Source organism: Amblyomma maculatum, chromosome 10, assembly GCF_055883805.1.
Source record: "Amblyomma maculatum isolate TAMU_Amacu chromosome 10, ASM5588380v1, whole genome shotgun sequence".
In the NCBI taxonomy this organism is placed as follows: Eukaryota; Metazoa; Arthropoda; class Arachnida; order Ixodida; family Ixodidae; genus Amblyomma; species Amblyomma maculatum.
The window spans coordinates 181110050-181254228 of NC_139353.1; the positions used below are offsets into that span (position 1 = coordinate 181110050).

The following is a 144179-nucleotide window of genomic DNA, read 5'->3' on the forward strand; positions in this document are numbered from 1 at the left end:
ATGCGCGCCTAGTTTTTATCATCCAACGAGCGAGAGTGAGGGTGCGAAGTTACATCAGCTGTTGTACCCTCGGAGCTGACGAGCACCGATAAGCCACAGGGAGCGCAACGCCGCCATACGGCCGCGCACTTGCTCCGCCAGCCTTTGCAGCAGCCTGGTTACTTTTGGCAAAGACGGTACAGTACTGTAAACGCAGCCGGGGCAGCGCGCTACCCCGGCTGCAGAGCTAGCACAACGGCGACTCGAAACGCAGGAACGGGCACCAAAGAGCTGCGCTCTAAAAAATTTCAAGTATTTTTCAATTACTTAATCCACCCAAAGGTGCACACTAAACAAAACCCCATGTGTTTCAACTCGAGGCCTCACGATGCATTCATCGCTGGTTTGCCAGTAAACAAGCTCCGACCACTTTTTTTTTTTTTTTTTTTTTTTTTTTTTATAGCAGAACCTTAGTGGCATGCAGAGTGTCATATAAGACTGCATTTTGCCCCGACGCGGTGGTGAAGTGGTAGGGCGCTTGACTTCTGTGCACAAGGATGCGGGATCGGATCCCAGCCTCTGCGGCCGCTTTTCAATTGAGACGAAAAGCTAGGTGCCTTTGTTTTGTGCGATGTCAGTTGTGGGGGTTCACAATCCCCTTCCTCCATTGTAACGCGCGCGCGTAATTAACACGCGTGATTACGCGCGCTGGCAGAGAGGTTGGCGGAGGAGAGGGCATGCTGGCCACCCCCCGCCGACTCCCGGGCCCTGCGGCGACGCTGCCGCGGGCTTCCCTCTTTCCTGCCGGCGTAACCGGGAGACCTCCTCTCCCGTTCCGTGTCGAGGAGCGCGACTGTAGCAACTCGCTCGGGGTCCTTCGGCGAATGGGCGCGCACTCGCGCGGTTCATGATTTCCGCCGAGGAGACCACCGCCGTCACCGAGAATCGCCCATTGACCGTAGGCACTTACCGCAACGGGATGTGAGCGAGAAGCCGTGTCAGGTGAGAAGACTCTTCCTCTCACCTCCTTGGCGCGCTTCCCTATTAGGTGGCTTTTATTTCACCCCCGTACGCGGCGTTCGCTCGCGCTACACGGTGGTTGTTCTTGATTGCTATCCCCTTGCCGTGTACTCGAGCACAATAAACCATGTTCGAGTACGTAACTCGGTGTTTGTCCCCTCTGGCTCGAACCCGCCGCAGTGGCGATTTCTCGCACCGCGGGTTGGGGGTCACAGCTCTGTCTGCTAGGGCTGGCACGTCGGGGCTAGAAGGCGACTGTAGCGTCTAGCCCCCCCCCGTGGCGCATCCTGCCAGAATTACCCCCATACAGTACAGTAAAGAACCCTATCAGGTCGAAATTTCCGGAGGCGTCCACTACGGCATCTCCGATAGCCTGAGTTGCTTTGGGATGTTAAACCCTACAAGCCAAGCTTTTTGTTAAAGTAGGCTTTCTCTGTGAAAAGCCATGTCAAGTAGCAGAGTGCATCTTGCATTACCTCACATGCTGTAAGCTCTCGTTGTGCTGCTTGCATGTGTTTATATGCCACTCCACTCTTGAAAGTTTGGTTCGGTTTTTATGGGGTTTATCGTCCAAAAGCAACTCCTGGCATGCTTGCAGTGTTAAAACCACATCAAGACAATCACTTAAAATTGCCTTTACATCGAACTAAGCTTCTCTTTGACCACAACTAAGGTGAGACTGCTCACAACTACCAAGAAAATTTAAGGAATTTGAAACTGTTAACACTTAACTGGTAAATTCTCCGGAATATGGAAACAGTTAACACTTAACTGGCAAATTCTCCAGAATATGGAAACACTTGTGAAGTAAAGCATAATTTTTGAAACTTTATCACAGGACTGCAGTACTGCCACAACAAAAGAGGTGCAGTTTTCGGTAAACGAGAAGTAAAAATCAGTTGTAGCAAATATGCTTAGCTTGTAAGCTCGAATGTCTCTACAGCAATTTTGCCTGCCTACTCCTCGCATTCTTTACTTGTTTACCCTGGCCGTCTGTTGCCTTGTGATTCTTGACCTTCCCCTTCCCGAGCGCCAGGCGCAAATGCTTCTGACCTTCTGACGCGTTTCTTTGCGCACATCGTTCTTTCGCGCGCGGCACCGTGCACATACCGCTTGCGTTGAAGGCGTTTCGCACTTTTCCGAAACAGTAGCCTGTGCAATGCGGCCTTGACAGACTTGTAGTTTATCCACCGAGTCCACCAGAGAGGATACGTCACCGACGCTGTGAATGCGCCTGTTTGTAAACGCCTTCGCTGAGCGGCCGTAGGCACTAGCTGTAGCTATACATTGTCAGCACCTACAGCAACACACTTTTCAATCTGTAACAATCTGTTCATCTTGAGAGTGTAGAACGCCACTAACTTGTCACTACCGTCCTCGACGATCATTTTCTTCCAGACTGAGGGGAACTGGACACCACATTACAAGTCGCTCAGGCTCTGGCTGCACTCTCGCGCATCGTCGAAGCTCGGAACTCTTGGCGTCCTGATCGTCACCGCACGGCGAATGAGGACGTCGTCGGCCAATGATCTTGTTCTCACCTTACGCTTTTCGACAGGGGAATCGGACGCCTTGGTTTCCATTCCTTGGGGCGCCGCCGTGTATCCCGGATGATTCACAAAAATTAGGGGAACAGCTCCATCAGTGAGGGCCCACTTGCCGCGAGGCAGTTCCACGGTTTCTCCGTTGATCACGTGCACGTAAGTCTTTAGGATGTCGTTGTCGCGGAAGTGGAGGTCACATACTTTAGATTTGGATGACAGCTCCCTATCACGACGTCGGATGGCTCTTGTACATAAAGCGCGTAGGTTATCGTCGTTGGGCGGAGCAAAGTAATGCCGGAGCGGGGTCCCTTTGTCACGCGCGGAACCGCTCCTGCAGCCTGGAACAAAACACGTGGGCATGGTTAACTGTGCTTGCTAATAGTTGCCTTGTCAGATGGAAGGAAGGATGCACTAGGTGCGATCCTCCTGTGAGGGTACAGACCTCAACCTGCGACCATCATCATCCTACAGCTACCCCAGGCAAGGCCTCCCGCACCATAAGGTTTGGGTTTTTTTTTTTTTTTTGTTTCGGGGAGCGGGCTTTTCCCAGCCAAGGGGCTCATGCAATCCGGCCTGTTCCCACCGGGGCACCACGCACCACGTCCGCACCACGTCCGCACCACCCCGGTGGGTCGAAGCCTGACGCGAGCAAGTCTTCTAATATCTCACTTCGAGTTTTCCGTTTTCTTCTTTGAAGATCACCATGGGGTGTCCCCATTCTTCAAAAAACTTCTTTCTCCCTAAGTGGCGTATCTCTCTCTAGGTGGAACCATAGTTCTTCTCTGATTTTGGCCTTCACTTCATGGAGGCTCGGAGTCTTGTTCGAGTAAGCCGCTTTGCAGCGGGCCAACCACACCTGATAGTTGACCTCTGCCAGTGTCAAGACAAACTGTTTGCGCCCTTCCTTTGGAAGCGGGTTGAAGTAGCGCACGGTGGGGTATGGGATCCCGGGGAGGCCGAACATATCTCTCAGACGTTCTAGGAGTGCTGCGGGAATTAAGCAGTCAAGAAAGATGTGCTCCGCTGTCTCTCGGGCCACGCAGAAGGGACACAGGTCAATCATTCGTGACGTCGCAGGGACGAAGGCACGCCTTCTGATAGGTAAGATGCCTCTTGCGAACCTCCACATCAGGGAGGCTCGGCGTGCATCGAGGAAGTGGGCGGTTATGTACTGCCAACTGGGTCTTTCTGCACATAGCATGTAGCTTGATAGGCGGGCAGGGAGCGGAGGGGTGATCATATTGACAATATCTTTCAGGTGCATGGTTCGTGGGTCAACATCAGACGAGTTTTCTTTCAGGTACTCTAAGTCTGTGGCTGCGGTTCGGTAAAATGATAGGGGCGACCCTGCATGCGGGGTGTTGTGGTGTAGGGCCTTCTCAGTGAATGTTCGCAGCCGTGTCGACAGGTAGTACGAAGCCATCGTTTTTGTTAGCGGCATGTCGCATTCGACGGCTCTGAATGTCCATTTGATGTGCAGAGCCCTTGCGAGAATATCCAGATCGGGCAGCCCCAGGCCACCTTTGAATCTGGGCAGGCAGACAATGGCTCGTTTTACCTTATCGGGGGCTCCCTGCCACAAAAAGCGGTATATGTGTTTCTAGAGCTGTTTTTTCTTTTCTGGGGGGATGTCAAGGATGCTGGCCACAAAGCTGAGGGTAGAAATCAGCATTGTCTTGATGATGGTGGCCTGCGCAGTCAGGGGACATTTTAGAGCACCAAGGTTGTGGGTTTTGATGCTTAGTTGCTCTTCAGCCCTATTCCAATTTCTAGGCGCTGGCCCAGCCGAATCGAAGAAATATCCGAGGATTCGTGTCTCGCGAGTAACAGAGATCGATTGGATAGTGGTAGAGGAGGGGGTCGCGTTCAAGGCCATAACAGTGGATTTCTTGTGATTGAGGCGAGCCCCACTCGCTTGGAAGTACTCCGTAGTTAATTCAAGTAGTCTCTCCAGTGATGTTGTGTCTGGCACCACCACAGAAACGTCATCCGCGTAGGCGAGCACTGGAGTGCAGGGAGGGTCAGCTGGCAAAGGTGTTTTGTGGATGCCGCCATCTCTAACAATCTTTTGCAGGAGGGGTTCAATCGCTATGACATAGAGCAACGGGGAGAGGGGGCAACCTTGACGGACACCCCTTTCCACGGGGAATGGCATTGAGATGCGCCCCTGTACAATGACTGCTGCTTGTGGTGCGGCATAAAGCGCCTTGCACATATTTATGTATTGTACGGGAATGCGCGCGAGCTCAAGTGTCCTAAACAGGTACTCGTGACTCAGGCGGTCGAATGCATTCTCTTGGTCCAGGGAGCAAAGAAAGCCATTGAGGCTGCGCGATTCCATCCATGTCAAAAGGTCTCCCAGAGCCATGCCATGGAGTTCTACCGAACGGCCTGGGACACAACAAGCCTGTTGCGGGCCTACTATTGACGATAGAGCAGGCGTCAGGCGTAAGGAGAGACATTTGGCAATTGTCTTGTAGTCCGTATTTAGAAGGGTTATTGGCCTCCAAGCTTTAAGGTCGCTGCTCCTGGAAGTGTCCTTTGACGTTACGAACACGCGTGCTTACGACAAAACGCCGTAGACTCGACGAACGCGGCCGCCAGGCCCAATGTTACTAGACTAGGTTGACTAGGCCGGTGGCTGATGGATTGGATTACAGTAACCGCAAACATACATTTTAAATGATATCTCATTGCGGAAGTTTTGATTTTGCGTGTAATTTTTAATGGCAAGATTAACGACACAAATAGACATTTATAACCTAATTCTGATAAGTTGCTGGCATTTATACGCACAACATTCTCAACTGAGCTGGACCAATAACGTCTATCCTGAAATTCATTCAGCTCATGACTGCCACTCAGAAACAGCGGCACAACCTTAGCAGTGCATCATGCACCAACTACACCAACTATCCCCCCACATTCCTTTCTGGAATTACTCGCACCTGCACTGCAGGTCGGAGGTGGAAGTGGTCACGTCTGTTTAGGGATGTCTTGGCGTCGAGCCCTACAAATAATGAAGTTCTTGAAAGCAGATAATTGAGCAGCTATCCTGAATGAATGCTATTGTCGAATAAATTTAGGTCAACGGCGTGACGAACAGAGTATTATTTATCTGCAACAATGTACGATATCCCCATGAGTACATATACGAGAATGTTCAGCTAGATCGACGTCCTCCTGGCGTACCTCTCTCATGCGGGTCAACATACAATTGCAGGCACTATCTGTATGTCCAACGGATGTACAGCCCTCATCGAAAGCATATGGCACAAAGAATTTGCTTCAGAGTCCTGCAACGTGCATTGTTTTACGTCCTAGTGGCGAAAATCGTAACTGATCTTACTGGTTTACAGAACAATTCCCAATTGGTTCCTATTGAGTTCCTACAGAGTTTCCATTGGAACCAATTTTATTTATTTATTTATTTATTGATACTGCAATCCCAGTGTTGGGATTTTAGCAGGGTGGAAATACAAACTATGTAGATTAACAAAACAGGCAAAAATAAACAATAATTACAGTGCAAGTTGAAGCTCTTCTGAACAATTAATAATAAAACCAAACATATACAACACAGCAGTGAAATAACAAAAGCAATAAAAAGAAACTAGGTTATATGTTGCGAGAACAACGTCAGTGATGGCTGCAGCACTTCATTGTTAGTGATTGTTAGTGAATGGGAACTCAGTTGGAACTCAATGGGAACTAACTGGTACTAGCTGGGAATTGTTCCATAAACCACTAAGATCAGTTACGAGGCGTCATATGTCTTCAATCCTCTCAACCTTTTGACTGCCAGATTTGCTAGAGAGCACCGCTATAACAGCTCAAGAAAATAAAGCCATTTCATTGCTTCTGACAGGGGATGTACATATGCTGATATCTTGCTATTCCAGAATTTTATGCACATACCTACATGTCAGCCAAACGTCAATTCGACAGGAGGTTCGGATCTAGTTCACACCTCCAATGGATACACATTTGGTTGCTTATGGTTCTCACGTCAGCATGATATGTGGATTACCCACATCATGAGAATCGGTCGCCACAATTCTTTTAGGGGAAAAACCAATTTTTTCTTGACTTGTATATCTGACTGGAGCATCAGCCCTATTGGTCATCAAATATATATCCGCCGGACAATACGCTAAGATCCGAACATCTGCGGACTACTTTGGATGCTCATGGGATGTCCGCTGGGTGGTGAATCAGCAGTTGTCTAACAGATATCCACTTTTGGACATCCATCATCAGAAAAAGCAGATCTCGAGGCCTGCTTCTATCAATCCGCATGGGCCATACTTCTTTTTCGCTGGCATTTATAGTGTGCACAATACCCAAGCTTTTGTCTTTTTGGAAGTTACTATATATTTACTTTATGAAGGCTACCATCTCAGTCTACAATTAGTTCAACAGTGAGAATATCGCCTGCACACATCACCTCCACTGTGTAGAGCTTTTATTGGTATGACCATCTTCAAGATGGGAAGCAGGCCTTAATATGTCACAGATAAAATGATTTAATTTGCTTTGCGTTCACCAGTTACATCGAGGTATGCATCTGACATGGTTGGTGGGTGGGTGTGTCCCATTTAGAACATCCACTGGGCTTTTATAAAAGCCTACGATTTCTGCCCAATTTATTATTAGGCTGCGGTTATCATGACTTGATTCTTTTACATACACATAGGGACATGTATATCAGATTAGAGCAGATTAGGCTTATGATAAGCTCGTACCAACTGAACATTATCGGCTGTGATCGCCGGGACCTGTTTCATGACTGGACAGAAAGCTTTGATGTCCTTTGTAGGCCCGATGGGGACATTGGGGATATTCGACATGGACACAGCGACAGTGGCAGTCAGACCTAGGTGACGGGAGCACAGTCGAAATATGGAACACTATCTAGGATGAAGAGACAAATTAAGTTGGATGTCTAAATTTTATTGTCGAAGTTTGCAAGAGTCTACGGGTCTGCAAAACTGTTTGGTAGGGAGTTCAGTTTAACCGACTCGCTGTATGTAGATAAGCGGCATACAAAAAAAAAAAGGAGACTTTGACATGGCACGTATCATGGATGGCCTAGGGGTACATCTTGCAGCTGCGGTTCGGACATATTGAGCTGCATGGTGTGTCATGTTTCCTGTAGAAGTCATGAAAAACAGTCCGTGTGAAGGTGTATGCTCAATAATGCACAACCAGCCCCAACAAAGCATATGGAGGTGATGTTGGCAGGACAGAGAACATTAGTAACGAGTTGGTTCTATGACCTTGTCAGCAACATTGAACGTTTTCCTTCATGGCCATTGCTTCACTGCTCGAGTTGCATATGCTTACAGCAATCAGAAGCAATGAAATTCAGCTCATTTTGGCAATAATATTCAGTTTGCTTCACTCTGCTTTGCTCTTTCATACAGCTGAGCTGCTGTAGTAAAATCAAGTGTACAAACTATTTTTCCAAAGAAAATAAGACTCAGCACAAGCTTTGTCAGTAGAATATTCAATGTCAATGCTGTAGCAAATATGCTGTGTCCGTTGGCCTTCAGTTCTTGCAGTCCGTCCTTTCCTGCAAAGGCCCTTATGTCAGTCTTACTATACAAGACCTGTATCAGTTCACAGCATTCATTCACCCATACAACTGAAAGCATGTCAGTATTTGTCACCCTTCTGCACATGGAACAAAAGTTGCAACAAAAACTGTTTTCCTCTGCACTTGGACACAACTCAAGAATGAAGCGGCAAATACCTCTCAACAGAGGCCCTCCATCCATATCCAATGACACTGATCGATTCCCATCACGTTGTGGTCAACTCAGACACATCTTGTAGCGTGACGTCACAGTAGGCTGGCAGGTGGTATGATATTAACATCGATGTTACTATAAAATGGCCTGTCACCTTTGATTGTCATCTGGCCTCTTAATTCTTCAGCTACACAAACTACAGAGCATAAATAAATGCAAGTGCATGCGGCTCTAAGTTACTGTTTTGTTGCTTGCCAATACAGCTTTCCCAATATCAGGGCTGGACAAATTACTTTAAAAAATATCTTCGACACTGATACTCGATACTGTGATACTGATAGAAGATACAGAATCAAAATCAATATTCGATACACACTCAATATTGCATCGTCGATACTTTGATACATCACTGAAATACCAAATATTGTGAAAGTAGCATGATTAATGAAGTTGACATCCCTGAAATCCCAATATACTATAATAAAGGTGGTAATATGAATAGCAAAGTTATGAAATTTTACCATGCTTTCTGGAACCTTTAGAGCATTCCTATAGCGCAGCTTCTTCTGAAGGGTCCTAAATGAATCCGACAGCAGAGATTTAATGGAGCTCCGCTGTCTAGGCAGCCAGCCTTGTAAGAACTTCACACTGAATTGAAGCCATGGTTACCATGAAGCAATCTCTTCCACAAGCAACCTTCAGAAATATTTCCTTAAACCAATGTTCTTTGTACAAACCAACCTGTGAGCACTTTGCTACATACAAATAGATCGTTTCTGCTACTTTTTTGTTTGACAATATATATTACTCACACAGTGGCTCTGCGTTTGCACTGTGCTAAAAGGTGAAACATGCTTGCAGTTAGGGAATTGAATTAGGGAATTTGTCATTATTGCAATAACAGACTTTTGAAACAGTGCATTGTTTGTTAAAAGCTAGCAGGAGAAGAACAAAAATAAAATGGCTAAACATTTTTATTAGGAAAAAAAAACATAGCAGTTACCTTTACTTGAAGGTCTGAAGTAGCATTCGTTGAAACCACCGTTCTGAGAGAGCCCCATAATGCGGGTGTGCTATAAGCGAGGCAAATGAAAGAAGCTTCTCTACAGCAGTAAACGAGCACGCCATAGTGCTGTATTCGATGAAGGTGTTCTATCAATGGATAGGAGTGAGTAATTAAAAAACTCAAGTTTCACTAGCGTCGCTCGAGGACTATGGCTGGCTGTAGATAAAAGAGAGCTGTTCTTTTTTTTTCAGAGTGTGGCTAATATCATTCCAATCTATTCGTACATTAAAAAAAAATGTAAATTGTTTGCGTTAAAATTTTTGAGAATGCTTTTGGCAAAACAAAAAAATCTGACAACACATCACCTTATTCAAACTTGTGTGTGGAAAACTACATTTAATAGCTTTCCCTGTGCATTTCACAAAATTTTAGACCTAACAGTTTTTACAAAGAAAAATCTAGTGGAACCCCCTTACCAGTGCAGTTACAAAGAATAGGTTTATTTCAAATCAAACGCTGTAAACTACAAGAGCGCCGGATAGCCTAATGTGTCTTGGCCGACTGAGCCCTTAGAAGCTCGCGTTCTTGCCCCCAAGCAGAGCTGACACGTGAAGCCTAGGGCTTTGGAGAAGGGTCGTGCGTAAGTTGCCACATTCGAAAGCACACTGAGTACGTGCTTCTTGACGAAAATCAATGTCTCAGAGACGGACAGGGGGGCAGATGGCAAAGGGTGGGAGAGCGGCTAAAAGTACAGCAGCGCGTGTGGTGCCCGCTATGTGTTCACTTGCCTTGCAGTTTTGTTGTCATTTCTGTTTCTTTGTTTCAGTGTGTCTGTTAAGGACTTTGTGGGAGACACACTTGGTGCTCACAAGTAAACAACCTCATGAGCACCTACTTGCTATTGGCTCCTTCAGTTTTTAAGAAAGGTAATCTGGATAAATCGGTGAGGCTTAGAAGATGAGACATCTGGAGGGAACTCAGGCGGCAGTACAAGCTGGGTGGCAGCTCATCGCTTCAATACTTGCAGAGGTCTTTATTTAGTACTGAGTGTCGTTAAAATACACGATACACTAAAAATGGATTTTCAATGCCAATGCACCGATACTCATCTTCAGCACGCGATAATTAATACCGACACACAAAATGAATCGAAAGATAGTATCGAAGATACATATGTCTTCGATACTGCCCATGGTTGCCCAACAGAAACACGAGTTGGCATCAGACAAACCATTTTACACAGTTCCTCTTGGCCGCATGCAGCTTGTAAGTGGGTTAATGCAGGACGCTGAGCCCAGAGGGCCTGTCTGCATGAAACAAGAAACTGGCGCAGGTTGACCGCAGGGTTGTTAAGGCACAGGCTTGGCCATGACCACACATCATGTATCCTCTCAGCTCCAGCTTCACAGAGGGAAAGCCGTTGCAACAAGCACATTCCTGCTTCGCCTTCTTGCACACAGTTTGCAAACGTGTTGCTGCATCACGGTGATTACCAGGCTGGCCCGGCCTTGCACCACTGGAATCTACCTCTGAGCACATATTGCATGCACAGTCAAGCTAAGCTGATGCCTAGAGGGTTTGAATCAGTCTATTAGGTAGAGGCGGCGTGAGATGTCGTCGAGCATCCAGTCGATGCCCTCCAGCAGGCCGTCTATGCCAGTGATGGCACTGCAGCCTAGCATCTTCCAGTGCAAGTTGTTAATGGCAGACAGCTCCAGTGCCTGCAATGAAAGGAGCACTCCAGCTCAGATGCCACTTCCCTGACACGATCTGGTGTGTTGCCGTGACGAAGCATCCAGAGACAACTGTGCCCACTGGGTCACAGGTGTCAGCTCTACATTAACAATGACCGAAGGAGCGCGGCACAGAAAACTGCAAATTGCTTTAAGAAAGGGAAGAGGCCTTGAGCAGATGTGGGCTACCCGGACTGGCCAGGCTGGGTGTTAGTATTTCGGTACGAGACGAAACAGTGTTGTTACCACTGATGTGGGTTCCTTGAATTCATTTTGCCACTTTCGTGAGCAGCCACGGAGGCAGCGGCTAAGCAAGTGCCGCCTGCTGGCAGGTGGTTTGGGTCATGGGGTTTGTTGTCTCAAGACTCAGGCTAGGTGGGACGCTGCAGCGGAGGGCTCTAGTAATTTCGACCACCTGGGACCCTTACTATGCAGAGTGGTCAAATGTACATCACAATAAGCCCATTAAGCACACACTGGCTCTAATAAACATGTCTGAAACAAGCATTTGTTAAGGCGAAAGCCTTTAATCACTCATTGTTGTCGTCACTGTTGTGTTGTGGCGCTCTGATTGGCTGAGGTGGGGAAGACATCATAGAAGTCTCGACCAATCACAGAGCACTATCGTTTGGCAGGTGCTGCCAACTCGGGTCTCTCCTTTCACATGGGAGGATGATATCAGAATCAACCTGCCAAGACCCTTGTATTCACGTGATCCCTAGGCCACACATACAAGCTCATAAGGCTTGGTTAAAGCAGAGCTTTATATGTTGGCTGGTAGCTTGTGCTATCTAGTCATACCGATTCAGGCGTCCGTGTGGCGCTTCCTCGAAGGCCGCACCACACAGCCTATAGAAGCAGACGCAGTAAAGCCAGGAATCGGCGAAGTTTCAAACAAAGGCTTTCACCTTATCCCACTTCAGTGGTTCAAAGTGCCACACAAATTTTTTTTTCATCACATCAACAGCACACATTTCATAGCACCAGATTTGGCATACTTCAAATAAGTGCCAGCTCGGTGAAGTGCTCTAATGTGGCTCAGCCACTCTCTGCCTATACTCCGTTTCATACATCAAGTGCAACACTACCAAAGTTGGAGCTCTTGTTTGCGCTCCCCGCATCCGCAATGAAAAATAGTACCTGCTCTCGACGAGAGGGAATAATAGTTGCTTTGTCTGCAAGCTTAATACATCTTACATTTGCCATCAACTTCATAAAAAGCACCTTTTTTATAGAGAAAAGATCGAATTCAGTTAATTTGCATGTTTTCATCCGTGTTGCATTTTCGCTGCCCCGCAACCCTGCCAGCGGTGCCCTCCGCGCTGCGCAACGCAGCGACCTCGACTGCTTCTTCAGAGCGGATGTTTTCTACAAGATCCGCACTGCGAAGATGTCTAGGCACGCGAAGCAAGTTATTCGAAATGTGTATGCTCGGAATAAAGCCCGTTTCTGCAGAAAACGCTCAGCCACGAAACGAGCGCGTAGTGATACGCCTCCTTTTTTTTTTTCTTGTGGACTATTTGCGTAGCCTTCACTGCGTAGCATCTGACGTATGAAACGGAGTATAGTCATTTCTTAGGCAGTCAGATTTTCACCAAAAAGAAACTCTTTATATGCTCAGGAACCTGCTGGCGGGAAATGTTATTTTAGCACTGCAAAGTGTAACTGAAAAAGAAGAAAGCAGAACTAAGAACAAAGAACAACTATTTGCTAGCAACACGGTAGTAAGACTGATACACATAGCCTTTTTTACTTTTTCTTAAAGGAACGTGAAATAGCAGTACAAAATATATAGCCCACACTTGCAGTCATATACAACAATAGCGATAAAACAGCACTGAGTTTACATATTAATGCAGTGGGGTTATGCTTAATGCTGTGTTATCATAGTACATCCTTAGCATGGTATACATATGTAGCCATGATATGTTGCATAGTGTGAATGAATGAATAACTTTTGCAACGAACGGCACTTGTCTCATTAGTGATCCCATTCTCCTTTGTTCTTTGCAAAACATTCCCAACTACCTGGTAGTACAACGAACCTCTAAACAGGCAAGCATTCTTTTTAGCAAAGTCTGCTTGCCACAGATTCTGCAATGCCAAGTGAGGTGCCATTATGCACCCACTGCACCCTTTTTTCTCCTGCTATTGAAAAGAACTTCGATAACTATGTTCAGTTGCCGCTTCCCAAGTGATGACAGCATTGTAGTGCTTGAAACAGGGTGTCGAACCGGAACCGAACCCACATTTTTCCACCATCTTGGAACTGAACCCAAACCGGAACAAATAGGAGGAACCGTTTCAAACCGGTTCACGATAGAGTTCCGACCAACGCCTCCTAGAAAACAAGGCCTGCGCCCAAAATTTTGACGTCACTTCTGAAAGGCTGACGTTTCGCTCTTCCCTGCGCTGGCGCACGCTTCTTTGCCTTCGCGCACAGTGTGTGCAGGCTATTCGCAGCCGGCTGCAACATGACCAGCGCTGTGCGTTTGTCGTAATCGCTTGCCATTGCCAATTGTGGGAGTTTATTCATGGGAGTTTATTCCCGAGGCCGAGCAAGTGCGATGCCAAACAAGTGCTGTGTGCCGGGTTGCTACGGCAACTTTAGTGGTCAGGAAAAAGTTCAAGAGTTTTCTTTTCCGAAAGACCAAGAAACTTTTCGAGAAGTGGCTGCGTGCCATTCTGAGGAATAATTTGGAACCAACTTCATATACCAAGGTACCTTAATTGATTCTGCATTCCATTTTTCTCACACTATTTCTGTTTCCACAAGAAGTTCGGATGTCGTGTGTGTTGTTGGAGCTGCATCTTTTATTGCCCAAAATAATGCCTTTACCCAATTATGTGTGCACAGATGTCTCTTCCATTTGAATACGTTTTACAAAAATTTATTATTGATGAATAAAAAAAATGAAAAAAAAAAGGCAGTGAAAATTGTTCTTATGCTCCGAATGAAAAGCCAATGCTTGCTGATGCTCAGTATCGATGTATAAAAAGTTAAAAATGTTTAAAAATATATAAAATGAAATTTTAAAACGATTTAAAAAGGTCCGTGTTTGTGAAACGCTTTTTCGTCGTACCCTTAACGGTGGAGTCTCCTGGCGTTTCATCGAACGCAGACAACCAACGCCTCCTAAGGAGGCGTTGAAACAATGCGTTTCGCCGAACGCTATTGGAACGCCTCAGTTTCAAGAAGCGGCGCCCGAGCTTGCCGCTGATGTTATTGCCTGGCAGGCTATAAAAATAAAATATATAATAAAATATGAAGATAACAAAAAGTAAAGAAAGTAAAAATAATCGTCCGTGTGTGTCACACGCTACAGCATCATACCCTTAACTGTGGGGCTTTAGTGTTCCCCTAATTGATTCTATAACAATAACAAAAAAGGACAGTTAGGAATGTTATGCACGAAATTCATATATATTTGGTGTATTTGACTGCTTGAGAATTGCACGCTCTACGACAGCAGTTTCCTTTCACTGATACTCCGTCACTCATAGGCATATTTTACATTCATGTAGGTTTGTGCCATCCACTTCAACCTTTCATGCTTGGGGAGAACGTCATACGCCGACTGGGAGACTGGAAATGTACTTGAGGTGTTATTGCCTGTGCCACGCCCAAGTCCTGGGTCTGTGCCTAGTGTGTTCCCTGGGTGCAATTCATTACTTTCGAAGAAAAGAAAAAACTCAAGAGTAGCGCCAGATATCAGGAGGTCCCTACAGGAGACTTCAGAACTTGCTCGGGCTCTCCAAGAATCTATAGTGTCGCACGCATCTTTGTGGAGAAGCAATCTTAATGCGCTTTTAAATTCAGCTCACTTCTATACCCTGCCTTCTGTTGAATGGATATTGCATCAATTGCTTTCTATCGACACTAAGCAAAATGAACTGCAAATAAACATTGTTAGGGTCAGCTTTTAAGCATTTTTGCTTTTTCCATAAATAAGTTTGGCGCAGCCTTCAGCATCAATTAGAGCCCTTCGAGAGCTGTGGCGAACAAATTTTGTATCTCATGACTGTCTGCCCTGGACCTGCAAAAATATCATTCCGCCTTGCACAGTGTTGCCAGCAGATGTCAATTTTTGTTTTGCGACAGTTCGGTTTTGCTGTCGGCAGAGTTATTTAACGACTTTTGGCGCTGGTGTGGCGCAGAAGTAGGCAAAAAATCGATTTTGTAGCAGCATGTAGCAGAATTTCTGATTTGGCGCAGTTTGGCGCAGCAGTTCCACCACTGCCTGTGACAATGTGTCACGTACCCGCCTGTGCAAAGCTGTGGCAGCATACACTCTTACAAGCCATTTCTTTTTGAACTCCTCCCAGAAAAGAGAGATGTGTACCTTGCCGATCTCCTCAGGAGGCAGGGCCCCCGGAAGATCCTGCTTGTTGGCCAACACCAGCAGGCTGCTGCCCAGGAGTTTCTGCACAAATGAATATAGACATATGGACACTGCACTCAGGTCTCTCCCCATTTGCCAGCCATGTTTCACGAAAACCTGCGCAGCATTGCAGAGGCTAGGAGCTGGGTAAAACAGGTTCCAACCCCAGTGCTGTATTCGAATCATCACACTGCCCCTCGCAGGAACAAATACAAGCAGTCTGCACAGGTTCACTTGGAACATACTATGCAATGAACACAACCAACAAAACAGAGCAGTAGGAACTAATTCCTGCATGATGCATCACGAATGTACTGACTTGTCCCAACAAAACGGGAGGCACCTTGAGGAAAGATAGACCTGCCTGATCACCACTTGCTAGATTAGTTGCACACATTCAGATATGCTCATGACAGTGGAGATCCAGATTGCGCACTGAGTAAGAGAGAGGCCTTAACCAATATTTTTACTTTACCCACCAACATAGCTGGCTTTGCTTTCACTCCCTAGCAATCCACTCGATTACCCCCCTATAATAATTGATGGTTACCTGTGTTACACATCGCCGGTATCGCTCAAGAGGAAGGTATACAACAGTTGCATCTTACCTGTACTCACCTATGGGGCTGAAACGTGGAGGCTAACCAAGAGAGTTCTACTTAAAGGGCCACTGTCCAGGGAAGGCCCTTTTAAGCAAAGGAGCCCAGTGTTTCAATCAGGTATCGGAGATAGTCTGTGCAAAATGCTACAGTGACACGCGCGCCGCAAAGCATCGAAAATACAATTCAAAGCTCTCTCATGCTCTCCTTTGGAAAGCCAGTTTCCCCGTTTCCTGCGCTGGCCCGGCGGGCCACAACAATGATGTACGTACCGCGAACGACGTCCATTGGTCCGTCTCGCTGACTGACGGGAGAAGGATGGACGTCTACCGCTCGCTGCGCGCTTTTCCCTCGCCACGGCCAGACTGAATCCAGCGGCGCGCGCTCCCTCGGCCGTCTATTTTTTTTTTTTCGCGCTCGCGGAGTGCCACGCCCCACCTCCCGCCCAACGTGGAGGAGGAAGGGGAATTTGTCTTGCGGATGCTAGACGACCTCGGGCAGGAGAGTGAAAAACCTTTGCGAGGGAACGGAAGGAGAGAAGCATGACAGAATCGGGTGATTGCGGTGGCTGTAACTGCGTTATTAGTTACTCTTTTCAAAAACATTTTGCGGTCTTGCGTTCTAGGGGCGAAGTCTCACAGTCACCGGGGAAGAAAATATTTTCGACCGGAGGGTGGACAGTGGGCCTTTAAGTTGAGGACAACCCAGAGGGCTATGGAACGAAAAATGTTAGGGGTAACATTAAGAGATAGGAAGCGTGCAGAGTGGGTCAGAGAAATAACTCAAGTTACCGACATTCTAGTGGAAATTAAGAAGAAGAAATGGGCTTGGGCAGGACATGTAGTGCGAAGAGAGGATAACCGATGGTCGCTTCGGGTAACAAATTGGATTCCAAGAGAAGGAAAGCGTAGCAGGGGACGGCAGAAATTTAGGTGGGCGGATGAGGTTAAGAAGTTCGCGGAGGTCAAGTGGATGCAGCTAGCACAGAACCGGGCTAAGTGGAGAAATATGGGAGAGGCCTTCGCCCTGCAGTGGGTATAGTCAGGATGATGATGATGATGATGTGTTACACATGGCACACTTGATGGCCAAAGTCTAGTCTCAGTTTACCTCATCTCTGTTTCTTACGGAATTTCGTTAACTGGATTCTCTACCTCATGCAGTCCTGGGTGTTGGACTCAATGCCCCCAGACAACAGGTACCCACTGGCCTTCTAAAGGGCACAAGATTTAGCATGCTTTCCTCTATGACTCATTATTGACATGTTGAAGCTTGACATCTGCTATGAGTGGTAAAATATCCATTTAAGACCATTTGTTAAGATGATCCCAGCTATTTCCTTTTCAATATCCTGATGTGCTGTCCTTTATTTGAAGGTGTAGGACAACGAATTCTTCGTAGCATTTTTTTCTTCGTTTTTCTTTGGAGTGCCACTTAAAACTACACTACATGCCCCACCACCTGGAATTTGCCCCAGCCCGCTAAACGGTTCATAACCCAACACTTTCTCTCGTGATGTTTCACTTTCAGCACCTGACTAGTGCCTGTAACACAAAAGGAGCTGGATTGAGATCATGTGAAGAATAAAAACTATGCCACAGTAGCCACTTTTTCATCTATTCTCTATCTCGCTCTTGGGACAGGCTGGCATAAGGGTCGGAATTGATTAAAATGATAGAGCAGTGATCACACGCCCCAGTTTCTGTGTGCTTCACGCCACCTCAACTTCCCTCGCACATCATAGGCACACAAAAGATAAATTATTTACGATGTGTGGGTGAATTTCATGCGACAATCAGTGTTTAGTAACACATTTCACATCACTTCTAAGAGATTACATACAACCAAATTTGGAGACTTATGCGCTACTTGGTGAACAAGGGAACGGATGAAATACACGCATAACACAAGCGCTAACTTAAACTGTTTAATTCTTATCGGAAAAACTGCCAACTGGCCTCTATGTTAGCATTGTTAGATACACAGCCAAAATTTGGCAGATGGTTTCATCACCATTGAAATTTCTGTCCCACATAAGAGTTTTAGCAAGATGAGACTGTAATGATGAGAGATACTTTTAAGCGGCTGCTTATAACTTTAAACATAATGCAGCCTATTCTTCTCTCAGTTATTTTGATCTCAAAGCACGCATCTCTTTCAGTGATCAATACAAAGCAAAGATAGATATACCATTTAACTTCTAATATATTGCCACCTGGTCCTCCCTATCAAGTCTGTTGAACACATCCCCATTACATTTCATATTGCAAAGCGCATCTAATACACACTACAGTCCATGGCATAGACTGTGCTCCAAGAGCCTCAGGAATGATACACAGCAAAGGAAGTATCAAAACTCTACCAACACGACAATGCATTCATTGCACTGCCGCATTACATGCACAATACCAAGAGCAGGAGAAAAAGATGTGGTAATCAGTCACCAAATAACAATGAAATTAGTCTGAACACATTCCCTGAGCAGTGGCACTCCATGTTTAGGCCAGGTGGTGCACCTGCAAATTTTCTTCTTACTGTGCCAGCTGGCACAGTGACTACCAAGTAGGTAAATATGAGTTTTTGACCACAACACACTACTTCCTTGATGCCAGCTCCTGTGTGCAACTATCGCCGCAAAGGGTCACTGGGGGTGCCACTTGCCTCCTCGCAAATGAGCGACCGCAGTTCCCGGTGGCAGTCGTCAATGCGGCGGCGGTCAGCGCTGTCCACCACCCAGATGAGGCCGTCCGTACTCTCAAAGTAGTTGCGCCAGTAGCCCCTCAGTGATTTCTGGCCTCCGACATCCCACATGTTCAGGTGGAACCTGCAGCCGTCAATAGCCTGTCATGCGACACCATGAACTGCTCAGTGTAGAAAGCTGCAGAGAGACAACAGCTTCTGTGGCGCAACTGTGCGTAACATGGATGGATGGAATGGATGGATGGATGGAATATAGGTGCGTCCCCTTTGAAACGGGGTGGTAGCAGTAGCTATCATGCTCATTTTTCTCCCTATATCCTAATTATTGATTTAGAATGGTTAACTAAACCATCATTCTATTTATTAAATTTTGTTCCTACATTACTAACATTATGTCACTTCTCTGCTTTTAAGCCACCAATCTTCCAGTCGTTTTTTGCTAGTTTCCACCGCTGGTTTATTCACCGGGCCACTGTTATCTCTAAACCCCAGAGCTTCAGGAACAGTGATTGCGCCTGCACCAACTTCCGGATGGATACCATTACATTCGAGTATAATAAGGTCAATTGTTTCACTGGAGTTGCCACATACAGCACATGCGTCATCTCCATTGTTAAATTTCTTTTTGTAGCTGCGTTTTGTAGCTAGACATGACACAAATCACGTGGCGCCATCTATGTGGTCGGTGCGTTACCAGCAGGGTCAAATAAACCGGAGATACTAAATGTTCAATCCCGCAGTCTTAGTGTGAACGGCACACAACATTTCCACCCATCCCAATAAGTGACATGGATGGCCACAACATTGTTAAGCCTGCTAATATAAGAGCATTAATGTTTTTTCAGGCAACACAGTGGAAGCCACAGAACCGAAACAAGCCCGTTTCTTAAGAAGCGGAATACAGACTGCAGCTACAGTTATTAGATTTCCTTTCGTCTACACTGTATAATCGATATTATTCTCAATTTTAATGAATATTGATTCTAGTATTAACCATTAAACTTAATGTATATTTCCAACATGACTTTCAACATTAGGCAGCAAGAAAATATGATGAATACACTAAGCATGTCTTGTCTTGCATAAGAATGCCCTTGTCTTTTTTGCGCTATGTTCATATATATATATATATATATATATATATATGTATGTGTGTGTGTGTGTGTGTGTGTGTGTGTGTGTGTGTGTGTGTGTGTGTGTGTGTGTGTGCACAAGAGTAAGTACCAGCCAAACTTATGTAAAGCACATCACTAGGGTCTGTATAAGAAAGTGATGATTTAGTATGGTGGGGTAATTAGCAACCCGTGGTGCTCACCCTCGATGTTCCAGGGTCTTGATACTGAAGCCCAATGTTGGGGCCACCTCAGATACGTCTTCCCCATTCAGCCTCTTCAGAAGCGTGGTCTTGCCTGCATTGTCCAGCCCTCTGAAGTGATCAGGCTAAGGTGAACGTATTCAGCTGTCATACATACCATATAAAGCTTACGGTCAGCTTTATATACTTACCTACCACTTGGCGGGTGAGTCCGCATCCGAAAGCTGTTCGTTATTGTATGGCTAATTTTAGTCGGCTTTTTTTTTTTTTTTTTTTTTTTTTGTATGGCTTTCTAACCTCTCAGTTTTCGAATTGTCTGTCGAGCTAAAACACCGTGCACTGGATTTACCCAAGTTCCCTGCATGCATTAAAGATGAAAGTGTCTAAACTATTGTCCGCATTCAATCCTTGCATCGCGGCACGAAGTGCTCTCTCGTTTCTCATTCATTGACTCATTCATTTCGCACGCCACGCCCACTCACGGCCTACTTGGCCGCGGATGTGGACAGAGCACGAACCCACGCGCTGCGGAAAGTAAGCGACTCGTGGCCAAAGTTTAGGATACAGGATGAGGACTCGAACTTGCTTCTCCTTGCGCTTCATCTTCTTGAGAATGGTCAGCAGCCCCATGACTGTGAGAGGTCGATCGGCAGTGGATGTCGGTGCGCGAGTGCGGTGGTCCGACGCTGAGCAGGTCAGTCGCTGTGTGCGGGAAACGTTGAGTCTCCCGCTAAACTGCCTTGCAGAGCGAGTGGATTACTCCGTTGGTTCACTGACGGCACTCACAGTCGCAGCACAAGCTAAGAAAAAAAAAAACAAAAGCGCAACTCTGCGCAAGTGGCTTGTAGTAGTTGCCGGGCGGCCACTTTTCGGCGTTCCTGCTACTAATTAGGGCGCCCACAAAAATGAAGGCGGCACGTGTTTGACACGTTCAACAGCTGACCACGCCGATGACCGCTTGGTAATAAGTATAGTAATAAGTGAACTATCGAATACAGCAGCACGAAAACCATAAACCACATGCTACCACCATCACCACAAGCGAAACACGCTTTACAAATTTTACAACTTTAATGTTGATGATGATAATCGGCAAATAAAGTAAAGAAGATTAGTTTCGCATTTTTAGTAATAAAAATGAGCTACGTTACACCCAATTTGAGATAAGTAGTTTGGAATGTGCGTAATAAGTTTTTGCAAATTTATTACTTGGCTTGAATCGGCTTTTATTACGATATGCGCCGATGAAGATCCGCGACTACAAACATGTATGAGCGCGCTCCGTATGCGTACAGTGCCTTGAATCGCGCAACGCACGCACGCACTGCATGTTGTATGGCTGCATTCTAGTTCACTGTAGCTGCATGCTGCGACTCACACCGGTATGAGGCCAGCGTCAGCCGTGAAAGTTGGACGCGTACAATGATTTTGGTGTGTCTGACTGGTTGACACTGAGTGCAACGGCGTGTGGAAAAGCAAGACATCTCTGACGGCTTCTACACACGCATCAGAATGAAGTAGGCGAAGAGGCTTTGCGTCATCTCTCCGCTTGTCTGCCGAGCCGCGCGACGTTTGACAGAGTCTCGGTTTGAGTTTCTCTGCCTGCCTGTGCGTGTTGTGAAACGCATCGTATCGTCCCATGCTAAGCAGTCTGCGTAAAATGCTGCCGCTTTCCATGAGGCGGTGCTGGCATTGTGCTCGTCGATCTGTGGCTTGCGATTCTATCGAGCTGTCGGACGAGCTCCCTGATCGTGGTGGGGGACGCGTGCCGAGCGGTGACTGCTTCCGAATCACGGTCATGCGGTGGCGCGCTCTTTGTACTTTTTCACACTGCAAGCATTTTAGGCAGTGGCTTTTCGTCCAACCAGGTGTTTATGCCGGGAACATTTAGAAGGATTGACGGGTGATAGCAATGTCACGCTTGTCACTTTATTGCGAATGGCGAAAATATGCTATGAGTTGAACATAAATGTAATACATTTTACTAGCGCTACTATACCTAATTAAGTTTCTTTCTTCTAACGTTTAATGGTTATTGATAAAGCCGAGACAGCGTTAAGCTATTGGACAAAGTAGTTTGGGATTTTTTATGAGGCACTGGAATTAGCATGGAAGAGCATATGTATACCAGGTGTTTGGGGCACGGTTGGGAAAACACTTGGTGAAAAGGTCGAAAAGAGACTTAGCAATTTACTGCGTCTTCTCAGTGTGAGAATGCACTACAAATGTATTATCCTGCCAATAATAGTTGTGTACAGAACGGAAACTTGCTTCCTAACAGTAAATGTGTAAATCAAGTACAGTGTGCCAAGCTGAGTGGAAATAATATCGAGAAGGTGGAAGAGGGCAGCATAGATTAAGGAAATTTAGATTAATAATATCATAGTGGAAACCGAAGGGCAAAGTGGATGTGTTAGAAAGCTGCTCGTGTTAGGGGTAACAAATTGAGTTTTGGAGTAAGGAAAACAGGTGCTGGGAGAGAGTCAACCAAGGTGCAGAAGGAAATGGATGCTGGAACTGGGGCAGCACAGTGGTAGCATAAGTGCAAGAACCATTTCTTCCCCGGCGGGCTCCACCCAGTCATTGACAAAGGCTGAAGTTGTTGATCGTTTAAAATATAGGTCAGGCATGCTGTCAGTAGAGTGACAGCGCAAGGGGTGATGTAAATGCAAGCGGTTTGGCGCCCTGTTCATACCTAAAGGTCAACATGAGATGCATTCTATCACTATCACTTGTGCTACATGCAACCAGGGGCGGTACAAAGCTCTTGGTATTGAAAGTAAAGCGTAATTTGTGAGATATCATGCTGAAATGAAGTTTTTTTTTCTCGCAAAACAACCAGGTGGTGCAGTTATATTTAGCATTCCATTAACAAGTGCTGTGGTTCACGAAGAAGCATTTCTTTATTTTTAAGAGCCATGCATTTGGTGCCATTTCTAAACCTTGTGTGTTGGGACCAGGATCGATGTGGATGGCCTGTCGGTGTTCTTCCCCTACGACTACATCTACCCAGAGCAGTATGCCTACATGCTGCAGCTCAAGCAGTGCCTTGACGCTAAGGTAAGTCTTGTTGTGGGGACAACTGAACATTTCTAGGCATGAATGGTTTTCTAGATACCATTGGGTATCAGATTGAATGTACAGTCTTTGTCAAAAGTATACGGCCCAAGAGGTTAGCTTCTAAGCACTGCAACGCAGCTGCTGGCAGCAGTACTGTAGTCTGAATGTAAGCTAGAGAAGAATGAGGGCGAGATTTGTCATCTACGGGATTTCGAACGTTATATTTGCTTTACGAGCCAAGTTACTGAGCTTAAGAGTGAAAAATCTGTGGGCCGTATACTTTTGACAAAGGCTGTATGTACAGTCTTGAGCAAAAGGGGTATACAACGCACAGTCGTTGGCGGAGCTCGAGAAAACGACATCGAAACACCATCTACCGGAAGAGACAGCAACAGTGACACCTGCGTGTCAATAAAACTAGCCACTGTCACATTCGTCTTGATCCCAGATAGCTGTAGCTAGATGGCGTTGCTATGCTGTTTTCCCTAAAGCCCCTCTATCTTCGGAAAGTAGCGAAAATGTGAGATCTTTCCCGCCTTCTCCCTTTCCTGACATCTTCCTCCTCGCTCTTCTACGCTTCCCCCCTCAAACAGAAAGGGGAGCCGGTTTTCGTGCTCTCTTGTTGGCTGCTGGGCACCAGAATGCCCCCTTTACGTGGCTGCCACGTCACAGTACGTCACCACCAGGGGCAAAAACTTGTTTTGCTTGTTTAGTTTTGCACGGTCGCCATTAGACTGCCTCATGTGGTTTCCTGTGGCTCGTGCCCATGCAGTTTGGTGTATGCGATGCCACGCAGCAGCGCTTTTCAATGCTCATGGAAGCCAGAAAAATGAATCATTTTATTTTGAATTCCTCGAGAGAAATGCGACCAGCTGCGTACTAAACAATGGCTGCACAACGTAGGCAGGAAAGGCTGTCGCGACGAAAAAGACTTTTGGGAAGCAAGTTATTTCTGTTTTGTTGCACTTCTTTTCGTTTCTTATAGGACGAAAATATCTTCGTGACCATTTTCAGAAAATTTGATCTCCACTGTAGATCAGGAGGTGGAAACTAAGGTGAACTAGCTTGCAATCAGCGCTAACAAAACTAGGCATTTTTGTCGTTCGTAACCCTAATGCCTATCTTAATTGCAAACATAGGACGCATCTTTTTGTTTTTTCTGGCCTCTGTACTATTTCTTATGGAAGTGACCTTTCAGCAGAAAATCTTAGTACATGGCATGCAGTAGTGCTGTTAATGTCTGCTGATGCTAATGTTAACTTAGGTACCAAAATTTCTGATAGTTAAATTTGAAAGCTATCTTGAGCGACGCGCATATATTTCAGTATTTGGCCAGTGGCTTTATGTTTAGACAATCGCCATGCAGATATACAGACAGGTGCATCAGATATTTTTTTTTTTTGCTCTTTACTTCGACGCCGCCGAAATTTGACAACTTCCTAGTGTGGTGTACTTGCAGCCCCAAACGCAAGCAGAATTATAAAATTCGTTACTTTCATTAGTTGGAAATTCAGAACGAAGTAAAATCATGTCACCCGTGATTATTTCTTTGAGTGGCACACTTGAAGCTCTATTTTATTGCCGACCAATTTGAACCTATAATGGTCCAAAAACGTGAAAGAAAGAAGCTGAAACCGAACGCGATCCCAATCTTGTTCCCATATGGGCCGCTGCCAAAGCAACGACAGCCTTCTGTGAAAGGATGCGAAGCTCGCACACATTTGTCGCAAACCGAGAGATGATCCGTGCAAATAATAATAACTGGACTGCAGGTATGCAAGTGGCTGCAGCCTAAATTTGATAGAATGCATCATTTCATGCAGAATTCGCAAACATATTTGTGAAAGGTATAGCTTGTAAATCTGTATGGAGTTATTATTTTGCCTCTCATGTGCCACTTGTAAATACCTGCAAGTTTCTGGTAACTATCTATACGTTTGTACGTATCTGTACAGGTGTCAATATGCCTGAATAAAAACCATTACACATGTCTATATGCACATACATAGTTAAATGTTCCAGCGCATCCCTGTGTTTTTTTTTGATCGAAGGCAAAATTTGTGTTTTCTACATGAATGCTGCGGAAAGCCTGAATTCCTTTTATTCCTTTATTGTTCTCTGCATTGTCCTCCAAATGGGCAAATGTTTATCGGTAATTCTTTTCTATTGGAATTGGGAGCTTGTGTTTATTTTCGCATGCGCCACATCTACGGCCTTCAAGGAAAACCACTATTGTGCAAGTGAAATAAGGCGCTGTTTCACCCGAGTCACTTTGCTGACCAATTATTTTAAAAAGAGACAGAAGTTCTTTTTGGGAGGGGGGCATACAGTAATTCTAATTAGTCGTCGATGGAGACTTGGCCCATCTTTTTTATTACAGATTATGAGTTGGAAATGAAACTATGTTACAGTCAATGCTTTTGCTTCGCAGATTAGCCAAATAGGATGTCAGATTCAGTCTGTTTACCATCCACAGATAAATTCAGGACATTTTCGAAATGGCCGTCAGCCCTCATTCATTGCCATCTGTTTGATGCTCAGGGCTGATATCAGCATAATTTCCTGCTCAGTTTTATTTTCCGTTCCGGATGCTTCAGAGTACCCGAGCACAATACTGTGTCTCTTCTTTTTCACTTCTTTGTTGTTGCGAGTGATGCGTGTCGTTACAACCAGACGTGACATTTAGAAGTTCATTATAATACATGTACATAGCAGTTTTTAAAGCGCTTTAAAAAGCCAACCCAACAAGCCCCCGCCATTGACCCTCCCGCAGCGCCACTCGCGTGCAGGCAGGTTGAGCGTGCCGTGTGCAGCGCACCCGCCGAGGAGAGAGTGAAATCCGAGGAGAACTGAGGAGGAAAGCGTCCGAAAGGAGGAGAGTGTCACTACTTTCAGGATCAAGGGGCTTTAGTTTTCCCGAATGCCACTTTTTCTCACGACTGCACATAGGGAATAACATTTTTATCTTGAGAACTAAGCCTAGTACACTAAGTAGTTAGTGGGACTTGGGTAGCTTCATAATAAAGTACCTTCGCATGTAAATGTCACTGGACACCTTGCGAGCTCAATTTTTTTTTGTGAGCGAGGACAGACAAGATAAACCGGTAGTGCCATCTGTCAGGTTTTATTACCACCAAGTGCACAAACTACACAATCTGTTGGGCTGACTGACCTGAAAGTACCTATTTGAACCTTAAACCACTTTTGTGCATGGTTAGAGCTTGATTTATTAAAAAAAAAGCTTTTGAAAAGGGATGTTTTTTTTTTTTACTATGCAAGCAACATATCTTCTGGTGAGGTGTGTCTACTGCTCTATTCCTATGTTTTTGTCTTGTTGGCAATGTGAGCTCTGCTGTGGTCTTATAAAGCTTCATTGGGAGGTTAGAGTGAGTTTGGTTTTGGTGTGTAAACGGCTTGTTCCCATTAACATTTCTCATGTGCCAAGCAGGCATATGTGTATGTGGGTGATGCCTGCGTGCACTGATAGGGAGATGCCTCTCTCTGGTTCAGGGCCATGGGGTGCTGGAGATGCCGTCGGGCACGGGCAAAACGGTCACCCTCCTCTCCCTGATTCTTGCCTACCAGAAGGTTAGTGACCAATTCCTGTGTAAATGCAGAACAGTCTTGTCAGCTGCCTCTTCTTTGCCCATTTAGTTCTTTTTAGCTCATTACTCAACTTTGCATCGTCAGTGTTGTCACAACCTCTAGCGCAGGCCTAGTTGTCTCACATATATGGTACAGACCAGTAATGGAACAATGTAGGTATTAAGAGAACCTTTACACAGAGGACAAGGACACTGAAAACACACTGCATGACGACATGTGTTGTGAATTGAATTGGGACTTTTTTTATTTTTTCCTTTTCGCACCTATTAGTTGTTGTTTCTACACAGTGTTCATGTGTGGTGAAGGCAGTTTTTTTTTTTTTTTCACAATCCAATTTAAAACTATGACAGGCAGTTGCTTCCTGGAAAAGAGTGCCTCGTATTGCGTTTCCTAGTATGTGTTGCAAGCACAGTATGTAAAGAGGCTCAAGCTATGATTCGGGCTTTTTTAAGGTGCAGCGATGTTCTCTTGACCATAGCGTATGTTGGCTTGACATTCATACATCGTCATCATGAGGAAAGAGAACAGGGTTGTCATAAAGACAGAGGCACTGGACAGGAGATGGGACCAGGCATTGCATGTGTCTATCTCGGCCTGCTGGTGTATGTTTCTTGGAGCTTGTTGTTTGTATCGTCCTGTTACACTGACCTGTGCTCACTGCTGTCTGCAGGCTTATCCGGCCATGGTATCCAAGCTGCTGTACTGCTCGCGGACCCTACCTGAAATTGAAAAGGTGAAGGCGCAGTTGCTTGGCTGAAATAAACACTGGGTCGTGGCACTTGCATGATGCCATCGCATCACAGCAGATAGTAGCTACATGCTGCGTCATTAGTAGTGCAGGCAGGTTTAACCATTTTTTATGCCAATGTAGGTCCTTTTTTGCAGTTATATTTTATGTTAAAGAGATGGTAATTAGCTGAGTCAGCTTATGCTTCATTTGCTTCATTTTGTTTTCTCATCTTGCTGCTTTTATGATATATGTACGTAAAATGATTTATATGTTGCATAGCTATCGGCACCGCTGGTTATGAAAAATGTTTGCAATGTTGTAATAATTATTTGTGCAACCGTTCCACTATGTTTAGAGGCGGCGCTGTGGTTAGATCTTGCATTAGTTACTGTGTCATTGCATATAGAGCAACTTGTTTTTGTTTATAGTTTCTTTGCATACTACTTAAGGACTGTCGACACTAAATTCTTGCTTTTATGTCTTCTTTCATATGATGCTTTGGACATTAGCACACAGTTGAGCCCGCTTATAATGAGCTTAACAGTTAGAGGAATCACATTACCTGCGTCCAATGTTCGTAATAAGTGGGCTTCCTCTGTTGTGTCCGAAAAAGAAAAGTTGGGCAAAAGCAAGCATTTTTATTTTCAAGGGTCTGTTACGCACTGCTGCTTTTTCATTCTGAAGTATGGTCAAGTGACTCGCCGAGGTCCTTTCTGTAAATGACCTTGTTTAGAGACATAATATTATTAATTACAAAGCGAGCATTCGCGTCAACTGGTGTGGACCAGCCTTCATGGCTACGACCTTCGGCCAAGTGGTACGGATGCAGTGACATAGCTAATGCAAAGACTCATTCATGATAAGCAATCATGGTTGTTTTGAGTGTTCAGTGTCACATGCCACATGCTGGCAGTTGCGCAGACTGGAAGCCTTTGTCCAGATTTGCCGGGCTAAAGTTGTTCTTTCATTCCAGAGTACTACATTCTCCATTTGCTTTAACTTGTCAGCACCGCCCCAAATCTTCACTTCAGATCTTTTATGGGGAAAAATAAAAGAGTAAGCATACCTTATGGCACACTAAAATTTTTAGAAACTTACATACTGCCCAACATTTCTTGTTAATGAAAGGTTTGAAAACTACTAGCTTGGAGACTGTAGTAGATGTTTTGGTACATAGCAGATCTGATGACTACAGTTGCCATTTGTGCTTTGATGATAACCGCTAATTGTAGATTGGTCTGTTACTGTGGATTTTTATGCTAGCATGCAGGACAGTACTGCCGATGTTGGCAGTTGTGACCAGCATTCTGTTCGAGCAGTTACCCTGAAAGTGAAAAGCATTCTGCTTTTTGTCTCGATATGACTGGCATTCATAGTTCGCACGTTGCAGTTCAGGTTCCTGATTTTATTCGCATGGAAAATCTGAAACACACAACTTATTCCCGGGATTGAAACTTTACGTAATATTTTAGATGTGGTATCAGTTTTGTTAGCCTTGTAAAAGGGAGGTGTGTTGTATTGATCCCATATTTTTCCATTTTGTCTGCCTCCGCTGTTTTGTGTCCTTATTTCAGGCTGTGGTTGATTTAATATTGGGGTAAGTTGACTGGTAGCTTTGGCTGGTGGTTGCGTTTTTATGGGTTGTGACGCTGAGTAGCATCCCTGCCATACTTTTATTTTTTTGTTTACCATTATTGAGAAAAAGAATGTAGAAAGGAGGGGTAAGTTTTGAAGCTGAGCACGCTTCAGCTCTTTGCACTAAAAAGGTTCGTGATTCAAAAAAAAAAAGAGAGAAAAGTGCTTGACGATAGTCCTGGATTAGGGACCGGCATGTGAGTAAGGATATCTTGTATGTATTCAGCTGACTACCACTCCTACTTTTAAACTCGGGCTTTCACCATGAGGGAGCGTTGCTGGTGTTACTGTGTCTATCTCTGGTGTCATGCAGGTGGTGGAGGAGCTCCGCCGACTTCTGGAGCACTATCAGCGAGAGACCGGGGAAGAGATGGAGCTGCTGGGCCTCTGCCTCACCTCCCGAAAGAACCTCTGCATCCATCCACAGGTTAGGGAGGTCGAGAAAGACTGTGAATCACTTGTAATTTCGTGGTGCTAAAGTCCCGTTTGGCAATTTGTAGCATCTACGAATGACACTAAGAGATAAACCACTATGCCTACAGGTCAGCCTGGAGCGAGATGGTCGTGTGGTGGATGGACGGTGCTTCAGCCTGACTGCTTCATATCGTCGTGCCCACGCTACCGATCCAGAAACCCAGTGCTGCCTATTTTTCGAGGTGAGTTACCCAAGTCTTGTGTTTCATTCATTACAGTGGCTGGTGTGTGTAGACCTTGTGTGCGACAGGAGAGCTGTCTGGGCCCCAGGTTTCAGGATTGGGTGATTTTCAGGGTTTCAGGATTGGGTTTCAGGATTGGGGAGATGCTTGATGGATGGTGAAGGGTCTTGTGAACGAACGTTGCTTTGTACCTAGCGTACAGAAGGAAAGGAAGCGGCCTTCAGACTATGCGTTGAAACTTCAGCTAAATTCTAGGTATTGTTAGAAGGAATTTTTCTTAAGTGAATGATTGGAAGAAGCAGTGGACAACATATGCCAATGGCTTGGCATAGCAAATTGAAGCTTGTTGCTGCATCCATTTCACTAAAACTTTTCTAAGACCTCTCGTAGCACTTGGATCAGGAACACCTGGGCATGTGCTTGTACTGAAGCTGCCATGTTTTGTTTTTATGTCAGTGAAACATGACGGTGTCAAGGCATTTTGTAAAACACCAGCCACCTTTTAGTAGTTCAAGCTATGAGGAGAACAATGTTCAATTTTAGAACATTGCACCTGCCAACTCCCTCCAAAATTGTCTGGAAGACTGCCAGATTTCAGCTCACCTTCCTGATTGTGCAGACAAGATCCTCAAAGTTGTCTCTGACTGTGTTCAGAATAATTTTCTGAACATAAAGAAAAAAAAAAATCCATTATGTGTGCATGCTTTCTGGTTGCAGGCAACGTTGCCTGAGCTATCGCAGCTCTCAGAAAGCTAGAACATTTGTACTGATTTATGCTTTTATCAGGAGCTTCTAGTTTTTTTTTCATGTGACTAATGCATGTTCGTGACAAAGTTTTTTAAAGGAACGGTGCATGAAAACAGTTTAATTTTTCAAAATATGCATTATTTCTGGTGTGCATTTCACAATGCAGTGTCCGCCACATTAGATATTCACTTCTTTTAGAGCGTTTTTATGGGCTGTTATGGCACATTACCAAGCCATTCATCGTATTTGTTGCAATCTTTGGGTCATGCTGTGAGAAAGTAAATGGCAAGTGTAGAGGGTTTGACCCTCTAAGCATGGTGTCTGCCCGAAACCGTTGGGAACAATGCACTGTGTCAGCAGTAATAGCATCTGCACTGCTAAAGACAAGCATCATTGAAAAATGATCAGGGCAAACACTGCGAGCCAGGCACCCATTTTCGTGTCCTCTTCATTTTGGGAATGACGAGTGATTTGGTTTTATTGCGCATATTAGAGTGACGGTGGCAGTGCTCTTGGAAGATCTGCATTGCATACATTATTAATGGTGGTGCGAAAGAACCTCAAGAAATAAACTTCAGTAAAACTGTGAGATGAGCGAGTTGGTACATAATTAAGCAAAAAACAGCACAACAACCATCCCGTCCCGCCTTCTTTCTACTGCCTTGTCTCCGTTGTTGTGCTGTTTTTTGCATAACCTCAAGAAACACTCCGTCTTCCAGAAGTGGTCCATTGTGAGTTATCGTGGCAACTTGCGAGCGTTGCAAAGAAATTATTTATCTTGAGATGTACCTTGTGCACCACGTGGCTCGTACAGAAAGGGGTGGAGTTCAGAGGCCGCTGGCACGTAACTTCTCCCTTCAAAACTAATCTTCAGAAAACCTACTGTGGAATATTCTTAGTGAGAAAAGCCTCGTTAGTAAAGTCGGTTTTAATTAAACTAGACAAGTACCAACACCAGGCCACATACACTTTGTGGTACATGCCTCCGCCCCGTTATCTTCTGAATGTTTAGATTGCCTGGTTGATAGTATCTCATGCAGTATCCTGGCTATCTCATGATCATGTCATATGATCTCGTGCGATCGTCACCATCATGCAATCACCATATCGTGTGATCTGACCATGATGTATCCACCGTGGTGACTCAGTGGCTTTGGTTGCTCATCAAGGGTTTGATTCTGCAGTAGCGGCCGTAATTTGGTGAAATTGTGTGAAATGTGATATCAGCACATCTTAAGGAACTCGAGTGGTCTAAATTAATCCTTGAGCCTGCCACCATGGCACCTCTCATCACTCGTGTGCCACTTCGGAATATTAAACCACACAATTTTTTTGTTGATCATGATCAGTGGCCTCACGTGATCACTGATGAGTGTGCACACCGGAGCAACGGGAAGGGTTGAAGCTAAAAGAGCACAGTGTCCGTCGAGTGGTTTTATGCATGAACGTTCCTGTTGCAGAACTTCGACAGCCAAGGCCGAGACATCCCACTCCCCACAGGCATCTACAGCGTGGTAAGTCTTTGGAGGGATGCACCATGCTTTTTTTATTGCTATTAGACCGATGCTTCAAACAGTGAACCTTGTCCAGTGTTGTAACTGCATATTCTAGTACTGTACCACAAAACATCACATCACTGAGGTAAAGTGTTTGAATAAGGCCTAGACTATGCATATTGTTACCGGAAAACGCGGGATCAAAGTGATGTGCTCACTGACAAAGACAACGATCGAGGAACGCGGGCACGACGAAGCGTTGAGAAAGAGGACGACGCTGAGAGAGTGGATTCTGCACGGCTACCGAAGTCTTTAAGCGCACCTGAAGCATTGCCGATTCATTGCTGATGATTCTCATTTGCAATGAACTTCCAGGTTTTGGTGACATTCAGTTGAGTCAATCGTTGGTCGAAAGTATTTGTGCAGGTAGGGTAAACAATTTTAGCTAGCAGCGGCTCTTGAATTACATGGCAGCACACTGTAATAAATCAAGGTTAGTATTCTGATAATGGCAGGTCCTCCAACCGCCTGATAGCACGCACACATACCAAGTGTGCTGAATGTGACGTGCTTGGCTTTTCTTTGTAAACTTGCAGGATGACCTGAAGGAGTATGGCCGGGAGCGTCAGCTTTGTCCCTACTTCGTGGCACGCCAAGCAGTGAGTGAGCCTTTCCTCATTTGCATATGCTAGCTGCCTTGTAGGGGCACCTGAGGAAAAAAATTGGTGCTGGCAGGCACCCTTGCTGACTGGTGGACTTCCCTTTGCTGGCACTGAACTGCAAGTCTGCGGCTCCATTTTGGTGGTGTTACGCCATTTTTCTGGCAAACGTTTTGATTGTGAAAGGCTTTCTAGGCTGAAATGTTTGCAGAAATTGTTCGCACAAACTGACACTAAATAAAAAGTCAGCCTCTCCCTGCAATCAAACTGCGATCTCCAGACGAACGTGCAAACCGCTACTCCGCCAAGCTTGTTAGAAACTGATTGCTATTCTCATTGTATAGCGTGATGATGACAGTGAAGATGACAATGACGATGCTCTTAGTGATGATAGTAGTGATGACAGTGATGGTGTACTTGGTTGATAATGATGATATTAGCGATAGTGATGATGGATAGTAGGGATGACAGTGACGATGCAGTTAGTGAAAACAATGCTGTAGATTAGCTTTCACCATTTCTGTTCTTAAGTAGACTTGAGCGTAGTAGTGTAATTTTTTTTCTGGCAGATGGGGAGATGGTGAGAACGAAGCTGTTTTCCTATTGACCAGAGAGCCCTTTGTTACAACATTTATCAATAGGTGATGCGACAGTGCTGTTCGCTATAATCCCTAGTTTTCCATCTTCGCTTCATTGTAATGACAGCTTCACTGTTTTGAAGTTTGAAGTTCTGGACTTAGCGAAAGAAACATTTATAGCTGATGCCTTGCTAGCACTTGTACAGTCGAACCCCGCTACAACGAACGTCGCTTCAACGAAATTTTCGCTTCAACGAAATATTTCCAATTCCCCGTCAGCTTGCTATACAAAGTAATGGAACAAATTTCTCATCACAACGAATCATTTTTGGGGCGCGTTTCCGCTTCAACGAAATTTTTGCTATGCGAAGCTCGATTTAAAAATATATCTTACAATAAAACAAGCATATCGCCGCCCATCTATGTACTTCCATAGGCCCACGCTGCTTTGTTTCGCTAAACATTCGCTGGACCCAACTAATCCACTCACTGAAACGCACATGATCACCGCCATAGCTTGGTGTTGATGACAATCGGGCTGGCTGCCTTGCGACAAGGCGCGGGGGCAAGCTCCCGTTTTCTTCCAATCCAGAGCCGCAACCAATCCGTTGCCAAAGGACGCAGCAGCCTGGCAACAGCAGCGCGTTTGCCCTAGTTTTTTTCACTCGTGCTTGTGCTGCTAATGCGCTGTAATGAATGCGAGCATGGCGACTTCATCTAGAAAGCGGAAGTTCCTCTCGCTTGAAGAGAAGGCACGGATTATCAGCGCGGCATCCAGCGGCAGGAAAAAGGGAGATGTTGCAGCGGACTTCGGCATCTCACAGAGCACGCTATCAACGATCAATGATTTCAAAGCCAGCTCAGGGTGGCTGACCCGTTTTAAGGCCAGGCATGAAATCGTCGCTAAAGTGCTGTGTGGCGAGTCCGCCTCATCAGACGCCGACACTGCATCTGCTTGGGCATCAGCTACTGTGCCGGAATTAATGGAGAAATATGCCACATCAGACATATACAATGCCGATGAAACGGGACTTTTCTTCGAGCTCCTCCCCTCCAAGACGCTTCACATGAAGGGCCAGCCATGCAGCGGAGGGAAGCATAGCAAAAAGCGTGTGACTGTGCTCCTGTGCTGCAACATGGACGGGTCTGACAAGCGCTGCCCACTGGTGATAGGCAAAAGTGCGAAGCCGCGGTGCTTCAAAGGTGGCAAGAGCCTGCCCGTCAAATATGTTGCCAATAAGAAGTCTTGGATGACACGGGCCGTTTTCAAAGAGTGGCTAACCGCTTTCGACCGTGACATGACGGCAAAGAAACGTAAGGTTTGTTTGCTCATCGACAATTGCTCGGCGCATAACGTTGAAGACGTTCAGCTTCAAAGCGTGGAAGTAAGATTCTTCCCGCCGAATTGCACGGCTTTAATCCAGCCACTGGATCAAGGTATTATCAATAGCGTTAAAAGTTGCTCACGATGACGACGTCGCGATGCAACTGTTCACCGAGTGCGAAAGTCGCGCCACTGCACTCGTGGCAAAAAAAAAGAAGCAGAAGAAGCTGACCGACTTCTTTGGAAATAAATGATGTTTTGGCACTATGTGGTCCAACCTCACAGTGTTTTTGGGCTGTTTTCGCCTCAACGAAATTTCGCTTTAACGAAATTTTTCGCGCGCCCCGTCAGTTTCGTTGTAGCGAGGTTCAACTGTATACAGTAAAATCTTGTTACAAGAGACATGGTTACAAGGGACACTCGGTTATAAGAGACACTTGAAAATGGTTTGGTTGGTTTTCCTATGTTTGCCATGTTAACAACATTGCATACAAGAGACATGGTTACAAGAGACACTCTGTTACTAAGGACAACTTTTGCAGGTCCCTAAAGTAATTTCTTCACTATTTATAAGAGACGCAATTAACCCAGGCACACTCATGCAATGCAGCAGACTCGTACCAACTCGTATGTGCCACAGTTTAGATTCCCTTAAATAAACTCTGTTCCATATCAGTGTCCTGTTTTGTTGCAATACGTCAGGAACAAAGAAGGAGTGCCTCCTTTTTACTGAGAAGTCAAAATGTCCCTGTTGTTTCAGTCACACAGCAATGTGATGACAGTGGCTGAAACAATAAGGGCATTTTGACTTCCCAGTCAAAAGGAGGCACTCTTTCTTGGTTTCTGACATATTGCAACAAAACAAGATACTGATATAAAACAGTATTTAGATAAGGGAATCTAAACTGCCACACATACGAGTTAGGAATTTTTGGTTACAAGAGACCTTGGTCACAAGAGACACCTTTTTGGCTTCCCTTGAGTGTCTCTTGTAACCAGGTTTTACTGTAGTTAGTTTGCATGATGGCTTCATATAGGCTAGATGCATGTGTAGGAAACACCACACTTTGTACTTCTGTATGTTAATACAGTAGAACTCCACTATAGTAAACTCAGATATAGTAAAAATTCGGATGTAGTACAGTGAAACTGAAGTCCCAGTTTATCTTCCATAGACGACTTACATTTTTCTCCCTTTATAGTAAAGACATTTTTGGTAAAAATCGGTTATAGTGAAGTGCACCTGGCTGCAGCGACGACTCCCACGATATGACATCGCCGCCTGCGCACTACCTAGAATTTAAAAACAGAAAAATAACACCGAGTGTTAATTATTAAGTGGCTTTACCACCAGGCTTAGCAGCATTCAGGAGAAGCCTACTTTACGGAAGCCTTGGAGCCGTGAGGGAAAGCATGCAGCACATAGGAGAAAAATTAAAGCTGTTTACAAACATGGAAAGAAGGCGGTGCAGTCTGTTCAGAAAGTAAAGGATAGTAAAAGTGCAGCAAGAAAAAGGGAAGGGGAAGAATTGGGCGGGCGAATGTTCACAGCACTGTGCAGCACGAAGCATGTGGCAAGAAGTGGAGGTGCAGCATGTGCGTCCTTGCAGCACTTGAGTGCCACATACATTTATCATTTATTGCCTTTTAGAGGACAGGAACAGCAATATGTGGCACCGTGTTCATGCAAGGCTGGTTTTCACAGGAAATCATACTTGGTTGTATTTGAGCTATGTTGTCCTCATGCTTAAGAGGTACTTCCACAAGATGTAAAAAAAATTTTATAACTGAAAAAAATTGTGTGAAGAGATGATAAGAGAGAGATGGAAGCTATTTCAGAGTGTTTTATTTTTTCATTAAGCAACAAGGCGTGTTCAGTAAGTGCCCATTTAACTACCAGACAGCATCTTCAGGACCATGTCATCACCAACAACTGATATAGTAAAGATCCTGATATAGTCAAGATTTTTGCTGGTCCCAGTGACTCTACTATAAAGGGGTTCTACTGTAGCACTCTCTTTTGGTGCTTTCCTATTTGTTACTCTTTCATCAATTTTTTCCGTGAAAATGAAAGAGCACTGAACAAGGGTTGAGGGGGATCCTTAGTTTGCAAGCCCAAGCCGGGCCAGCATTTCGACAAACGGACTTGTCTTCGTTTGAAAATAATGTTGCATGTGAAAACGGTGAGCCACTTGTGGTCAGTGTGCAAAATTCGCTTGCGATCTCTTATGGGGCATCACTGCTGTCTTTCTCTTTTATGTAAATATATAGCATATCCTAAATGGGAGGGGAAAATTATTTGTCATTTTCTAGTCATGGGACTTTATTGGCTGAACTGTACATGTTTCGCATCCCTCGCCTTTGTTATGCCTCTCCTCGCTATAGAGCATAGCTATACCTAGCGTGTAAATGAATAAATGAACGAGTGAGGAAGCAAATGGATAAAGCTAGCTGGCCTTAGTACAATGAAAGCTCATTAATTTAGCCCTTGTTGATTTGGAAATGTGAATACTTTGAACTGCCCGTGTGGTCCTGGCACATATATGCAGTAAAGGTCGCTAATTCGAACTTCACGGGACCGAGAAAAAAAGTTTGAATTATCCCATGTTTGAATTATCGGATGGCCTCAAAAAAACTGACAAGAACCATTTGTATTACAGTAAATGTATCGTATTTAGTCGCATAACGAACCCACCCACATAATGAACCCACCCAGCCCCGATTTGTGGCCAAAAATTTGAAAAAAGAAAAAGACATCTGTCGTTACCGCGTCTCTCCGTTTCGCGCCGTCACGGTCTACAACACATTTCTTTGCAGTGTACCAAGATGCTGTGCAGTGATAACGGCATGTTTACCGTTTGACATTATCTCCAGCAGGGGGGGAGCGAACTTGGCAAAGTGCCAGCGCTTGTCCGGTTATGCAAGTATCCTTTTCAGTATGTTCACTTTATCATGCTATGAGCGATTGGGCCAGGCGCTGTCTACTGCCACTCAAATAATTGGTTTGTTGTCATCATTAGTCATGGTGCCATTTAGGTTTTATCAACTCTTCCATGGTTTTACCTGGTTCTATCTTCTGTCCCCGTTTCGGACATGCGCAGCCTCTAGTTATGCCTCCCTATCGCGGAAGTAATTCTTTTTTTTTTTTTTGCTACGTGATGTGCGCCAAGCCAACCAGACGCGGCGGTGCGTAGTTCGAATTATCCGTAGCGGAACCCACTCGTGTTCGAATTAATGGCCTTTTTTGTATACAGATTTCTATGGAGCTTGGCCGGACCAAGTAGTGTAATTCGAATTATCCGAAATTTGAATTATCGAGGTTCAAATTAACAAGCTTTCACTGTATGTCTACGGCTTTGGACATTCGCTAATTCAGACATTGGACGTTAATTTTGGCCAATTCCCATGGCTAACACTCATTAATTTGCGCTGGTTAATTCAAACTGCCTCACCACAGTAGGCTGTGTCTAGGTATGGTCGGCATGGCAGGTGGTCTCCATAATAGCCGTGCTCAAACCTGAGCTACATGGTGCAGATCTAACGGTAGTGGTTGGCATGACAAAAATTGGACAGCCCTGTTTCTTAGACTGGTTGGACTGCTTGGTTTCAATATGGTGCCATAATCTTGGTTTTGCTTTTCTAAGCTTTGCACCAGCTCGTGGCAATGGCGGCTATTGACTACGCATCAGCCAGTCAATTGATTCCAGCTGTGCACCGTTTCGGATGCTGATTGGTGCCGCTGTGCGTTTTGCTCGCTTCCAATCATGTTGTTCTTTCATTCTGGAATGGTGTCACATGCTGTCCTCACAAACGATGCTGTGCTTGTGAGGGGGCTGCACTTCTACTGCATAGCACCATGAATGATGCCGGAGAGCCCTTTACTGTTTTCAAGAGGTTCTGCTTCAGCACTCCCTATATTCTGCACACAATAAAGAAATAAATGCGAAAAATAGTCGCTGTCATGCTGTGCTTGTCGCAGGTGACCATTATGCGGTGATTCGCAGAATAAACTTACTGCAATACATGTGGTTGTTTTTATATTAAAACCCATTCGCAGCACGAATAAAACAACGACAAGAAGAAAACACACAAGACAGGACGAATGCTGCGCTTCCAACGAAATTTTATTCTGAGAAACCAAGCTTGAGTGTACAGAGCTACCATCACCTTCTGGCAGTCAAACATGCTTGTCTAAAAAGGCCACTTCATTATCATGAAGATACAGGGATGGTGTGCTTGCTGACACATGGTGTGCTGGCGCTGGCCCCCTTGAAGTTTGAAACAACAAGCATTTACTGCAATTTTTTTTAGGATCTTCTAAAGGGCACAATTTTCGCATGGCTTGTAATGTTTGTGCTCAAAGTGTGTACGACACCCTGCGCTTGTTCCTGACCCCTCTTGCCCCTCTCCTCTCAGGTGATGCAGGCCAAGGTGGTGGTGTACAGCTACCACTACCTGCTGGACCCCAAGATCGCCGAGGTGGTTTCCAAGGAGATGAGCCGCAATGCGGTCGTCATTTTTGACGAGGCCCACAACATCGGTGGGTAGCGCTTGACTTTAATCTCTTATTCATTGCTTGCCGTCATGCTTTGTTCGGCTAAGATTTGGAGTTCAAATCTCCGGGCCTCCTGACATTGTCCGGCTGTGATCCTTTTCTAGCCTCACTACATCAGTTTTCATCTAGGAAAAGGCATGTTGGGAAAGAAGTGCTGGTGACATAAGCATCTGCATTTAGTGTGCTTTTCAAAGAAGCCTTTATTGTGTCCAGCTGTTCAAATGAGTTAGGAAGACGCCTTTTCTTTTTTACTCTGCGAGCAGTTTAAGGGCACTTCTCCTGTGACATTATTGACAGCGTAACACAGAGGAAGAGGAGGAGTGTCGGGATGAAGAAAAAGAAAGTAATGCTGCACCTGGTGCACTAAAGCCCCTCGATAATCTGTCATCATGTCCTCCCTCTTCCTCCTGCTCTTGCTTGTCCTCTCGCTTTCCGATCGTGGCTCCCTCTATGTGGTGCTAAACTAACTTATGCTTCAGGAGTGATTGCGACACATATCACATTGAATGGCATCAGTGCTTGCTGGGGATGCTTTTTTTTTCCTTTCTTTCTTTCTTTCTTTTTTTTTTTAGCTACGGGGGAAACGAACAGCATTTGTCCAATGTGAGGGTCAAATATTGAGATGGTGTGAAGGAAAGGGGAGGGTGGTGGCATTCTTTGAAATTTGGTGTTACATTTAGTTCATTGAGAGGCTTTACATTTGGATCTGTGACGCCCTGTGTGGATAGTAGCACAAACTAGTGCTTGCTCTATTCGGGCCTTCGAGCAGAGAGGGCAACACTGTGTGATGTGAATGGCACAGTCGCCTCCACAGACAGCTGCAGCCACAAGGTGTCATTGTCAATTTTGCCTCAAGGCTGGTGACATCGAGATGGCCTACACATTGTGCATACAATATGTCAAGCGTAATGTGTCACGTGTGCGTTGCACAAAAAAAAAAAAGGGTTGCAGTTGCTCTCATGGTCGTTGCCTGTATATATATATATATATATATATATATACACATTATCTGCTTTTCAGGAGCTAATGAGGCAGTAGTCAAAATGTGTATGTTCTGCTGCTGGTACTTGACTGACCTTTCCTTTTCTCCTATATGTTAGTCCTTATACATAGTATACAATATGTTTGGAATGTTGCCTCATGTTGACAGTAGTGGGTAATAGATAGGGTGGTGGACTTTTCACTACCTTTTTGCTAACCGTTGCCAACACTTTTAGCCTTAGCAACAAAAGCTACCTACAGTCGAACCCTGATATATCGAACTCAAAGGGGATCGCGAAATAGTTCGATATACAAAAATCGGCTTGTGACGGCACTTACGATGCCAAAAAACGATATCGCATGTGTCGCGTAATCAACCCACTCGCGTAATGAACCCACCCTCCCCTTTTGCACCCGAGAATTTGAAAAAAAAAAATGCGTTAAGACCAGCTCGCTCACATGCAAGCGATTGAGCGATCTCAGCGACGAGCGGCAGCGACAGAGCGAAAAATTTCAAACTTGTTGGAACTGCGTCCCTCTTGCCGCTCGAGCCACCACGACAGCTCAATACAAGGCTTCTGTGCCGCTGCGGCAGAAATCGCGAGCGTTTTCGCTTGCATGTGGATGGCTCGCGTCACTCCGTTTCGGTCGTCGCATCCACAGCTCATTTCTTGGCAGCGTGCCAAGATGCTGCGCAGCGATAGCTCCTCCGGTGGCGGGGAGCGAACTTGGCAGAGTGCCCGTAATGGCTTGATTGCACAAGCCTGGTTCGATTTATCACGCCGCGCTTGGAGCGGGCGTCATGATCGCAGCAGCAGACCGCGTGCTTCCGTTGATTCATACATGCAGAGATAAACGTCTCCAGCCAAACAAAAAAAAAAAGAAAAGAAAGCCTGCCGCTTCTTAGTCCGTAGCCGCCATATCTTACGCTACGTCGCGCGTACACCACAACGATAAGAAAGGATGACTCTCGCAAAAAAAAAAAAAAAATAAAACGAAAGAGCTGCCGCTTCTTAACGTTCGCAGGCACCATAGCCATGTCAGCCGCCGCGGGCAGAGAGTTCGCAACACACGCTGGAGAAAGCGTCCGACGCATGGTAGAACAAATGGTAGCGTAACTCCCATAGAAGCCTGCGTGTCGACTCTGAGCGAGGCTTTAGTTTCCCGGCGCCCCCTGCGAACTGTGAGGCACAACAAACACGTGACGTTGCTTGTGACGTCACAGTGACGTCCTTTTGGCGGGGAACTTGATTGTCTTTTTACTTCTGAACGAAAAACAAGGCCAACAACGACGGAGGCAGAACGATGCTCGGATAAGGCAGAAAAATGGACACCGTAACTGTTCAGCCAACTTTACTTGACATGGATTTCTACTGTCAAGTTTTACGTTAACTGAAATGTTACGGCATCTTTAACCACCTTATCATAGCATCGTTCTGCCTCCGTCGTCGTTAGCCTGGTCTTTCGTCGCGCGTCATGTGGGGCTTATTTCTTCGGGCACGTTTGTGAACAAGGGCCTTCAAGTGAATTCGTCAAGCACATGGATAGAATCACCATGGCTTGAGGCATTTCACTAAGGGCATAAATGAGTGAAGCTGTGCTGCATAGAAAGCCAGGCTTTATTAATTCACGATTACTTACATAGACGCTTCACGACAATGAAATCTTTAAGTGTAGGAAAGCGACCACCGCTCATTCGTCACGGTCTTCATGAAATCCTCGTGATAACAAAATGACCTGAGCGTAGGTCTCCCAACGAGACGCGGTGAGATTATAAAAGGGTAAAAGATCTTGCTAACAAACAAAGTACATATGAGTGTCAAAGAACAAAAAACAAACGAACGGAATAACTAACGCTAGCGCTAGAACATCAACCTGTAAGAGCTTAGGTAAGCAATTCAAATTGGGATTGCTAGTATTTAGAAGTTAATGCGTCTGAGAAGTGAAAATATCTACGATATAGCTTCGCTCCAATAAATCTCGCCCTGTTCACGATTCCATTATTTTACTCGCGCTTCATTTGTCACTGAGAGGAGTCAATGTGAGGCTACAAATTTACAACTTAAGCATTTAACATGTTCATGAGAAAGATCCCATTGACAATAGGAATATCACTGTAATAACAGCTAAAGCACGTTCAGCGAACGTTGGTGCGGTAATACGACGCAGTAAGCAAAACACGCAGCAAAGGGAGCGGAACGGAAGGCTTTGCGCAATGCGACACGCGTCTTGGGGGCAATAAAATCTCACCTTCACTGTTCAATTAAAACATGCAGCGATACGCCGCTCATGCAGACGTGTATCCGTAAAACAAGCCACCACTTTTGCGACGTGCCTAGGAGGCCGAGCCGAGCCGCCGAGCTGTGACGCAGCATTGTCCCATCGTCCGGAAATGCGCACATGCAGTGGCAATCAGCTTCTCATTGAGCACAGACAGTCTTCGCCTTGTTGTAAAGCTCTACCACAACCAGCAGATTGAAATACTGACTGTTTGTTACAGATAACCCACTCTGTACGCAGCACGCAACGATGAACGTTGAACCGGGGCCGATCATGCACCCATTCCGCGGATGAAAAAGCTTTGGGCTGAGCCCTATCGCCATATTTGAGCTTTGGGCAACTACGAGCGGATAATAAGTGGCCGAGAGAGGCCGTTAGAAACAAGTTAAATTATTATTAAAAATGTGACACGTTTTTTCTTACGCAAGAAAAAAAACTGCATTCATTCTTGAGCGCGAATATTATGTTTACTTTCTAGTTCTTTGGAGTTCTGGCAGATCTTATTTTCTGTGCGCTAGTAATTTGCCTCACAGTTCGCAGGAGCCCTCATCATCGAGTTGATGCCGCTGGCAGTAGGCAGCTGCACGCGTTTTCTTCCAAGTTGCGCGACCAGTTGTACATAGACCTTGTCCGACGTCTGTCTGAAAACGGGCTGAGCTGGCTTGGCGCATGCGTAGCGCGTGCTGAAGGAGAGAGATAGCTCGGCAAAAGAATGGACAGACCCACGCACGTGGCTTGTAAACGTCATGTGTTGGCGCGCGGGAGACGATAACTGCAGATGCGAGCGCCTTTGGGGAATGGGCGCGGCGCTGTCCAGAACTGTCCCCTCTCATTCCTTCCGCGCGTGGCTTGAAAACGTCACGCGGCAAACGGCCAAGGGTGATGCGATCGTCTTTGGGGAAGGCACACTTTTCAGTGCGTGGTGCGGAGTTCGATATATCGAACGAACGGTGAAATTGAGTTCGATATATGACGCGGCTTTCCTATTACTTTTACATGAGATTTTCAAGGGGATATTCCATGAGTTCGATATAACCAAAATTCGATATATCCGGGTTCGATATAACCGGGTTCGACTGTAGCTGCCATTTCAGTTCAAGATCGGAATGCACAAGGTGTGCTCAGTTAAATAAACAAAGCACTTGCTGTCTATCTGTTTTTTGTTCTTTAAAGTACAGATAGCAGCACTCATACTGGCTACCAGTAACGGTAGAAGTAGATGTTTCAGCGAGTGGGGATGGTCTCGAACAAAAGTTGAATTGTGCATTTGTTATTGTGTATGTACTTCAAAAGTAGTTGCTTAGTACAGTCGAACCCGGTTATATCGAACCCGGATATATCGAATTTTGGTTATATCGAACTCACGGAATATCCCCTTGAAAATCCCATGTAAAAGTATAGGAAAGCCGCGTCATATATCGAACTCAATTTCGCCGGTCGTTCGATATATCGAACTCCGCACTACGCACTGGAAAGTGTGCCTTCCCCAAAGACGATCGCATCACTCTTGGCCGTTTGCTGCGTGACGTTTTCAAGCCACGCGCGGAAGGAACGAGAGGGGAGAGTTCTGGACAGCGCCGCGCCCATTTGCCAAAGGCGCGCGCATCTGCAGTTATCGTTTCCCGCGCGCCAACACATGACGTTTGCAAGCCACTTGATTGGGTGTGCCCATTCTTTCGCCGAGCTCTCTCCATCAGCACGCGCTATGCATGCGCCAAGCCAGCTCAGCCCGTTTTCAGACAGACGTGGAACGCTTTCTCCAGCCTGTGTTGCGAACCCTCTGCGTGCGGCGGCTGACGTGGCTACGGCGCCTGCGGACGTTAAGAAGCGGCAGCTCTCTCTTTTTTTTTTCGAGAGTCATTCTTTCTTATCGTTGTGCTGTACGCGCGACGTAGCGCAAGATATGGCGGCTGCGAACGTTAAGAAGCGGCAGGATTTTTTTTTTTTTTGGCGGGAGCCGTTTATCTTTGCATGTATGAATCAAGGGAAGCACGCCGTCAGCTTCTGCGATCATGACGCCCGCCCCAAGCACGGCGTGATAAATCGAACCAGACTTGTGCAATCAAGCCAAGTTCGCTCCCCGCCATCGGAGGAGCTATAAAAAGATAAACGCGCCCTGACGTTATCGCTGCGCAACATCTCGGCACGCTGCCAAGAAATGAGCTGTGGATGCGACGACCGAAATGGAGTGACGCGCGCCATCGGCATGCAAGCGAAAACGCTCGCGATTTTCTGCCGCAGCGACACAGAAACCTTGTTTTGAGCTGCTGCGGTGGCTCGAGCGGCGAGCGGGATGCAGTTCCAACAAGTAGGAAATTTTTCGCTCTGTCGCTGCCGCTCGTCGCTGAGATCGCTCAATCGCTTGCATGTGAGCGAGCTGGCCTTAAGGCATTTTTTTTTCTTCAAATTCTCGGGTGCAAAAGTGGAGAGAGGGTTTATTATGCGAGTGGGTTTGATTACGTGGCAAATACGGTATCGTGTTTTCGCGTTGTAAGTACCGTCACAAGCCAATTTCTGTATATCGAATTATCGATATATCGAACTTTTTCGCGATCCCCTTCGAGTTCGATATATCCGGGTTCGACTGTACAGTCAATTTCAGGTGTAATGATGTGGTGCTCGCCGGCATGCTGCACCACCACGTGCTGCTCTTTGGGTGCAAGCACGCACTTCAAATACAGTCGAACCACACTATAACGAACACGGATATAGCAAATTATCAGATAAAATGAAATAAAATTCAAGTTTGGTTGGTCTATAATTAATTTCTATGGGAGTTCTTTCTGTATAACGAGAAAATTTTCAATATTTGACGCTAGATCGGTTATAACGAAGCAGTTTTATCGCATTAAGACGACAAAAAATGCATAAAAACATCAAAACCGCAATTTTTTAATCAGTTGAATCACCCGCATCAGAAGTGTGTTTAAATCGTCCGTGCGTTCACTTGCCGCAAAAACTACTAGTGCCAATGGCCCATGGCCTCCGAGATCACACCTCCACGTGTGATGATCTCGGAGGCCATGAAGGGCTATGGCCGGACTCGAGCGTTGCCGCCGCCACCGCCGCTGCTCGAGTCTGGCCGTGCAACGGCTGACAGGCATGTGACTGGCATGCCATCATCATTGCCTCGTCATGGCGTGAGCCCCTGCCGCGCCTCTGCCACTGCAACCAACCCATGCATGCGCGCTACACTTCCCGAGTCCTTTGGCTCCGTGCACGGAGGCAACATCCCATTAGTATTCATTTTTGTTCCCGGGATTTCGTGCTTATACCCAGTTTTAATTAAAAAATTGAACGTTTTCGCACCTTTGTGTTGTCCATATTAGTGCACATTTTGTTTCGTTTTATTAGCAAACTTATTTATGGCAATATGGGAGCACACTTTTATAACGAATATTGGATATAACGAGCACATTTTCGTGCCCCAAACTACTTTGTTATAACGAGGTTCGACTGTATTTGGTAGTCGGATTTCTCATTACTAGCACCTCCCGTCTCGCACCGCTCGGTAGAAGTGCTGTCGAGGTCCCGGTTCATCAAAGCAGCAGTGAACATGCTTTGGGAAAAGCGACCGCTGATCAAATGAGGTCTAATTCTGCTACTAGGGCATTAGAAATGCAGCAAAAACATTAGTTAAAGTAGGGTGTGGTTGATTCCGACGTCTCCTCCAGCAGGGAAGCAGACCAATTGAGAGAGTGAGGGCCGCTGGAAGCTTTCGGTCAGCAAGGGCAGCTTCACTGCGCAGTTACTGCATGGATAGTCGGCTTCCCCACATGACAGCCAAGCCGCGTTGCAAACACGTCAAAATGAAGGCCACATTTTGAAAGCAATGTTGACCTCATCTCAGGCAGCTGGCCAGCGTTAGCGCTGCCAGCAAGTGTCCAAGGCTGCAGAACACCACTCCTATACTTTTGCATGGGATTTTGATAGGGAGATTTTGAGAGTTCAATATAAGCTATAATTCGCTATATCCGGAATTGACTGTACACCCCCTCTCGCATTTCGGTGCAGAGTGAACCCAACGAGCAAGTTGAGCTCGGCAGGGTACTTGTGCAAGCTGCTTCTTTTTTTTATTGTTAAAATTACTGCTGTATTGAAACCAAAATGATGCATAGCATCTCTACTCTATGATTGTTTCAGTGCCTTGTGGTTGTCATCTTCATAAAATGGCCTATCACATCGCGGTAGTAATCGATTTTATGGAAACATGGAGGCCCTAAGTTAGGTTACAGCAAAACAATGTAAACAAGGGAGCAAGTGAGGTGGGGAAAGGCGTAGAGAGCCCCCCTTCTTGTTTCCAATCTCCCAGCCAGCTGCATAGTTGTAAAGTGGTCATGGTTTTACAAGCCTTAAAACGACTGTGCTTATGATGCCTTGTCTTGTCTTGCGAGCTATACTTTGTGTCACCACCATGTGTTGTTTTTAATTTCAAGAGTAGCACAGACTGTACACGCTTAGGCAAATAGTGAGTCTATTTTTGTCCAGACAACGTGTGCATTGAGTCCATGAGCGTACGGCTGACCAAGCGGACTGTCGAGGGGAGCATGGAGAACATTGAGAGCCTCGACCACACCATTAAAGAGTGAGTTTCATCCCCTTGGTGCAAAGCATGCTGTTGGTTGCTGTCAGAAATGTCCATGTTCACCAAATTACGGACAGTGTGGTCGCAGTCTTATAGCCTCTTTAAAAATCTACCATAGAGGGTAGACCATAGCAAGTGGTACCGTTCTGCTCATGACAGTACTCATATCAAGGTGTGTTGATCAGGAGACCCTGGCAATAACTGTGTAAGGAAGCCTTTGGGTACCTGCAAAAGTGACCGAATACTCTGGCAAAATAGAAGGCACAAGTGTTGTGATGAGGGGGTTCGTATACGTAACTGGGATACTTGCGCATATCTCACTAGTTCTTGTCATCTGGGAAAGAAAAAATAGAGGCCTTTTCAGTAAAAAATGAAGCTTAAAGAAAAGTTTTTGAAATTGCAAGATTGCTCCATTCAGATGCTGTTCTGTTGCACCCAAGTCAGCGTCTGGTGGTGACTGCCAGCATCATTCTGAATGCGTCACACTGACAACCACTGTGAATGTAGTGAAAATGTCTTTTCAGTGTCTGCTGGCATTATACATGCAAAAGAACGTCCCCTCTGTACTGATTGTGCTCTAGGATGAAAGTTCCTTCGCGCTTTGGTAGCTTACTCATTGTGCAGTCTCCAAGCTGCGCTCTTACTTTGGACCCCTGTTGTGACACATGAGCATTTCAACATTGCTGTTTGATGCTAATACACTAGTGAAGCATCTTCAGTTCTGAATGCAGACTTTGAGACAACTTTATGTTTGTTAATTCTTGAACTGCGCCACGGGGTGTTCGTTCTATGCAGATGGTGTTTTCAAATTGGGAGGTGTATAACTGTGCACTGATCACCAGTGGTGCCAAGAAAACTCACCAGTTTTTCACGTCAGATAAGCTTTTCCTTGGCTTAGTCCTTCATGCTTCTGCTTTGACAAGTTTGGAAAACTGGAGCCTTTGTCCGTAGCTTGCGCAGACCATTACACTTAACCCCTTCTGACATCACTGACTTTGCAAAAACAGTACTAGTCGCCTTGAAAAAAAAATTTGGAAAGTCACATGCACAGACGTAGAAGCTGTGCCGAAAAGGGTTAAACCGTGGTGCTTCTTTAGCCGAAAACATGGTGTTTCCTTAGCTAAACAGTCCTTTAGTCGTTAAAAATCAGGTTGTTTAGTGATTATTTCTGATATTCAGAATTCAGAAGCACTTTACTGTAGGTCGGCACCTTTGACTGCTGGAAGGGCATCGAAAATGCACCTGGTGCTGCGGAGTTGTGAGAGTGCACTGGCTCTCTTCTTTTTCAGGCTGAAGGAGCAGGATGCGGAGAAGCTGCGCACGGAGTACGAGCAGCTGCTGGAAGGGCTGCGGGAGGCACGGGAAGCACGGGAGTCCGACCTCATCCTGGCTAACCCGGGTCCGTCTCTTTGTTGCCATAGGAATGGATAACCCACTTCCTCCTTCCCTTTGTCTACTCATTTGGTAAAAGCGGGTGCAAAAAGCGGCACTCAAGGACTGGTGTCAAACGTTCCACCTCTTTGTTGTCATAATAGTAATGACAGTAATAGTATTCATTAATAGTAACCATATTCTAGGAAACAATCTAATTCCTCCTTACCTCCGTCGGTTCATGTGGTAAAGACAGGTGTGAAAAGCAGGATGCAAGGACTGGCGTCGAACGTTACAAAATGGTGTCTGTTCTCACAACAGATGAATCTGTAAGCGTATGCGGACATTCGCAGCTTGAAACTTGAGCAACTGACACTTTTGCACTCTGGGTGTCTTATTTTTTTTAACTTGTGAATTTACCTCAGTTGTTTTGGAAGAATTTGGAAAATGTTCGCTGAAGCATGAGCGTATGCTTGGTACCCTTGCGAAACAAGATGAGATATCGTGCTCTTTATGTTAGTACTTGCTTACTGATAGGTGTACTCATGCACTACAATGTACCAATGCAATTAAGTTTCATTAAATTGTACCTTGTACCTCCCAGGTCTGGGGGAAAACTATTCACAAAACAGCAGTTTGTGTAGCTGAAAACAGCCTATATACCGCACTTACTTAGGTAATGAACCCACTTTTTTTTTTTTCAAGAAAAATTGACTTCAGTTTGGGAGGTGGTTTCATTACGCAGGCAAAAATTTGACGAAATTTTTTTTTAGAATCGTCGATCTTTTCATCCATCAGTCACTAGTAGTTGCACCATCGGACAACCATAAGTCCGCCTCGTGTGGCAGAAGTCCATATGTAGCCCTTTTTTGGTCCATGACCTTTTTCCTGAGCAATATCACCCCAGAAGAGCTGACCACCAGGCTGCGGGAGATGTTATACCGATTAAAAACTGATGGGTACTTAGGGGTAATAGGAATCGAACCTGGTACCTCCCGAATGTGAGGCGGATGCTCTACCACAGTGGCCTTGGGACCGCGTGTTATCACTACCCAGCATCTTGGCGCGCTGCCAAGAAATGCACTGTGAACTGTGACAACCACAGCACTGCGCCAAATGGACAGACGCACAAAAGACTAAGGCTTTTTTTAATTTTTTAAAATTTCTCATTGTGTGAGGTGGTCTATTACGAAAGTAAATGCGCTATATATCCATTGACCGTGTAAAAGTAAACATATGCAGGGTGACAATTTTTGCAGTGCCGTCCTGCTACAAAAACTTGGTGTGAAGTGCCATTTATAGGCATTGTCACCGGGGATGATCACTGCTTAGAGCTCTTAGTTGGAAAGGTGTGCATGTGGGGAGCGTGCCAATTATTCTAAATTGGACACCGGAGTAGTAATGGGGACTATGGCACGAGGTAGAGCAAAAGGAACATCACAATCGCAAGGTCCTTGTACACAAGACCTTGTACACAAGACCTTGTGCAAAGGCACAAGGTCATCTGTGACCCTGATTGCAGTAGTTGTGTTTCAGTTTCGGGGAATACGAAATTTCTTGTGTTCTCAGGTTTCAAGTCCACATGAGAGAAGCCCAGGTGGCTGAAAACAGCTCAGTGTTGTTTCCATAGCTGAAAAAGAAATTTCGGTGAATGACAGTCTATCTTGATGAGTTATGTTGCGATCTGGACTTCCATTTTGTACAGGCGAGTTGCACGGATGTAACTCATGTGCCTCGTACAGCGGTTGTACAATTGCTTCATTTTGAGTTTAGTCTTAACACCTTGCTTCCCCTTTCTTCTCTTGCAGTTCTTCCTGATGAGGTGCTTCAGGGTAAGCGGTCTCTCTTCCCATTCCTGCTCCTCCTCTCATCATCTGCAGAAGAGGGGTTCAATGGTATCGTTGTGTGGGGTGGGTGGCAGAGGCGGTGCCGGGCAACATCCGTCTGGCGGAGCACTTTGTGGGCTTCCTGCGGCGTCTGCTGGAGTACATCAAGATGCGGATGCGGGCGCAGCACATGGTGCAAGAGAGCCCCGCCGCCTTTCTCAAGGACATCCTCCAGAAGGTGGGCGCCCAACATGTCGCTCGGTCACCGTATCGGCGGTCGTCTTTGTTTGTTTTGCGCCGAGTAGGAAGCTTTGTCTTTCGTGCACTTTGCTCAGTCATCTAGCTGTGTGACTGCGGAGATATTGTGCGTGCATTGTCATTGCAGTGAAGTGGCAGGCGCTGTAATGTACCTACAAATGGCTGCAAGGCTGGTCAACTTCTTTGGCAGAAAATTTTGAGCTTTGGTTTTCCAAGCCCTATGCTAGCGAAGTCTCCTTCGCTGGCACTCAATACGGGGGTTCTTGTCTGCTGACAAAATGTTGTGCTGGTTTTAGCAGAAAGTTGAAGCTAATCAGCTAGTCGTTGATGTTTTGAAAATGGGGCATAGGAAGCCAACTGCTCATTGATATTCTGAGACTTTGTTACGGGGACCCATCTCGAGTCTTTGAGACTTAAGCACTAGGATCCATTTTGAGGCTCTGCTCACTGGAGCATACGTTGCCTTGGGTCATTTGTCTTTAATTGCTTTGCTATCTGTGTGCCTGACTTTGGCCTCAGTGTTCCGCACTGCATGTAGCATTTTTCAGGCATGTGTGTCCATTGCTGTCGTGAGTAGCACTATGTCCTGACCACCAATGCAGAGACATGGATCATGTTTGCGAGCACGCTCCTGCGACAATAAGCTTGTCTGTTTCTGGGTCTCCTTCGTGGAAGTCTCTTAATAGGCTTGACTGTTCATTGCCGGGCAGGGGCAGTTATTCACAAGACGCAGAACGAAATGTGCACAGACAGCGGGTAGATTTGGAACAGCTCACTGAGGCATGCATGATACACTCTTAATCTGGTTCCACATACGTTGGGGTTATAAGTGGAACTTCTAAAAAGGTTTCACTTATAAGTGGAACTTTTTACAAGTTCCACTTACAAGTGGAACAGAAGGGATGGAGGGCGCAGTGTTTCTGCATGCTGTTGTGTTGTAGCGGGTAGGTCAAAAGCACAGAATGAGAGGCAACATGGGGTCGGTTGTCTTCCCGTCACGTTTAGGCGGGGCTGTTGGGAGAAGGGTAGAAACGTTGCGTACTCACTGTGCAAGGCCTAATGGTGGTGTGGCGGGTGGCGAGCTTGCAGGTGTGTCTAGAGCGCAAACCCCTGCGGTTCGCGGCCGAGCGGCTGCGGTCTCTGCTGCGCACCCTGGAGGTGGCCGACCCCACCAACTATGGACCACTGGTGCGGCTATGTCACTTTGCCAGTCTGGTCAGCACCTACACCAAGGGTGGGTTCTAGCATCATACTATTCTGTAGGAGTATGCAAATGTGTAAATTTTCAAAGACAAAATACTATGCGGAAAAAAAATGCCTTCGAACATCAAATTTGTGATCAGAGGGAAAAAAAACAAACAAAAATTTAAAAAAGAAATGCGACCATTGCTCTCTTGTTTACTTCAGGATACACGTGTTATTTGAAAATAAAATTAAACCAGAATTACTCATGAGTGTATACTCTACTGTGTTCGTCCCTATAGTCTTCCTTCCTCTTCTTTCCTTTGGCCGCGTGCCTTTGCGCTGAAAACTATGTCCTTAAATCTAGAATATCAACTAGCCCAACAACTAACTCTACTGAAGTACTGTAAAGTTTTTATAAGATTCCATTTGCCAGTGTTTTGTGCACAAAGGTCCTTACCTGCATGACACCTGTTGGAGCGTCATATCGGTGCTATATGCAGTGAACTCTCAATAATTCGACCTTCAAAGGACCAAAAAAAAACGTCCAAACTAACCAAAAGCTTGAATTATCGAATGAGCTTGAAAAAACTGCCAAAAACCATTTGCTAATTTTTGAATATTTGGAAAATTCTAAATATCAGTTCTTCAAATATCAATACGAGTCGAATAACAAGATACTTGATTCATATTTGAAATTTCGAATATTCACGCTCCCATTCACTTTTCACTTTCTCGTTTCGGCCACAGGGAAAAAGTGAAGGGTGAATATTAAGGGGAATATTGCAGCAGGGGGACTTGGTTTTGAGATTTGTAAGCCTTAATTGGTGGTGGTAGATGCATTCTCTCTGATAACGCTGGACGCAGGCTTCACGGTGATTGTGGAGCCATACGACGAACGGAGTCCTGGTGTGCCTAACCCTGTGATAAACCTGTCCTGTATGGACGCCTCGCTATCCATCAAGCCAGTCTTCAACCGCTTCCAGTCAGTCATCATCACTTCTGGGGTGAGCCACGGGATGTTTGAACACCATGTGACCCTCATATAGCCTGAATGTCTTTTGTCTGTATTTTCGGGCCCCTATTTCCCTTGATTCTGTGAAAAACGTAGATTTGAGTACAGTAAGATCTCATTGATTCGACCCCCAATAATTCAAGAATCCAAACAACAAAGTGCGGTCTTAGCCAAAGCCCATGCAAGTCTGCGGTGCTCATCAACATCATCATCATCATCGAGTGTTTTTATCATGAATAATTAACATTAATGAAGGAAAGGATTTTGGCCAGCCATGTTATCTGCTGTCGTACTCAAAGGCACTCGAGCTGCGCGCACTGGATAAGCGCACAACGTCCGCCCGTGGTTGTGTGACCACTGCATAGCTTATCACAGTGGGCGAGCGGCTGCTGTTTGCACAGAACACACAACTTCGGGTCCGCAAACAGAGATAAGCCTATTCTCTCCTCCCTCCCCCTTCACTTTCTGAAGATGGCGCTTACGCTGGCTGCACCGATGGGGAACAGTGAGAGAGCATGCGTGGTGATTGTGTACATAATCTGTGCGCAAGTTGCGTCTGGTCACGATGAAACAATAAATAAAAATAAATTGCACGCATGCCATTCAATGCACAGAACAGCTAGTGTTGGGGCGCCCGGCTGTGGTAGTCCAAAGCAGCACTAGCCCGTGTTCAATAGACAGGACGTCAAGCTTGTTTGCTGTAAAAACTCACAGATGCTCACCTGAGTTCGCTCATTGGTACGCGCGCTGCCTTGTGGCCACATGAGCGCCGTAAGGTCGTTAGGGATCAAACTCGGCACTCTTTAGACCGCTAGCATTTCGTGACTTAGAATAATGCAATACTTCTTATTCAACATCATCAGGCTGTTGGGTGCATCGGCAAAAAGCCAGTGATAAGGCTTGATGAGGCCGACGCGCCCTACAGAGGCAGTTTAGTATTGTCACGCATAAAAAACTTAGTTGAAATAAAGAAAAGTATGGGTTAACATTCAAACATTGAGAATGTGAGGTAGCACAGGTATCAGTCAGTTGTTCATCAACATTGATTCTTCATTGAATAAATTCGGGAGAGTGAAGCGCAACATTTGACAGCCGTAATTTGTGCACGTCCTGGGTAATAACCATTGAAAACTTGTTCTAGTTGAGTAAATAGAATCTTTACACTGTAATCTTGACAGCTGTAACATGAAACAGTTGTTTTTAATGATGCTTGCCTTGTATCATTTAAGAGGTAACGTTTTGTATAACTAGGGAAGTGGGGTGATGCCTAGTTCTTCAAAAATTGGGGCAGAATGTTCAAGTTGTGGGGCTGTAATAAGGGGATAAATGTATTTTCTCCCGTTAAATTGCGGTTGACAATCCAAACCACCGACCCCACCCAGTGATCGTGTGTGCTACCGAGTGCACGCTGACCACTGCAGCCCTTGCTCTTGGGAACAAAGGAGCAGCACGTGCTGACAACAAACAGGCATTTATTGCTGCAGTAACAACAAAGGCAGGTAGCAATAAAACACGCTAATGAATACAGATCGTCTGACTCACCAGCAAGGCAACAGGCCAATGTTCGCCCACGCTAGGGCAGGGGATAAACTCTGAGGCCGGACAGGACGAGCAGGCAGGAAAAGTTCCGCGAGGCTTTCGCCGGTGACTGCGGAAGGATGTGTCCGCTCGCGTCGAGTTCCTCAGCCCAAGAGAACTGGCTTTCTGGCATGCGCAAGGGGGAAAGGCTCCCGTGACTCCCCAGCTACCGCGACGCTGGCGCCATCTCTTGATAGTTAATGGTAACCACCAATGCTGACATTATTTCGCGATAGCTAGGGTAACTACCGCGGGGGAAAACCGACTTTATAGGGGAACGAGGGGAAATCGTTCCCCATAAAGTGGAGGAGCATTCACAATATTTCTAACAGCTTTCTTTTGTAGGAGATGCAAGCGGTTGATGTTAGTGATAGATGTGGTTCCCCAGACCAGAAAACAAACAGAAGAAAAGAGTGCGTTATACAACATTTGCTTTATATGCTTTGGCATGAAATATCTCAATCGACATAAAATGCCAACAGCCTGAGAGAGTTTGTTAACCACAAGGTCGACGTGATCATTCCAAGTCAAATTTTAATTAAAAAGGATACGAAGACTTTTGACTGTAGGAACTAATTGAATGAATGATGATCCCATCCTAAGACAAACTGGTGGCAGTAAAGTCAGTTTATTGCGAGATCTAAAAAACAGTGCTTTTGTTCTTTCAGGGTTTATTTTTAAAGAGTTAATTTTGGACTATTCTTGTAAAGAGTGTAAGCAATCTACTGTTTGTTGCTCAAGATCTACCAAGTTTGCGGCTCTGGAAAATAAGGAAGTGTTGTCTGCATAAATGACATAACTTGGATGATTGCTTATGCAGACGATGTCATTAATGTAAAAAATGAAAAGCAGTGGCCCCAGTATACTACCCTGTGGAACGTCTGAAGGGATATGCAAGGCGTCTGCAAGATATGCAAGGATCTTGGTTCTCCACCACTAATTGACACATGGGACATTCGTCATCGTTACACATTATGCACCTGGCAACAGCAGCAGCATTCAGACAATTGACTAGGCTTTGTCCTATTGAGAAACAAATGAAACACTAACCTGTAACAGCACAGGACTGCTATTAATGAGGTGTCGTCATGGCCACAGCTGCTACCGAAGTGCCGTCCAATATGTGCCGGGCTGCTTTTATAGTGGTTCTGCCAATGGTAGCGCCGTCTGTCGGATCGTTGATAGCAAGCCGCGATGATTAGGAAGTTCAGGCGTAGTTAGGGCACGTCTACTGCTTTTCTTCCTTGGTCACGTAGGAATTGTAAGAGCACTGCACTCGGTGTTATCTTCGGAACATCGATGTTGCCGGCAACCCAAAAGAATTCTACTGCTATCAACGAGGTGTCGTCATGGCCACTGCTGCTGCCATAGTTTGGTGAATGCAGAACAGTGAAAAAGCGATGTTCTAGTGCTCGAACTGCACCACATTTGCCATGCACGCCACTCTTCGCTATTCCGCAGTTCACCTGTTGTTCTCTGGGCTACACACATCTAGTGTGAATGTGAAGTATCATTGTGGGTTGCAGCTGTGTGAGGGATCTTCCGCTAATGCTGCAGACGCAGTCACCTCGCACGATGCACGGGTTCGAGTGCTGCTGTCAGAGGTGGTCTTGGACAGCTGCCGGCCTACTAGAGCGGCCCGTCACTGGGAGGTAGTTGGCGTGCGGTGGTTCGCAACTTAGTTGGCTCGTTCGTTTCCCTCGATGCTGCAGTGGCCGGGAACCCATTTTGTACAGATGACGCATCTGCGTAGCGATAGGTGGTCAATGCATGCACAGATTTGACGCACCAGCGGAGTTCCACAGCCAGATGTTTGTAGAAGGCTTAGGGCGACACGGGAGTCACTGAGCGCAGCGCACCTGAGTGATGATGGAGCAAGGCTGAGCAGCAGGTCCAGGCCTAATCGCCGGGCTAGCAACTGCACCGTGGTAGAGGAGCCCAGAAAATGCACATGCTGTTGGCGGGTATGGTAGCCATTACTGCTATCGAGCGAGCAGCTCTCTCTGTCCACAGAGCCATCAATGTAGACAAGCAGGTTGTCACATAGCTCTTCGTACGTGCCAGCTTTGGCTAGCCGCTGCAGAGCACAGCGTGGACCGTTCCACTTTCCCACGATGCCGATGATGTCTCGCCGAACCTCTGAGGCATTAGTCCAGAACGCGCAGAGGCCATAGGGGGCGTACAGTTGGTCAATTGCTTGTACTCGTGCAGCGCTGTTCTAGTGTGTAACTTTGGATGGTTACACAAGTGCTGCACTAACAGACCACAGTCTAGTGCTCGGTGCGGCCTGTTAACGTGGTGCAGTGCCCGCTGCATGTCTTGAAGTTTGAGTGGCCAGTTGCTCATCTTTGCCAGTCTCGCACACATTGTGGGTTCTTTTTGTAGGCCATGCCTCAGCCTGATACCAATGGGGCATAGCTCTTTTGGCTCGTTCAGGATTTAAAATTAACCAAGATTGAAATGTCTAGGTCTTAATGTATTTTATTATTTTATTTATTAGAATCTCAAGGGCCCCCAGGTGGGACATTACATGAGGTGTGGGCGCTCACGGCGGTTGACAGTGGTTTTTGTAAAGTGATTACAAAGATGAGGCTTCTTTGATGGCAGTCTTGAAGTGAGCAGGGTGGGAGATTAGCGCAAGGCTGCTGGGAAGGTCATTCCAGTCGCGAGCTCTGTACACGAAAAAAAACCTAAAGTTTAGCGCTAAGAACTTTGTTCTCATATCTCGGAGGCTTTCAAGCATCATTCATATCCTTGGGTCACATGGAAAGCAGTATCTCCACCTACAGTAAAATGTGCATGTGAATTCGGAGCTGCCCTCTCAAGTACAAATTCATCCGTTACCTTCGACTGGGAGTAGCAATGGCCGCAGTGCTGCCATCTGACTAGAGTTTTGACGGGATATCGCTTGTGCGCCGTTTTTCCAGATTTTCCAGATTTTTGTCGTCTATCATGAATCCCTAAACTGGCTTTTTTCTTAAAGAAAAAAAAAACTATCGGCCTAGATTTGGATAAATACGGTACATGCTGCAAAGAGCCCTACCCTCGGCTCTGATGGCTAGGTGCATAGGTTTTCTCCACAGCAAGCACTTCCCCTCTGCTTCGTTTGTAGAAGAAACTGTTTTTCTCTCATCTTGCTCGCACTACCCTAGGTGGAACGACGTCTCTGAGTTACTTTTGATCTATCCCTTTCCTAGAAGCTCTTTGAAAAGTTTTCGCATTGTCACTGTATATAACCGATGATAATCCCCGTCGAACGGTAAATCTTCTGAAAGCCAATAGAAAGTCATCAAATGAAAGGTTCGAGACTAGCTCTAGATGAACGGCTCGAGTGACAGCGCATGTGAAGAGGGCAATGTACGATTTTCAGACTGTTTCATTGTCTTTAATGAAGTCGTTTTGCTTTTGTTTTCATGTGCTAGCTTGCAGTCTGTTCAGCTTCTCTTTGCTGTTCCCAATGCAGTGTGTTGCAAAAACTGATCACAGCAACAGTTTTTGCACAGTTACTTTCAGCTACATTTCTTTTTCTGGACCCCAAGTATGGCTTCCATCACAAACACATTTCACTCTCGCTCTCGTACGGCTTCTCTGATGGTTGCAAAAGAGGGCCAGGTCAAGTGTGAAGGGCCATTTTTATGTACTCGTCTCTTCTTCCATTCTCTTCTTCTCTTCTCTTCTTCCATTCTCGGCAGCATGATAATACGAACATTATTTGTAACCACACAAGCAAAGTTTTGATTGCTCGCCGGAGTGGTGCAGTAGTTGCGTTGAACTGCTGTGCCCAAGGATGCGGGATAAAATCCCGACCACGGTGGTCAGTTTTCGATGCATAAAAAAGCAAGGCACCGGTGTGCTGTGTGATGTCAATGCACGTTAAAGAACCCACGGTGGTTAAACTTTCCGGAGCCCTCTACTACGGTGTCTTCGATGACCAGAGTCGCCTTGGCACTTTAAACATCGTAAACGAAACCAAACCAAACTAAATCAAAATTTAACTTGATCCTAAATTAATCAGAAAGCCACAATTTTATACATACATTGCTTGAGGTTTCTTCTGGAGTCGCCTGCTTGGTCATTTATTTTTCTTCTACTGTTGTGGAAGGACTTTTGTGGTGAGAGCTACATTGGTCACTGTCTCGCCATTTTGCCATGCCTGTCCGAAGAGCGAAGAAAGAAGTAGTAGTCATGGGAGGTGGTAGCTGGCAGTTGACATGGCCGAGCACTAACTGGATGCAGGGCTTCCAAACATTACGTTTGGCAGGAGCTGCCAACTCAGGTCTTTCCTTTCATATGGGAGGGTGATATCGCAATCAGCCTACCAAAACCCTTGCATTCATGTTATCCCTAGGCCACACAGGCACGTTCATATGGCTCGGTTAAAGCGGGGCTTTATATGTTGGCTGGTAGCTTACGCTGTCGCGTCATTGTAAAAGTGCATTAAAATAGAGAAAAAGGTGCCGTAGTGGAAGGTTTCAGACCACCGTGCGATAGAGGCTTTCGCCTCATTGCACTTTAGTGGTCAAAAGTTCCCCCTATGGCATAAATAAAGCTGAAACCATAGAGTAAACTATGCGCAAATACCATGTCTTTACTTTTAAGCCGAACCTAAGCGTAGCGATGCAGATAGCTCTCGCTTAACTCCAGGTTTAACCACAAGCTAAATGACAGCTAATTTTTTCCTTGGTAACACATTATGTATGTGTTTCTGTTCTGCAGACCCTGTCTCCTGTGGAGATGTATCCCAAGATCCTCGACTTCCGGCCTGTGGTGTCGGCCTCACTTAGCATAACTTTGGCTCGGCCCAGCATCTGCCCGCTGGTAAGTTGTTTGGACTCTCCCTCCTTCCAGTAGGAGGGCTTCTCAAGAGATTGCCCACCTGTGTTATCCCTGTCAATGGTTCTTATACCCCGGTCGCACGGGCACTTTCAGTCGTAATCAAGTCAATCAAATCAAACTCGATGCAGATCAGGCGTTGCTACACTGCGAATTGAACCGTGATCACCCACGATCCTGCTCTACTGTCTCCACTGCAGTCGAGCTGTCGTTGCCATCCTCGTTCCCAGACATTAATCAAATACACTAACTAAAAGTAAAGATTAGAAAAAACATAGATTATTAAAATAGATAATGTTGTGTTTAAATTTATGTGTTCTGAATTGCAAAGCTGTGTTCTAACTCTGGGAACCACATATTCGTTTTGCTAGTGGTAAACAAACGTGTGGGCCCGAACGTGTTCACCAGTTCCCACGTGTGCTAGTCGCCTGGCGTCCTGCCTACGTCTGCAGTGGACGACACAACTGCTACTCGTCCGCAGAAGCTGTGGCCTGACAGAGAACAATGTTTTTATCAAGCTTGTATTTCTATATACATTACAAACTGATCGCTATGATTATTGTGTGTGCAGCGCCATCTCTTGGGTAGCAACCGAACTTGTCGAAAAGAATCGAGTGGGTACGTCTCGACTGCAGTTGAAACTTCAACCACGATCGTTAGCAACCACGATCCAAAGTGCCCGTGTGGCAGCGGTATTCGTGTCAGGCAGCTAACTTGCAGCTCCCTCCCCCTCTACCCCCCGGGTGCAGATAGTGAGCAAGGGCAGTGACCAGGTGGCGTTGAGCTCCCGCTTTGAGACCCGCGAGGAGGTGTCCGTGGTGCGCAACTACGGGGCGCTGCTGGTGGAGTTGGCATCATGTGTGCCGGACGGCTTGGTGTGCTTCTTCACCTCGTACGTGTACCTGGAGTCTGTGGTGGCCGCCTGGTATGAGCAGGGGGTCCTTGACCAGCTGCAGAGGCGCAAGCTGCTCTTCCTCGAGACACCCGATGCAGCCGAGACCGCACTGGCCTTGGCCAACTACGTCAAGGTGCTGTGCATTGTGACCGCGTGCGCATTGTTGGACTGCCTATCATTATGGTCTAGCATCATGTCGGCGTGGATCTGCGAGGCACAGGTGTGAGAAAAATTGGCTGTGTGTCCTCTTGTTGTGTGAATAGCAAAATTGAGCCATTACAATGGCTATTCATACAACATTGCTGTCATTGAGCGACGCTTGACTACTGTGCAGGATGTTTTGAATCATCGCCTCCTTTAGAAAGATGCCGGCCGTATATGCCGAAAACGTGCTGCCGTTACCTTTCCTCATTTTCACATGACGTGGTAGCTGGCGGTTCTTGCGAATCTCGCCTGCAACATGCATTTGTGCTCGAGCTTTCCGGACAGCTGCTCCGGCTTCGATACCTCGCCACCCCAATCCCCTTTGCAGAGCTAGGGACGTAGCTAGCGCCATCTCTTCACAACCGCCCGCAACTCACGGCACAACGGCTACAGTGGGTAAGGAAGCGATGCCACAGGCATCTTTCTAGATTAGGCGGTGCTTGAATGTTGTGCAATAATGGCTCCTCGTGTGGCTACAGCAGCAAGAAAAATTTTAATGCCCATAGAGGGTTGCAAAGCAACAGAATTCACATATGCTCTCCTATTCTAGTAATTCAGTGGAACCTCATTTCAAACAGATTTGAGGAAAAAAAGAGATTAGGAGGACATGAGCTTCGTCTTTACAGGTATGACGTGATAGTGTCGGTGGCCCTTGTCTGTGGCTACCTTTGCATACTTATAAGTTATTAGTTTGCTATACTTGTCTGACACTAAAGCCTCAACTTGTGCCTCCTATGCCCATGATTTTTCACTGAACACATCGACACTGACCATGCCAGTGTTGAATTTTAGTGTGACAGCGTTAAACACTGTCGCAGTAAAAGCGTATTAACGGGGAAAGCATGTGAGCCAGGATCAGCTGAAGTCTCGAAAAATAGGGTTCATGGATAAGCAGAGAGGAATTTAAATTGGCTCATTCACTTCCTGTAAAGGCTGGTCAGGACATAACATGCATTGGTGAATGCGTCGTCTTTTTTACTGGACTAATCTCACTATTTTTTGCGTGCCTTCCGTGAGCTGATGTGCATGTACAGCTTGGCACCACATACAGTATTATTAGGATGCAGTATCTCTCGTTTCCTACTTGGATGGCATGAGGGTGAGCAGCACTTGAGTTTTGCTGAAAAGTTTGCTTTAGTTTGTTTGCAACTGTTCCTTAGTGAAAACCCTTCTCATGACACCTCCTAAACTTTGAGGATCTGGAGTGCTTGCATGCAACCTTAAGTGGGCCCATATCATCCATCTCGTTGCAGGCATGCGAGAATGGCCGGGGGGCTGTGCTTCTCTCCGTGGCTCGAGGCAAAGTGTCCGAAGGCGTGGATTTTGGTGAGTGCCCTGGGCTACGTCTACCCCTCTTCCTCCTCTTCAGAGTGAGTAACCAGGCTTGCTCTCTTTCCTGCCCTGTGCGCAGACCACCACCTGGGCCGTGCCGTACTCATGTTTGGCATCCCCTTTGTCTACACCCAGAGCAGGATACTCAGGGTGAGTGGGGGCAGATAGGTTGGAAAGGGAGAGGGGCAGGGGAATCACCGTGGAGGTAGTAAGTAGTAAAACAGTGGGAGCTTCTTAAAGTGCATTTCGGGGAACTCTTCAGTTCCTTAAAGTACTTTTCAAGTTCTCTGAGCACTTGCATAAATCTGTGAATGCTGCGTCAACCCTCTGCCCGCCCCCTTGTGATGGTGCACGGGTTAGGGCGCTCGAGTTCTGTGTTCAAGGATGTGGGATCGAATCCCGGTCACAATGGCTAATTTTTGATGGAAGCGAAAAGCAAGGTGCCCGTCTGCTGTGCGATGTCAGTGCGCGTTAAAAAACCCCAGGGGGTCGAAATTTCCGGACCCCTTCACTATGGCGTCTCTCATAGCCTGAGTCGCTTTGGGACGTTAAATCCCACAAACCAAACCAAATCAACCCACTCCCACATCAGCTATTCAGTTATTCTTTGGCTGTTTTTATTTTATCTGTCAGATAACCGTAGCTAAATTTCATGAGATACTGTTTAATCATACAGCTAGCCACTGTAAGCTTCAGGGACTATGCACTGAGCCACTTTTTGAGGGACTGTAAACATTGAAGACATCTTGGCCAAGATGTGAGTTTTTGCCCTCGGGGCTGGTTTTTGTGCCAATTGCCACCGCCACTGCTAGCACAAACATGTGTGTTAGGTCGTGGCTGTGGCTTACTCAGCCTTCTTGCAAAATTCCTAATCGCAGTGGCTAACTGCACTGCAGTTTAGACTGAGCAAAGGCATGCACTGAGATCTGCTGTTGGGGCACCTACAGTTATTTTTCAGACAGGCTTAGCACGTCAGCCTCACCTTGAAAGGGCAGCTCCGAGGGTTTCGTCAACATTTTGAGTTCATAATCACATCAGATTCCATAAAATCCCTTCTCCCTATTACAAAAAATTTCTTTTTAAATATACTGAGTAGAAGTATTTAAAGAAAAAACAATTACCATGAAACTGAAACCGAAAGTAAGTTTTGACCAACCTATGACATGACAACATACCAAGCTATGACACCATGGGTACGGTGGCAAAAACAATTGTGCGTATGTTAATTAGCTAAACTGGCTATTGCAAGTGACAGTTGGAGTCGCTGTTTGTCAGAAATGACCGAAAGCAACCTCAAAATTTTGTAATGCATCAAACGAAGTGCCGTGCATCTAGTTAGGGCACGTGCCCAAGGTTGCTCGTAAAGATCTTTCCGATTGATGCCATGAATTGGGAAATTTTAAAATTCATTTGCGCTACTACAAAAAATTGGAATGCTGCTAAATTTGGTACAAATGACCAGAAAGCTTCTGAGAATCTACTGTGAATCTACTGTCTACAGATGCCACTCACACGATTCGGAAGAAAAATGCCTAAGACATTTGATGCCTCCACCCATCTAAAGTAGAGTAGACGTCCTATTCTGTACCACTGTTGTTTAGTTTAACACAGACACCGCCACCACCTGGCACAGTTAAACTTCGCCTGAACTGTTGGCTGTAAGATTGCTGATAAGATTCCTATTTCCCCATGGAAGGCCCGGCTGGAGTTCCTGAGGGACCAGTTCCAGATTCGGGAGAACGACTTCCTCACCTTTGACGCGATGCGGCACGCTGCACAGTGTGTGGGTCGTGCACTTCGGGGCAAGACGGACTACGGCATCATGATCTTCGCCGACAAGGTGCGCTGCCATTTTTACGAGGCTGGCAAGCATGGATGGGGATGGAACTGATGTGGAGGTGCTGCTGCAATCTATTGAAGGACACCCAGCTCAGCTCTATGCAGAGTTTGTTCTTTGTAACAGGGAGTTCTTTGGCCCTTTCTGGTTGTGGTAATCTTCATGGGGCAGTAAAAGACATATCTGTTGCTGAAATAAAATTGAAGTAAAAGAGGGAAAAAATTCTTCCCCACTGTTTGATAACAGGATCATAATGTCAAGGTTGAAAGAGACTTCATGATTGTTGCTATAGAAAGGGAATTTTCTTATTGCCAAGGGATAAGAGGCAATGCAAATCAAGTCAGATTTAACGAATTGACATTATTGCCAGCCTGCTTGTGAAAACTGTCAGTGATGGCAATTGCTGTTTATTATTTTATGGCCTTTCCTGCATTATAGTAAAAGCTGTATTACTAATGAAAACATTTCCTGTGCCATTGAAGTGGGGTAATCAATCAATCAATCGGTCGGTCAGTCACGAGGGCCATTTTCGCTCTGCTTGTTTTTGTGGGCTGTCCGGGATATGTAACTTAACCTGCAAAGGTGCATTGTAAACAAAGCTCCATGTTTTCATTGCACTGGTGATATTTCGCTTCTGCAGGAAAATTTTGATTTGGCAAAGCAACAAATATTTAAAGCTGTGCTCACTGTTAATTTCACTTCTATTGTCATTGAAAATGCAGCAGGTAAGAAAAGAAGAAAGGAAGAAGGCTGACCGAAGCTGCTTAGTGCTGGCATCTGTATGCTGTGTGACTGGTCATAATGGCATCAGCGGCACATGGAAAGTACAGTCACAGTCAGGCTTAAAGCGTGCATCATTGCAATGCCATTCAGTCTTCCCCAGTGCCTTAGTTGCCCTGCTGTTGCTGCTGGAAACATGCTGCGCCGTCACGTTAAACAGTGATTGCAGTAACTGTTGTGATTTGTATCAGCCGTGAGTGTATCAGTGTATATTTGCACACAGCATATTCATTAAGCAGTACTCTTTGCTCACTGGGTTTTGCGTTAATGAACATTTCTGTGAATTTTTACCATCGATAGAACTCTCTCAGCTAGTGCTTGCTTGCTTCAGCTTATTGCTAGCACAGAGGAATCTTTTCTATGTGTTAACTTTGTAATTGCTGTACTATGGTCATACATGTGCACTGTGTTTCTTTTGTGCAGTACCTTTCCGCTCTAACAGTCTTCTCCGGCAGCAAAGCGTTTTTAGATTGTGCCAAGTTGCCTGGACGAGATACCAGTATTTAACCGACTGAACTTTGCCAATTCTGTGAGGAATGTGCTTGTAATGCGGTGCACGATGTGTCTCGTTTCCGCAGCGCTTCTCTCGGTATGACAAGCGCAGCAAGCTCCCCCGCTGGATCCAGGAGCACCTTCAGGACTCCCTGTGTAACCTGAGCACCGAGGAGGCCCTGCAGGTGGTGCGGCGGTTCCTGAGGCAGATGGCGCAGCCCTTCACTCGGGTACGGGCCCGATTCCTGCTGCTCTTCCTGTTACTCTGGTGGCAGACCCCTTTGGCACGTGCCACGGAGCAGTCACTTTCCCAGCGTCTGCTTTTTCATATTGAGGGCCTCGTTTAAGCTCGAACCCCAAGGCAATGGTTGTTCGATGTGGCGTCAGCATCTCATGTACTTGTGTTGTCGGTTAGCACCTGCAGGAGAGGGGGATCGGACAAATGAAGGAGACGAATTAGCATTTTCTGGATGAAGGTATTGAGAGATTGTCACTCTCAGGAGAATAATTCCCCGACCATAGCTAACTGTCCTGTTCAGTGGTGAGGAGAACCTAATGCAGTAGTAAGGGGGACGAGAGTGCGGCAACTAAAGTGTAAGAATGCTATACTGAGGTGGTCACATTCTCCCCCCACCGCGTGCGAGAGCGCTACCCGCTTGCAGCCATAGTATGTTTCGGGTGTGTTGCCATTGGCACCGGCTGCCTTGAACCTTGTCCGGCGTTGGCGCACAGGGTGCTGCGAAGCATGGTTCCAGGCTGGGTGGCTCGGTCTGGTGTGCTGCGCTACTGTGTCCGTACAGCTGCACTTGTGTTTTGTTTTGAACGTGTACTTTTGAATGTCGTATCCTTGTTTGGCATTTGTCAGTGCAGAAGTCCACAGCTGGTGAGCATTGTGTAGGTGAAGGTAGCAGCGCTGTTTCTTTTTCCTTTTTTGTGACATGCTTGCAATGGAAAGTGCTTTGTCCAAAACTGCAGTTCAAGCAACAGAGCCTGTACAGGGCGAATCCTTTTAGTCAGTGCTCCGTCTTACAGTCTTCATTTGGAAAAGTGGCACTGGGAGAGTCTGAGAGCAGACTGGACGTTAACGTCTACGGACCACATCTGCGCCAGGCGTTCTTCAGAAAAGAGGCCTTGGCTGTCCAGTGATGCAGTTTCTGTCTTTTTTCCAAGCTGTCTAAAGTAACTCGAGTGGCCCGATACACCTTGAAAGCCACCTCAGAAGTGAGAACCTACTGTGCAAGCATCCAAGCTATTTTTCTTCCTGTTTTGTGTGAGATGTTAAACTGCTGCTACTATTGCATTGAAGCTGTGTCTGTCTTGCACATTTATATTAAGGCATGAATTTTTTTTATTACATTTTAATTATGACAGTGTAAGCTTCTGAGATAGTTATATCCTAAAATTTTTTTTTGATCCAAGTGTGTGTTACTAAAGAGTATTTGACTGGGTACTGAACTACGCTCACTCAAGTCCTTGCAGAACATTCAGGAGCTCCTTTACCTCCATTGGAAGGGCGTTTAATGAACATTATACCTTGTCTGTGATAATTTGCATCAGAATAAAAATGACATCCGCTCAGGCTGTCACGTGTCAACTGTATTAGTTACGTTATGATCCAAAATCCGACACGTCCTTTTTCCCCGCCTGTTTCATTTGCCATGTGAGAATGTTTTTACCTACTCATGTGCAGCCTGATCACAACTTTGAGTCGTGAATGACCGCGTTGTACTACTAGTCCACTGCATCATGAAATTTTGCCCCCTTAAAAGAAAAATGAGTGAACAGTTTTCTTACATGCATTTAGAGTCAAAAAGCAATGATAAACACAAAAATTTGGAGGACTTTTAAGCTTCGCCTTCAAGAGTGGAACGCGATAGCGTTATTGCACCTCGTCGAGAAAACTTATTAAACGCAAGGGTATTGGGGCATCCTCGCAACGGTACCCGCGCGGCCCGAAGGGGAGAAGCGGGTGAGCGAAGATAGTGATCTAAAGAAAGGAAAGACGCTTGATTCTACAACCCGTGAGGGTGCACGGCGAAACGTCAGGGGCGAGTGGCGCGCCACGTGTCGGGGCAGCGCCGCACATTGCAAGGAGGGGTTCTTCTGTGTTTGCCGCAAGGTGGCTCTGCATGTGCGCAAAGCGCAGAAGAAATGTAGCGGAAACGTGCTTCGCTACTCGTGTAACTGCGACTTCTGTAACATGCTCATAATTACCGATATACACCGCAGTATAACGTTCTACGGCAAGTTTTTAAGGCAACACCGCATTCACTAGAAGCGCTTTTGTACCGCTTTCAAGCATCGAACTCGTGGCTGAGTGGTAGCGTCTCCGTCTCACACTCCGGAGACCCTGGTTCGATTCCCACCCAGCCTATCTTGGAAGTTGCTTTTTATTTACGAAGTGCATGTTTACTTATGAAGTGCATGCCGGGATTTATCGCTCACGCCAACGCCGCCGACGACACCGGTTTTTCTGCGACACGAGCTCCTTAACGCTACCGCGTTAAAACGGAAATTTTTCCAGTGCAGTAATCGTTTGCACCTTTAGTGAGCAGAAGGATGGAGACTTGAGGTTCATCGCTTATATTTAATATGCTTTGATCAGTGACTACCTTATAAACCGGAATATAGGTCGAGATTTTTTCTTGAAAACGCAAGCTAAAGTCGCTCCCGTCTTATATAGCGGCCTTTGGCAGAATTTGAGGCACAGTCTGGCAACAAGTTTCGTGTCTGCTCCTGAATGGACAGCCAAAGCCGTATTGACATCCAGCAGTTGCTGGATTTTTGTTTTTTATTCCAAGCGCATTTGTCTTCACGTGCGCTCTTTCCTTCAATCTATAATAGTATAAAATGTGCGCTGTTTCCTTCAATCTGCAATAGTATAAAATGCCTCTTTAGCAATGAATAGCGGCATGTGGAGGGAATTTACGTCTTCCCAGAAAAAGTTGGTGCTCGCCGAAGTGAACATCAAAATGGTTGCTTGCTCAGCGACTGTTTAGCGTTTTAGAAAACATAGTGCGGTGGCATCGACCAGATCAGCTGTTTGCGTGAAACCTTTCAGGGAGTGCTGCCGAAGCAACACACTTGATGGAATTAGATGATGCTCTGGGAGGTGGCGAGGGGCACAGTCGTCTTAGCCCAGTTAAGGAGGCTACACACTTGATGGAACTAAATGATACTCTGAGAGGTGGCGAGGCGCAGAGTCGTCTTAGCCCAGTTAAGGTGCCCCTACGTCCTAAAGGAGGCAGTTACTGAGCTGCGCATTCCCATTCTTTCCACTCCTCTCCCAACACGTCCTCCCCTCCAACCAAGTCCTATGACGCTGCTGTCAGTTGGGAGTGAGATCGTAGCTTTGGTGATGCAGGGACACAGCCAGTGTTTTAAATATATGCGTTTCTCCACTTTTTTTCTCTCTTCTTCACTTCAAGTTAAGGGTGTCCACCTATATTTAAACTCGACCTATAATACGGACACGGTAGTTCGGATAAAGCAGGGATTTCACGAGCTGAACGTGAATGGACTTTGAGTGCTGCTTGGTCTGTGTGCGCATCATTAATCAGTGCGCGTCACGGCGTATGCTGATGACATCACGCTCTGCAAAAGGTAAATTCATATCAGCAGATTTTAAGACTGGCACACGTTTCATTTCAATTTTGAGCAACAAATTTTTTTTGCGCTTTGAGTTGTATTCAGGCCACTAAGTGCGAAAATTGAGAGTAGGCAGTGCACCCTCGAGCTGGCACAACCACTGAGCAGGGACAGCTGAAATCAGTGCCATCTATCGGCTTGCAGTATAACTACAATGCGAGCCCTGGCACAGCCAAACATGCTATGGACGTTTCAGGGGGTGCAGTGTCAACACATTAGTGTTCTTAGACTCTGGCGTTGATGGAAGCATCACTTGTGCTTTGTAGAAGCAAGCCGCACCTGTAATTGCTAAAGCAGTGAAAATAATGCATGGTCACACGCAGTCAGAGCTTTGTGTGCCTACTGGAAGACTCTGCTGGCAGGTGTGTACTAATACGAGTGGCATGATTTTTCTGAAACAATTTGATTGGTGATGCTTTGGTAGGGGTAGTGAATTTATAATAATTGTACCAGACCTAATGTTTCTCCCCGTCGTGGTGGTGCAGCGGTTAGGACGCTCGACTGCAGTGCCCAAGAATGCAGGATCAAGTTCAGGTTGCTGTGGCTGCTTTTCGATGGATGCGAAAAGCAAAGTGCCCATGTGGTATGCGATGTCAGTGGACATTAGAGAAACCAAGGCAGTTGAAATTTCCAGAGCCTTCCACTACGGCACCTCTCATAGCCTGAGTTGCTTTGGTGCATTAAACTTCATAAACCTAATGTTTCAAAGAAGAATATCGCTCAGAGCCAGAAGAAGGGAAGGCAAGGACAGGGTGGGAAATTAACTTATATCATTCAATTGCAAGTAGAGCACCCATTCTCTCCTTTTCTCTTCTTGTCCTGTTTTCTTGCTCTGCTTTTCTTTGGAACATTGTCTCACAAATTGGTATCTCACTACACTGATGTACCTGCTCCTGCATAAAAGGATAATATAGCTACCATGCCATTGCCATGTGTGGAGTGCCCTTCTGCCTGCCTGTTGTGGATTTTAAAACCAGTGAAATGACCCCTTCTAGCACCTTTTCTTGGCTGATTCACTGCAGCAGCATTCTGGCTGCTTGTTGATGATTGCCTTTGCGTTGCGCATGGAGCCATCATCACACGTGTCGACATATATGGATATTTTTTTTTTTTGTAAACTTAAGGCACCGGGAAAATCTCGTCGGCTGTTGATCTGTACACCACCCTGTATTTATACAAACTCACAGCACGATATCTACCTCAAACAGTTTCAGTCGAGAATGCCAACTCCTGATGATTGACGAAGAGTGTTTGTGGCTCAGTAACAGCCACATCCAAATACTAGTGCCAAGAAGGAGATTATTTATCGGCCTTCACCAACCAGCAGTGGTAACCGTCTGTGTGCCTGTTCGCAGGAGGACCAGCTGGGCGTGTCACTACTCACAGCCGAGCAGCTCCAGATGGAGGAGACGAGGAAGAAGATAGAGAGCCGGGTGCAGCTGCATTGAGAAGGGCCAGGACTGTCCATCAGAAGTGTTCTCATCATTAGCATTAGTATTTAATAAAATGCCAATCGATGCAGGGGCTCCTTCCAAATGGTTCGCCTTGTGCGAACACTCAAAAAACTGAAGCAGAATTTGGCGCTGGTGGTAGCGGTTTATTGAAATAATACATTAAAATCTCGGTGATACGAATCCGGTTAATACGAATTTTGAAGTTGTACGAATTCACGATATTCCCTGGCTGGAGTGCATTGAGTACAATGTTCAAAATTTCAGATGTTCCGAACACTTTCCCACGCCACTGCGGATGATACGAACGCGCGAATTGCCACCGCTACCTTGAGCAGTATGCACTGCCCGCACATCGCTGACTCCGCGATCGCCAGCCGCGCTGTCTGTATGCATCACGAGCAGTTCGCGGGCCCACGTCGCGATTTTCTTTTGGGATCACACCGCGAAAAGCTTTCAGCGGCGCGTGGCCCAAAAACCGCAGACGTCGCAACCGCCGCGGGTGCGCACGGACTGCACATCGCTGGTTCTACGATCGCGATCTGCGAGCAGTGTGCGGCGTCGCGCGGAAACGTTGGCGCGGCCTGCATGTCACCGTTTTCGGTCGTGCTGTACGCGCCGCGAGAAGTACGCCGAGGCCGGCGGACCGCGCGTCGCCCGCATCGCGAAAGTTTTCCACGCTGCGAAAAGTTTGTAGCGGTGCGCGGCTGTGAGGAGCAGTCGGCGGCGCATGCGGCGGGCACGCGCGGGCTACACATCCGTATACTTCGCAACCGCCAGTCGCGCTGTACACATCGCGAGCAATCTGCAGCGCCGCACGGCTGGCACGTTGTCATCTCTTGTCGCGCTGTACGCACCGCGAAGGCCCGCGGCCCGCGCGTCGCTGTGTGCACCGCGAGTGGCGAGCTGTGACCGCGTGACCGTAATAAACCTCGAACGTAAATAGATATGCACAACTGCCTTTCCTATGCTTCTGCATACTTATTTTCGTTCGTTTTGATACGAATGTTCGGATGATACGAATTTTTTCGTGACCCCGTGAGTTTCGTATCACCGAGGTTCTGTAATAAAAAAAAAGTAGAGACAAGAGTGTTGCCGATCACGGAAACTGCTTCGACTTGTCCTCTTCGCGGATTCCTACCTGCCAATAGCCTGAAGTGAGGTCAAGCGTCGTGAAATATCGAGAACCCTGCAGCAGATCCAAAATGTCATCGATTCGCGGTAATGGGTGCACGTCTTTCTCGGTAACCGCGTTCACCCTTTGGAAATCAACGCAGAAACGCCAACCTCCCTGCGGCTTTTTCACGAGAACGACGGGCGATGACCAGGGACTGTGCGACTCTCTGATCACTCCGTCACGAAGCATCTCTTCCACTTGCGCTTTAATGACCTCCATCTCGAAGGGTGGGTGGCGGTACGGATGTTGACAAATGGGTGCTGAGCTGCCCGTGTTTATAGTATGCTCCGTTACGTGAGTGCGCTGAATCGGATTGTGCTCGCCGGTAAACAGGTGACGAAACTTATGAATAACGGACAAGAGCTCATCCCTCTCAGATGGCGTCATGTGTGGCCCAGTTTGGACGTCAAAGTCCTCTGTCGCAGTGGGGTCGTGTGGCACGGCGAGTCCGAGTTGCGCCTCATGAAGTTGTCGCGAGTACGGGTACCCGCGATGTCCGAGGAAAGTTTACGACTCAGTGGACTGCGTTTTGTAGCGCAAGCTGCTCTCGATCCCGACAAAGCTACTGGTCGATGTCGTGGCTAGGGCTACGAGACTTAGGACAGCGAGGAGCTGTCACTGGCGTCTGCAGCAGCGACTCCGACGACGAGACTTAGGACAGCGGGGAGCTGTCGCTGGCGTCTTCGCCGACGGCTCGTTCGGGCGCTTCGGGAGGAGGTCAGGGTCAAACCAAGACTCTCGCTCTCGAACGCTCCCGGACGAGGTTGCTCTGGCCTCGTTTTCTGGTTCTCTTTATACCCCCTTCAGTGCCGAGGGCGTGGGGAGGGGTACTCCCTGCAAAGCGAGGGACGCTGCTTCCTTGCGTAACCTTTCGTCCTTTCTACATTTTTGCTTCCCTTTCGACTGTCCTTGCCCCCTCTGTCGGGATGAGCAGCAAGCGCGTTTCTTTATTTCTTTCCACGACTCCCAGGTGGCGTGCGCCACGTTACAATCCTTCCCGGTGGAAAAAGATGGGTGAGTGTCCTCACTCACCTTACAATAATTTTCATATCACATTTCAACAGTACAGAAAGTCACATACCACAATGTAGTTAGTCACACACCACAATGTAGCTAGAGTCACACACCACAATGTAGCACAGAGGTAAATCACCTGTGCGAGAGTTTGGAGCTCGTAAAAATGTTCTGATGTCCACTCAATCTTGTCGCTGTCACAATTAATGTCCTAGAGTCAGTGGATAATTTAGTCACAGCACACTGTCGCCGCGGTCTGAGAGTTTTTGTCCCTGGCTCGCACTGTGGCAGTCTTAGTCACGCACACACACATATACCCGCGCACACTTCTGTCGGTGAGCGAGTCTCGCTGGTCCCGATGATGAAAAAAAAAAAACAATAAATGGCACACATGCGCACACACGCACAACACTGTCGAATCCAGCCTGCACGGCTAGTAATAGACGAAGTCGTCTCGTCGGGGTGGCACTGCACTGCGGCGTGATCTTGTCCGAAGGGTTGGCTGTTGGGGTGGTTCTTCACTGTCACACGGCACTGTATCTAGTGCATCGAAGAACTCGTCGTCGCTATCCGAGTCGGGTGTAGCAGGGTCCTGTCGGGCCGAGCACTGGGCTTCGGGGCAGGAGACAACTTGCTTGGTCACCTCGGTCTCGGTCTTCTCGCCGCGGTCAACGTAAGGTTTAAGCCGGCTTACGTTTATCACATCACGGCGTCCACGACGATTCTCAACTTCCCAGTCGTTTTCTGCGGTTTGTCTCACCAACCGGTACGGTCCATGGTATGGATGAAGGAACTTTGAAGTTCGCCCCCGCTTTGCCACTGGTTTTCGCACATAAACGAGATCACCTGCCGTGAGTTGCTGCGTCCGGCGCGTCTTGTCATAGCGCCCTTTGTTCGTCTCCTGTGCCCTCATTTCGCGTTCTAGCACCAGCTCCCTTGCTGTGTTCCATCGGCGCAGAACCTCTTCGTTCGAAGGTGCCATGATACCCTCAGGATTTATCTGGAGCGCTGCGTCGATTGGCAGCGTCGGCTCGCGCCCATATAGCAGAAAGAACGGGGAATAGCCTGTTGTCTCATGTACCGAGGAGTTATAAGCAAACGTCGCGAACGGGAGGAATTGGTCCCAGTCACGGTGGTCGGAGGAGACGTACTGGCTTATGATTTCCGCTATAGTTCGATTAAAACGCTCGCAGAGGCCATTTGTTTGGGGGTGGTAAGCAGTTGTCCGGGTGTGATTCGTTTCGGTCAAGCGAAAGAGTTCCTCCATCATATCGGCTACGAAGTGGCGTCCCCTATCCGTGATAATCTGTTCCGGAGCCCCGTGCCGGAGAACTATCGCCTCCAGGAAAGCTTTGGCTGCACACGCTGCAGTGGCTTCTGGCGTAGCGACGGCTTCCACCCACTTGGTGTGGTAGTCGATCATGACGATCACATGCCGATTACCGCCTGACGATGCTGTAAGTGGACCCAAGAAATCCATTCCGATGCGCTGAAACGGCCGTTGGGCTGGTGGCACGGGCTGTAGCAACCCCGATGGTCTGGTGGGCGGGGTCTTCCGCGTCTGACAGTCTGTACACGAAGAGACGTACCTCGTGATATCGGAGAACATCTTCGGCCAATAGTAGCGCTGGCGAATCTTGTCGAGGGTCCTCTTCATGCCCAAGTGGCCTGCCGTTATGTCATCGTGACAGGACACTAGGATTTCGTGTCGAAGTGACCGAGGTACAACCAGGGCCAATCTTTCTTCCTGGAAGCCTTTTGCTCTCCTGAGCAGCACCCCGTTTTCCAAGCAGAAGGCCCTTGCGGCGCGGCGTATTTTTCTTGAAGCCGGTTCGTCCTGGTGAGTCAGATGTCGGATGATTTGTTTCAGGAAGGGGTCGTCTTGTTGGAGGCTGGCTATGTTAGCTCTTTGCTCCTCAGCAATGAAGAGCGGCATCCGTTCTTCGTCAAAGGGGGCTTCGTCATGGGGAAGTCGTGACAGGGCATCGGCGTTTGAGTTCTTGCTTCCCGGTCTGTGCCGCAGGCTAATGTTGTACTCTTGGAGGAGGAGACTCCACCGTGTGAGGCGCCCGCTAGGGTTCTTGGTAGTCATAAGCCATGTGAGACTGGCCTGATCTGTGACTACGGTGAACGGAATTCCAAAAAGATAGGGACGGAATTGTCTTGCTGCAAATACTACCGCAAGGCATTCCTGCTCCGTGGCACTGTAGTTTTGCTCAGCTTTGTTCAGATGCCGACTGGCGTAGCTGACGACATGTTCGTGGCTTCCATTCTTCTGGACCAGTACTGCACCGATGCCATATCCGCATGCATCGGTGTGAACCTCTACGGGTAAGCTTGGGTTAAACAACTGCAGCACCGGTGAACTGGTTAAGTGCTGCTTGAGCTGCTCAAACGCCGACTGGCATTCGTCATTCCATTCCCAGTTTTTCTCCGTCTTGGTAAGTTCAGTGAGTGGTCGGGCAATGCGGGAAAAATTTTTTGACGAAGCGTCGGTAGTAATTGCATAGGCCCAGAAAGCTGCGAACTTGTTTAACATTCCTGGGTGCCGCCACCTGAGCAACTGCACGTATGTTTTCCGGGTCTGGCCACACCGTTCTTCCGTCGATGATGTGCCCCAGATACTTTATACTGTCGGCAGCTACGTGGCATTTCTTCGGCTGCAAGCGTAAGCCAGCTGAACTAAGGGCATCGAAAACGCACTGCAGATCTCTGAAATGATCGTCGGCGCTCTTGGAAAATACGATGATGTCATCCAGATAAGCAAGGCATACTCTCCATAGCTGACTTGTCAAGACTTTGTTGATCATGCGTTGGAAAGTAGCCGGGGCATTACATAGTCCAAAGGGCAGCACGTTGAATTCATAGAGCCCTGATCCCGTCGAGAAGGCTGTTTTCTCTTTGTCTGCTTCTCGTATGGGCACCTGCCAGTATCCCGAGGCCATGTCGAGCGTTGTGAAGAAGCGAGAGCCCTGTAGCCTGTCCAAGACGTCGTCTACTCGAGGTAGCGGATGTACATCCTTCTTCGTTATCGAGTTGATTTTTCTGTAATCCACGCAGAAGCGCCACGCCCCGTCACGCTTTCGGACGAGTACTACTGGTGACGACCACGGGCTTGTCGACTCTCTGATGACCCCCTTCTCCAACATTTCGCCGACCTGTTCCTCAATGATCCGTCTCTCCATTGCAGAGTTGCGGTACGGGTTCTGTCGCACAGGTTTTGAACCGTTAGTGTCAATCTCGTGTTCGACTATTTCCGTGCGTCCCAAGTTTTGACCGGCGCTGGGGAAAAGGTGGTCATATTCCCTGAGTAGTGCTTCAAATTTTTGTGCCAAACTAGGATCTAGGTTCTCTCCGTATGTAACCTCGCCGACCCCGCCTTTAGGAGCGCTAGGTGGCCCCACGGAGATTTCAACGTTCCGGAGGGGAGTCACTTGAGCTATGGCAGTCCCCTTCACGACAGTCATATTGCTGGCTGTGGGGTTTGCGACACGTATCTGCGTGGTCTGCTCTCTTCTAACGTCGGTCAGCATTCGTGCTACGCTTGGACGTATCTTTTCTGATAGTTGTTTTAATGGCTCGACGAAGCCTACACCCACTTCTGCGATCGTTACCGGCAATGTAACCTCCGAGAAAGGTGGGACTTGGGTGTCCGCTTGGCAGTACGCCGTGGTCCTGTTCTTCATGAGGAGATCTGAATCGTCCAAATTAAGTTTTAGATTCTGTCCGCAAAAAGTGACCGTCCTCTTGGGGAAACTAATCACCATCTCCGAATGTCTGCAAAGAGGGAGGCCGCCAAGGATGTCGTACGGAAATGCCTCAAGAACGAGTAGTTGCTCTCGTATCTCGTCCCGACCCACTCTAATGATAAGCTCCACCTCACCAGCAGCGCTGACTAATTTGCCGTTCACGTCCTTGATGAGTGCCGTACTGGGGCGCATTGCAGCGCCAATTCTTGACACAAAGCTGCGTGAGGCAATATTCACAGATGCTCCGGTATCAATTATCATTACTACGTCCCTGCCGTTGACAGACACTGGGATTGAAATTAGGTGGGAGGGGTGATAGGTCGCGCAGATGGAGTTCTCTTGGGCTTCCCGGGGCGTAACTCCTAAGCCCCGACTCGTTAGTTTCCCTGGTATTGAGTTGGGCCGGTTCCCTCTGCTGGTTGCCTGCACTGCCGCATGATGTGGCCGGGCCGCTTGCACCGAAAACATACCACTTGGCCGGAGAGATTTCTGTTTTGGCGAGACGGGAATCTCCGTGGCGCCGGCAGGGCCATTTTTTCGACAGCCCATGTGAGAGCTTTCACGCTCTCTTGAAGCGCCGCAAGCACTTGGGACGCGTCTGCTGATGCTATCTCTTGCGCGGGGCGGCTTTCCCTACCCCCGCTGCCAACGGGCCCACCCGCTGAGCCGGCCGTTCCCTCTCCGATCTCGGGGTGAGATAGGAGCGGGGTTGTTGCGACCAGCCCCGGCAACGCATGCGCGGGCGCGGCTGCCATTGCGTGGGCCATAGTGGTTACGTGGGTTAGGCGCTGCAGATGCTGCAGGAAATCCATCGTCTTTTTCGGGTTGGAAATGGCCATTTTCTCCATCATATCGGCCGGTAGACCCCGCAGTAGGCATCGTACCTTTTCTGCTTCCGTCATCGATGTGTTGGCCCGGGAGCAGAGCTGCAATATGCTGGATACGTACTGCCTCGGTGTTTCCTCTGGGAGTTTTCGTCTCTCCTGCAGCTGCATGTAAGCCCAATCTTGCACGTGTTCCCCGGCAAAGTCCCGTCGAAGGGTCTCCTGCCATTGCTGCCAATTCTCTAGTTGTCGCGTGCCTGACTCCTCCCGTAGGACGGCGCTATACCATCGCTGGGCCTCTCCCGCGAACGCAAATATGATATTATCCGCCTTCTGTGCCTCCGACCAACCGAGCGCCTTCGCGTACCGTTCGTACAGGCGGATCCAATCCTCCACGTCCTCGTCTGCTTTACCCTGGAAGCAGGGGGGTGGGCCGTAGGGTCGCGCCCCGCTTTCTGGTGTGCTATGAGAGTTCATTGTCAGAACTGTTCGGCTCCTTAATATCCTCTCCGTGCTCATTGATTCACCGGTGAAAAGTTTTTGGACGCAATTCCGAAAATGTCAGCAAAGCGGTCATTAATGCTCCGGGGCGTTTCTTCAGAATCCCTGTCGCACCATTTCTCTGCCGGGTCGATTCGTTCATCGTGAATTTTAGCGCGTGCGCGTCGGGCGCGACGTTTCTGTCCGGAAGATAGCCGGTCCATATGTGCAGTGTAGGTGAGATCTGTACCCCGCACCTCCACCACTTGTCGCGAGTACGGGTACCCGCGATGTCCGAGGAAAGTTTACGACTCAGTGGACTGCGTTTTGTAGCGCAAGCTGCTCTCGATCCCGACAAAGCTACTGGTCGATGTCGTGGCTAGGGCTACGAGACTTAGGACAGCGAGGAGCTGTCACTGGCGTCTGCAGCAGCGACTCCGACGACGAGACTTAGGACAGCGGGGAGCTGTCGCTGGCGTCTTCGCCGACGGCTCGTTCGGGCGCTTCGGGAGGAGGTCAGGGTCAAACCAAGACTCTCGCTCTCGAACGCTCCCGGACGAGGTTGCTCTGGCCTCGTTTTCTGGTTCTCTTTATACCCCCTTCAGTGCCGAGGGCGTGGGGAGGGGTACTCCCTGCAAAGCGAGGGACGCTGCTTCCTTGCGTAACCTTTCGTCCTTTCTACATTTTTGCTTCCCTTTCGACTGTCCTTGCCCCCTCTGTCGGGATGAGCAGCAAGCGCGTTTCTTTATTTCTTTCCACGACTCCCAGGTGGCGTGCGCCACGTTACAAAGTGATGTGGCCCAGCCGATCTTCGCGTCGCGATGTACCACTATCGGCAGCAAGGTAGGGTTTGCAACACGGACGATTCCGATCCCACCAACCACGTTCACGACGGTCCGCGCCACCTGCAGTCCACTTCTAAGGGTTGACTTTGGCTCGACAAGCTGAATTCCGTCTCTCGGTATGTGTACCCTTAAAATGGCTTCCGTACGAGGCTCGATGGAAACTTGGTCTTTACTTCGTGCAGTGATCACATTTGACTGCGATTGCACGCTAGTATCGAGGTGTAGCGGGTACACTTCACTCCCTATTTTTAGTTTTTTACGGAGGAAGTCAATCAGCAGGTTTGCCTGCCGGCAAAATGGGAGCCCTCCTATCAACTCATAAGGGCAGTCCTTGAGGACAATGAATCTTACGCTGAATCTGGTCGATCCGAATTGAAGCACTACTTCTGTTTCTCCTACAGGTGCTAATAAGTCTCCGCTGATTCCTTTGATAAAAGCAGTGCCCTCAGTTAGTTGACTTTTGAAGCAATTTTAGCCGCGAAGCTGGAAGAAATGATGTTTACAGAGGCGCCAGTGTCGATGAGAAGGGTGGTCTTCAAATTATTTGCCTCGACTTGGACCGTGAGGAGTTGGTCTTCGGTCATCACGCTCACAGATCGGCCAGGCTGACCACCTAATAAGCCCGGCCGTTCCCGTTTCCCGGATTGGGAGCCTGCTCGTCGCGCGCATTTCTCTGTTCGCGGTCCTCGTCTCTCCATCGCTGGCGGCAATTCCGAGCTATGTGACCGCTTCGGTTACAGTAGTGGCATCGCGGCCGTCCGTCGTCGTCACGCGAGGTTCTCTGGGGCAATGGCGCGCGCCTACGAAAAATTTCTTCTTCCATTGTCTTTAGACGTCCGGATAATGATTCTAGAGAGGCGCCGATCGCCTTGAAATCTTGCTCACCTGCGAGCCTTTGTTGTTGACCATGGAAGGCAGCAGTGTAGGTGGGAAGTAGGTGGTGCTGCCCAGATCCCGGCACAGTCAACGGACGAGGCTCGAATTGTTAGCGCTGCCAGCTGTTGGCAAGATGTCCGAACTACAAACACAGGGTCCCGTTTCCAGGTAGGGGGTGTTTGCTGCGGTGGCCGGCAGCACCCGGGAAGTGAAACCCATCAGCGCGGCCCGACTGAGGCGTTGCAGTGTCTGCAGGAAGTCGGCGCAGCTGGACGGATCGGATATTATCATCTTCTCCATTGTCGCCGGTTGCAGGCCCCGCAGCAGATGACGCAATTTGTCTTCTTCCGGCATTTTGCGGTCGACCCTGGCGCACAGCTGCAGCACATCATAAGAATATTGCTCCGGAGTCTCTGACGGCAGGTGTATTCGATTCTGCAGCCGAAGGTGAGCGATTTCCGTCGCGTGGCGGCTGCTGAAGCAGGTCTTGAGCTTCGCCGCCCAGTCACTCCACGAAATCGGCGCACCGGTAAGCAGCTGTGTGGTGTGCCACTTCTTCGCATCGCCATCAAGGGCAAGGTACAAAAATTTCACCTTTGTGTCGTCGTCCCAAGCGTTCAACGATGATACGTGCTCGTAGCAGGTCAGCCATTCCGCCACGGACTCCTCAGGGGTTCCCTTAAAAACAGGAGGGGGGATGGACATCCTCTGTTGAGAGCTCGTCATCGTAGCGAAGTCAGCTGTCGCCTGCATGTCCGGATCACTCCTGAGATGGGGGCGCATCTCCGGTAGAGTGGGGTCGTCGTTACCACGCACCTTCCACCACTTGTAACGAAGTGTTCGCACGTTGAACTTTCTTGACGGCACGACGGCTCCGCCGCATTGAAGAAATTTGGGACCAGGCGATTTCGTTTGATAACACAAGTTAACTGAATTTAATAAAGATGAACTCAAACAATAATTAAAGCGAATCCAGTAGTACCAAATAAACAACTAATTCAAATTAACAACACATCAGTCCGCCAACGCGACATCTTCCGAGCAGGGGTCCCGAGCAGCAGCTCGGATGGTCGCCGTCCTCCCTTACTTGCCGCCAAAACCCCTCTGTCAACGTTCTTCAGGATTCTCCAGGCAGTGTTTGTTACCAGGCGGAAATGCGCTTATCGGAGCCAATGAGACGACTTTCTTTACAGCTGAGAAACCAATAGGACGCCGGTGCCCGCGAGGTTGTTTCCTGGCGAGCACCGCGTGAATTTCTAGAAGACGCGGCGCATCTCCGCCTGGCACCCAAACACACAAAAGGTAAACCAAAAACACATGGGCCGCAAGGACGCAGACGGCACAAAACACAAAGCTCCGTCCGTGCTCTCAGCCGTCGCCCCCAAGCCCTCAGGCGTTAACCGGTTGGGACGCGAGCTTTCAACAGCTCGCCTCTTTCATAGCCGTTAACCATTTTCCGAACGGCGTACATCGTGAATACCCCCCCCCCAAGAAGAAGGGGAAAGCACAGCGACGCCGTGCAAAAGAAAAAAAGGACCGCTCCCCGGCTGTGCACGGGTCCGGAAAACGGCGCGCGACATAGGCATAGCTCGCTATGCGACACCTCCCCCCTATGAAAAAGAGTGTCCCACTCGGTCACAATCATGCCCGTACAAATAAACCGCAAGGAAATGCTATGAATAACTATGTACAAGGTTCAAAAATGAAATTACGTCTACCGGATAGGACCACACAACAATACCAAAATTGAATAAAATATACGCAATGCCGAAAAAACGAGAAAATATAAATGTCAGGTGAAACAGATTACAACCAGGAAGGTAGAGAAGAACACTTACACGCAATAAAACATTGGCATATCAGTCAAAATGTTACAGGGCACACTCAAAATGTCCACTTGCACGTATTCACACAAAACACAAAACATTCGGGAGTATATACAAAGTCACGGCAGATTAATTAACACTTCCGTCCGCGCTGTAATACATCTCGGTATCACTGTCATAATCGGTCCTTACTCCTTTGGGGTTGGTGCGAGTTCCCGTGGGTCTACACTGAAATGTTGATTCGGAGTATGAATATGTCTCAGTCGCACTTCCAGCAGAGGTACCGCGATCACTGTTTTTCACGGTCGAGGCCGCTACACGTTTTGGCCTTGCGGAGACACGAACACAGCGCTCAAACGCATGCACACCATCACCACGATCACCGTTTGCTGACTCGTCGTCGGCGTCCTCATCAGAAGCAAGCCGTGGGTGGTAGTGTTTCAGACGTTCAGCGTTGACGACATCCCGCTTTCGGCCGGTGCGATCGATGACCTCCCAGTTATTTTCTGATACCTTCCGGAGCAGACGGAACGGCCCGTGGTATCTGTGGAGCAGTTTGGTGGTCTTTCCTTTCGATCGAGAAGGCGTCCACAGGTACACAAGGTCTCCCGGATAGAAAACAGCATCCCGTCGTTTGGAGTCGTATGCCCTTTTGTTCTTTTCTTGCCGGTCTTTCTCACGCTGAGCTACGACTTGGCGCGCCTGGCGAAGCCGGTGCACCACCTTGTGAGCATCCACTTCGTCACAGTCGACCTGCGCGACACCGAGGGCTACCTCAACAGGAAGTGTTGGCTCGTGTCCGTGAAGAAGAAAAAACGGTGAAAAACCTGTCGTTTCGTGTTGCGACGAATTATAGGCGAAAAGAACATAAGGCAGGAATTCGTCCCAGTCCCGATGATGCGAGGAGACATACATGCTGAGCATGTCGGCAAGCGTGCGGTTGAAACGTTCGCACAAGCCATTGGTTTGCGGGTGGTACGCTGTTGTTTTCACGTGGTCTGTACCCATGGCTTTAAATATTTCCTCAATCAAGGAAGCAACAAAATGTTGTCCGCGGTCCGTAATGATGCGGCCTGGTGCCCCGTGGCGTAGGACGATCTCTCGCACAAAGCCCTGCGCGGCCTCAGCAGCTGTAGCCGCCGGGAATGCTACTGCTTCGACCCACTTCGTGTGGTAATCAGTCATCACGAGGATGTAGCGGTTTCCGGATTGACTCTTCGTAAATGGTCCCAAAAAGTCCATTCCAACCTGTTTAAAAGGCATTCCCACCGGGGGAAGAGGCTGGAGAAACCCGATTGGTTTGCCCGGTGGGGCTTTGCGCGTCTGGCAGTCAGGGCAAGACAGCACGTAGTTTGACACCTGCGCGAACATCTTAGGCCAGAAGTAACGCCTACGTATCTTCTCCCATGTGCGCTTGACCCCGAGGTGTCCCGCCGTGAGATCATCGTGGCAGCCCCTTAGCACCTCTGACCGCAAACATTTTGGTACAACCAGTGCGTCGTAGTCTGACTCGAAACCTTTCGCTCGCCTGTGCAACACACCGTTGATCATTCGAAAACACCGTGCCGTCTTTTTCAGTGTTCTGGCAACGGGTGAATCCGGGTTCTCCAGGTGTCCTATCACTTCCCTCATCCAAGGGTCTTCCCTCTGCTTCATGCCTACATCCACGCGACCTAGCACAAGCAGCGGTGCAAAGTTATCTTCACTAACCGGTGCCGGCTCGCGTGGCAGGCGAGAAAGGGTGTCTGCATCTGCGTTCTTCAAACCTGGGCGGTGTTTGAGAGTCAGGTCAAACTCTTGCAACAGCAGGGACCATCTCATGAGGCGTCCATTCGGATTCTTGACATTCATCAGCCATGCGAGGCTGGCTTGATCTGTGATCACGGTGAAGTTACTGCCGAATATATAAGGTCGAAACTGCCTACAGGCGTAAACGACAGCCAGACATTCCTTTTCTGTGGTGCTGTAATTAGCTTCCGCTTTGTTGAGATGACGGCTGGCGTAGGCGATGACATGTTCCCAACCCTCGTCTTTTTGAACCAGCACAGCACCAAGACCGTAGTCACAGGCATCCGTATGGATTTCGATGGGCTTGCCTGGCTCGAATTGACGCAGAACTGGCGCCGTAGTCAGCTTCTCTTTGAGCGCTTGCATGGCCGCCTCGCATGCCGTGTCCCACTCAAACGAAACATTCTTTCTTGTCAAATTAGTCAAAGGTCGGGAGATTAGGGAGAAATCCTTGATGAAACGCCGATAATAATTGCAGATTCCCAGGAAACTCTGAACTCCTTTATTGTTTTTTGGCGCTGGGAGCTTTTCGATCGCGGCTATTTTGCCCGGATCTGGTCTGATGTTCTCTCCAGTCAGCACGTGCCCGAGATACCTGATTTCTTGTTGCGCGAAGCTGCATTTTTCCGGCTTCAGACGCAAGTTGGCTTCACCAAGAGCGCTTAACACCTTTTCCAAGTCCTCTAGGTGAGTTTTCATGGTCTTCGAGAAAATGACAATGTCATCCAAATAGGCCAAACACACCCTCCAGAGAAGACCACTCAAAACTTTGTTGATCATCCTCTGGAATGTCGCGGGAGCATTGCACAGACCGAAAGGAACGACATTGAACTCGTACAGACCGGAGCCGCATGCGAATGCTGTCTTCGACTTGTCCTCTTCGCGGATTCCTACCTGCCAATAGCCTGAAGTGAGGTCAAGCGTCGTGAAATATCGAGAACCCTGCAGCAGATCCAAAATGTCATCGATTCGCGGTAATGGGTGCACGTCTTTCTCGGTAACCGCGTTCACCCTTTGGAAATCAACGCAGAAACGCCAACCTCCCTGCGGTTTTTTCACGAGAACGACGGGCGATGACCAGGGACTGTGCGACTCTCTGATCACTCCGTCACGAAGCATCTCTTCCACTTGCGCTTTAATGACCTCCCTCTCGAAGGGTGAGTGGCGGTACGGATGTTGACAAATGGGTGCTGAGCTGCCCGTGTTTATAGTATGCTCCGTTACGTGAGTGCGCTGAATCGGATTGTGCTCGCCGGTAAACAGGTGACGAAACTTATGAATAACGGACAAGAGCTCATCCCTCTCAGATGGCGTCATGTGTGGCCCAGTTTGGACGTCAAAGTCCTCTGTCGCAGTGGGGTCGTGTGGCACGGCGAGTCCGAGTTGCGCCTCATGAAGTGATGTGGCCCAGCCGATCTTCGCGTCGCGATGTACCACTATCGGCAGCAAGGTAGGGTTTGCAACACGGACGATTCCGATCCCACCAACCACGTTCACGACGGTCCGCGCCACCTGCAGTCCACTTCTAAGGGTTGACTTTGGCTCGACAAGCTGAATTCCGTCTCTCGGTATGTGTACCCTTAAAATGGCTTCCGTACGAGGCTCGATGGAAACTTGGTCTTTACTTCGTGCAGTGATCACATTTGACTGCGATTGCACGCTAGTACCGAGGTGTAGCGGGTACACTTCACTCCCTATTTTTAGTTGTTTACGGAGGAAGTCAATCAGCAGGTTTGCCTGCCGGCAAAATGGGAGCCCTCCTATCAACTCATAAGGGCAGTCCTTGAGGACAATGAATCTTACGCTGAATCTGGTCGATCCGAATTGAAGCACTACTTCTGTTTCTCCTACAGGTGCTAATAAGTCTCCGCTGATTCCTTTGATAAAAGCAGTGCCCTCAGTTAGTTGACTTTTGAAGCAATTTTAGCCGCGAAGCTGGAAGAAATGATGTTTACAGAGGCGCCAGTGTCGATGAGAAGGGTGGTCTTCAAATTATTTGCCTCGACTTGGACCGTGAGGAGTTGGTCTTCGGTCATCACGCTCACAGATCGGCCAGGCTGACCACCTAATAAGCCCGGCCGTTCCCGTTTCCCGGATTGGGAGCCTGCTCGTCGCGCGCATTTCTCTGTTCGCGGTCCTCGTCTCTCCATCGCTGGCGACAATTCCGAGCTATGTGACCGCTTCGGTTACAGTAGTGGCATCGCGGCCGTCCGTCGTCGTCACGCGAGGTTCTCTGGGGCAATGGCGCGCGCCTACGAAAAATTTCTTCTTCCATTGTCTTTAGACGTCCGGATAATGATTCTAGAGAGGCGCCGATCGCCTTGAAATCTTTCTCACCTGCGAGCCTTTGTTGTTGACCATGGAAGGCAGCATTGTAGGTGGGAAGTAGGTGGTGCTGCCCAGATCCCGGCACAGTCAACGGACGAGGCTCGTTGTTAGCGCTGCCAGCTGTTGGCAAGATGTCCGAACTACAAACACAGGGTCCCGTTGCCAGGTAGGTGGTGTTTGCTGCGGTGGCCGGCAGCACCCGGGAAGTGAAACCCATCAGCGCGGCCCGACTGAGGCGTTGCAGTGTCTGCAGGAAGTCGGCGCAGCTGGACGGATCGGATATTATCATCTTCTCCATTGTCGCCGGTTGCAGGCCCCGCAGAAGATGGCGCAATTTGTCTTCTTCCGGCATTTTGCGGTCGACCCTGGCGCACAGCTGCAGCACATCATAAGAATATTGCTCCGGAGTCTCCGACGGCAGGTGTATTCGATTCTGCAGCCGAAGGTGAGCGATTTCCGTCGCGTGGCGGCTGCTGAAGCAGGTCTTGAGCTTCGCCGCCCAGTCACTCCACGAAATCGGCGCACCGGTAAGCAGCTGTGTGGTGTGCCACTTCTTCGCATCGCCATCAAGGGCAAGGTACAAAAATTTCACCTTTGTGTCGTCGTCCCAAGCGTTCAACGATGATACGTGCTCGTAGCAGGTCAGCCATTCCGCCACGGACTCCTCAGGGGTTCCCTTAAAAACAGGAGGGGGGATGGACATCCTCTGTGGAGAGCTCGTCATCGTAGCGAAGTCAGCTGTCGCCTGCATGTCCGGATCACTCCTGAGATGGGGGCGCATCTCCGGTAGAGTGGGGTCGTCGTTACCACGCACCTTCCACCACTTGTAACGAAGTGTTCGCACGTTGAACTTTCTTGACGGCACGACGGCTCCGCCGCATTGAAGAAATTTGGGACCAGGCGATTTCGTTTGATAACACAAGTTAACTGAATTTAATAAAGATGAACTCAAACAATAATTAAAGCGAATCCAGTAGTACCAAATAAACAACTAATTCAAATTAACAACACATCAGTCCGCCAACGCGACATCTTCCGAGCAGGGGTCCCGAGCAGCAGCTCGGATGGTCGCCGTCCTCCCTTACTTGCCGCCAAAAACCCCTCTGTCAACGTTCTTCAGGATTCTCCAGGCAGTGTTTGTTACCAGGCGGAAATGCGCTTATCGGAGCCAATGAGACGACTTTCTTTACAGCTGAGAAACCAATAGGACGCCGGTGCCCGCGAGGTTGTTTCCTGGCGAGCACCGCGTGAATTTCTAGAAGACGCGGCGCATCTCCGCCTGGCACCCAAACACACAAAAGGTAAACCAAAAACACATGGGCCGCAAGGACGCAGACGGCACAAAACACAAAGCTCCGTCCGTGCTCTCAGCCGTCGCCCCCAAGCCCTCAGGCGTTAACCGGTTGGGACGCGAGCTTTCAACAGCTCGCCTCTTTCATAGCCGTTAACCATTTTCCGAACGGCGTACATCGTGAATACCCCCCCCAAGAAGAAGGGGAAAGCACAGCGACGCCGTGCAAAAGAAAAAAAGGACCGCTCCCCGGCTGTGCACGGGTCCGGAAAACGGCGCGCGACATAGGCATAGCTCGCTATGCGACAGTAGTTTTATTCAAACGCAAGTTCACCAGCTAACAATGTCTGGAAAAAGGTGGCGCAGGAGCCATAGTCGCGTGCACTTAGCATTCTGCCGCAGACAGATACAGATTGCGCACGTGACACACTACACAAACTGCTGGGTAGGGTGCCATATGCTACCTCGGACGTATGCTCCCGGGTGCCCCACCCCACAGGATATCGCAGTTGAAGTAGTTTTATGCAAACGCAAGTTCACCAGCTAACAATTTCTGGAAAAAGGTGTGCGCAGGAGCCATTTTCTCTTTGCCTTCTTATTGTGCCACCGCCTCGGGCAGCCACTTCTGGAAACTGGATATGTGGAATCACAACACGTGACGGGGCACGCGCGGGATTCAAATCACTGCACGCGCTCTGCTGTCAGATTAAGGTTATCTGTGCACAGTAAAAGCCTGTACTTTGAGCCTCTTTGATTCAAAAATTTTGTTGATTAGGACTGTCGCCGAACTCCATGCATAATTCTTATTACGTCAATGACGTCGCAACCTCGGATATCCCAGGGCTGGCATCGGTTCATTCGGCCGAGCTCCCGAAGGGACACCATCATGTTTCATATTGAGCAGGTCATAGTACCTGCTCATTCGAATTGAGTGGGTCCCACGTGACCTACTCAGTTTACAAACCTCTGCAGATTCCGCAACCCGCCAGGCGACTCTACCTTCATCAATGACACGCGTCCTCACTATGGATGATGCCACTCTGCTTCTCACAAGAAAGGGGCACCTCCGGCGCCGCACACGTGCTCTTGTCCCACCCTGTGCGGTAACCCTCCCCAGCGGTCTTGCCAGTACAGAGGAGGTTGCGCTACGGAGGATCCGGGTCGAGGTTGCCCTCACACCTGCTATAAACACGAACATGGCCTCAATATTGCCAGGGGGCGCTCGGAGTGAAAAACGACGTTGAAGTGAATCGGCTCCGGACTCGCAGGGCGTACCTAAACCTTGGACCGTCTAATTCTACCTGTACCGGCTCTGTTAACCTATCCCCAGTCGCCAACACCGTGACGATACCCCGCACCTCTCGATATTTATGTCAACGTCCAAGATGTCCCGTCTGCAAATCTAAAAATCATGAGGCAGATATTCACCACTTGTGGGTTTGCCCGGCACTGAAGCCGACGAGAATTCGGCACCTGACGGCAGTGGGCCTTTCGCCGAACAACTCATCATCGTACATTGCTTGGACGCACGGGCCTTATCATCGCTCTCTCGAACTTTATTAGAACAGCCAACCTTTTTTCTTTCATTTAACAACCCCCCTAAATATTTTTAACACATTCCATTATGCCCTGAGGCAATAAACAACGTTATTAAAAAAAAAGTCCTTGTCGAGGTATTTGGCATCAGGCTTGAAGTACAGAATGCTGCATTGTTTCCTGCTCCTTGTTGCATGCAAAGGTAGACTTGTTAATAGTCTACAGGCCAACGGAGTCTCTGGCCGCGTAGTTTCAGGACTTCCTAGTGCGGCTGGTTCGTTTCTATGAACGAGAAACAAAGCTAGAAAAACGAGGGTAAAAAGGAACAGCATCTCTCCACTGATGTTGTGCTTTCCTTCTCGTTTTTTAGCGCTGTTTCTTCGCTACAGCTTGATAGCACTATGCTTTCAGCGTATAGTTTCGTTTTCTGGGTTTCCCTACTGACGGTGGCTATCTGCTACGCAGAGCAGCCTGCCAACAGAGCCCGCAGCTTCACATTGCTTGGAATAACTGCCTTGTCGCTGGTCATTTGTTTTTTTCCTTTTTCGAATGCGTCAGGCCGCGCGGCGCCATTGCAAGTATTCACTCGCATGAAAGGGAACATACAGACGCAAGACAAGAACAAAGAAGGCACACATCACAACGCTGGACTTACAACTGATTTATTCCGATTAAGAATTGCTCATTTTAAAATACCTTCCTACCTGCGCACACACCTACAGACAATACACTTTGCGCACCACATGGTGAAATGGTTACTATAATGTTAAAAACTTGCACTAAGTTGCACGGACGGCTCATTGGCGCATTTCTGCTTATTCTTTCTGATCAGGAAAGCTTCCAATAGGTCAGGCTCAAGTTTATATTTCCCACGACCGATAATGCTGGCAGTGGGAAAACTAGGAGAACATTTGCGGTCCTTGATACGCAAGGCTAAATTGCTGCCTGTGCCAGTGTCCAAAGTTGTGCGATGTTGCCTCAAGTGCTCATTCAAGCATGCTCCGGTTTGGCCTATGTAGATTTTCCCGCATGACAATGGATTGAGTACACCACGCCCATTGCGCATGTGGTGAACATAGTCTGGTGCTTCGCCTTGCAAACAGCAGTTCTGGGCAGGGCTGCAGAGATTTGGGCGCACAAACCGGACAGTTTGCAGGGAGCAGAAAATGCCATAGTGACACCGAACTTCTGAGCCACTTTTTTTCAGACCATGTGAAGTCTTGTGGAAGTAAGGAATGACTTCCAACTTTCTTGTTTCCACTTCTACTGGCAATATGCAATATGAACCAACTAGCCCAGCGGGTTTGCACTCCTCACTCGCATGACGCTTCCGACGAGCTGAAACTCTGGGCTCGTCCCATGCTGTTTGCATTCACTAAACGGGTGTATATATATATATATATATATATATATATATATATATATATATATATATATATATATATATATATATATATATATATATTATATATATATATATATATATATATATACATATATATATATATATATATATAATTTTGTAGCGATAGCTACCTTGGCCACTGTCTCGCCATTTTGCCATGCCTATCCGTGAGAAGAAGAAAAAGAAGACAGATAACTCGGTAGTGTGTGGAGGCGAACGACAACAGCGAGTTGCTAGGACAGAAGGTTCGTTCGAATGTTGCGACGGCGGTGTGCCCCGGGGTTCGACGTAGTCTTCTACACCCGAATGAGAGTGGGCAACGATGAGAGGCAAGGTTCGCTGCGTGAAGTGGCTCCCTTATGGCATAAATAAAGCTTGAAACCATAAAATAAACTACTATGCGCAGAAGCCATGTCTTCAATTTCAAGCCGAACCTAAATGTAGCCATGCAGATACCTCTCGCGTATCTCCAGGTTTGACTACAAGCTAAACCACAGCTAAGTTTTTTTGTGTTCGTGTTGTATCCTCTGTATAGTGATGCGTAAAACATTACTGTATACGGATCACCACGTGATATTCGCTATACGACCACAGAATAATTTACAATCGAAATTCTTTCGAAACGTTTCAGTTTCAGCAGTCGAGCGATATCTGACGTTGAAGTCAGGTCTAGGTCACGTGAGGGATGAAAAAAAAGTGATATATTCGTTCTTGTGTTAAGGAGCTAAAGGCTGACTGAAGAACAGGAAATAAACAAAAACTGTCAGCCATTATGTCGCCGCTTTTTCATACCGCACGTGATGAAGACTTGATTGTGAGGTCACAGCCATCTCTTGTGCTGAAACCGGCGAGGAAAAAAATTTAATTGAAATTTATTTAGCGGTCTTAAGCAAAACTGCGTGAGGACCCATATATAAGAATGTCTTATGCACCATTAACATGAATTGATAAACGCCACCAAAATTTGGTGGCTGTACTCCTTTAAGGCATGGCCCGAAATTTGCGGCGCCATGACTTTGGGAATTGGAGTACGAAGAATAGACCTTACGCTCTAAAATGAAAAAGAATTAAGAGCATGCATCACCTGTTCAATGAAAAAAATGAGTAAGGTGGCATGAATTCATAATTTACAAGAGCGCAGCAACGCAGACAAACGCAAAGAGAGACAACGGGCGCTCACTTCAACTTAAGAACGGCACAGACCGCGGAGTGTGTAAAGGCCGAAAGAATCGGGCCAGTAGACAATGTAAATAAATGAAGAGTACTCTAATTCTCTATATGCATAGCGTGTCGCATCGTCTAAAGAAGGCGGGAAACCGTACGTGCTTGCATCCGGAACCCGATGAGCCAGTCGTATATCATACCACGAACTCGCTGCATGCACATTACAAAGCAATAATAACACTCGCATCACCCAATAAAACACTGACCAGACATCAACAAGCCATACGGAGACCGCTACAGACGGAACCCCCCCCCCCCCCCCCCCCCCAAAAGCAAGCTGCATATCACAATTCATAACGATATGAATCCCTTCTGCTGCTTTTGCGGCGAAAAAGAACTTCGATCATGTGACTTCGGCGTGCAAAGCCCATAATCCTGCCTCAGAATTCTTTCCTGATCCCTCTAAAGAAGCTTGGGGTAATTAAGCCAAGGTCGAGCGATGAGCCTGACATTCAGAAGAGCCTCAGTTTCAAAGGAGTCATTAATGGCTCGGGCGCAGCAGGACACCTAGACGTACACTGCAGAATATATATGGCGGTACGACGACTTCATCACACACACGCACGCGCGCACACACACACACACACACACACACACACACACACACACACACACACACACACACACACACACACACACACACACACACACACACACACACACACACACACACACACACACACACACACACACACACACACACACACACACACACACACACACACACACACACACACACACACACACACACACACACACACACACACACACACACACACACACACACACACACAGTCTTCATAATTTGACGACCCTTCCAAAACTTCACGAGAAGGAGAACCACCACTTAGCGCTTCCGTCTGACAGTCAACTGTTGCGCAGCACTTACGCAGGAAGATCGGGGCAGTACTGCAAACTCCGCCGAAATACCGCGAGGATACAATAACTCTCCACTCAATCTATAAAAATTAACAGTTTTGTCCCAAATAAATATAACTAATTGTTCTCCAAAAGGTTCTAAAATCTGAACTTATGACCGAAACAGCAGCGCCAGTGTAGACAAACCGTCAACAAGCACATTAACCTTGTTCTTTAACATGTACACAGAAGAGGAATACTAGGTAGCAGCGCACATTGTGCGACCTCACCTCCATCGGCCGCGCTGTCTACTTTTCCTGCAAGGGTGGCGGAGATAGGCGCCCTGGTGACGGGGCACGGCGCACACAAAACGAAGGAGATGGTGTGACACTGCGGTCGGACGAGGGAGAATGGCTTTGCAATCGAATGGCTTTGCAATCCTTCGCTTTGCAAACGGCTCCTCCGCGTAGGACAGTCTGGGCGATAAGTGTCGGTGTAGAACTGGACGGGTCGAAGATGTCGGATGATTGTACCTGAACGGTGCAAGCCGATTGCAGTAGTGGGAAATGTAACCCACGACACTACACCGGTAGATCAAAAAGGGGCGTGTCAGCTGGTTCCTGCAGGGTTTGACGCGACGATATCCAGATGGTGGTTCCGGAATGATGTAGCTGTCCGGCGGTCGGCGCGATGTACGATTGGAGTAAGAGCGAGGGTCTTTGCGCTGATGGCAAGAGGACTGTTGGTAACTCTGGTCGGGTCTTGGCTGCGGGGTGTCAAGATCATCGCGGCAGGTGAAGTCGGTGACATTCGCTGATGTCGGTAGGCACGCACGTGCACAGATTGAAAGATCATGTGCGTCATCGCGAAGCCATTTGGACGTGCAAGCTGCTCACGTCGTGACAGCTCATCCCGAACAATTTCGCGGATGACGGACAGGATATGAGATGGGGATTCTTCGATACTAGCTACGGTAGTGACATTTGCGCGCCGTTCAAACTTCGGTGTAATGCGGCGAGTCTTGAGGGCCTCGAATATCTGGGAGTGTCGAATATCAAGTTGTCCTTGGCAATGAGTGGTAGACGTCTTCCGCAATGCCCTTGATCAGATGGCCTACTTTATCTTCCTCAGTCATCCGGCTGTTGACGGCCTTGCACAGCTTGAATAGTGCCTCGATGTAGGTGGTGCAATTAAGCTAACCCTGCTGTCTGGGCCCTCTGAGCAAGTTTCTGCTCGGCCTGTTTCGTCTTACGCAATATTCCTTGACGGCTTCGACAAAACTCTCCCATGTGGTCAGGGAGTCCGGTTCTCATACCAAATCAAGGCGGTCTGCGTCAAGAAGGCAACATTCGCGAGCTTAGCCACCGAATCCCAGCGGTTATAGCTGCTGACACGTTGATAATGAGTGAGCCAGTCATCAGCATCTTCCCCTGCTTGACCGGCAAAGGAAAGAGGCTCTAAAAATGGTAGCGTTACATTCGTGGCGGTCGACGGCACATCTCCAGACGGGGGCACAGGGTCCCGATTTGATGTTCAGAATTTCTCGGTAGTCATGCTTCCGCATTCTCCCGGGAACGAGAGGGAGACCAGCGAGGCAACGTATCCGACGAGGCTCCAGGGGTTGAGGATACGTAGTGATAGTAGGCGTACTCCGCACCTGACTACCAATTTGTTACGACGGGGGTTTGACGTCGGAGCGCTGAAAGGTCGAGAAGGCAGGGAGCTCAGCTGCTCAACGGCTGCGCGTTCGGCATGAGAGTCGTTGTTGGTACGTACCCACCATGGGTGATTGGCCAAAATGTGGTGTCGTACACAAACTAAATTAGAGGCCCAAGATTATCGCAAACCGAGAAGCTAAACAATTATACAGTAGAGGCATAAGAATTGTGGTTACAATAAGCTAATAATCATAACAATTTTAATGGAAAAAAAACCTGGAAAAATTTCGAGAAGGGCTAACAGGGTGACTTACCAGTTGCTAGAATGTAGTCATGAATAATTTCACAAGTAGTGTGCAACACAAATCCTTTGGCACTCGCACCGAACGACAGTAAAACGGGTAGTGACAAGGGGAGTCCTAACCTTGAGAGGGGGATCTTCAGGTATGTCGACCACCGGCATGAGAGGAAAAATGTTCTATGAATTCCACTTCTGCGCATGATGCATATATGTTTGTTGGTGGGCTCACACATCTGCATAAATATAAATTCAAGCCCGGAATACTGCACCGTAACAGCATCATTGTTACCTCACACTGCCTGGCTTTACATACACGGACATTCCAATTATATGGTAAATGCTGATAATCCGTGGTATTCAGTAAGAGATCCCGCAACATGGCTGATATATGCTGGAAACGCTTGAACCTGGAAATCGCCAATCTACTAAAATTAGGAACGGGATGTATGACGGACGCAGTAAGGGCCGACCTCGCTAAGTAATCAGCTACTTCGTTTGAATGAACACCTGCATGGCCAGGGACCCATACAAAACAGACTTCTTTCAAAGTACGCGGAACAAAAAACCGCTGGAATTGACTTAAAATATTTTTGTGGAATTTCAAGCGAGATTAACAAAGATAAACAATGGGCAAGAATGATTACTTGCAATACATGGCATGGAAATTTGTAGAGAGCTAATCCGAGCTAAAACTTCCGCAAAGAATACAGGAATATAACCTAAGATACGGACGCAGTAACTCCATGCCAAATCCTGCGAAAATATGCTAACTGCAGCTTTTCGTGGCTGACTGAGGCATCTGTGGAGATAACAGTGTGATGGCGGTATTTTTCTAAGTGATCAGAAAAAAGACGTTTAAAATGTTTGCTGGCATATATTTCAACTGAGAAGGGAAAATATTGTCGTAGTGAAAATCCACTGCGGCCTGCGTTTCATCAAACCACTGCAAAGAACTCAGGTTGATACTGATTGGTGTTAAAAGTTTCTGTGTTACCGTAACTTGTGGTTATTTATTGTGGGGCCAATGATCAGATAAAAATAGGGTTGGTTGTGGAGCAAAAATTGCAGGAATGACTTCAGAAGCCGGGTCTATCAACCTGGCGAAAGTTCGTACTGTGAGTAGCTGGAAACGGGAGTTTAAGTCGGGGATATAGGCTTCCAGGTAGCGTTTGAAACTAATTTAGGAAAACCAAGACAGAGGCGTACAGCACGCCTTTCAAATAACAGTAAAGGGTGAAGTTTGTAGTTTGCACTTCTAGAGCACAGAACACAATAAAATTAAATCATTAGTCTCGCATAGTCTTTGTAGAGAAACAGTAAACTAATGCGACACATTCTTAACTTTGCTAATACGTACCAGCCCCTCAAGAGCGCGTTCTCCTTTAACCAAATTGTTTTTTATATGAAGTCACCAATCCAATGTTGGGTCATAAGTTGCACCTAAATATTTTACCGAATCTAGCTGTGGAATTTGGTCGAAGCGATGACCTAAATAATTGTGCAAAGGTGTATGCGGGCGAAGTACAAACACACCACATTTATTGATATTAAGGGATAAATTGATACGGTCCAGCCAGATTTCAATCTGATCCAAATATTGCTGCAGAGAGTGGTATAGGGCATGCGTATTCAGAGCTGAGGCGAAAAAAGCTATAGCGAAAAAAGCTCCTCTACCTGGGGAGTTCAAAGACATGACTCTTCACGAACTCGTCCTTAGGTCCACATGAACTGCGCCTTAGCTTGAACTTAAACCTTGGCAAAACCCAACGCAGAATAGCCTCACCGGTGTTGAAGACGCAGGCACACCACAAAAAGCAGGAACAGCAGCCGAGGTGGGAGCAACGTTTTTCTCTTCTTCTGTCGCGATGCATATAGCACATACCCGTATCTTCATCTCCATATCTTCTTCAAGACTGCTACAATATATTCTCATCTCTCTACAGAAGCGAGAATAACATAAGCTGCGAGGAGCCCGGAGAAAAAATACAGATATTCGTCGTCATGTCTGTCCGTCTTCGGCTAGTTTCGCCCTCCATCATCGCTAATGTCTGTCCCGGCTGCAATATCTATGACGTTGATACCTCGGCCCATCTACATGCACCATGCAGATGCTGAAGCCATGATGAGAGAGAGAGAGAGACTCTTTAATGGAAAAACAGAGAATTTTGCCGGCGTTTAGATTTCGCTGGCATGCTACTCTGTGTGAGTAGGGGAATTCGTTAGGGAAAGATTGAAAAAAGAATGGTGAGGGAAATAATAGAATTGAAGGTGGAGATAAAACACGGCCATTAAATACGTGTTAAGGTGCTTCGTGGAGTAATGATATAAAATCGAATAATGAAATGCATGACCCGACAAATGTGCTTATAGAGTTCACAGCTTGCCTGAGGGAAACATGCGAGGTGAATTTAGTTTGTCAAGGAGTCCGATGTCTTTCAAATATGTAAATAAAAAGTTCATCGCGAGTCTTTGTGGCCTAGGGCAGGCTAAGGGACCTAAAACACTGTTCATTGTTAAAGGCAGTGGGGAGAGCTTCTCCATGCTGTGTTCATAGTTTGCACGCTCGTCAGCGTACGCAGTGCACTTAAGTAGGATATGTTCCACAGTTTCAATCGAGCCACAGTTGCCACAATACGGGCTGTTCATTCCACCGAAACGGTAGCGCAATCCATTTGTGCATGCACATGTTTAGACGAAGTCGGTGGTAAAGAGTTTCTAGTTGGCGAGGATATTTCGGAGGAAGTCTTGATTTTAGATGTGGGTCAATAGAATATTGAAATTGGTAGTGATGCGTCGGCAAGCTCCAAAGTCGATACTTTGTTTCGGAAGCAATTCTTTTAGCCAGTTGGGATGCATCAGATTTTGTGAAGAAGGTCGCCTAATGTATCTTTGATGTTGGTGGCCTTTGCTAGCCGCTTCATCTGCTTTTTCATTGGCTTTAATGCCACAGTGAGCTGGTATCCACTGATATGTTATGCAGTGGCCTGCGGCAATAGCTAAATGATGAAGATACCCGATGTCAAAGGAAACAGGATGATGATTGTTTTTATTCAGCATGTTAATCATGATTTGCTGAGATGCTTTGGAATCAGTGAAGATAACCCATTTTCCGGGAGTTTGGCGCAGGATATAGGAGAGAGCTTCTTTAATGCCATGGAGCTCAGCTGTCGTAGATGATGTCTTCCGCTGCAGCCGGTGATGCTGCAGCAAAAGCCATGATGCTTTTGCATAGATCGGCTTCTACCTCATACGTCGAATATAAATAAAAAGCCTGGCCCGTACCTGCAACATTGCGCGCAAGCTTTTGTCCTCGCAGCCTATCGATCACACTGTTAGCCGTTATAGGACTACATCTGGGCCCGATATTTGACATAGAGGAATTGGCTCCGTCTATCATTAGTTGCGCAAATACATCACAGATGCCCACGATTCAGAATTCCCCACTAAGTACTGCGCCGCCTCACGTTTGAAATGTGCAGCACAAGTAGCGAATGTGCAAAGTGACGGCCCCAATGCGTTCATATCTATCTAGTTACACCATGCATGTGAGCACAGCAAGTGGAGAATAGACAATATTTATTTCTTAAAAGTCGACCATATATACTTTCAGGTAACATTCGTTTAGTAACATTACCCTTTACTTTGTATTTGTGTCCAATGGCGCACCCAGAGAAAGAAACCCATCAGCGAACAATAATGAGCTTTTCGCCGCCGTCTCGGTAACAGTAAACATGCGCATAGCCTCGCCGTCATGAACTACTCATGGTGACATTGACCACGTGCTTCCACAATACGGCAGAAAAAAGCAAGTTCTGGGCATGACTATGAAATGAAAACAAGTAGCAAGTTCGGTTTATTTTCATAATTGTATATTCTACCAGAATGCGCAGCGTGACTCCGGACGCATGGCAGCGCCAGCGGGACACTCGAAAGCTTCGGAAAATGCTTCCATGTTCTTGAGCGGCACTTTGCAGCGGTCCGCCCAGGGAGCGTAATGTTTGGCTTGAGTAGCGTTCGCATTGGCGCACCACTTTGCGCATGAGGCAACGAAAAAAAGCTGCTCGGCGTTGAGGTCACGAAGTGTTGAGCGGTCGCCGTGGCCCAAGAAAGCCTGGTAGGCGGACACCACGCCGGAGAAGTCGGCCACGTTCTCGGATAAGGCCGTGTCCTGCGACACGGAGACAATGGAAATCCATTCGCATTCGTATCTTGTGAGCTTGGTCTGAGCTTAAAGTGCAGTCGGATTCAACCCCTTTGCTTTAAACATATGTCCGGAGTGGAGTGTACAAGCGATACCATCGTAAACGTTGTCACTACTAGGAATATTCACGCACTATTCTTACATTGAGAAATGAGCTGCCGTGCGAGCAGTAGCGTGTGTACACTGACATATCGTTATTTGGGTTTCATATAAAAATTAGTATTGAATAATTTCAAGCACTCGATATACGTTTTAATGCATGCGATGAGCTAATCAACTAGGCAGAGAAAAACAATGTGACACAAAGAAAACAAAATTGAGACGGGACATTCAAACACCGCCTTTAAGGGATGGTGCGACAGCGCTGAAAGGCTCCCGTTCATGTCTCCCCTTACGGATACTGGTTCACGTACATGCACTTTACCAGTTACTGAATCACCCCTACGTCCCCAGAAGAAACGTCTTCTGAAGAAGCGGCAACTAGGAAAAAACGTCCTCAAGGCCAAAGCCGGCCCTAAAAAGATTTCTTCCGGAACTCACATGAAAAAAAAAAAAAAAAACAACAACACACATTTTATGCCATTCTTTCTTGGCTTTGAGTTAAATGTATTCATCATTTGAAATCTGCGTCCTCTGGGGGCCTGAAATGCTTATAAGAACTGTGTAAAAGCGTGGAGCCATCTGGCGTTTTATACGTTGCGAGGTTCCGAGCTCCGCAGCTCGTTAGGCAATCATATATGGCAGGTCTAATAAGTTTAGTAACACTGCTCACTTAGAAAGGTGCAAGCGGATCGGCGTATGGTAGTCTCGGAGAACCGTCCAAAGCAGAAGACGTCACTAGAATGACTTTCAAGACCTTCTGATGACGAGGTTCAACCGTTCTTCTGATGCTGGTGTAGAATTGTAATAAGGGTGATGATGGTATAAGCATAACGAGGCTTAACGGGTCGTGCATCATGGACATATTAAAGCATCGCCCCAAGCTTCTCCGATAAATCCGGTTGTCAGCTCCTCTTTTCTCCGCAAACAAAGTGAAGACGAGGCGCTGTCACGGGGGTATTACCGCTGCCCTAATTTTTTTTTCATGAATGCCCGCATCAGTTCAATGTTCGCGGTCAATTACAAGCCGACAAGTGAAACCACTGTAATAAAGTTAACATGCATCATTCATCATTGCAGCTCGCCACGGGGAAACGTAGTCTATGTCCTATAGCACAAGACTTAGCCCCGTTCGGGGACATTTTTTCCTACTTCGCCAATAGGGACATTTTTTCCGGAAACGTTTCTTCCGGGACAATTGCTCAGGGGACGTTTTTTCAGGGGACGTTTTTTCCGGATTCCGTACGCTCACATACCCTTTAGCGAACAGTAGTAAGATACTACGGCACAGGTAGCACCAAACAGAATAATATCTTTTAAAAGTGTGATATAAATTGCCTGAATATTGCCTAACGGTTTTTGACATAAAACATTAGTAGGACATTCATAACGGTATATTAATGATGACTTTTGAATGTCACTTTAATGTTTTACAACTTTTTATCTTCTTCTTGAACATTATTTTAGTGTTGCAAAAAATGTTCTTTTAATATAGTCTATCTACACATTAAAGTAATGTTCTATTAAGAACTAATAAACAACACAGCAAACATAGTTCAAGTACAGAATACCAGCACTTTTGAACTTTTTCTCACATTAAATGTGGATTTAAACAAAAAGTCTGTGCAAATAACAAGTTGAGATCATACCTGCCATAGAGTGCATGCGTAGGCCGATTATTTTATTAAGAAGCTTTGCTTATCAATTGGTCGCTATCGCTCGTGAGGCACCCCTCAGTGATGAATATATAATATTAACTTTATGCTATTTGTTCAGAGGCGAGTGCACAAGTTATGCTGCGTTATGAAGATGTGCTGTACTGTGGTCTTTGCAAATCATTCAAGTCCTGTGCCATTATGACTAGTGCGCCAACATGCTCTTGAATGATTGCTTCATCATTTTCAAGAATGATTCATGTATGTTGTATTCGCGTAATATTTGTGTTCCTGGATTGTTCTTGGAATGAAGTGCCAAGGACAGCCGCTACTTCGTTCCACCTGGTTGATCCTACCCGGGCTAACTGAAGCGGCAATACATCCGAGGTGGAAGGAAGGGCAAGTGCGATGGGTGATGATTGGTGCTCGAACGCTAGCGACGAGTGCTGTGCTGTGGTTCGGCGGAGTCACCATCAGTTATGTGCAAGTGTCGATCAAATATCCAATCGTCCTGCCTAACATCCAGGCGCTCTCGTACTCAGGCAGGAAAACACAGTGACGCAGAAGATTTTTAATTACAAGAAGTGTGCCGGTCTCGTCTCGCGTACATATAATTTCAAAACACTCTTTCTTTCACCGTGTTCCCTTTACAACATATCGTCCCCATCTCGACATATGACCGTATAACGTGCTCTGGTGCCGGTCAATAACGTCACAGATTAGGTATTCTTGATATGAATCCACATTCGCCAAAGATAACAACCACAAACACACATCTACTGATATCCATTCGTGAAGAAAGCTTGGTGGTTGGAATGCGCCCAAACCCTCCCATCATATGCGCCCTATCCTACCCAGTGAATGACTGGATGTCGTAATGAATTGTATGCCCAGACTGAAAAGCCCTGGCGCTTCCCTTTCCGGTAGAGTGGACTCACGTCCGTATTTCCATGCGATCGACGAAGACAGGCCAGCCGCTCCCCGTACTGCTCCCGGGATCGGTTGGACCACCAGTTCCGTTGGTGCCCTTGGGCGTCGTAAAGGCTGCCTTGTAAATCGAAGGCGTGCGTGATCTCGTGACCAATGACTGCGCCCAGGCCGCCGTAGTTGACCGCCTTGGGCAATGCTGGCGAGAACAGTGGCAGCCGCAGAATCGACGCCGGTATATAGATCTTGTTTCGGAAAGGGGCGTATCCAGCGTTCGTCCGCACGACTGGAAAACTGCAGCGTGGGAAAAGGAGTAGATGTGGCTGAATTGGTTGACTTTGTAGTACTAGGTACGCTGCTGACCTAGCACTGCGAATAGGCGATGGATATAAATATGATGTAAGCCCTCAATCCTCAGCAGCATTCCAGGAAGTAGTTTGATGGCAGGCACATATTATTCTTTACACTCCGAATCGCTGCTTTTAGAGAACGAAGCAGGGGCGGATTGACAGTGATAAGGGACCGGTTCAATAAAAATTGGGGGGCCCTTATAGCTCCATCACAGTATCCGCCCCATGTTGTTATGTTTGAGATATTGACGCGTTTTAGAATTTCCTACACAGAACATACGCCATATTTACTCAAAGAATCTGGGGACTATTTATGAACATTGTCTGAGCATAACCTTTTTCGCCTAGCACACGGATAGACCGGTGTCTAGACAGACCTCTCCTAGGAAATCGCAGGACACACAACATTCCCTCTCAAAAATCATAACGCGAATTCATGAAAAATAAATTCCTCGAGTGGTTAATTTTTAAGGCAGTGTTTCCACAGTAACTGCGATGTTATGTTCTATATGCTGACGTAAAGTATAGCAAATAATGTTTATTACTCCAACGCTGTCATTCTGTGGGGAGAGGGGGGGGGGGCAATTTTTTTTATTCGAAATGATGGCGCCTGTAGAAAGTGACAGCGCTTCTGAAATGTCACAGAACTAAAGCTTTGACACGCTTAAATAATCAGTAATGTATAGTCGCAGACAGAATAACTTGGACCACGCTTCCGCACTCCATCGCTTCCGTTCTGTTATGTAATGTGTTTTCTGCCTTCAAATGCAAAGGCCAAAATAAATATTACAAGCGTATGCAACAAGAATGCATTATGTTTCGCTAATTAACGCGCCAGAAGACTGACTGTCGAAGCGCGGTTCATACTCTTCTGTGCGCGACTGTACGCTTACTACAGGTTTTCCACATTTAAACAGACGATATATTTATGTTTTGCACATCATTTGCACTTTTAAAACAGAATTGGGAAGAACATTCGCACGTATCACACGCCTTTTCTCATTCCACGGAGAAGCCACCGCCGCCATAGACGGTAGTCGGAAAATATAGGGTGCGCACTTAAGTTCAGAATTTAGGTGTATTATAGGACAGCATACGTGTACTTTTCTTTTAAACCTGTCATTTCTGCCGGGAATCGAGCCACTATCGCTCCGTTCACCAGCTGAACATGAACCACTACTCGACGCCGGGCTCATGAGAAGCAGATCGTAATTCTCCTTGTCTAGCGTGGGGATGACAGCAGCGATGACAATAAAGATGCAGCCAGTGATCGTATTAATGACGATAATACCGATGCCAGCCCTTCAGTGGTTAGGACACTTGACTATTGGGCCCAAGGAGGCGGGATCAAATCTCGGCCACGGCGGCTACTTTTCGATGGAGAAGAAAATCGGGGCACCCGTGAGCTGTGCGATGTCAGTGCAGGCTTTTTTAAGAACCCCAGGTGGTCGACATTTTTTGGTGCCTCCACTACGGCAACTCTTACAGCCTGAGCCACTTTGAGACGTTAGACCCCATAACTAAACAAATCCAGTGCCGATTACTATCACGATCAAGTTAATGGTAACAGTCCTTTAAAGTGGCTTTCACCTATTAGGCTCTTCAGCAGACTTAAACTCAGTCGCGTACATTCTTATAAAATGTCTGCACTTTTCGTTACACTTTGAAGCAACTGAATAAAACTATAAGCGTTTTCGAGCCTTTATCTGGGAGTATCTTGAAGAGCAATGACCTGCCTGAGAATATAGCGTCTTCCCTCACAGCAGACACACATTAGTAAGGCGGCTCTCAGCTTTGAGCAGTCATAATCTCTAACTAATAATTTATTTATTTTGTCACAGTTTTCACTGCACACGCTTAGATTAATAATACACAGCTAACCTCCCCAGCAGTAATGGCAGAAGTGATTTGGTTTACCAGCGGGTACGAGTTGATCCCAACAGAAAGCCAGCAGAACCCGTTTGATTCCACTTGGCCACCAACTGGGACTCATCGACTTTCAACCGGTAGGCATATAGAAGCACTTAATGTCAGTTGAGTACCAGCTGCGACCAAATGAAATCAACTGAAACCAGTTAAGAACCATAAAACTGTTTTCTATATTTTTCATCTGCCTGGGTGAGTACAAAGTTTTGTACTTTTACTGGCGAAATATGAGGCTGCGGCTTTGGGATTAAACAAGTGTACGATGCGATGAACAGCTCTTGAAGTATTCTGCTTTGCAGTACCTAACCTATAATTTTAATCAAAAAAAAAAGCCAGGAAGACGCGTTGACAATTTTTTTTTTTTTTACCAAACCTCTAAACATGCCATTTTTTTCAGCTCCCTAGGGGCCCCTAAGAACGGAGGGTCCGGTTCATATGAACGCTTTGAACCTTTGATAATCCGGCCCTAGAGCGAAGCTGGGCTGCCATTCATTTGGTGTATGTTGCTTGGATGAAAAATGAAATGTTTGCTAGACACCCTGATGCACAGTGAAGTTCATATACTGCGCACGGATATGTGGTTACTCTTGCTTGGTGTGCTCACGAGTTTAGCGCTCATAGAAGCCAGAAAGAGAACTAAAATTGCAGTTTACGGAAGAAATGCTTCACAAGGGTTGATATATGCAAGCAATATAGGTTATTGCCTGTTGCGTCGCTTGTAAGGAAGTTGCTAGTAATAACCGGCACGATCTTGAAATAACTGGCGATACTCACTAGAAACTTGAACGGTTGGTTATCCGCCAGGCAATTGTCTTCCCCATGGCCTCGAGCCAGGGCAGAAAAAAGTTTTTGCCGACAGTAGGGTACGACCGGTAGACAAGGTCTAGTTCCTTGTCTGAGCTGAAGAAGGTTGGATACCCAACGTGCAGTTTCATGGCGTTCACCTTGTACATGGCGGTTGTTTTGGTGGCTTTGTCCAACCAAGGTGCAATGTCGATCTCTGCCATTATGGACTTTCGAATGTCGTCCACCATCTCTCTCGCCGCAGACACCGTGTTCTGTGGCACTTCTTTAAACAGGTACCAAGAGAAGAGCGGAACCTCCATGGCTTGCGCCACTGCCGATAGGCACGCTGTAGTTAGGTAATCTGCTGCGTAGAAGACGGTAGCCAGCTTGCGAGATGAAATCGGCAGTAGGGTGCGAACCAGTTCCCAAGCTGCCAGGAGGTTCAGTTGTTTCCCCAAGTAGGTATGCAGGCGGTTGAAGTACGTCAGGGCAGACTCTGTTACCTGCGCCAAATGCAGTCGGAAATGGTCCGGTCACGGCTAATTGTTTCTTGACAAACTTTCATTTAATTTCTCTGGTACAAGCCAATTACGAAGGGCATTTTGTGAAGTTAGCAAAGGACAGCTGAAACGTTCAGTATATTCACATTTGCGATCATTATGTGAAGTAACAAAATTCATTTGGCGGAAGATACACCGAGCCCAAAATCGGCGGCCCAGTTTCGATTGAGACAAAGCGCAAAGGCGACCGTGTGATGTGCGATATTAGTGCACGTTAAAAATTTCCACGTGGTCGGAATTATTCTAAAGTCCTCCGCAAAGACACTCCTTTCACTTCTTTCCGCTTTTACTCCCCCCTTCATCCCTTCCCTGACAGCTTTAGTAATAGCTCAATTACCGTAACGATATGCTTGCTTTTCCGTGTTTTTCGCCCCGATATTTTCTTGTAAGGCGAATTTCACCATAAAGTTTTAACCAGTGAACCTGGCCTGTGTTTGTGCATTGCGTGTGGAGGTGTCTGGAGCCACTATTGATTGCTTTTACCCTTTGTACTGTTATGTCGACACACCACACCGATGACGGGGCCGGCGGAGGCACGGTGGCTCACGAATGACGATTCCACTCTTCCTTTTGTTCTGGGAGGCTCCCCACATCTCTTTTCCCCTTTCCTTTTTTTCTTCCTTTTTCTCACTTTTACTCTCTTTCACAAACTAGAGGGGCGCTACTCGTCTTCCCACTCTAGAATCAATCGACAGTTTTCGAGACTATACGCACGTCTCCCCCCTTTTCTTCTCGTGAGTGGGATTTCGGTGTGCATGCGCATTTCCTTCATTTTCGCGCTCTGTTTTAAAGGGACCTGTATGTCTTCCTGTAGGATCATTTTAACAAAGAGCGGTGCTCGATCGAAACGTTGAAATATATTCAATGTTGTGTTTCTTTAATTCCTCATGATTTATATTGACATGCAATTATGATGCGATCACCTGTTTGCTACATAGCACGTTGATAAATCTAAGGTTGGTCGAACTTTTAGAGCCCTCCAGTAAGGAGTCTCCATAGCCTGAGTTGCTTTGGGTCGTTAAACCCCATAAACCGAACGAAATCATGAAACATTCTAGGAGAACTTTGGACCACTAAAGTGCGATGAGGCGAAAGCATCTGTTGCGCGGTGATCCGAAGCCCTCCTCAGGCCACTATGGCCACTATATGCCTCTAACAGCAAGTTTGACGATTTGGGAATGCACTATAATTTCGAAGAACATAGCGAAGCTATGCTCGATTCCCAGATCAGAAGACCTAAACAGACCCCAAGACGGGCCGTGCTCTCCTTACGAAACTCGGATATCCCTTTACAGACGACAATAGCGCACAAACCAAAAACATCGCACCAGAAATCAGGAAAACGTTTAGAGTCAGACCGCTGCCCAGGAATATGGACCCAGGCCCCCGCCGCGGTGGCGCAGTGGTTACGGCGCTCGACTACTGTTCCCAAGGACGAGGGATCGAATGCCGGCCTCGGCGGCCGCTTTTCGATGGAGGCGAAAAGCAAGGCGCCTGTGTGCTGTGCGATGTCAGTGCACGTTAAAGAACCCCAGGTGGTCGAAATTTCCGGAGTCTTCCCCTATACGGCATCTCTCATAGCCTGAGTCGCTTTGGGACGTTAAACTCCACAAACAATATGGACCCAGACAATCATGACGGAGGAAGAACTGCCAGAGCCAAAACCCCTGAAAAACTCCTGAACCGAAAGCATTTCGGGATGTACGTCCACGCAGCGAGGTCCAAATGCAGAGAGGCGACTGCAGCTGCGGTCACGGACTCTCGAGGCAAGCTCATATACGGAACAGCTATACACGAACCAAATGCACCCAGACGGCGGAAGAGGTGGCAATAGCCCTAGCAATCTCGGAAGCAAACCGAAGACAACAGTTACTGGATAGTCTCGGACTCGCAAGCCGCCTGTCGAGACTTCCAAAACAACAGCATTCAACGCATAGCAAACAAGTTCCTAGCCGGCCGGCCAGAAGGAACAGACCCAAGTAGGCAACACACGTTCGTTTGGGTCCCCGACGCTGGGGTAGAGGGTAACACTAGTGTAGAGGCAGTCGTCCGAGGGTTCACTAGCCGGATGGCGGAGCCATCTGTAGAGCCTTTCACAACGCAAGAAACATACGGGGAACAATACGAGCGTGTAGGGAGAGGCGTAGAAAGTACGCACTTCCACATGACACACTAAGCAGAGAACAAGCCACTTAGGCGCCTACAAACACATATCCAAACCGAGCCACAAGATATGGCCAACACAATGCCAAAGCGAATGTGCCTGGTGCGGAGACATTGCTACACTCTACCACACAACATGGGGATGCAGGGCTAGTCCCATAATGCCTAAAATAAATAGCTGTAGTCCTGGGCTGTAAGAGGACCTTGTAGCCGACTCGGACGCGCAGCATCTGCTCATGCTGGTGCGGCGAGCCAGAGCCGCTGCTGAGGCCAACGGACTCTTGGACAAAGTACTGCTGACCATTGCTCTTTTCTAACCCACTACTCCTAACCCCCGATTCTTCCCAATGAAATTTATCAATCAATCAATCAATCAATCAATCAATCAATCAATCAATCAATCAATCAATCAATCAATCAATCAATCAATCAATCAATCAATCAATCAATCAATCAATCAATCAGTCCACTACGGTACCTCTATCTCTCTTTTTCACTCCCACCTTCCTGCTTTTCCTTACGGATCGGTTAAGGTGTCCGCGAATTGTGACAGATCGCGCGTCTTTTCGCTCTTGTAAACCAATTTTAAACGCCGCTGATGCCTACTGTACTGCGTCTGCTTTTATATGCTGTGTGGTGCGGCTTTCTAGGAAGCGCGTAAATGAAAGACGTGGCATGGACGCCTGGATCGAATGCCCGGGGGGTCAGCTTCGTATAGACCAACATCGATATATACGACGTAAGCACAATGCGGTGGCGCTTCTGCCGCCTGACTGGGCCGACTGGGGGTGAAAATAGGCTTAGCGCTCATAGGAGTACATGGAACCGAAAGAATTTTAAAGTTTTTTTTTTATTTCACGTTGTACTTATGATGTTATTAGACAGAGTAATCATGAACGTCCTAGAACAGGTCGTGAAAGTATTAAATTTCATTACTGAGGCGAAGTATCTTTAAAACACTGCGAAACGTATGGGGGTGCAAGTTGGCAGGGAGATCCATCGAAACACATGCGAACCGAACTTACTGCAACGTTTTTCCCGTTTCGAGGAACACTATAAGTGATGGCCGCTCTTTAAACGTTGGCCAGCGCTTTGAAGAAGTGTATAACAAAATATGCTGCTTCATTGCGGAGGCAATCTACTTTTAAAACCCCTCGTTCTCTAGAATCTTAGTTAATGCATTGCGGCAGGGCGGCCCATACAATGTATACGTAAAGAACGGTTCGCAAAGGAGCTGACTTAGCGCCTACGAAAGTAGTCGTATAGTTAAGTGCTGGTGCATTCTTTTAAGACCATGAATATATGTATGCAACAACATTTCGCGTCTGACATCTCTGTAAAGCATATTTGTCAGTAAATATGTGCGGCGCGTTTCCAGACGAACCCCCACTTCTAATAGGCGAGTCGCCCATGCGGCTTTTTTGTTTTGCCGAACGTCTTGTACCACGCCCCAACGTATGTTGCATGGCGGAATTGAAAAAAAAAAATATAAATGTGCTGGCGACGAACATGTGTCGCGTAAGGCAGTAGTGATGCCGTTGAGACTTGTTTCATTTTGTATATTGAGGAATAAAACACAAAATAACAGGCACGGCCTCGTTCCTTTCTGAAAACATCGATCGTGGCAAAGTAGAGGCGCTAAGTATTAAAATGAATCCATATGTAGCTGCGTCGCGATACATGCGTGTGGTGAGCAAGTCTTCAGCAAGCAGTTTGAGAAGATTTATATTGCGACGTCCGGGCACACGCTGAATGGTCTGCGCCAAACGAAGAGAAAAAAAGAAGAGAGAGACAAGGAAAACCCACACAAAGTGCAGAACGATATATGAGAACCATAGTGATGCCACGGGGAAAAAGAAAAAAAAATAGTTGACTAGCATGTATGCACGTTGATGACCTTGCGTTATTAATGACATCATTCGAGGGACGGCATACTACGATAATGATGACGTCATCATTAATTTAAATGCCCGGCATACAGCACTGACAATGTCATAATTTATTTCTAGGTACGGCATACACCACCCATGACGCCATCATTTACTTCATGGTACGACATACTACGCCAACGATGACGTCATCAAAATAAAGTGTTACGGACGGAATGACACGATTGTAGCCGCTAGAATGACCCGTTAAAGGCTTTCGCTTTAAAAACATAGGGGGACACTTTCGCTTCGCTGTTAAGGGTATGGAGTATTACGTGTAAGGTGTACGGATGATGTTTTCACATTCCTAATTTTGTAATTATTTATTTTTGAATGTTTTTACAGCCCGATACCGAGCGTCAGCAAATAGTGGCTTTCGATTTTAAACATTTTTGCACCTTTGAACACAGTTTAAGAAATTTTTCAAAAATATTTCAAAAATTAATTGATCAGTTACATACTCTAGACTTTCTTAATTAGCATCATCAAGAATTGCTTTTTTTCCAGGGAATTCTGTCATATTTGAAGCCATTTTTCATTCCATTTATTAGCAAATAAATATTTAATTGCAGTAATTTAATTAAATCATCATAACCTGTCACACACCAATTATCATTAATCACTAGAACCACTAAACACCATGATACAACTTTCTTTCGCAACACCTTAATTATTTCTTACACGACCACTGCGCTACTACTTGACGACGACGGAATTTTGGCCGAAATAGCTCTATAGATCATTTATTAATAATTTTTGGAGTTTATATGCATTTCTCATGCCTGCCCAGGTGCATGGAAGAAAAATAATTATAAAAAATGGCTGGCGGCTTAGCGATGGTTAGACCTAGAGTGTACGCGGTAGCTTCACTCGCGTCTCCTCGGACTGTTTCAGCAACGGCCTGACGCGCTACGCGCTCTCCCTTATATACGTCGTCACAATGTGACGTCAGTTATCCCGCTATACCGCACCATAAGCCCGAGACATAGTTCATCGCTTTGGCGTTTGACCTTAACCTTGACCATTGCTCCCATACGGGGTGCGACACCACAAGTGTTTCGTGGTTTGACCTCTGGTCCACTTGAAGGTCATATTACTGTGCATGGAGATGGCGTTACATCGCATAGTGAAGCTTTTGCTTCAAAAGTAGGAGGATGCTTAAGTTCGTCCTAAGAGTTGACGCGATAGAACCTGCAACACCATATTGTGATTTCACAAATAAAAAATTTGCGTGATGAAATAACCTCATTTAAGAAATAGCATTACTGTGACATCAATACGTACTACAAACACTCATTAGTTGGCTTACGCAACAAAACACGTTCTCTAAGGGTCCATATAACATGCTCGGTACCTACAAACCTTCTGACCGGTGCACTGTACACGCAACTGGCATGCTGAAGGTCTGGTTAGAACTTCAATGGGCACATATGCATTCCATTATACTTCTATTTTCTAAAATCCCTTTAAATAATCTCCTGTTAAAATTGGCTTCATTTGGGATCGCCCGCACTTCGCTAGGTCTATTTGAAATTGGGGTATTTGAAACTCCAGCGCGAGGTCACGTGGTTGTGCCGCCATGACCCTGTCGACCACCAGGATTTTTCCCAACCACATTCGAAAGCGCCTCGGGGGCGGAGCGAGCAGTATACTTTATAACGTAATATAACGTTCTGGGAATATTTCAATTGCCTTAAATTTGCTCCAGATATTGCATATTACTTTTAATGAGAAATACGCGTGTGCAGGTTGGCGCTGCGTCTTTCTTACCTGAACTATATCGTTCGCGTCATACACTCCACCGGAGTGAGTGGAGATAAGGGATACCCAACGTCCTTTCGGAACGTTGGGCGTTGTGGCATCCAGATTAGCCATGGTTAAGAATCCAACACGCTGTGCCATCGCCACGTAGTGGTCGAAGAAGTAGACTCCCATGGCTATGTTTTCAGCACGAATTATGTTCTCCGACATCTCGAGAGCCTGTTTGGATAAAGGGTGCAGTCCAAAGGCGAGCATGTGAGTCTGGTAGAAGATGCCCAGCGGCGAGTTCTCTCTGCGCTTGCTCATCCAGAGCAGCTGTGAGCTGCTCATCGCGAGAACAAGAATGGGCTTGCGTCGAGAGAGCCTAAAGTCGGTTAAAGACAGTTCTAGAATGATGGCGATGTTGTACTTGAAAAAGAGCATAATGATCTTTTCCAAGACATCTGCATCCGCATAGGAGCTCAAGCCCAGGCCCACAGACTGTACGAACTTGTACAATGCAACTGTTTCGTCCGTGCTGCTACCGGCACAGTTCTTGTAGAGGGCTGCTGCCTTCTGTGCGGCTCTCTGGTCCCGCGATGGCCATGATGAGATAGTATCCAGTGTTTGGATTAGCATTTTGTACATCTGCACATCCATCTGCAGTAAAACTTGGCCTGCTGGGTGCTCGTATTTACCGCACACGTAGGTGTAGAAGTCGTCACACGGGCGTACTTCCGGCTTCATGATGACCTCGAGCATTTTCTCTGCGTTGGCGCACTCGCTGCTCTGGCAAAGGGGTCCAGGTGGCAAGGTCGAGTTCAAGCCACTTTTATGCTCTTCGGCTAGAAGGAACCACACGAGGCTTAGCCCAGCCGTGAGGGTTACAAGGGCAACCACGACTGCAAAACATCTGGGGTACTGCTTTGAGTCGTTGTCTTGGCTTTCCTCCACGATGAACTCGGTCGACATTCTGGATTCTTCTGCATGCAAAGGTTGTCGTCGCAATGCTGTTAACTCGAAAACTTTCCCACATGAACACTTGTCGAGCAAAACAAGATGGCGTGCTATGAAAGCGAATCGTAAACGCAAAACATTTCGTTTGCGGTGGCAAACAGAAGCAACATGGAGAGTTTGTGTAACCACGCCTATATGATAGCGCCTTGGGTGGGCGTTTTAGGAGAATTACTCCCACATTAAGAATATTCTAACCTTGGTGAGTCGCCTAAATGTTAGAATATTCTACATAGGAGCGCTTTTGAAGTTCGTCTAGCAAGAAAGCGTATAAAAATTGTGTGACTCCTGATTTATCAAAGCCCTGCCCACCGCAGTCTCAGGCCCATAGTTGCCAAAATTTCTAAGGACATTTCTCCAAGATTTGCAGAGACCATCTGCAAACCGGTTTTTCTTTACTTTATTTACCTTCGCCTTTTTACTTATTTCCGGTTTGCTTCTTTTCCTGCCTCCTTGCGATAATGGCTGTATATTGCGTTATGATATCTGATTGAAGAACGCCATAGCACATCGTATTTCGACTACATTTTCCAAATATCCCCCCCCCCCCCCCCAAAGCCAAGCACAAATTCAGAGTGAAGGTTGTACCCACTGCAGGAGGTGGGCATCAGGCGACGCTACAGACAAATCTGTGCAAAGTCCGCATAAGCTCCATACTTGTGGGGGAACGTTCTGGCAGTAAGAGAGACACAGTAGTTTGCCCACTTCTATATTATTTATCACCACTCTCCCCTCTCCACCCCCTCTGCTTTTGTCTTCTTCTTCCTCCCGCTTCCGGGTCTTCCCTTGTAGTTCTTTGTTACCGTTCTGTCCAATGCTATTCTGTACAATTTCTTTGCGATGCATGAGGTGATTTCCTGCAAGTTTACAGTTATTAATTTTATAGCCGCGAGAGGTATGTCAGTGTTGCATAGCACTAGAGTTGTAGAACTCCGGAGAAGAAGGACCTGAGCTGGTCGTATGCTGGTCTCCACAACAGACGTTTGTTTGTTTTTTAACCTCCCGATGAAGCTTATTGGTCATGCGGATTCTGTTGCTTCGTCTTGTGGCGCGCGCTCTCATCGTCCTTAGAGCTGCTACGCGGTCATCACGTGTGCTTTAGGCCAAAAGTAACCAAGCTGCACGGTTTGCTTCTCCTCCCAGAAGGTCAAAATCTGTTAGAAAGCAAGGAGAAGGGCTCGCCTTTATTTTGCGAAGATTTGCAGCCATAATAGTGTCACAAACCCTCGACTGTATGAGTGAACAGGCGTCCCAGCAGCCTGGTTACTTCTGGCAACAGGCGCACGAGACAGCAATATTACTAGGAGATTGGGCAAGTAGAATATCCAATATATTTTCGCATTTAAAATTTTAAAGGGCCAAAATGTACTCAGGAATGCAAGGCCGTCAACATCTAAGGTGAGCCTAGTTATTACATTTGTTTAATTGCCAATATGCTTAGAAATAACAAACGCTATAATTACAATTACTTAGTCATAGCTAAGCCAAATCACGTAAACCTTTTAGGGTTGTCAAGGGATATCGTGCTTATCTAAACGTAGTACGTTCAATTAGTATATTCGCGAAGTGTAATCACGCGAATGTGTGTTCTGACACTTTCAGGCCTCACTTCGCAATCTGTGTGTAATTAGACCAAAATAGCGTTAGCTAAGCGCATTTCTATTTGTTCTTGACCTTGATAATTTTTTTGACATTAGTCATGTTAGTCATGCTCACTTATTGCACGTTTCAGTATAACCATGTATGGCAAAGGTAGGCTGGTCTACTTTTGCTAAGGTAGGCATATAACATTTGTTAAGGCGGATTTGCTAATTGGCGAAATTTATTGCAATAGGCTAGAAGTGCTACCGCACTAAAATACATTTTAAAGCTCACTAAGGGGGCTTTGGGGTATTGCGTTGTCTGACTAATCGTTGCTGATCCATTGGGGTTGACAGTGCTTAGACACGACTAAGCGCTGTCTAAAGCGCTGTCAATCCCTAGAAACATTTGCGTCAGAGACCGTGCTATCATAATTGAAATGAATAATCTACTGCTACATCATAAAATACACAAATGAAACCTGTATTTAAAACAGAAATCTGGTTAATTTCTTTACAGAATTACGTAATTTCTTTACATCCTTTATTAGGCAAAGGCTACTCAGCGGGATTTAAGACAATTTTTAGCACTATTTCCGAGCGACGTTGTAAATTGTGAGTTTCAAAATTTCAGAGGAGACGTTTTGCTTATGTGTATAAATACGAAATTAAGCATCAAAGTTGCGGGCAAATGTCTTCCAGTGCATTACAATTTTAATGGGTCCTTCATAACATGTTCTTTCTGATGTGTAATCTTATAAAAAGCTATTCTTTTACTTGTCTAATTAAGCTGCTGGGTGAAGCCCTTTTTGGGCTTCCCTTAGACCAAACGCGCCTTTCAAGTATATTTTCTCTAGAGCTGACTTGCATCGTACTTGCTTCCCACTTGCTTGGTCTTGCGATGCTGCACTATATTACAAATAAAAAAAATAAATAAGAGCGAAATATTTATAGCTCGATAAATTCTTTGTGCTGATATTTATTCAGCACCATATACAGGCTCAATATTGGAGTATGTTGGCAATGTACAGCCTCGTCCACTTCTAGCTGTAACGCACTCACTGCTTTCAAAGCGTCATTGCTTCCGGCCCGGCCTAGCGATAAAGCTAAGTGGCAGGCCATGTGAGGCAGCATGTCCGGGTCCCTGTGTGCTTGCATCGATTTGCGTCAATATGTGTCCGCGTGGGACGCAATGTTGCTTTGAAAGCAGTGAATGTGTTATAGCTAGAAGTGGATGACCCTGTACTTCTAAGTAAGACAGGCCATTGCCAACGCAGTCCCAATATTAGGCCGGTAATTCGTACTGCATGCGCTGAATTTCCCTTCGCAATTTAGTCTGTCTCGACTTTTACCAAATTTACTTCGAGCAGTCGTTAGTAATGTATGAAATGTGATACATTCTCCAAGTATAGATCAAAACACCACCTATTGAATTTAAGGGTACAGTGTCTCTCGTCTGCTTGCCATACGCTTGCGAATGTCAATTATTTGTTATTTGTGATGTTCCAAACGCCAAATTTTGTGAAACGCATTCATTTGCTCATGTTTGTCGTTAACAATTTACAGATAAAATATCTAAATCCTGTTTTCTTTCATTTCGGTGCCGCGCCCGCAAACAACCTGCCGGGCGACAGCGCGAACCAGAATTTAACAACCGCCTCCTCAGAATTGCGGTGCAGTTAGAGCAGCGCGCTCATTGCGGTCCTAGCAGAGGTGGAGGGTGTAACTTTAGATTACAAACTCCCACTGCTTGTGCAGTGCTTGCAAAAGCCGTAGTGAAAAAACAACAACAAAAAAGCGCTGCTCTACGAGAAAGGCAGTATAGATGACTTCTAAGGTAGCTGCTAGCACTGCCCATGCCGCGTCTCTCACTTGAATTACTACGTGTACATTTTCCCAGTGCTGGCTAAGTCCCACAACCAACACTATATGAAATGGTAACTTTAAATCCGGGGGCAGCTTTTCCCTCACTTGCTGCTGTTGCAGTGCACTTTCTTAACAGTACTTCTATTGCGATCAACTATACGCACTGTTCAGTCATCTCAGCGGCAAACGGTAATGCTGATGGGGTCGGCGGCGAAGACAGAGCAGTTCACCGGTCGAAAGCGAAGGGTGCGAGCCGTAGCGTTGGAGTGGGTTCGCTTACCACCGAGCAGAATTCCCACGATGTTTCCTGGTAATTACACAGCTGCTCCTCTTGTGGTCAACGCCAAATAAATCGCAAGACAAGTTGAGTGAAGAAATTCGGCCCTCTTGAATCGATGTCTTCTTCTAATGACTCAGCTCTCGAGAGCGTGCCGAGCTCCGAAAAGAAGTTAAAGTTGATGGATTTATTAGAGCAGCAGTGTTTCTTGATTTTCTGGTTGCGTGTACGGAAATTGTGGTTCAAAAGGTTCCATCATACGGATTGTAGAAAAGTAATAAGAAAATAAAAGTGTACTCTATCTGAGAATCGAACTCCGACCACCGGTGTGCGAGGCGGGGACGCTGCCACTCCGCCACGGGATTTTTTCTTTATTACCTTTCACATCACATCACAACAGAACAAGAAAACAGAAAACAAGACATTTCCTTTTCATAACCTAACAGATAACTGCTAATAAAGTCAATGTTGCAAGAAAACTGATGTATTATAATTAAAATTGTTTCAGGAAATTCGGCTGGTCAAACGTTGGTAGCCAGTCTCGGGATGCACTTAGTGATTTCAACGCCACACTAATGCACACAATACGCCCAATGAAATAGTCTAGCAGGTCTGACATTCACATTTTCATTACGAACTGCCATCCTCGTTTTCCATACACTGTGCATGTAGTCCTGCATGATGCAGTCATACCGCACCTGGTTCATGTGCTGGCAAAAAAAGGATACCAAAAAGCGTAAAAGGGACGTAATTTGTAAGAGTTCTTTGCTGGTATATCCCTTAAAATTAATGCACTACAACACTCCAGAAAGATGTGCTCTATTGGTTCAGGCTTACGACAAATCAAGCAATTTACAGTCCATGATACGAAAATCCCCTTTGCTTCCAGCCAGGGCTTAACCGACAGTGCGTTAGTGTGAAGCAGAAATAAGAAGGTCTTCACTGAAGAACAAATAGGAGTCTTCTTAATTCTTTTCAGGACGTCATCCCCGGAACTACACCGTATATGGATTGATATAGGGGCCAGTAACAGCCCATCGTATATATCTTAGTAAAGTTTTCTCCATGGAACAATAGGCAAATATAAAAAAAACGAGCTTTTAACATCTGGGAAGCTGATACCACCTCGGGCAAGAATTCTCGAACATTTTTAGTGTTTACTTAATACGTCGACACAGCAAAGTCAGGTAACGCTTCCCGTAGCCTGACGCGTATGACTGTTCGCAAAAACGGATCACTTTGATCTGGAAAAAACGAACACTTAGGCACCACCTGCCATGAAAACAAATGTACCAATCTAAGACCCCCTTCTCTCACAGAGCGAAACAAATTGGTCCCACTAGTTAGCTCCAACGTAGATCCATGATAAAATACCACGAAGAATCCATGTATCTTCTGCACGTTTACTTACATCATGCACATCACTTGACGCACTTATCAAATTTTCTGAACAATGAACAGGTTGCACACCGTCGCTCGAGAGAACACTGAAGGCTCGTGTCCACCAAAGCTTAGAGTCTTCTGTCTTGCCTTGACGGTTTCACTATTCCAGCCTTTTTTTCTGGTCTGGTGGCACTCCTAGGTACTTTACTGGTGTCTCAGACCACTGGATAGTTTGGAAGACAAATTTTGGTCTCTTAGTTGCCGTGCCCAACGCCCAATTGCGCCAATTCATGATGTTTCCGGATATGGAACAAAATATATTTGTAATATTTACTGTCGCTATTATGCTCTTTGTGTGGCTAGAAAAAAAAAACTACATCGTTGGCGTAAGCTAAGATTTTAGCCTCTCTTGGCATTCAGCTGAAACCACTCACACGTTCACTCTGCCTAATCTTTTAACAAAAGGGTCTATGTGTAGAGCGAACAACAAAGGAGATGGCGGGAATCCTTGCCGCACTGATGCCAGTACTTCAAAGGGCACTGTGGCACTCTTATTCACAACAAGACTCGTAGAACACGTTGAATATGGCATCCTAATGCCTACTAATATTACTAATCCAACGTAACGAGTTCTAGTATCAGATACAAAATTTCTTGGACAACCTGATGAAAGGCTTTCTCTAAATATAGCTGGATGATGGTAACATGCTCTCCCTATACATAGCAACACTCTAGAACTCTACTGGCAGCATAAATATTTAAAAAAAACAACAACAATAGTTCGTCCTTGATTCACACAGGTCTGATGCGACCCAACAATTTGTTTTATAACTCCTTGTAGTTTATTCGCTAATACCTAAGGTGAAGATTTTATAAAATTGGCCGATACTAGTTTACCGACAATTTGTTTCAGCATGGTATTTATTACACGTGTTTAAATGCAGGAAACAAATATGTACGTTATTTACAAAGCAATCAGCCTAAAGCCGAACAAGTCCAACTGAAATATGGAACGCAACACCCCAAAACAAACCACATTTGACCACAACTCCACTAAAACGGTGGCAACGAAAGACAGTAAAGCAATAATGGGAGCCAATCAGATTGATAGTCACTGTCTTTGCAAGTGTCTCTCAAATAGTGCACCATCTTGCCTAAATGAGTATCGGGGAAGCGAAAGGCTGAGCATTTCGGTCCAACATGCGCCACGACGCTTTTTTTCCTACTTCCTGTTATCAATGAGGATCACACTGTGCGGGCTTCTCACTTTTGCAATTATAGCTTGCTTTTAGGTATACATATAACACTTGCAACGAAATACTTCCTGGCTGAGCGAGCACCTTCGTCAGCGTGCCTTATAGTTATTCTCGTCTTCAATACACTGTGGAGGCAAAACATGATCAAGTCGTATAGCGTGCCTTATGTCACTGCCATGACGCTTTGACTGTAGTTAAATAAACGCGCGTCTAGTGAATACACCGTTGTCTTAAAACGTAGTTGGTGGTTAAATATTCATGAGACAATTGAACCAGAGTCGAGGTGAAGCCTCATGCAGAGACGTAAGGATAAACAGAAGCAAGCTGCAACAGTCCAGCATACAACCAAATGCAGGCACAAACGCGAGGCTTTCGCATTATCACAGATAAGGAGAATTTAGTGCTCTCTCGCATATTTAGATGAAATAAACCTTAACTGAGTAAATCAGTGTTTCTCTGAGAGCTCTTAACTCTTTACTGAAAGAAAAGTGTTAAGTATGAAACATTGTATTGCTTGCTTATTGGTCTATTCCCCTGGCTGCCCACATTGCGGTGAGCGGGCAACGCTCTACCACATGGTTTGGGCGTGCCAAGTTACCTTTCTTCAAGCCCTCTCCCCCACCCATGCATGGAGGATTGGGAGGCCACCCTGAAGGACCCCTGCCCGCAGCGCCAGCAATGGCTGGCTCGCCGCGCTGTTACTGCAGCCACAGCCAACGGGACACTGGACTGAGGGTCCCCCCCATCGCTGACCAAATAAATAAAGATGTTTTGTCCTCCTCCTCTTGTTGTGATTCTGGAGCCCGTAGCCAGCCCACACGTTCGGCGTCGTGCTGGGTGCACTGGACAGACGCACCTGGAAATCGGGCGTCTCTGCCGCGTGATGGCAACCTGAGGCCTCTCACCTCGGCCGAGCGTCTCCCACCTCCAAGCCACCTGCTGACCTTACCCAAGCACCTGTGGACACCTGGAGTTCCAGGCACTCCGAGCACACGCAACCGAGAGCGTCCGCGTGGACATCATTAGCGTCCGGTGATGATGATGATGGCCTTGTAAATTTTATTGGTGCGGTTCGGTTTGGTTCGGTTTGTAGGGTTTAACGTCCCAAAGCAACTAAGGCTATGAGAGACGCCGTAGTGGAGGACTCCAAAAATTTCGACCACCTGGGGTTCTTTAACGTGCACTGACAACGCACAGCACACGGGCGCCTTGCTTTTCGCCTCCGCCGAAAAACGGCCGCCGAGGCCGGGATTTGATCCCGCGTCCTTGGAAACAGTAGTCGAGCGCCGTAACCACTGCGCCACCCCGGCGGTGCATTGTAGATTGTAAATATATATGTTCAAGGACTAGAGTATTCAGATAAATATTGATGTTTAACTAGAATTTGGAAAAAATAGAAAGGAAAAGCAAAAGTAATGAATTCATACCTAGCGTAGGAATCTACCTGTTGAAATTATGTAATCATGTATAGAATCGCACACTGCTTTTAAGGCATATCCCCGCCGGGGTGGCGCAGTGGTTACGGCGCTCGACTGCTGTTCCCAAGGACGCGGGATCGAATCCCGGCCTCGGCGGCCGCTTCTCGATGCAGGCGACAAGCAAGGCGCCCGTGTGCTGTGCGATGTCAGGGCACGTTAAAGAACCCCAGGTAGTCTAAATTTTCGGAGTCCTCCACTACGGCGTCTCTCATAGCCTCAGTTGCTTTGGGACGTTAAACCCCACAAACTAAACCAAACCCTTGACGCTTGCCCCGAAGGAGAGGATAACTTGACTGGTTAGTGGAAGGCCCAATCTCGAAAGGAGAGCCGCTAAGTAAATTTTGCGGAGAGATGCGAACCTCCGGCAGAAGAGAAAAAAAAAAGATCTATGGATCCAATTTCTTTGCAAAACTCACAGAGGTTAGTAGCGGATAGCCCCGAACGACATATATACAATTTAGTTTCGGTAATCTGCAGCGCAAGAGAGTCATAGACACTTCACATAGCCTTGAAGCACACATGCGGCCACGCCAAGGCCACCTGAGGTGTTGGTAATCTGGTGAAGAAAGGAGAGGCTCGTTACTGAGGTGATGGAGACGTTTGAAATTTTGAAATCGTGCTAAAGTTAAGTAAACGGTATTAGGTGTGCATAGAACAAGAGGTTCACTAAGAGCTTTTTTTTGCTAAAAAATCTGCCCTTTCATTATATGTAATACCACAGTGGCCAGGGACCCATTGAAAACGCAAATATGAAATGTGAGGAGGAATAAAAAAATAAAGGGAATGGCAAAGCAGAGTGTCCCTCCAATTTTCTAGCGATGACAGCACGGATAGGCTGCCAGAAAGAAGAATAACCTTAGAAATATTACTAGAAATTTTAGTCAAGGCCAACTCAATGGCCAGAAACTCAGCAGCGAAAATTGGCGTATAGTCTGGGACCCGAAACTAATAACTCCAGTAAGAGTCTGGGAGTACATGCCAATAGCTGCTTTTTCATCTTGCTGAGAGGCATCTGTAAAAATGGCAATATGGCTCGAAAAATTGTCTAGGTAGTCCTCTATAAGGGCATTTAATACATTGGCAGACAAATGCTTAGCATTCCCTGGGAGGGTGTCATCAAATGAAATTATAGTATCAGGCCGCCGGTGGTTAACGTGTATTAAAGAGGTTATTGTTATTTGTATTCTTCTTCGTCTTGTTGTGGCTGTAAGAAGGAAAAAAAAATGCACGGGCCTGCTACTGGCTCTGTAGCTGAGCCACCTTCGCTGCCTCGTGCGGACAGAAGAGAAAATAGGGAAGAAATTATGTGTGAATGGTTCAACCTTGATCTGATTTCAAAATCCTTTATTGGTATGCGGACAAAAGCATTTTGTACGTCTGGTAATAGAGGATTCACTATAAAATAAAATTCATGTGAAATTCTGTGTACCTGAAAAGCGCTACAGGAAAAATTTTTTTTAACTTACTTTCGGCGCGTGACAGCTTTATTTGGTTATGTGCCAATGAACATTATTATTTTATTCGCTAATCATGCTGTACTCGTCGGTCAGTAATTATAAGCATTTTGCTAAGGTCTCTACAACAATGAAGAGCCCGTTAGGTATGACTATAAAAACATAAAGAGACTGCTATGTGGATCTTAAACTTTTACTATACTCTGTAATAGGAAAGTAAAGTGAGTATTAAAAAAGTGGAGTAAAAATATACCAGAAAATGTTTTTTTTCTAAGCCCGTGTTAACTCGTTTGAACAGGTTCGGGCAGTGTCGAACCGATTCTAAAAGGAGCGTATTTTGTCTCCGCAACTGATACCAAACTCGAAGCCAGAAAATTCGCTTCGACACCCTGCTTAAGACTCGCAATACTAAACGACTCACAAGGCCTCACAAGAATAGGCAACAGCCTTAGTTTAGACAGGGCCCTAAACATGACACTAGGAAGAGCTCTAGAGCAAGAAGTGATCAAATATGACACACCTTAGCTAGCTTACATTATATTATAGGGACTGAACCACAGAGCAGGCCGTTGAAGGGGACGCTGCTCAAAACGATACCGGAAGAGAGATACTCTTACAAAAGTCGGGAACAGAACCGCTCTGGGGGAGATATCGAATCTAATTGAATAGTTTGAGAGACCCAAATGGGATCTAAAACACACACCAGAGAAATCCCAGCCACGGGAAATGATATTACACTCTGTAAGCAGATATGTGGGCGAACTACGATCGAAGTTGGCTCACATTTGAGACGCCCATGAGAGAGCAGGGTTACAATAAAAGACTAAAGAAAATATCAACACTTGAGCGACAGAAGAAGAGTACACGAATGAACTTCAGAGACAGCACCTGGGACAGATTTGCGATGAACTGGGGGGGGGGGGGGGAGTTTGGGTGTAAAAGCACCTGGAAACTCCTTCGCCACTTGTTAGACCCAGAACGAAATATGAAGGTGCAACAAGGACAGCTGAAAAGATTGGTTCGCAAATACCAAGGCGCGGCTAAAGATATCATAGAGGAACTGAAGACCAGATACCTCAGCACAGAAAAAGGGAGTTCATTTACAGGCATACCGAGGGCCAGAGAACACACAGCTAGATAGGGACATCTTAATGGCGGAAGTTATACAGAGCAATGCGTCAGCTAATGGACGATTGGATCACCAATAAAGTGCTGAGGATCCTAGATGTAGTATCCGTTACAGCACTCGCAAGCTTTATAAATGGGGCCTGTAAACGAGGTAGAATAACCTTCAGAGTGGAAAAATGCTAAAGTGATATTTATTCCTTAAGCCCGGAAAGATACTGAAGTAGGCAACGTCAGGCCGATAACGTTAACATCGCGCCTCGGGAAGCTGATGGATCCTGTAGTATTAAACAGACTTCAGGAACACGCAGACGAAATAGAGGTGTTTTTCGATTCAATGCTGGGTAGCAGGAGCACGTTGTTCACTCAGGACATATCAGGACATAATAATTGAACTGAAAACATACATCACAGATCCACTCAATAAAGGGGGAACAAAAACTGTACTGGGCTTCGATCTACAAAAAGCCTTTGGCAATATAAAACACGAAGCCATACTAAGTAATCTTTAGGAGGTTGCTCCTGGCAATATGATGCACGATTATGTGAGGAATTTTCTAGCCGAAAGAACAGCAGAAATAAGCTTCGGAAACATCAGGTCGGAAACAATTAAGCTAGGCGACAAGGGCACCTCACAGGGCACAGTGCTTTCCCATCTTAAACGTGTTAAACATCCTCATATGCTGACGATGTCACAAAATGCCACACACAGGCAACGATGAAGAAGTAGAAAAAAGTCTCCAACAGGCGATCGATGCTGTTGAGTAGGCGGAATGGGCACGAATAAAATACTCACTAGCAAACCCGAATGTCTTGCAATCAGGGAGAGAATCAAACGCAGTATCAACGCAGAATACATTCTGCTGGATTTGAACGGGACCCCGGTAATCACAGTGGACAAAATCAGGGTCATGGGACTGATGATCCAAATCAACAAAAAAAAAAAACATAGATACGATAGACTTAAGTCAACAATTAAGATGACAACCGGATGATAAGGCGAATAGCCTACAAAAGAGGAGGGTCAAAGAGAAAGATTTGTGCCTAATGGTTCAGGATTTTGTGATAAGCAGAATAGTATACAGCTCTCCTACCTAAAGCTAGGGCTGATGGAAAAAACAAAATATAAAGGATCATACGGCAGACGTGTAATGTACCACTGGGGATAGTCCACTGCACCCCTGCGGAAAGCCTTCTTAAACTGGGGGTCTACACTAACACCACAGAACTGCTCGAGACATATATATTCACATATTTAACCCTATCTCCACAATGTCCACGGGATGGAAGATTCTGCTTAGCCCAGGACTACAAGATAAAATACCGGAAAGAAATGCACAAGTAAAACTGCCGACTGAAGGGAGGAACTCACTCACTATTAAACCGCTACCAAAAGCATGCACCCTGTTCTTTATTAAGGGAGGAAAGCAGCAAGAGCAGAGGCCCTTGAAGCCAAGATGAAATTTACTGCGTACACTGTTTATGTAGACGTGGCTAAGTACGATGGAGGCAACTCTTTCGTGACTGTGGGCGTGGACGAATTGAGTACAATATTAATGGCCGGTTCGATAAAAGCAAAGAACTCTGGGATGGCGAAGGAGGCGGCTATCGCCATGAAAATGGTCAGCACCAAAGCTGTCACCGTAGTTGTTGACTGTAAAGTTGCTATAAGTTAATTTTGCGAGTGAAATGATCATTGATTAGGAAAAAATTCTAAAATAATAAAATATTACACAAAGAGAGGTGAAAATAATACGGGTGCTGCCACACTCGGGGAACAAAAGAATCGAGTTGGCTCACATTATAGCTTGAGGTTACGTCAGACAAGCAGTGAGCCAGGTGGAATGCTCCAATTTCCTGAGAGATGCAATCACATCATTTCATGATTACACTAATAAAGTGAACCGGTCGAGAAAGACGAATATATCCTCCACCCTAAAAGATCTTGAAAACAAAAAAAGGCAGGCGGTAACCTGGCTTTGGCTCCAGAGGCGAGCCTTCTTTAGCCCGTCGAAACTAACAGATGTAGCCAACACAATACAATTCAACTCTTAAAGAATGTGGCGAGATAGCCGGATGCAATCACATATTATGGAGCTGACATAAACACCGCCACTGTCGGACCTACTACCATACCCTTCTCTAAAGAGGTGGGAGGTTATTCTGGCCAGCTGAGACCTGTTGGCGCCAGCTCCGTTCACTCAATGGATTCATGAGGTCGCCGAGGGCCCTGGACTCGAAGCTATTTAAGTGTAATGCCCACATATGGCTCACAGCTGACAATAAATAATTTCCATTTTAATCTAATCGTAATGTTTTGTTAAGTCACACAAAGGTTATGAAACTTACATACGTGTTTATTACATTTTGATGCTGGGTGCTACCTGCGAAGAGAATGAACATAAAAAGACCGCACAGTTTTATCCTGGCTAAACCTATGTTACCCGATGGTAAGCTCTTAAGCACGGCTACACATCATTCCTCGCCGTGGTGGTGCAGGGCTTACGGTGATTGACTGCTGTACCCGAGAATGCGAAATCAAATCCCGGCTGCGGCGGCCGCTTTTGAACGTAGACGAAAAGCAGTGCGCCCATGTGCTTTGCGATATCAGTTTACGTTAAAAACGCCATGTGGTCGAAATGTCCGGAGCTCTCCAGTACGGCATTTCTCATTTTTAATGTTTGAACCCTATTAACTAAAACAAACCAAACCATCATCTGCTTGGGCCGAAGCTTTCACGCATCTCAGGCATCTCATTCATGACCATACTGAGCCAATAAGCGCTGGCGAAGTAGTTCAACCCTCTTCCCAGTCACCTGGTAAGTGCACTTTAAGAGCCCCAGACTTAGAAACGTTACACTTGAGCGCAGAGCTGGTGGCTCATACTAGTGGGTTGTGTTTTTGTTTTTTTGCATCAACGAAATCTATGTATCCGATCACGAAAAGAAGAGAAAACAAAACAAAAAACGTGGCAAGCGAGCGCTTATGCTCGTCCGCAGATGGCGCTGTCACCATCAGCTTTCGGTTCCAGCTGCCAGTCCTTGTTTCTTGAAAAGCGCGGAGAACCGAAAGCAAAAATCGTCACGGCAAAGATTAAGCCGCTATCCTGGAGCATCACTCGAAATATTCCGTCGTCGTTGAGCTTCCGAAAAACGGCATCTTCCCTGCACAGAGAAGCAATATAAACGCTAAAGACTACATATGGTGGTGTCCGACGATCAGTAACTTTTGTTTGCACATTATTTCGTTTCTAAAAAAAAACTACGTACACAAAAAATTAACTATTGTAGGGTGCAGGGCACTATTGGGGCACTGACAGCAATGCGAAAATAAAAATTACAAGCGACTTTAGCGACTAAAGTAGTGAAAGGCGAAAGCATGAGAAGTCATCTTGTCTAGCATTCCTGTCATCTGCAATTCCACACATGAACGTGCGCTAAGGAACGCCACGCGACATCTGCCGCAAAAGAGGGACACACTTTGTCCACGACATTATGAGCCATTAAAGGCTTTCACCGTAAAAGCGAATAACAATGAAGACAGCTGGGCTCCAAACTTAAGTGTAAAATGAGGTAGCGTTATTTCACATGCAGATATAGACACCTTTCCTCGTTTCCGATGCCTCAATTCATCACAATACAGCTAGAAGGCTAAAATTCTACGCTCATTAATAAGGCAAAACAAACACGAACATTATCGAACTCTATCCCACTCTCACGTTAGATCTTACGGCGTACATTAGATCCTGCAGTTTTTCGTTGAGCACAAGAGGATATAAAATGGCGCATGTCGGGATTTCTGCTCACACCGCCGTAGAAGACGACGCACTAATTTCTTCGGAAATGAAACTTTATGCTTCGCGTGAAAGAAAAACCGTTTGTCATGACCGTTAGGCGCGTGTACACAGAAGCTCGTCTAACTCCAGCGATATAAAGTGCAGCCGCGCCTCTTCGATGATGTGCTCCCGACTGCTGCTGAGTCGAAATAGCAGTAAGCGAGAGCGAGACCAAGGAGCTAGTTTAGCTATGGCACCGTGGTATTTTTGGAGTCCATTGGTGCAATTAGCAGTTTCGATCTTATATGTGCCGTTACCATGCGCTCATTTCCACAACCTCGCCGGGGTGGTGCAGTGGTTACAGCACTTGACTACTGTTCCCATGGAAGCGGGATCGAATCCCAGCCTCGGCGGCCGCTTTTCGATGGAGGCGACAAGCAAGGCGCCCGTGTGATGTGTGATGTCAGTGCACGTTAAAGAACCCTAGGTGGTCGAAATTTCCGGAGTCCTCCACTACGGCGTCTCTCATAGCCCGAGTCGCCTCGGGACGTCAAACCCCATAAACCAAACCAAACCAAACCTAATCTCCACAACATACTGCTCTGCAGCGGCCGGGCCTGGATTAGCTAGTTAATGTTTAGCCCGTGTAAATGCACAGTCGCTGAGTGGGGCTTGCGTTGCAGCCATTTCTACCGGCCGCTGTCAGGTGCAGAACATTGCGCCCAGAGTACTCATGCTAAATTTGCTTATTCTAAGCGTGTTGTATACTTGAAAAATGTAAGCGGCGTCTCTAAATGTTTGTGCCGTTTCTGGCCATAGTGACAATACGATGGCTAGTGCGCATTGGAGGACTCTTGTTAGTTAAAATTGAGAGCACAAAATGTAGGTGTTAGGAGTCTCAAATATGTAGAGCCCACAACATGACACGCCGAGCAGCCAAGAACACATAATGCGTTGAGCCCTTCGGTTGACGTGACAGTAGATAGAAAAGTTGTGTATAAACGCTGTTGAAAAATACATTTGTGACTTCAATAGGTCTTTATGAAATAACATGAGTATGCAGGAGCCGATGTTGGGTATAAAGGACCCATAATGAAGCATGCATGACTATAGTAGGAGGAAGCACAGGATATGTATATAGATCCTGTGTTCTCTTTAACAGGCTGCTGTAACTCCTGTAATTTGCATGCGGAATGTATTTTAGGAGATATAGGAGCTGCGAATAGGTGCTGTATTGTAGGCAGTGGATGTGCTTGTATACCTTCATGATTTGTTTCTTAAAGTTTGCAATGGCAAAGTTGGATATACGCGTGCGCTGTCCAAGTTAAAATGGACCAAGATTTAAAAGCAATAAAGAGTGTTTCAAATTTGAATGCAGTGCACAATATTTAAAACCATATTTTTCATTATCGATCTCTGCATAGGCCTTCGTCAGCGTATGCGTTAATTAAAAGAAACAAGTGCTGTAACTCGTGCGACCTTATGTTGCTCATTCATATCTGCAACTGACGAGAGGCCCTCAGCGCGACAGTGCAAAGAATAAACTAGCCTGTATCCTGGAACAAAGCAAGTATGCTTGGGCATAAATGAGACACGTCGCCGCTCGCCGACTATTCACCGATAGCTGCATATCAGCTGCGACGCTTATTTGAGGGTTTGCCCATGCAAAAGGCGTAGTGGGAATAGTGAAATATTGCCGCCGCTGCTCCGCTGGCAGCATGTGATGGTAAAAGATGCGCTATGACATGCATCATTGCACGATATATCTCTACAGTATCTCAGCCCAGTGCAGAGCGCCTCTCTGTGCGAGATGCGCTCTGAGATGACGAAAAAGCAGCACGCAGATGACAATTTGGGATATTGTGATATGTACGGGCAAAACACCGATACTTTATAATGATGTAGGACATTCACTATTCCTGCTAATAGAAAAAAAAAAGATTTCGCGTGAAATGCGAAAGAGCACCGCACTTGACGAAAGTATACAAATTGCAAAAAAGCAAAGTAACGATGTCGAATATGACTGTAGTAACCATTGGTCGCTGTATTATGGTAGTGTACTGGGTTGGCGTGCGGTAAGATCTTGGTCTGACACCTGCCGCGTGTGATGAATGTTTTCTTTTCCTACGTTATTTTATACACATATACGTTTTTTAGCATCAACCCGCATTTTCTCCAGAACGAAGGCCGCCGACTACTCCCTACCGTCCCTACATGCTACAAATTTTATAACTCCCATGACACATATTCCGGTGTGACCAGGTCCCACACATATATAATTTCTTTTTTCAAAAGGGAAGAATAGTGAATTATAGATGCGGACTTCTAGGCCGAATTTCCAGTTGGCTAACTTTAGGTGCCTCAAAAGAGGTGTGTATGATGACAATTTCTGAACAGTTGAACAGCGCACGCGTAAACGACGACTCCTTGAAAGGCAGTGCGATGGCCGCGAGTATAAATGCATTTATTTAAAATTAGTTTAACGAGGTTACGATGTCATAACCCTAACGTGAGGAGTAAATCAAGTTGCCGTGAATTATTCGTTACCGCGCTCTCAAAACGAGTGGATACCTTCACCGAAAAAAGCCCTGGTATGGTCTTTGGCTCAAAAAAGTATAACGACGGCGAATGTGCCCTAGGAGTGAAAAGACGCTCGATTCGTAGCGCTGTAACGACCTCTAATCTGGATGATGAATGACCTTGCAAAAGACTTGGGTAGATAGAGTGGTGGTGGTGCGGTGATCGGCAAAGGCAACGTGTTTGCGTCTGCGCCTGGCAAGGGAGCGTGTTGCTTAGGGAAACTTCGTGTTGGGCGGTGAGACATAAATGCGTTATTTTGCCGGCTGACGCATTCACGATCGGTGTAGATTAACCTCGCTTTTTCCTTTCGCTGCGTCTGTCAGCTGAAGCTTGTTGTGCGAGGTTTTCCTTGGTGCACGAGTGTGTGCAATTCTTGATACCCGTCGTTTTTCCCGGAGACGGGCCCGCCATGGACCGAGGACCCTGTATGACAGAGGTTCTAAAAACAAAATACATTCGTCGCCACAGTAGGTCATCGTCTCGAGATCAGTAAGTCATGGACCTCAGAATTTCTTCCTCTACTAAACGATAGGGAAGGAGGAGGGGGAGGTAGGAAATGTTTCATGTGATATGCAGGTTCATCAAAGATATGTGCGTTTGTTACCTTTCACGGTGGTTTTGGAAATCTATTGGAGATGTCACGTTCTTGGGTTTGAATCCCTGTAGCAGCGGCCGAATGTCGATAGAGGCGAAATTCGAAACATTATCGTATGCTGTGCGCTGTCCGTGCTCGGGGATGAAACCCAGGCGGTCTAAATTAAACCTGAGCTCAGCTCTACGGCGTCAGCAATATTGGACCAGTTGGTTGAAGTGCATACTGAAAAAGTCGCGCGGAGGTGCGATGACAAGCCGAGAAAAATGAGGACGGACGTTACCTCATAATTGATGTTTTTTTCGAGACCACTGCTGAATGCAAGAAAAAAAACTACCCAAAATTAAACAATGCTAACGTCGTGAGCATCATATGTTATCCCCTGTATCCTGGAGAGTTGGGCAAGAGCATATATTTCCTATCAGTGAAGCGGACGAATGCATGATATGCACTTATCTCCACTGACACGCATATGAAAGGCTTTCATAAGCACAGGCGCAATTTGATCCATGTGCCAGAATACAAGTGTCGTTTTGTCCAAGAGCGGTTTGCATTGGTTACTCTTTTCTTAAAATAAGGCAGGAGGCCACTTTTGAAAACTTATTCTTCAAAAAAATAAAATTTCAACATTTTGATTTACAAATCATACAATCATGTTTGAATAATTAGCAGAACAAATATGCTCTAACTAAATTTGCGCCAGAGATAAAATCAACTTTCTGTAACTCTCTACGCACTTTGCAAAACAGAAAGTAACGGATTCGGTTTCTACATACCAAGTATTTTCTATGTTTTCACGGTCTTGCGTTTTTCCTTCTCAATATTTTATTTTACACACAGTAACTGTTTCTAAGCATGTATGCCTATTTTTGTTTGCATTCAGCCACAAAACGCTCTGAACAGTGCACACCTCACCATCGTGCTTAAACACTACAATAAGTAAATTTTGAAAGTGTTGTTTACTTGAACACTGATATGAAGATTGTTGGAAAGAGCGATAGAATGTTATTTGCATATTTGATTAAGCTGGCATCATTGCTCTTCAAGCGCTGAAATATAAAAATGTATGAAATGTTAAACGGTTAACAGGAATGAGCACGTCTCCACGAGGCCATCGCGCTTGGGTGGCTCCCACTAGCAAACATATATTCTCCACTCTGCAGTGAAGTTGCACATTCAGGGGAGAAAATAATGGTGGTGGTGTTTCTGCATTCTCCATAACAATGGAGCAAACTCACTGCCTCGGAGTTACATCCTGGACGAGGGAACAACACAATCAAGTCAATCTTTCTTGGACTACTATTGCGAGGCTGTTTGGAATATGGTGCGATACTGTTATGACGATAACAATAGGAATGTTGTATTTGTTCGATAGCTAGCAACCTCTGGTGCTTAAAATTTGTCATGCCTTCGAATCGAGCAGGTAATCCCGTCATGAAAAACAATCCATTGCGCTTGCCCAGCCCAAAAATCTGCATGTGTAAACAACTAGATATTCCAAAGAGATAATCTGCTAATATAGTCTCTTGGTACTGTGTTTTAGGTTTCACAATCATTCATGAAAAAATGCTTATATCAAGGATATCTGATCACGAGTACCCAAATCTCCACCCGACAAAATGGGTATCATGTGCATAAGCAGTTTATCCTGCTTTCTGTATTTTAGTTTCACAGGGCACAGCCAGCCGTAATAAATGTATCGATGAAATTGACAAATATATTATCTCTCATAAATATAACAGCAGCCATAGGCGATCCGTTGAATTGCTCGTATAGTAAAATCTATCAGACGGCTCGCTACTTGCGCAAATATTGGCGTCTGCCCATTAGAAACAGACATATTCGCTAATGAATAAAGTCTATTTTAAAATCAGTTCTTAAGGGGGGACACCCCTCTTAAAACTTTTTTCCTTATTTATGGGTGGATCTGACTGAAACTTGCACCATTAATGTACTTTTGCATGCTGATTTCAAATATCTGATTAGTTTTCTTGTAGATGAAATAGCTTTCAAAATAATCCCTAATTCATGTTCTTCGTTTGGAGGTGAGTTAATTACTAAACACTTTATGGCATGAGGAGAATAGCCCTGCCAGAGTGATCTAGAAGGATCATAGAGTGCCGCTAGTCATGAATTAACGTGGTAGAAGAATTTGAACCAAAGTTACAAGAAGTCAAACTTTTATGAATAAAAGCCCAGGTTGGCACCTAAGATTGATAATTAATTCGGTAAATGTTGCCGCATAATAACTGTACATATTTTTGTCCTACGGCACTGTCGAAGGTTTTCTCTTTCTAACAAGACAAGAATGAGAGCTATAGCACAAATAGACTAAGAGATATCTCTCCTCCAAAATTGCAGCACCCTCAAAATTGCAGTTTTGAGAAAACGAGGAAAAACACTTCACAGCATGTAGGTGTAAATTATGTCAATGATTGATATGTCAACAAGATCAGAAACAGGTGGAAAGTGATCTGAAGCGAAAATTAATGGCCTATGCCAATTTGAGCCAAAGTTACGCAATAGGAAACGCTTGAAAGGAAAATTCCATTTGGGTACCGAAGACAACATAACCTTCTCAGCAAATTTTCTTTTGTCGTCACTGCATTTACCTTGGTTTCATGAGACTCGCAGGATTCCCTTTCTAGAAAAAAAATTTTTAAAGCAATAGCAAGAACAGGACCAGAGATATTGATCTTTAAAAAATGCAACACTACCAAAATTGGGGGATTGTCGGAAGCACTCAAGCCTCACGGCATTTAATCAGGAAGGGCAACCCCAAAGACCTCATGCTATTAAAATGCACCAGGAGCATAGTCGGGGTGCATGCTGTCGCGGTGTTTTCTTTTTTCTGTTTTAGCAACGCCAAGCGAAGCCGCCCGCTTCTTTGCAGAACGTACGCTACGGTGCAAGTCCTTTTCTTCAGCTCTCCTGGACCCAGTTGCTGTCACATTTGTACTGCATTCTTGCAGAATTGCTGCTGCTGTATGCTTGCAGCCGGCATTGAAGCGCAGCACAGCTTCTGCTGTGGCTGCTTCCACAGCAAACAGTGATGAGTGCCGCTCTTTGTGGATCAAGGTCCAGATGACCGAGTGGAAGCTTTCGTTCGAGTTCTGGGTCTTCCCCCGAATGCACCTCTGCAGCAGGCTCTTCTCTGATAAACGACTATAAACAGGCAAAAGAGCATCAGCCACATCTCTTGGCAGACTGTAATTGTGCTTTGGTGCAGGCTCCTCTTTTGCCTTTGCAGCGTTGTGGCGGCACCATGACTTCTCACCGGTAGGACACAAACTGTGTTTGGGACAGTCATCAGTAGATGTGATGTGGTAATATGTCGCCATCACAGCTCGCTGCATGGCATCCACATCACCTACATTTGATCGAAGCGCTCGGCCATAATATATTGCCAGCTTGTCAACTAGATCAGCTGTCAGCCTTCCTCTGCCGCCAAGACTTTGCTTCCCTGCACCCTTGTGTCTCTGCAAGAGGTTGCGCAAAGCTGCTCCCATACGCTTGTGCACGTGATTTATGCAGTCCTCTTTGACTATTTCAATGTAGCCATAGATTGCAGCATCTTTAAGAGCACTGAACGTGCGACTGTCCCCATCGCATAGCATGGTTGTGTAGCGCATGTTGTGGCGCTGCAGAGATCTTTCAAACAGAATTTTGCCAGCCTCTACTTCCATTTGACCAGCCTTGGAGTTGGTGTTTTTTTGGCACTGGTGGCGTGATTTCCAAAGTTCGTAGCCGTCAGTGTTTGGCTTGGGACCAATTTCGCAGCCCAGACAAAAGTTTGACAACACCACATAATCAAGCACGCAACCAGTGAAGAGTTCCACCACGGCACCGACGCCTATATGTGATGAGTGTCCGCGCGTCATCCATGTGCCGTCGTAGCACACGGCAATGTTCCCCCTATGCCCAAAACACAAGTCATCGTAGACCTTCGCCACTGCCTGCGCGGCTTGTGCCATAGCGGTCGTGGCGGCTCGGGTAGCAGCGGGTTGCAGTGTGTTCTTCAGATGCCGTTGAAACGTCTTGTTGTGCATCCCGCGCCGCGACAACCCCATCGCCGAAAAGATATCGTTCATTGCTGTCTGGCCGTTACCGGTCGACAGCATTGCTCGACTAGCCAGAATATTCAGCTCAAAAGGAGTGCACCTTTTCTCGCCGTCAACCCTCCGCGAGTTCCACTCGGCCGCAATCTCACCGCAGTTGTCGCACAGCACGATCAGTTTTACGGCGAGGCCGTAGCTCCGGTCGCTGGTAATTAAACGCACGCATCCACGACACGTTTTGCACCGCACGGCATCCAGAAGGATATTCACAATGCTGAGGTCAATTACCGCATAGGAGGCTGTTCCGTCCGCATCTGACTCTGCGGACGCACCACTTGCATCGGCGAACAGCGCGGTCTTTCGTGCCGTCGCCGGCGTCGATACCAGTCTATCAAGCGTAGCCTGCTCACGGGCACTCACTTGAGTTATGTCACTGTTAGTGACAGGCGCGGTATCAATACGTACACGACTGCAGTCGGCACGAAGAACGGCGCCGTTGTCCAGCGGAATCGGAGAAGCGTCGCCGCCCGCAACGTGATCGTCACACAATCCCGCAGCACTGGCACTTGCTTCTTGCACAGTATGCAACGAAGTCGCATTCTTAACGCGTTTCTTTGGTTGCTTTCGCCCGAACTTGTGCAAAGAGCGGTACTTCTTCGCGCCTGGCATGACTCTCGCGTTGCACTAGCGTGGTCGGCAGAAAGACAAAATGGCGTCACTGGGAGTCCGCATTTCAGGGCTAGCTTGCCGGAACCAACCAAACGACGCCATTTTGATCACGTGCCTTAACCGGCCAATAGTAGTGCGCGCTTCATGCTATCTTTTTGTTTGTTTTTTATGGGGAAGGCGGAGCGCACAGGGTTGCTTTCCGAAAGAAAAAATAAGCCGAAAACGCGCGCTTTCGAACGAGACCAAAATCGCCGCGGTGGAGCGCGTAGTTCTCATGCGCCGGGCGATCGAAATTGGGTGCCGTTTGTCCACAATTTAAAGGGCAGTGGGTGTGGTACTGCATTTTTTAATCGCTATAACTTCATAAATACGCGGGGTATAAGGATGAAAATTTGCGTGCAGATGCGGAATAGTGCGAGGAATACGAAAATGAAAAAATTGAAAATCCGATTTTCAGGCCGATTTTCGGTGCCAAAGAGCCGTGTCCCCCCTTAAAAGGAGTTTGATTTATAATCAAAATGGCAGAAAAAAAATAAAATGGACTCCGTGCGAAAAAATAACTGTTTTGCCATTAGTGCAGGTTTCTCTCGAAAGAATAAGATTGGGAAAATGTGTTTATTCCATTTCTCAACCCTTCCTAGATTAAAAGGCCCGCATTTGTAAAATCAGCCGCCATCGACAAATGTCAACTTCAGCATCCCAGAGCAGTCCTATTGAGAGAAGCTTGGTTTGGGTTATCGGTTTAATGTCCCAAAGTGACTCAGGCTGTGTAGACGCCGTAGTGTAGGTTACCAGAACTTTCGACCACCCGGGGTTTTTAACGTGCACTGAAGTCGCACAGCCCACGGGCGCATTGCTTTTCGTCTCCATCGAAAACCTGCCGGCGATTCTGGGATTCGATCCCGCTTCCTTTGTTGAAAGAAGTATGAATAGCGTTATTGTTTTGTTTGGTTCTCGTTGTGCTGTTGTTGGGAGATCAGCTGCTCTATATTTAACATGCCACATTTATCAACTCTGCATTCTATATCGGCACAAAGTTCATTGCGAAAGCCTTATATGTCTCAAGAAACGCAGTACACGTAGCCTGAAGGGTGATATAGAGTAATGGTGGTGCTAACGTGTGAATTGCGGATGGGGGGGGGGGGGAGGGCGCGGAGGGGTCGAGTATGTCGGAACAAAACTTAATAAAGACCGGATATCCTGTAGTGCCTCGGCCCTCATCCGTCGTGTATAGCTCGCGTGAAAGTTTCCATAAAAAATATGACACGAGCCGATGCCGAGCAGCCCTGACGGCAAGTAGGACGTCGGCTCATCCGGCATATTGCGGAGAAGTTTAGTGGAGAGATGAACTAAACATTCAGTAAAGCTCCTGAAGTCGAAAGACCGAGGTGCGTGGTTGATTGCAACCAGAAAGGTAACCTGTCCTATTTGGTAAATTGTCTGTCATGCCAAAAGCTGACGTGTTCGATAATGACAGGTATTTAGTTATTATTCCAGATGTACTGCTTAAAGAAAAAGACGGGCTGTCTATTGTCAAGAAAGACGGCACAGCACGGTTGTGCGTCGATTATCGGCGGCTGAACGCTGCAACAGTTCGAGACTCCTACTCCTTTCCATCTGTCGAATCGGTCATGTATTCACTTGGATCAGCAAAGTTTTTTACTACTCTTGACTGTAGCAGAGGTTTTCTGCAGATCCCGATTGACCGTAATGACATTGAAAAAACTGCCTTTACTTGCCATCGAGGACTGTTCGAGTTTGTACGGCTACCCTTCGGTTTGTGTAATTCACCTGCCACTTTTCAGCGAGTAATGGATATTGTGCTCGGAGACGCTAAGTTTAACTACGCTATGGCCTACATGGATGATGTAGTAGTGTTCTCGGAGAGTCTAGAAGAACACCTCAATCCTCTAACCAACGTTCTTGAGCGAATGCAGAATTCAGGTATCACCATTAATCCCAGCAAGGTCCAGTTGGTGGCAAATAGAATCAACCTCCTTGGTTTCGTAGTGGAGCAAGGCACAGTCCGCCCAGATGAAGAAAAACTCCAGGCCATACTGAAGTTCCCACAGCCGACAGACGTCAAGAGCCTCCAGCGCTTTTTGGGCATGGTAGGATTCTACCGGCACTTCATTCCGAACTGCGCCGACCTAGCACGACCCCTCCATCAGCTACTTCGGAAAGGCGCCCGTTGGTCCTGGACGGACACTGAGGATGGATCATTTCGAGCGTTGTCCGCAGCGATCGCAGATACGGCACGCCTACGGCTTCCCGACCTCAACCTGCCATTCACGGTGCAAACGGACGCAAGTGAGTACGGCATAGGTGCGGTATTGCTTCAGGAGCATCAAGGGAAGCTTTGCCCTTTGGCATTTGCGAGTCATACCCTTACTGGGCCAAAGCGCAACTATAGCGTGACAGAGAAGGAGTGTCTAGCGATAGTTTTCGCACTAAAGAAATTTGACATGTATTTGGATGGAGCCGAGTTCACCATTCAAACAGATCACCAGGCATTGTCATGGCTCTCAAAGTTGCAAAACCCAGCTGGCCGCCTGGCTCGCTGGGCTCTCGCCCTCCAAAATTACCATTACAGGGTGGAATACCGCAAGGAAACCTTCAATAAGGTAGCAGACGCCCTGTCCAGAGCTCCACTTCCCCGAGAAGGGGGGCCAACACCTGCAGTCCTGGCTGTAGCAGCGCCCGCAGACGCCTGGGGAACATTAGTCTCTAGGCAACAGCTCCTGAACGCCCAGAACACTGATGACCAGTGCATCCAGATACGCCAGTGTCTGAGCAGGCCCAGCACAGTACCAGCCGGCAACTACGACAGCTACCTGGAAGCAGCTGACGGCCTACTCTTGCGGTATATACCTACTGCTGATGCGGACGGCGGTGAGTCCCCCTTTCGGGTCGTTGTCCCTAGGAGCCTTCGCAAAGCTTTCCTCGAGTACTACCACGACACATGCCTCGCGGGTCATAGCGATGGTAGGAAAACGTATGACAAGTTGTGTCTTATCGTGACATGGCCTCAGATGAGAAAGGACGTCCTCAAGTATGTTCGCGCTTGTCACACTTGCCAGATCGCGAAGCCGAGGGGAGGGAAACCACCGGGCTTCATGCAACCCGTAGAGAGTCGATACCCATGGGAAATCGTGGCCTGTGACGTAATGGGTCCCTACCCCCGATCTGTGAGAGGGAATCGCTATTTGTTAGTGCTCACTGATCACTCTCAAAATGGGTAGAACTATACGCACTGCGAAATCTCGACTCTAAGCTAATTTGGGATAAGCTGCTAGAAACGTTCACCCGATTTGGCTTCCCAGCGCAGCTTATAACTGACAACGCAAGTTATTTCACGAGCAGGACATTTACTGACTCTTGTAGAGCTCTCGGAGTACAGCACAAAAAAAACGACACCCTACCACTCTCAAGCGAACATTACAGAGCGGGTCAACAGAAACCTGAAGACAATGCTAGTGGCTTTCACAGAACGCCACAAGGACTGGGACGCTCGAATCCAGGAGATGGCCTTCGCCACAAGAACCACGGTGAACCGATCCACAGGTTTTACGCCAGCAGCTATTCTTCTTGGTCGCGAACTCCGGTTTCCTATCGAGCACGACGTTACTTCCAGCTCTGAATTACCACCATCCAATTACTCCAGGTTCACCCAGGATCTATCGAGCCGCCTTGCCGGGACCCTGAAGGAGGCCAGAGAAAGCCTGGACATCGCCCGCCTGGAGCAATGCAGTCAGTACAACAAGGGGAAGGCGACACGGGAATTCACTGCTGGCGACAAGGTCCTCCGCCGCACACACCCACTCAGCGATGCTGCAAAGGGGTTTGCAGCCTCCCTCGTGCCGCGATGGGAGGGCCCTTTCTTAATAATAAAACGCGTCAGCAGTCTAGCCTACCTTCTCCGAAACATGCATAGTGGTCGGACAATTGGCCCCGTTAACATCAATGATCTAAGACCTTACTACGAGCGTCTAAACCACTAGTCACGGTGTCTTGGACTTTACAACACTTTCATCGTTGTCGCTGCACTCCGAATTGGAACGTCCATACGCAGACCGATCCTTGTTGTCCCCATCCTTTTCCCTTGCTCTACAGGATGCCACGTGATCACCGCAACGAAAGGAGCCTTCCCAGCTATGATGGCAGCTCCGCGGCCTACCGCAGCCGCAGTCATCGCAGGACGGTCCAGACTCCGTACAGTCGACCCGCCTATCTTGCTCCCCCACGGCGTCGGCAAGCAAGGGACGAGGTTCCCGGGCGCTGGCGGCACGTGGCAACTTGGTGCCACATCGGCAACGGCACGGTGGCGTGCTTTGCATCGGCCTCCGCCTGGGAGACGCAGGTACGGCCGGAGAGAGGCAGTCTACCGGCACCACCGCCATTCACCGGCCATACCGTGGAGGAGCATCGCCGTAGAGACCCCATCCGGCCCCTCCCCGAGGAAGCCAACGTAGGCTGGTGCTCACTATGCGATACATGCATAATCTTTCAAGAGGCGCACTCCCTCAGCGCGCTACACCAGGAGCAGCAGCGGCTGCACGACACATTGCGCCAGGCTCTGCAGCCGGGTGCTCCAAATGACGCCAGGCGCCGCCTGCTCACAGAGTTCGCCGCAGCTCTAATCCACAGCCAAAGCCTGCCCCAAGCACCTGCAGTTCAAGACGCGGTGGCAGCTGACAACCTCTTGGACTTAGACGATGTCTAATTTGTCGTGAACACCCATGCAGTGCCTTTTGAACCTCATGAACGTTACTCTGTCCATTATGAACAATATTACAGTTCTCTTTTTAACCCCAGGGAGGGGTACCGTCTTGTGAGGGGGGGAGTGTGGGGCCCTTGGCCCCTCTGTTTTGGAGCATATCAATGCAACAACGCAGCCGGCCGCACTCGGACGGCGCCGACGCTACTGCGCATGCCAGGCAGCCTGGACTCTGACGCGTAACGTTGCACGTGACTCGCCGAGCGTCTAGATAAGCGACGAGCAAACAGCCGCAGGCGGCTTTTTTCCCGCTGGACGGCCCATGCAGCGGCGTTCGCCGGGAGCTCGACGTGAGTGTGTGCGTTTTCGAAGCGTCGTGTTTTTGTCCGGCAGCGCAGGCGCTTTCCGGCCTCGCCACATGCGGCTTGGCTCTTGTGTTTCCACCTGGTTGTGTGGCGTGTTATCGATGCTCGCTTCCTTGTACGGTGCTGTGCAGCAACTCGCAAGATTATTTTCTTTCACCATGCGTTTCACCATGCCTTTCATCATAGAGTTTATTTTTGACTGCTCAAATTAAAGCGGTTTCTTTTGTTCACGTTGTTGCCGGTCGTTTATCGCATGGGTGGCGGCTCACGAACCCCCCTGAGTGAGGGCTGAGGCCCACAAGTGAAAGCGAAATGAAAGTCCCAAAAGAAAGAAGTCCTGCGGTCAGTAAGCAATTTCGGCTTAGTACGTTCTGCTGTCCGGAAGAAGAAAGAAAATTGGTTTGCCGATTTTGTTGCTACTAAGACGCAGAAATCTGAAATACCATTTCGCTTCATTATAACTGAGCGCAACACATGGTAGCGCGCAGTGTCAAGGTTCTTACAGAAGAGCCGTGGCATGCTATCGATTGAAGATCCATTTCTGGTATCAAACTCATCAGTTGTAGTTGACTTTCTTTCGTTTCACAACCAGACGCTTATAATGCATTCGGAATTGACGTTCAGGATTTATATTTCTCGCTTCCGCATGATTTCATCTTGGAATGTGTGAACAAGTGCCTAAAAGAGGATAATGACGAACAGAAATTCATTGAGAGTTTTGGTATGTCGGTCGGGGCATTTTTGCATCTTTTTTCCCTCTTTATTTGAAATAAACCTTCTTCCAGTGAGAACGCAAATCTTACTTTCAGAAAAGTGGCGTATGCTTTGGGTCAAGCATGGCCTCTATGTTTAGCAATATTTACTTGTGCGATGTCGACAGGGCAATCGCTAATGCAGCAGGTGCCCTGGCGAAAAACATCTTCCGTTATTTGGATGATGATTATTATTATTTTTTGAAACGTACGACGCCACAAATCAAGTCGAAGCCAATTTGAAGATATTTAGGGCCTGTAATAACGGCCTAAAGTACGCCTACAAAACACCCCCTGAAAATGTGTTGCAATGTTTAGATATGAGGCTGATTCTGCCGCAAGGCCATGTGTGGTAGGCCTGTCAGGTGAGGTTATCAAAGCCTGCAGTGAATTTTACCTCTGAGCATTTCAATCTCGTGGAGTGTGGTATAAAAGCGTGATGTATTGGTTCCTGAAACATTTTTCCGCAGCAAGCGCTCACCTTTTATGGTCAAAGCAAGCGTGATAGTCCCGATGATGAGTAACACTGCGATCAGGACGAGCACTGTCATCGTCAGGACAGTTGACTCACTGCAATTGCTGCATGGAAGCCAAGGTGCATGCATAGTGTAAGATTTTGTCACTAGTATAGTTCATTTCATCTCAGTCGAATGGTCATGATCAATGATGGTGATATGAAACTAAAATGCTCACAATATGCTATCAAATTGCAGGCCCCTCTAGTGCAGCAGATGTCCTGTAAACGCACGTAGCCCCGCCTCTATGAATAATTTTAACGACAGCAGATTAAAATTGCACTATTGGAGCGCATTTTGGAAGCATGGGAGGATGGCTCTGCCTTAAGAGGTTTATATGGGCCCTTCCTTCGAGCAAAAAAGAAAAAAAAAAAACATTCAGTGTAAAGTCAGCGCCTGTTTTGTATTGCGTTATGTCACCCTTGTTCTGCGTTTTCACAAAAAGTTCACTTCGCCCAGCTTTACGCTGAAATCAGATATGATTCTATTACAGCGCATTCCCATTCCTTGAAATAAATGTTGAACTGGCGGGCTTCTCAGGCATAGGTAATGCAGAAAAAAAGAATGAAGGCGATGGTATACAAAGCACACTGGGATAGGCTGCAATTTGGACGAGGAGTGCTGCAGGTTGCAGTGAGGGGCACGTGATCTAAAACAATGATATAGAACCGGCAACAAATTCATTTTCGCAGATTGGGTCTTATGGCCCTTAGGTATGATTGCATTATCTCATTCAGCTTCAAACAATGTTCTCCCGGAAACGCACTTGACGCTTAAAAGCCTTACGTGTTTCGTTGTTCCTAACATTTATTTCTGGGTGTTTTGAAGAGCCCCATTTGCTTAAAGTACCCTACACTGAAAATGTTTGGATATATTGTTTAAGTGAGTCGGGGTTTTTTCTTGGAATAAGGGCGGTTTGACAGCTTCCGTGAGCCGCGCTGCATCTAGTGTATGATGCGTGAAATGAGACAAGCGCCTACCGCGAATTCATAACGGCATGGAGTGCGTGAGCTACGACTTCTGGCAACAAATTGTTCTACTATATATTCTGTTTTGACCAGGATGGTTGGGAATCACTGGAAAACAAGCTTCAGTCAAAAACTAAAAATAAGGACGTCTTTGAACTTCGCAGCATGGCTGTTTCGAAGTTAGAGCTAGTATATATGCCAGAAAGAGGGTTAGTATGCACTTAAATGCTACATCTTTGTGCTCGTGGGCTGTCGTCTTAGGCCTCGGTGAACAGGGCTTGCTGTACCACTGGGGTGTAACAACAATAAGAGTCGTTTATTCCAGCTCATAACAGTGGTATGGAGTAAGCTCTGAAAGCCGTGGCTATGTGCAACACGGGATGCATACTTGCTACGATACTCACACGCCGTACGTGTTCCCAGTACCTGTCAAGAAAGCAAAATCAAACAACGATTATTAAGTGGTATGGGCACAACGATGTGTCTGCAAATGGAGGTTTTGCTAACCTATCATAATAAAGCGTGTTTCTAAGCCCGAAGGAGGTGTTTCTGTGTGTCTCATTCTCCGGAGTGAAATTATGCCTATAATCATCGAAATGTGATAGAAATAACTAGAAACAAGAACTCAATAACAGATGCTAAAATATCTTTTGAAGATGTAGTTGTCTGAACTATGTACAGCTGCGTATAGAATAAAATGGGCCACGCTTCCGGATTCAAACTCTTCTGTCTCGTCATCTAATATAAATAAATAAGTTTGCTGTCCTCACATGCAAAGACAAAAATAAATATTATAGGCCTATGCAAAAAGCATTCATTATGCTTCACTAATTAACGCATGAAAAGACTCTGACCACCAAAGCGTGGTCCATATTCTTCCGTTCGCGACTGTACATGAGGACTGAAGCCTATCACTGCGGGAAAATATAGGCCACTTAAGTTCTACCTGCGAGGGTGCACCCCGAGGAAGCTAATTGAAATTATCTATGCCTAACCTTATTGACCCTCATGCCCTTACTTGTACTTTTCTACTATACGTAAACTAAAATTCCGTATTTATACTTTTCTATCCCATACATATTCTTTAGAATAGAGAATTAAGCTGCCGAATGATATAAAATACTACCCGAAATAGATCTAAAGCCACGCTTTTACCAAACTGGTCGAACGTGCTCGCGCAAGTGTCTAGGAGTAGCATGAATGACTGCGGGAACAAGACTCATAAAAAGTTAAAACTCTCAACTAAAATGAGCTACCTGACTTTTGCATCTCTCTCTATCTCGGCCATAGCCATCTAACGTCGCACAACCAGCCGCCCAAATAGCAGCCGACATTTTCAATTGTCAAAAACACCTGCCGGATGCATTATCGCGATTGTTCGCTCACAACGTTGCCAGAGGTTTTCTGTGGAACAGGAGCTTTACCGCGGTCGCTTTAAAAATAATCTTTATTAAAGTAGAACCCTAAGGTTAGAGGCCGTGCGTTTTACAGGCGCTCTCTTCAGACAGTCCCAGAACTCAACCAGAAAATTTGCAACTCGACAACAAGGTTTTCGGAAGCAAGTTTAGCTCATATCACACAGCTTGTTGGCTCGTCCCTGATATTAAGTTACACAGCTGTTACCTTGTGGATAGCCGTTACGAAGTTACCGGTAGTATGTCGGTCACGAGAATAAACTACGCCTCCGTAAAAAATGCAAATAATTTTATTAACTTTTGTTTGAAATAATTACGGTTTTTGCCTCCCAACAGAAAATAATATAGCAAGAACGAATTTTGCAACCAGTGAGTCATAATGAGAAAATTGACATGAAATTGCTTTCAGGGTACTTTTAACTCTACAGGTATATTTGTCCCATTGCCAGGCTGTGCGTGGTCGTATCGTTATTTCCGGGCACAGAGTGTGAATACATTGGCATTCACTGAACGTATCCTCTTATATCGTGTGCCATTGCTGTCGCCTTACTTACAGGACGATCTCGTGACAGCTAGACAATATGAAGACTCATTGGGGAAAGAGCTGATTTGCCGCTCAGATAATTTCTGGGAATATTACGTGAAAGTGATGTCACTAGACAGTAAGTGACAAGAGCAGACGTATCAGACTGCTTAAAGGAAAATTTGCTTTGCCTCAAGACAGGAGATTGTTAAAGGAAATGGACGTCAAGAGGGAACCCGTTAAGGAAGACTATATTGAAGAAAACTCTACAATAAGAGCTCTAGAATTAGTTTTGATGTTTACCCATAATATCGTTTCAAACTGGCTAATTGCTTGGGGGACAGTGAAGAGAATATTTCGACTTAGGGGACTTGTGTGGCCATCAAGATGGAACTCGTGCTATGTTTCATCTGACCACATGCGAGGCCAATAAGCAGTTGTTTGGCATACCACGATCCATATCAGGTGGAAGGTAGGCAAAAGGAGGGAGAGGCAGAAAAGGAGGCGGTTGAGCGAGAGGAGCAGGAACAGGTGGAGCGTAGTAGGGGTAGTTGTAGGGCAGGAAGAAAGGAAAGTAGGCCTGCTGCTGCTGCTGCTGCTGCTGCTGCTGCTGCTGCTGCTGCTGCTGCTGCTGCTGCTGCTGCTGCTGCTGCTGCTGCTGCTGCTGTTGCGCCGCATGTTGCTCCAACAGTGCCGTATCATCTGGAAAAAGGCAAAATGCAGGGTGGAAAAATTACTCAGCTTAAGTATATCTTAAACAGGCGAATAATCAAACCATGGAATTTCACTTCTCAGCTGTTTAAAGTGTGGTACGCATAGGTGATATCGGTTCATAAACTTTCCGTTAACAACAATGCATTCTCAAAAAATTCCAACTGCACTGGTGCTTCCTTTGGTGGAGAAATACGAAAACATTAGCGTTTACTGCTGCATTGAATCTTTGAATCACTTGAGCCATTATGAATAATGTCACATTTATTCGTTATCCTCAAACCTATTCTGCTTCTTATCATGGCTGAAACATTATTTCACGTGATTAGTACGACTTTGCACCATACGCATCACGCTGCAAAGCAATTTACACCTTTATTTTTGTTTGTGATTACATAACGTTTTATAACTTATGACTGATTATTTTATTATAGGACCGACACTACTAACTACATGACTGATGAGACCACATACACGAGCATATTACGTTAAGTTAGCTTTGGCACCCCGACTTCCGGGAACACATTCTGCGGACTACTCTCAGTGGTGGCTATTGCTTCTCATCAGATATTTAGGGCTTTTGTCTTAATAATGAACAATTTCTCAACGCTTTCTACCACAAAACACTTCAATAAAGCTGGGCCCTGTGAAAGTTGCAAGATTAACTTTGGAATGCTTGTCAGAGGACGCAGATGTGATCTAGTCCAAAGGAACAAAGTCAGTGATGCACGCGTTTTACAGCATTCACAGTTATGGTCCGGTGACGGTAGGTCGTATGCATAGAACAAATAGACCACTGTATTCGTCTGGTAGTAAAGCACGGCGCATGGCCGCTTCCTCGGAGCCACACTTGGCTTTTCTTTAGGCGGGGATTTGAAAACGCACCTGGCGGCTAAAAATTTAGGTCCGTGCTCCGGAAACATGGGTCAGCTGTACGAGTCTATTTTAGAAGACTCGTTTTCCAACTAGTATCAACTTAAAACCTCGTATTGAGAAGGTATACGTTTTTTGTGGAAAATACAATAGGCATAGCACCTTTAATCTGCGTAAACTTCGTACAGACTTGATCGGACTAGAGCAAGGCACTACCCGCTTTCTTTCATCTCGAAGCCTACATTTCGTCCTTTTGAAAAGAAGTGACTGTGAAAGTAAATAATCTTTGTCCACGTTCAATGGCTCCTTGAGAGCAATCATGAAGTCTTCATGTCTTGCGTTTAGGCAAATTATTGTTTTCCATCAAGGAAGGAAGCGTGTGGGATGGTAAAGAAAGGTTTTCTTAACTTATTATTTCGCTATTTTGGTTTTTGTCATTTATTTTCCGACGCCTGGCCTACGAGGAACAAAATTTTATGAATACTGTCCAAAATGATATATGAATTTCTGACTTCCGTTATAGGCCGGCAGATTAAAGAAATTTTATTGAAACCTGAATGATTTGCCTTTAACACAATAGGGTTATTGACCCCTTTGTCCAGAGGAATTGCATTCGACGATGTTCGCGTTATCGGCGCTCACTCTGAGCGAAAACGCGCACGCTTGTTTCTGGAAGGCGGTAGTTGGAAGGTGGCAAGGGCATGCACTGATTGGCCGGCAGATTGGGTACTTCACGTGTACACATGGAGCAGCTACTTAATCGGACAGCTCTCCTAATACGTAAATCGACCTCACCAGCACCCTTAGAATCCCTAGTCAGTCAGGCTACTTCTTGGCAAGACAGTAGAAAGCCTAGCACATCCCTTGTCCCCAGCTCCCAGAATGCGGACGTTTCTGAACCGCAAGTAAAAGTTTGAAATACTTTATGGTGAGGATTGAGTAGATTGATATATTACGTTGTCCAATAAAATCCTGTGAATCGGACAATTTAACTTCAATTTTAAAACAACAAGCGCTTCGTTGGGAGCATTTATATAAAACTGGGCATAAATACATTGTTGTTTAGGCATTGCAACAAGTTGTCTCTTCACGT

The 144179-nt window shown here is 46.6% G+C and overlaps 3 protein-coding genes across 4 annotated transcripts; 1 reads left to right on the forward strand and 2 right to left on the reverse strand.

Moving 5' to 3' along the window:
• Positions 1–10315: 10315 nt before the first annotated feature.
• On the reverse strand, positions 10316–21110 carry Arl2 (ADP ribosylation factor-like 2). 2 transcript variants are annotated; one of them, XM_084580712.1, is made up of 5 exons: positions 20597–21110; positions 20032–20142; positions 18678–18840; positions 15379–15459; positions 10316–11023 (listed from the first exon to the last, which is right to left on the reverse strand). In XM_084580712.1, exons 1-5 carry the CDS (start codon positions 20659–20661, stop codon positions 10886–10888), a joined length of 558 nt encoding a protein of 185 aa, XP_084436838.1. In that variant the 5' UTR covers positions 20662–21110; the 3' UTR covers positions 10316–10885. The 2 variants fall into 2 exon arrangements, with proteins under 2 accessions (XP_084436838.1, XP_084436839.1); XM_084580713.1 differs by lacking the exon at positions 20597–21110 and adding an exon at positions 20223–20575.
• Positions 21111–21316: 206 nt separating this feature from the next.
• Positions 21317–69773, forward strand: Xpd (general transcription and DNA repair factor IIH helicase subunit Xpd). Its single transcript, XM_084580714.1, has 22 exons — positions 21317–21548; positions 22992–23091; positions 26602–26679; positions 27368–27430; positions 29376–29489; positions 29605–29718; positions 31926–31979; positions 32558–32620; positions 38939–39062; positions 46827–46923; positions 48213–48322; positions 50103–50126; positions 50216–50358; positions 51468–51612; positions 52428–52567; positions 58870–58971; positions 59736–60014; positions 61339–61411; positions 61497–61567; positions 63114–63257; positions 64613–64756; positions 69530–69773. Exons 1-22 carry the CDS (start codon positions 21544–21546, stop codon positions 69620–69622), a joined length of 2280 nt encoding a protein of 759 aa, XP_084436840.1. The 5' UTR covers positions 21317–21543; the 3' UTR covers positions 69623–69773.
• Positions 69774–96679: 26906 nt separating this feature from the next.
• Positions 96680–110112, reverse strand: LOC146178046 (endothelin-converting enzyme 1-like). The gene is made up of 4 exons (XM_084581673.1): positions 109228–110112; positions 102738–103252; positions 99699–99981; positions 96680–96973 (listed from the first exon to the last, which is right to left on the reverse strand). Exons 1-4 carry the CDS (start codon positions 110110–110112, stop codon positions 96680–96682), a joined length of 1977 nt encoding a protein of 658 aa, XP_084437799.1.
• Positions 110113–144179: the final 34067 nt, after the last annotated feature.

What these genes read in the sequence shown, in the direction of transcription:
- Arl2 (XM_084580712.1), bottom strand. Translation starts at nt 20,661, where the DNA reads ATGGGGCTGCTGACCATTCTCAAGAAGATGAAGCGCAAGGAGAAGCAA. An exon ending in AAGACCCTGGAACATCGAGG is followed by an intron (nt 18,841 to 20,031) that starts GTGAGCACCACG and finishes TGACGGCTGCAG; the next exon opens with GTTCCACCTGAACATGTGGG. An exon ending in CTCCTGAGGAGATCGGCAAG is followed by an intron (nt 11,024 to 15,378) that starts GTACACATCTCT and finishes CTTTCATTGCAG; the next exon opens with GCACTGGAGCTGTCTGCCAT.
- Xpd (XM_084580714.1), top strand. An exon ending in CCCTACCTGAAATTGAAAAG is followed by an intron (nt 27,431 to 29,375) that starts GTGAAGGCGCAG and finishes GGTGTCATGCAG; the next exon opens with GTGGTGGAGGAGCTCCGCCG. An exon ending in CCTCATCCTGGCTAACCCGG is followed by an intron (nt 48,323 to 50,102) that starts GTCCGTCTCTTT and finishes CTTCTCTTGCAG; the next exon opens with TTCTTCCTGATGAGGTGCTT.
- LOC146178046 (XM_084581673.1), bottom strand. Translation starts at nt 110,112, where the DNA reads ATGTCGACCGAGTTCATCGTGGAGGAAAGCCAAGACAACGACTCAAAG. An exon ending in ACCAACCGTTCAAGTTTCTA is followed by an intron (nt 99,982 to 102,737) that starts GTGAGTATCGCC and finishes CCCACGCTGCAG; the next exon opens with TTTTCCAGTCGTGCGGACGA. An exon ending in GATCGCATGGAAATACGGAC is followed by an intron (nt 96,974 to 99,698) that starts GTGAGTCCACTC and finishes TCCGTGTCGCAG; the next exon opens with GACACGGCCTTATCCGAGAA.